Source organism: Hyperoodon ampullatus (assembly GCF_949752795.1).
Source record: "Hyperoodon ampullatus genome assembly, chromosome: 14".
NCBI classification, from domain to species: Eukaryota; Metazoa; Chordata; class Mammalia; order Artiodactyla; family Ziphiidae; genus Hyperoodon; species Hyperoodon ampullatus.
Window position 1 is genome coordinate 59,745,856 of NC_136927.1, and position 144,179 is coordinate 59,890,034.

Sequence of the window (144,179 nt, forward strand, 5' to 3'; positions counted from 1 at the left end):
TTCCAATCCATGGACACGGTGTATCTTTCCATCTGTTTGTGTAGTCTTCAATTTCTTTCATCAGTGATTTATAGTTTTCTGAGTGCAGGTCTTTTACCTCCTTAGTTAGAAGTATTCCTAGGTATTTTACTCTTTTTGGTGTAATTGTAAATGGGCTTGTTTTATTAATTTCTCTCTTGCTGACAGTTCATTTTTAGTGTATAGAAACACAACAGATTTCTGAAATTGGGTGATATTTTTACCTTATGGGAAAACAGGCCAAGGGGTTTAATGTGTGTGGATCAGGAGCTACTGCAACAGCTTCAGGAGATCATGGCATTCAAGAAGGGAGAGCAGGGAGTGCTGGGTGGCAGGGGAGGCTAATTCATGGCAGGGGGGCAGGGAGCTGGAAGACTTTCATTTTCTCTTGGTCTCTGACTTCAGGGTTGGAGTGCCACTGCCTCTTCCCTCATGAACCTCCAGCATCAGTCCAGAGAAAACCTGAGCCCAGGACCATTTTGCCCCCAGTCCACACTGCATCCCTGGGTGCCTTCAGCCACTCCTGCCTGCATCCATCCACAGGACTGGGTAAGATGCTGACATGGACATTGGGTCCTACAGAGCTGTAAGTGTTTGAGATCCTCAGCTCCATGAAGTTCCCGGCATACTCTGTTTTTTCATCAAAGCAGCTGAGGGTGGAGTGTGGATGGGAGAGAGGGATAGGGAGCACAGAGTCAAAGAGCGGGTCTGTGCCAGTAAGCAAGGCTTTGTGTTTGTTCACTTTGGGTTTGAATGTCATCTGTGGGGCTCAATCAAATAAACTTGTAATGTTTTTGGCTTATCTAAAGCTCTATTCCAAACATCCTGGCTGATGCCATTTATTTCAGCTTTGGGGACCCTTTGATTCAGCAGCCTCATCCACATTGACGTTCGGGTGGGGCTGTGCAGCTTGCTGCCCCATTGTCATAACATCCTTCCTCCTCCTGCATGGGGGAGAGTGAGCAGGAACCAAAGCACCATTCAGGTGGCTTGTTTCAATCCTGCCTCTCACTGCTTAGCCTCGTTAACAGGTAGGACAATGTGAGACCCTCTAGCCACCCTTACCCTGCCACCCACCATTTGGGTGAGAGGATTCACTAACATGTGCCAGGGAGTCTTTTCAGATCCCCTGATCTGGTCCACAGGGTCCTTTGTCCTTCCTATTCCAGAAAGCCTTATCTCTGTCAGCACCCTATCCTCATTGCTAAAACTGTCAGGGTCTGGCATTTGAATTTACCCTGCTGATAAGTAAATAGCCTCTTACTGTTTCATAGATGCTGGCCAAGATGAGACTCTAGTGACAGAGACAAAGGACTTTATTACGCACGGCACATTAAGCAGCATAAGCATAATGTTTACATTGGCTCCCTTGCCCCCCAAGTCCTACAGGGGCAGCATGGAGGGCCCCAGTAGATGCCATGCGTACAATGGGTTTGTGTTGCATCTGAGAAACACTGAGCTTGGGGAACCCACCTGTTTTATAGCAGGAAACAAGCAAGCCTGCTTTTTGTCCTAGAGGGAGGTATTACTTCATCCCTCAAGGTTGCTCACTACAAACACAAGCCTGAGAAATGGCAAAGAGCAGTTAGGACCCTGTATCCTTGGGATACCCAGGAAGATTGTGCAGGGACGCCACGGCTCATGGCCTGTTGCCTCTCCTAGTAGTTCCTACTCCATGTCTGTTTCCAGGCCACGCTTGTCTCTTTTTTTTTTTGCGGTACGCGGTCCTTTCACTGTTGTGGCCTCCCCCGTTGCGGAGCGCAGGCTCAGCGGCCATGGCTCACGGGCCCAGCCGCTCCGCGGCATGTGGGATCTTCCCGGACCGGGGCACGAACCCGTGTCCCCTGCATCGGCAGGCAGACTCTCAACCACTGTGCCACCAGGGAAGCCCCGCTTGCCTCTTTTTTAAAAGCTCCGCTTCTCAGTCCTGATCAGCAGTTTCTGCTGCCCTTCTCTAGTCTGCCCAGACTGGATCATGGCAGCAGAAACAAAGAAAAGAGAAACTCAAGCTCTTTTTTTTTTTCCCCACACCGTGGCACATGGGATCTTAGTTCCCCTACCAGGGATCATATCCACACCCCCCCCTGCATTGGAAGCACGGAGTCTTAACCACTGGACCTCCAGGGAAGTCCCCCCAAGCTCTTTTAAGATCACAGATGCAAAAGACTTAAATAGATCTTAGCAGATCAAACACAGCAGTATAATTAAAGAATAATATATCATAACCAAGCTTTTCTAACATATAAGGATGGCTCAGCATTAAAGTTTATCAACATGTATTAACAGACTCAAGGATAAATTTCATTCATTCATTTAGCAGATACATATGGGCCCAGGGTTGACAAAAATGACAAAATTCCAGCCCTCAATGAACTTACATTCAAGTGAGAGACACAGACAGAAGACAAAGAAACAAATACATAATATGACATCTAGTAGTGACTGGTAAAACTGAGAAAATAAAGCTCCAGTGAAGTGATAGATATCAGCAGTTTCACATGGTTTCACCTAATATATACGTGGGAATTTAATATTTGACAAAAGTAGAAATTCTTATCTGGAGGAACAGATAAATGATACTGGGGCAATTAGCTAAACTTTCAGAAAAAATAAATGTAGGTATTTATATTTCACCTTTTATAAAACTACATTTCAGATAAATTAATGACCTAAACCAGAGAAACACACAAGACCATAATAGCATTAGAAAAAATATTGGAGAATATGCTTATCACCTTAAGGTATAAGAGGCCTTCTGAAATGAAAGCTAGAGCATTGAAGACAAAGACTGACACATTTCTTTCTGTATCACGTGGAAGGAGAGCAGAAGTGGTGTGTGCAACTGGCAGGAAGTATCATTAAAGGGCTGGGGGCCTCTGCTCTCCTTCTTCCCTGTCTTCCTTCTTGCTGGGTGGAATACATAAATGGTGGCTGGAGCTGGAATAACTGTCTTGAATCAACTTGGGAATGAAGACCTTGCAAGGTGGACCAACAGGATAATGAAGTCTGAGCCTCTGACAGGATGGAGGCGAATCCAGCCCTGAACCAACTATCACTGAACTCTTATGTGAGCAAGAAATAAAGCTCTTTCTTGTTTGGGTTGTGGTTATGTTGTACACTATCACTTTGCACCCGAATCTAACCCTAACTGATACACCTTCTCAGCCCTAGGTGAAAGATCATGATTGTTTGTGTAAGCCACTGGTTCTCAACTCTGGTTGACTTTTACAGTCATCCAGGGAGCTTTTAAAGAACACCAGTATCTCACCCCAGACCAATTACATCAACACCTCTGGTGGTAGGGTCCAGACATGGGTATTATTATTATTATTATTATTATTTTTGCGGTACGCGGGCCTCTCACTGTTGTTGCTCCGGACGTGCAGGCTCAGCGGCCATGGCTCATGGGCCCAGACTCTCCGCGGCATGTGGGATCTTCCTGGACTGGGGCACGAACCCGCGTCCCCTGCATCGGCAGGCGGACTCTCAACCACTGCGCCACCAGGGAAGCCCCAGACATGGGTATTCTTAAAAAGCTCCCCTATGAGTCTAATACGCAGTAAGACTATGAAGAATTAGTTCAAGCCAATAAGGACAAACTTCTTCCCCTCCTTCCCAGTCTCCCTTGTAGTAGGAGAGGTCATGGACCTAGTTCTGGCCTGTGACACCTAAGTGGAAATCCGCTGAGATTGTTTCTGGGACAGTGTTTACATTTCTGATAAAAAGGAGCCTATGTGGCTGTGACTGTTCTTTCTCCCCCTTTCTAGCTTTGAATCCAGAAGTGATGTCCAGAGCCACAGCCACCATATATGGTGAGTATGAGGCACCAAGGATGAGGACACTAGACAATACGCTAAGGCTGGAGAGTGAAAAGGCAGAGAGCCTGGATCTCAGGGTGCATCCACATAACTAAACCAATCACAGTAACTCCTTACCTTCAGAAAAGAAGGGAAAAAATCCAACAGCCCTTATTTGTTTAATGAGTTTCCTGTTTATTGCAGCAGATCACATTCATAACGGAAACATATACAGGTGTTTTGGATGCACTTTTGTAACATTTATCATGTGTACAAAAAAATTGTACACGAATGTACACAGCAACATCGCTGGTAATAGCCCAGACTAGAAATCACCTAAGAATCCATTGACGTGAGAAAAGCTCAATAAATTTAGTAAATTCACATTATAGAATACTATGCAGCAAAATAAAACAATAAGTCTGCTCATTTTCTAAAACATGGTATCTTAGATCTCTAAGACATGGTGCTGAGGGGAAAACGTAAATTATAAGACAGTAAGTATATAGAGTATGAAACCATTTATTCTGAAGCACACACCCATACACTAAAAACAATACTATATATTATTCCGTGCGTGTAAGGGGGTGTGCTTGCATATGGAAAACGTTTCGGGGGAGACAGCTAGCTGCCTATGGGGACAGGGCAAAAGGATTGGGGCTGTGGTTGGGGTGGTAAGAAACTTTGGCCTTATTTATAATTTATAAATTTTTAAAAAAGGAATGTAATCATTTACCTACTGTCCAATTAAAAATACCCAAGCAAAATTTTATATTAAAATTAACAAGAAAAAAGAAGTTCTACTTTTGGGGGACTCTTCCCACTGAAATCACCTTTCTCATTCTCTGCCATCTCTGACCTCTTGGTCTCTCCTGTTCATCAAGAGCAGACCCCAGCTCCTGGATCCTAGCCTTTCTCCTGCCTCTGCCATGACACTAACCTAGGTGACTCCCACGGGAACACAGATGACCCAGTGTAGGTCTGAGTCCTCTCTGCAGAGGTCTCCTCGAGCTCTCTTTGGGATCCACTCCCATAGTCCCATCTGGGACTCCTCTATCACTGGCACCTGCTCCATTTCCAAAACGGCTGGTGGAGACACCCTCCTTTCCTTCCATCTAACTTGCTCAGTGACTCCCACGAGCACTACTCTGACTATTTTGGGATCTTTGATCCTTTTCTCACCTGTCTATCCATTAGATCTCTTCTGACTGTCTTCACTTCCCTCCCGATCCCATTTTGCCAACACCCTCAAGTCTCTTGTACCTCTCTCTGGCAAAATACATCTTTAGATGAACCCAAGTGTTGGCTTTCTCCATGAAGTCACACATAATCATATCACGGTAAATTCATGGTCACCATTCCAACAGGGTCCTTAGTGTTGCTCATTAATCCCTCTCCATTTCTCTCAGCTCTAGAACTTGAACCAATCTTACTCACTACTCCTTACTGTACCTCATCTCCTCAAACATGCCTGCTCTCCTCACTGGGTCCCAGTGCACCATGGCCATTCTCACCTCCACAGAATAGTAGCTGCCTTCTCCAGTTCTTTTTTGCCAGCTGGTGCATCAAGTCCAACTGCTTCTGGTGTTGGTCATTAACTGCTCACAGCTACCCCCTTCTCTGGGAGGGTTGTCCATGGTCAGTGGAGCCTCCAAGAGCCAGAGATGCCTGGAAGATTAGCCCACGCAGGGCTGAAGCAGAGTTATTAAGCCTTGCCTCAAATTGGGACAACCCTGAGACATCATTCCGGCTCCAGGGCTCCCCAGAACAAGCTGAGGTATACTCCAGCTGAGGCTACATCTTGCTGAGCTCCATCCCCTGCCCTCTTCTTAGGAAAGGATTCTAAATGCACAAACCAAAACCAATAGGATTACAAATAAAACTCATTACACTGATAATAATAATAATAATAATTATAATGCAAACTTGTAATACAGTGCTATGTGTGCTGATTTATTAGTGAATTAAATAACAAAATCTAGCATTAGGTCAAATAATGTCAAAGTAGAGATCAGAGTAAATGATATTTCAGGATATCTGCCACAACTGAAATGCAGTATGAATTATAATTTCTATTAGTGACAAAGTCAAGGGTACTAAAGGTAGCACTACAATTTCACTCTACATTCATAATGATAGGAAATACTAAATTTCAGTTAGAGTTTAGTGAGAATAAAGATGTGATTTTTTTTTTGATTTTCCCCTTCCAAGTTCATGGTACTGATTTCTATTCATGGACACCTGGAGCTCTGGTTAGGATCCCATTCTGGACAATTTATAGGCCTAGGAAACTGACATTCAATTCATCCAGCCTCATACTGAACACTCATATATGCTTCATAACAATTAGAAGGGACAAGATGGTTTAACCTCCCTCACCTGCCCAAGAGTCTGGTTAAGGAACTTTTCAAGGGTCCTGACTGAACTTCCCTATTCTCAGGTAGTATCAGTGAGAGATGCCTTAATAGGGACTCGAAATCCAGGAGAGCTCACCAAATTCACCAAACTCACCAGAAGAGCACAATGGCCTTAGTGATGGTCACATTTCCTTGGCCTGAATCAACTGGCATCCTTCATCAATTCCTTTCACCCTTTTGACAGCCACATGGTGTTATACCAATTAGCAGATGTTGTTTGTCAGGCTGGGCTCAGATCTGTGCAGAATTTAGGGATGGAAATAATGTTGTAGTTGCCCTCAAGAAAATTAATATTTTCTGGGATGAAAATTAGATTATCAGAAATTAGACCAAGACGGCACTCTCTTCTTTCCCACCCTAAATTTCCTAAAGTAACAGAAAACATAGTTTTTAAAAAGTGTAAACCTCCCACTTTTTCTCCATTAGAAAGAGTAACATCTGGAAGAGAAAAATGGTGGTGGATGGCAATAGCAGTGTGGAACCGGGAACTAGGGAGTCTAAGGAGGCAAGATGGTGTGAGTGTTTTCTGGTTTTGATTCTGGAGATGGAGGAGTATGTCATATTAATATTATACATTGATAAATTATTCATTAGCTACAATATTAACAGCTTTTTCAGGTGTTCAAGCACTTTTCATGTGTTCAGGTTTCTTACGCACTTATCATCTAATTTAAATCTTTTCACCCAACAGTAGAGAATGCCCTGCCTAAAGGAATGCAGAAAAGAGACACAAAGCTTGTGCTTGATCCCCAAGATTAGAACCACTGCATTCTTTCCCTTGGGCTGGGAGAATGCTCTGCACCTTTTTGGATGGATTAGGTATACAAATGACCTAGTTAGTGGTTCGTAAATTTGTGTGTATCATGATCCTGGGGGAGCCTGTTAGACATGTATTTTCTGGGGCCCCAATCCTGAGATTTGGATTCAGCAAGTCTGGGGTGACACTCATAAGTCTGCACTTTTAACAAGTGCCCCTGGTCCACTTGTGTCATCTGTTTTAGTCATGTCCTTTGTAAAGAGCATGTGACTGGAAATTTAAAAATAGGTCTTAAATTCCCTTTTAGTCACACTCACAAACTTGAAGTAATTTCTGTCTCCAATTACGATCCTGCTCAGAGGAGTTCAGGCCTAGGATACACTATTAGGGAAACAACTGTCAGAGCAAAGAACAAGCCCACCTAAGAAAAAAACAAGGAAACTTGATTAATACAGAGTAACCGGGCAGGCTAGGAGACTGAAGAAGCCAGACACACACACCTTCTCCCATGGATTGTGTGGCGTTCATTAATGCCTTTAGTGTCGGACATACGATTGTTCAGTGAGAATTGATTAAAAGAATAACAAATACGTGGACACACAAACATTAAGACAGATTCTCCAGTATTGTTTTTCAACTTGTTATTAAACTCGTTTGATAAAATGAAACCTCATATTCGCCTTTAATGTTATTTTGAAGTTTCAACATAAATACGGTGTCTGAAAATAAAGCAATAGACAAAGCGGCGCTGTGCAGCATCACGGTCCAAGGGAAGTGGTGAGTAGAAGTGGATGAACGCGGAGGAAGAAAAAAGGGTCGGAGGTTTCGGTTGGAGAAAATGAGCATACCCCCCAGCATCAGTGCCGGACCGGAAATAGGGGCGACGGGCCGCGCCGGCTTCCGGCGTCATTTCGCCGCGACTTCCTGTGGAGAGCATGGCGACTCTCGGGGGTGTCCGCTGGGTGACCCGAGTGAGGCCCGGGGCATGCTGGGGTAGGCGGGAGGGCGGCGGGTTTGTACCGGGCTCACTGAAGTATTCGGGGCATGAGGCTCTCAGGTCCGACCTCAAAGGCTTATGTGACTGTCGTAGGCGCTGGTCGCCGCCCCGAATCCCGGGGCATGGAGGAGCCTGTGTACCTCGGCCGTAGCGCAAGCCGCCTCGCGGAGCCAGGTAAGTGCAAGTCCGGCTCCGGTCTCGCCCACGCCCCGACCCCTCCTCTCCTGGCCTACCCCAGGACTCCTGCCCCAGCCCCAGCTCTAGCTCTGCTGACCCCGCTCGCAGGGCGAGGACGTGAGGGTGGAGGGCGCCTTTCCCGTGACTATGCTACCGGGAGACGGCGTGGGGCCTGAGCTGATGCACGCTGTCAAGGAGGTGTTCAAGGTGAGTGGCCTGGGGGAGTCAGCTAGCAGGGGCGATGGCCTGGGTTGGAAAGGACTTACTCGATTCTGACCCTGCGATTTTTGACACCTGCCCCTGAAGGCTGCCTCTGTCCCAGTGGAGTTCCAGGAGCATCACCTGAGCGAGGTGCAGAATATGGCATCTGAGGAGAAGCTGGAGCAGGTGCTGAGTTCCATGAAGGAGAACAAGGTGGCCATCATTGGTATGTGTGCCACCCATGTTAGTTAAAATCAAACGAATAAATGTTCATTAACCTTTCCTCAGCACACACATAATACATTAACTCTCCCGAGCTCCCACCACTGGTGGCCATCAGTGGGAACCCAGTTGGAAACCCAGGAGTTGAGAGATTGTGTGCCTCTCATGCTGTCTATGCAGGAAGGCTCCATGAGTTTGCAGTCTGTCATGGGGCTACATTATGGGTCACCAAGTCTTGTTAACTGTGTTTCTAGAATGCCATTTCTAGCTGCCTCTTTTCTTTTGTCTTCCCTTCTGCTTCCCTACTGTAATCGCCTCATTAGATTTTTTGGCTTTCAGTTCTGCCCCTATAGTCCATCCTCTACAGCTCTTCCCTTGGAAAAACCAGCATGACTTTCAGGCCCAGCCTTAGTGTAGGAGAGTAAGCTCTTTATGAGCTGACCCTCAGCTTTTCTGCCTTTGTTTCTACAACACTTGTTGTGTGCTTTGGTCACACCAGACTATATTAGTTTCCAAATACATGTACTGTCTTGACTTTTGCTGTTTCTTCTGCCACAGTGTTCTCCTTTTGGTGCCACCTGTCAGAATCTTTCTCACTCACTGTATTAGTTCCTAGGGCTGCCGTAACAAATTACCACAAACCTGGTGGCTTAAAATAACAGAAGTGTATCTCTCCCAGCTCTGGAGGCCAGAATCCTGAAGTTAAGGTGTTGGCAGAGCTTCTTCTGAAGACTTGGGTAGAATCCTTCCTTGCTTCTTCCAGCTGCTGGTGGCTCCTGGCAGCTGCTGGCATTCCTCGGTGTTTCTTGGCTTGTAGATGCATCAGTTCAGTCTCTGCCTCTGTCTTTATATGGTTTTCTCTACTCTGTGTCTGTGTATCTGTTTCTCCTTCTTTTCTTGTATAAGGACTTATTGAGTTTACAACCTACCTGGATCCAGTGTGATTCCGTCTCAAGATCCTTAACTTATTATATCTGCAGACACTTTGCCCAAATAAGGTCACATTTACAGGTTCTGGGGGTTAGGACATGGGCATATCATTTGGGTGGTTCACTATTCAACCTAGTACACTCACTCAACCTTAGGTCTGGCTGAAGTGCCAGCTGTTCTATGGTACTTCCTGATGTTACCAGAGGGAATTTCTTCTCTGTGCTCCTGTGCGTGTTGGTAATACCTCTCCCATGGTATTTATCATTTCTTTCATATTAACTGTCTTCCCCCAATGCATTGTTTGCCCCTTGAGGACAGGAATTTGTGTTGTGTTTTTTGGTTGATATCCCTAGTGCCTGACACATGATATTCAATAAGTGCTGGTTGAAAGATGTCAAATATGTAGACATAGAAACATCAAGAAAGATCTATTAAACCCAGGCTCCTTTTTTTTGAATTTATTTATTTATTTATTTATTTATTTATTCTGGCCGTACTGGGTCTTAGTTGCGGCACACGGGATCTTTAGTTGCGGCATGCGTGGGGGGTCTAGTTCCCCGACCAGGGCTTGAACCCGGGCCCCCTGCATTGGGAGTGTGGAGTAGTCTTACCCACTGGACCACCAGGGAAGTCCCGAAACCCAGGCTCTTTGATAACATGAGAAAATTCTTTTCTGTCCTTTTAGGTCATCTTGAAGTTTCAACATAAGTTAAATTTGGTGACTAGAAATGAAACAGTGGGCAAAATGTTTCTGGTTTTAACTACATTATTTTCCTTTGCCCCTTGCCTCCAGAGGCATTTAATGTCACTCATTTGGGAGTGGGAGATGGGAGTCTGGGGTGGGGGTCAATGAGGGGATCGGACACCAACCTGGGTTCCCTTGGGCTTGGCCTGTGTCTAACCCCCCCGCCCCCCACCTCAACTTTGTTTATGCAGGAAAGATCCACACCCCGATGGAGTATAAGGGGGAACTAGCCTCCTACGATATGCGGCTGAGGTAGGTGGTGGGAGGACATGGGTGAGGGGTACTGGGGCACCAGGCACAGTGCTCATGGCTCTGCCCCATCCCCAGGCGTAAGCTGGACTTGTTTGCCAACGTAGTCCATGTGAAGTCACTTCCTGGGTACAAGACTCGACACAACAATCTAGATTTGGTGATTATTCGAGAGCAGACAGAAGGGGAGTACAGCTCTCTGGAACACGAGGTGAGGCCCTAGAAATTGCGGAGGGCGGGGGTGAAGGGGGGAGAGAGGCACAGCTCCTTCCCTTTTTTCTAGTGTCACCCAGCTGCTTCTCTCTTATGCAGAGTGCGAGGGGCGTGATTGAGTGCCTGAAGATTGTCACTCGAACCAAATCTCAGCGGATCGCAAAGTTCGCCTTTGACTATGCCACTAAGAAGGGGCGGGGCAAGGTCACAGCTGTCCACAAGGCCAATATCATGTGAGGGACATGGCTTTGCATGGGGTAGGTTCCTGGGAAGGTAGCTCCCTACACTCTTATCGGCTGAATGTTCCCTTTGGCCCATGGACAGGAAACTGGGGGATGGGTTGTTCCTGCAGTGCTGTGAGGAAGTTGCTGAACTGTACCCCAAGATCAAGTTTGAGACAATGATCATAGACAACTGCTGCATGCAGGTGAGGCCCTCCCGGTGTCTCCATTCTCAGTGCTGAGCAAGGCAGGGAATAGGATTTACGTCTCTCCTCCATGCCCACATTTTGCCCCCAGCTGGTGCAGAATCCTTACCAGTTTGATGTGTTGGTGATGCCCAACCTCTATGGGAACATTATTGACAATCTGGCTGCTGGCCTGGTTGGGGGAGCTGGTGTGGTCCCTGGTGAGAGCTACAGTGCAGAGTATGCAGTCTTTGAGACGGTGAGTGAAGTCACCGCCTCCCTCAGCCCTCTCTGTGCCCTTCTTCTGACCTCAGGTCCCCTTGATAGCTCTCCCCCAGTGCATCCCCCTCCTAAGTGACCCTGGCCTGCTCCTGTCCTCCCAACCCTTACATCTGCTCAGTGTTCCTGGCCTTACCTTTCATCCTAATGCCCTTCCCTGACCTCAGCTTCTGCAGAATGTCTGCTCCCAGTGACTCTGGCCTGCTCCTCTTTCCACAGGGTGCCCGGCATCCATTTGCCCAGGCAGTGGGCAGGAATATAGCCAACCCCACAGCCATGCTGTTGTCAGCTTCCAACATGCTGCGGCATCTCAAGTAGGTCACTGCCAGCCCGGGGAGGCAGCTGGCTGTTGTTTGGGGAGCACAGGTGGGGAAATCGGGGGGATGATGTGGGGGGAATCTCAGTTTCTTTCTGTCCACGTTGGCAGTCTCGAGCATCACTCCAACACGATTGCAGATGCAGTGAAGAAGGTGATCAAAGTCGGCAAGGTGAGTTTAGAAAGTCTGTGGGGTTTACGGTCTCGGCAGGACTTCCTGGGGAACCTGAGTTGGGGCCTCCTCTCCCTCCAGGTCCCAAGAGCCTCTGCTCCCTGCTTTTCCCCCAGTCCTGTCAGGGCTGTTCATTTCCCTTCTCTTGGCTGTTTCATCCTCTTCATCTCCTTTGCCTCCTAGTTCCCATCTGCTATTCCCTCTTTCCTGCTCCATCCGTTGGCTCTTTAATTGGCCATCTTAATGCAGAACCTGCTGCAGCTTCCTATCTAAGGGGAGATGGAGGAGCAGAGGGAGATAGCTGGCAGGATGAGGCACCAGTGTCACCTTCTCCACACCTGGAAGCCCATCCTCATCTGCCATTCCCCTGCTGTCATCTGTGTTTCCACCTGGTCTTCTCCATTTCCTCCGAGGCATCCTTCTCCTGTCTCCAATCTGCATTTCCCTTCTCACTCATGCTCAGCTTCCCACCCTCATCCAGGCCACAGCAGAGCTCGAACAGTGGCTCTGGCCCTCAAAAGACAGGAATGGACGGGCCCACGCTCTTCCAAACCTGGCCGCCTCCTTGCATCTCTGCTGCATTGTCTTCTTTTTCTGGCCTTGTCACCCTCTTTGGATTCCATTTCCATCACACTATCCTGCCTTCATGGGCTCTCTTTTCTTCCCCACGGCTGTTGCCGGTGGTGGCTGTAGGTGCGGACTCGAGACATGGGCGGCTACAGCACCACAACCGACTTCATCAAGTCTGTCATCGGCCACCTGCACCCCTATGGGGGCTAGAGCCCTTTATTCCCTCCAGCCTCACAAGGACCATACACCTTCCTTCAGTACAGTGGACCAGAGAAGAGCCCTAAACCTGTAGACCATTATCACCTTCTGGACAGAGCCTAGGTTGTCTGGGGCTGGCTTCCTTGGGGAACTTAGGTGGTGGGGGGTTAGGGATGGGGCCCAGGCCACAGAGGTGATGACAATTCTCCCCCACAGGTTCGAACTTCTCACATGGGTGGTTATGCCACCTGCCAAGACTTCACTGAGGCGGTCACTGGTGCCCTGTGTCCAACCCATAGGTCCCACCATGTAAGGTGTCCAATAAAACATGATATGAAATGATATGACTCGTGAATTTGTTTTTATTTTTATTGGGCTATAGGGGATGGATTGGGAAATATCTCTGTAAGTTATGCCCTACTAGGGAAATGTCCATTCTAATTTTCCTGGGATAGCTTTCGGAGTTTTTTCTTTTTCTTGGAGCTGCTGCTCTTGCTGGCAGCAGCCTCTTCAGGTCCACTGCTGACAGGCTCCTCCTTGGAAGAGAATTTCCTTTTTTTCTTGGGGACCCTCTTGTTTCCTGACTCTTCAGGGTCACTATCTGGTTCCTCTTTGGGGAAAGATTTCTTCCTCTTGTTAAGACTTACACTGCCAGCTGTCTCTTCAAGATCACTAACCAGCTCCTCCTTGGAAAAAGATTTCTTTTTTTTGGGTTTGGAGGAGACAGATGGGTCTTCCATTCCATTCTGCTGAGGAGCCTCCTGGGGCTTTTGCTTTTTCTTCTTTTTGGGTCTTTCACTTGTCTCCTGATGGCAGAAAGGGAAAAATGGGCATGAAAGAGTGTCATCCATTGTATGAACACGCACACACCCCCCGTCAGAATTCCAGCTGTTAAGTACCCAGGGCAGAAAGACTGGTGGATGGAAACGGTGTTAAAACTGTCCAGTGTTTCTGGGATGATTTGTAAATTGTATGGCTCTAACTCTGGAAATGCATGTCAAAGGTGACCCCCCCGCCCCCGCCGGCCAATCACTTAGAAAGTAGGGAGAATACACAATTATCTAAGCCCAGTAAGTAATTTACAGAAAACCCTACCATGCTGGTTGCAAAAGAATCATGACACCAAGTTCCAGAGGGGACCCTGAAACACTGGCGGACTGGGCACTATGACAATCCCAGGGAGAATGATTCTAACATGGCACACTGGAGCCCTCCCTGCCCTCAACCCCCAGTATGAAATGCTACCATTTCTAGACATGTCTGGGAACAAGCAGAGCAGGAATTTACACTACCCCTGGTTGAGGACTCCTGGGAAGCAGCCAAGGACAGAACACACTCGCCCAGTGAACAGGTGTTGCTACAAACCAGCGCTCTGGGCTCTTGAGCGAGTTCTCTCAGCACCTATCTCCTTCCTATAGAATCAAGAGGTAGTTTTAGAGGTTTCAGATCCTTATTTCAGTCCAAAAGCCTGTATTCCAGACCTTGACTTGAGGTGGCATATCCTCTGTTCTGCTGTTTTCTGTCCTACGGCTTAAGATCTTCACTCAGGGCTAAGGGCTGTCTACTACTGACCTCACATTCCTCCGGGGTACTACTGCTGTTTTCTGAAGATGCTAGGGCAATCGCAGCCAGCCTTTTCTTTTCCTTCTTCAAGCGTTTCTTCTCCTGTTTCTCCAGCTTCCTAGTAATCTCAGCAGCCGCTTCCTCTGCCTGGCCAAAGAAAAGTGCTGAAAAGGCTTGAAGACCTCTGGTTCCCCAGGTCTCTCTCTCGGCTTTATTGGATCAGGCTCATTAAATCAGTTTTATGCCTCCACTCTACATGGTCAGGCTAAGACAGTTCATCAACTCCAACAGCCAGCTCTGGTTCTCCCCACCTGACCTGACCCAAACTGACCTGAACCATTGCCTCCTTCATGACATCCAGATTCTTTCGTGGAATCTCTCCAGTCTCATAGAAGGACAGCCGCTCCTCAACTTGTTCTCGAAGCTTCTCCCCAAATACACTGGTAGGTACCTCTGGATATGCATGTAAGTAAACATAACACGTCAGTCTCTAAAGGGACAAACTACTCACCACCCCCAGTATTCCCTCTACCCTCAGCTTCACTCAGACCCAAAGTATCAACACTCACTAGGTGAACTGCTGTTGACGAAAAATACTGCCATCATTGTAGAAGCTGCTAGGGTAGTCAGCCTCCCTCCCTCCCAACTGCCAACTTCCCCACCCATACCAGAGAAGCAATCAATTCGTGAGGCAATACTGCATTTGTTTGCCAGGTATCGGGAGATGCGGCCTTTGTTCTTGGCAGCTGCTCGGCCAATGAAGGTAGAGTGGAAAATGAGTCCATATTTTGGGGTGTTACCCCTTGTCTTCAGGGCTCTGGGAGAAGAATATTCAGCGCAGAGTTTTAAGATCAGAAATTTCAACCGCGTTAGCTAAGGCAGCGCCTCCCTTCCCCTCTTCCCCTAGTTTCCAGGTAAGCCTCAGGCCGGGATGGGTCTCTACCCCACCTCATGCCAAGCCACCACTCCCAGAGGCAGAGGGAAGGCATCCAATGTCGCTGACCTGGAAAGCTGGTCCCTGTGCTGGGCCCAGGGAATCACTCAGACACCAGGACTGGCCATCACCCCCATAGCAGAGGCCTGTACAGGTCAGGGAGCCCTGGTCAACCATCACCGTGATCCCCAAACAAGCAGTGGGCACCAGAAGTGGCACCTGAGTGTGGGCAGGTGCCCTCACTGGTACCTGAACAGGGCCTTTTCAGCCCCAAGGATCTGCACTGTGGATGCTGGATACTTGGCCAGATTGGTGAGACTGCCAGCGTGAGCAATGAGACGTGCACCTACCTGGAGAAGGATTCAAGGAATTAGAGAAGCTGGGATTGCCAACCTACCAACTGCATAATCCTGCTTCACCTCCTCCCCATCAAGTACAACTGGGGAAGATACGATGGGTCAGGACATACAATATAAATATACATGGTAATTCCTTAATCCCCCATTTTTTGGTTTCCCATGACGCACCGCTTCCCCAATTAGGGCGGACAGGCTGGGGGCTACTTGGCTCATCTTGGATCGCAGGTAAGTGTGTAGGCTTTGGCGGTACTCTGACAAAGACACCACACGACTGGAGAAGCTCTCGATGTTTATCAAGTCAATGGCTGATATGTCCATGCCTAAGGGACATCAAGTATGAATGCACGAGCCCAGTATTCAGAGCCCTGTACCTTATTTTGGCTGCCAGGCTCTATACTGACCCATGGAGGACCGCGAGGCATCCAGAATAGCCTTAGCCTTGGCTGCATCCATTGTCAGCTCCTCCAGCTTCTCCAACTTTTCTTCATTCAGCTCCCTTCGGTTTCCAATGAACTGAGCAAGGCGGCAGTATGTAGCATTGTCATTGATGATCTTTACCAGCTCAGGAAAGTGATACCCATACCACTCCCTGCAAAGAGCCACAATCACTCCATGGCCCAGCTGCCATGTCTCAAAGCTATAGCCTCAGCCCTCTCCAGATCTACTCTTTGCCTGGAGGAAACCGGAACAAATCAGATCCAAAACCTCAACTCCATGTCCCCCCATTCACAATACAGACCAGGCAAAGGGCCTGGGCTGAGGTGTATATGGGGTGTGTTTACTCTGCCTCCTCTTTCTATACAGTCAGTGTAAGAACACAGCCTGTGGTAAGCACCAGGAGACCCAGCTCCACCCCACATGGTTCTACCCACAGGAGCCAGTCCTGATCTCAAGATTCAAAATTAGCTAAACCACAGACCCAAGACCTTGTTTCTAAGGGGTGATCACCCCTACACTTTACCTGACACGCATGGAGAAGGTATTGATGTCCTTATCCAGCTGGTCCAGGAGGCTAATGGACTGGATAATCATATTGTCCACTCGGTTCACATTAAACTTAACTTTGGCACGAGAATAGCTGTGTCCCAGGCCCAGTTGGGCTTTACAAGCAGACAGATCAGTCAGACCCTTCACCAGGTTGTGGAAGTGCAGACGGACTCCTGGAGGAGGGCAAGACTGTGAGCAAGGAAGGGCTGAGCTAGCTCCTGCACCCACGGGCACCCACCAGCCAAGCAGGAGGGCTTCCAAAAAGCAACCTTAAGCCTAATGAGTTTCTAGACACACCCACCCAGAATTCAAAAATGTCCATAGATGGTCTCACCTCGAAGGATTTCGGCTATGACACCTCCAGTCTGGCAGTTGTACCCTAACTCCTCTTGTATAGCAGCACCTATCTTGGGGTCCCCAACCCCCAGGAGCACTTTCTTCTTTTTGGATGGTAGGTGAGTCTCCAAGAGCAGGCGGAGGTCCTCATGAACAACACCTCAGGGCAAAGAACAGAGATCCCACTAACATGCTGAAGGATGCTTAAATCATAAAAAGGAATCCTGTCCCCTCAACTGATCACTGACAGGCTGATCTTACGTTGGTCTTGCAGAGCATGCTAGGACGGTGTGCCTAGAGCCCTCCCCTCCAGGCTTTGCTCAGAGACATGGAGACATCAGTGATTATACTCAGGGGATTGACAGACTCAGGTCATCACTGCAAAGCCTGCATCAACCATGGGAGGAACATGACTCGGGCCCAATAACATAAGTATGAAATACATTACTGAAAGCTTAAAAAACACCCTGGAGCACAACAGGAGCATTTAGTACTGGATTTACCTTCTGGGACCAAACCTCTTTCTCTTGGCTTTTGGTATCAAAATCAATTGAACAAAGTAGCAGAAAACCACATTTGATTGGGTCTAGTATTATACCAGTCCCCCCACCCCAGCCAGATTTCATTTAGGAATCATTTATCACTACAGTGCCCACAAGAAATAAAGCCTACATCCTAGATTGTGCAATTTAAAAGGTTAACTGTAGCAGGCTTATCTCCCTAAAATATTTAGTGGCAAACTCACCTTCAGACACAGCGTTGGCATTTTCCAAGGCAACCTGGGACGAGGAAAAGGGACAAAAAGCCACGAGACGAACGATGTTGTGGAACTTGCCCAGGTTCAGCACGCACTCCTCCACCTGGGGGGGAGAAAGACGAATGAGTGGTTTCCTTCTCTCGCTCTTGCCTCTAGGGCGTAGTAAAGCAGCTGCAGCTCTGGACCAACCGAACGCTTTAAAAATGAACGGATCACGGGCCCTAAATCCCGGTTCCGCTTCATCGGTACGGGGTGGAGTCCGGGAGACTTACTTTTTTTTTTTTTTTTTTGCATTTTTCATATAGAGTTTTATTTGCTCTCTACGCAAAAATGAAAATCCGCATTTTGTAGAGAGTGCACACAAATTCGAATGCGGGAGACTTACTCTTAAATGCTTCAAACACGATTCTAATCACGAATGCAGGTAAGGACCCCCTGCTCTTGAGCTGTAGCGCACAGCGCACCCCCCAATGCGCGGCCGGCCACGTGGGAGCGCGCGGTGCATGCTGGGGCCCGCGCTGCCCGAGGGGCTGCGGCGCGGCCAGGCGAGCCCACCGCGCCCACTCACCTGCGGCAGCAGCAGGCTGATTTCCTCCACCTCCTTCAGCGCCAGCAGCGCGTAGCCGACCGCATGCTCGAAGAGCACGTGCAGCAGTACCTGGAAAAGGAGCCGGGGCGCGAGCGTCAGCGCGGACCCCGCGTTCGCCTGGCTTCGCTCCCCGGGCAGGCCCGGGCCCCAGCCCGAACCCAGGCCCAAACCACGGCCTCCGCCTCGCCAGCAACCCGCAACCACTCCTCACCATGGCGCTCGCTCCTAGTCCGGCTCGCACTGCGGCAAGCGGATTCTGGAGCGCGGAACCAGGCTCCGGAGGCCACGCCCCCGCGTCGTCGGCCAATCAGAGGCCGGGGACTGTACCTTTCCGCGCCTTCGGAGGGGGTCCACCGGGGTGGTACGGTCCGCAGGGCTGGGGCGCGAGTGCGGACTAGCGGGCTTTTTCCGGCCTCCGCTGAGGCTTGGTTGCCGGGGACGCGCGGGGCCGAGGAGGCAAATCGGTTTGGAAAGGCTCTTTTCCGGATAACTGTCCAATCCCTCATGTTTTCATCCTGTAAATTACGGGCAGCAGAGCTCTGTGGAATCCGGGCTGGAGGCCCCCGCGCGGGCCGCGGCGATCCTTCCAGGCAGAAACTATTACGGAGCCCCACTGTCTTCAGCGCCGGGGATCTCTGCACCCAGGCGACCTCATGACCCCCTTCGTCCCCGCCGGGCACTGGGGACGACCCTGTCTGGAGCCCCGGGTCCACGCGCCCTCCCCTCCTTACCGGGACGGAAGCGGGGCCTGGGGTGCGCTGGCGCAGACCCTGAGGCATCGTGATTCCCAAGCGGCTGGCTTCGTGCTTTTAAATTGTTTTTTATTTCTTCTTAAAAATAAGGGCAGCAGGCGCTGAAGTAGGAAAGAACGATGATCCCATCTCTTCCTAGGTCGGTTTCTCGTTCCCTCCTTCTGCAGAACCCTGCTTCTTTTGCGGGGCCACGTGTCGCCCGCCCTAGTGTACGGCCCTAAATTCTTAACATCCGGTTAGCTCCGAGTGAACTGGAGCTGCTTCCGTGTTCTCGGGGCAGCTTTTGGGCACTCGGGCGACTATTTTGAAATTACTTTTGCTTTAATAATTAATATTAGAGTTATAAATCCAAAACCTGGTTACCCCAAAGTGGTATATATGCTGGTAAATTTAAAAATAAGTCATCTTAAGGGGATTTTTTTATAACTTAAATTCCCACAGCTAACGTGCATTTATAATTTTAAGGTATTCTTAAGCAATTCAGTTATTTGACAAGATCCAAGTACTGAGCTCACTCTTTTTTTTTAAATTATTATTTATTTTATCTTTATTTTTGGCTGCGTTGGGTTTTTGTTGCTGCGAACTGCTTTCTCTAGTTGCAGAGAGCGGGGGCTACTCTTCGCGGTGCGTGGGCTTCTCATTGCGGTGGCTTCTCGTTGTGGAGCATGGGCTCTAGGCGTGCAGGCTTCAGTAGTTGTGGCACAAGGGCTCAGTAGTTGTGGCTCATGGGCTCTAGAGCGCAGGCTCAGTAGTTGTGGTGCATGGGCTTAATTGCTCCGCGGCATGTGGGATCTTCCTGGGCCAGGGATCGAACCTGTGTCCCCTGCATTGGCAGGCAGATTCTTAACCACTGCACCACCAGGGAAGTCCCTGAGCTCACTCTTAAAATCTAATAAACTTTACTTAATCTTAAATCTTAAAATCTCATAGTCTCAATATTGCTTGCAAATATGCTTGAATTTTGTTACATGTATCCAGTTACAGTCATGAGTCTGAATCAGTCACTCCATCTCACATTTTAAAATGGAATTGCAAAATTAATCTATTACATCAGAATATTAAATTCTCTTAAACGTTATAATTACCAAATTAAATAGAAGTTTCCAAAATGTAATGGAAGGGCTTCCCTGGTGGTCCAGTGGTTAAGAATCTGCCTGCCAACGCAGGGGACACAGGTTCGAGCCCTGGTCGGGGAAGATCCCACATGCCACGGAGCAGCTTAGTCCCCGTGCGCCAGAACTACTGAGCCTGCGTTCTAGAGCCCGTGAGCCACAACTACTGAGCCCACATGCCACAACTACTGAAGCCCGCGCACTTAGAGCCCATGCTCCACAACAAGAGAAGCCACCACAGCGAGAAGCCCGCGCACCGCAATGAACAGTGGCCCCTGCTCGCTGCAACTAGAGAAAGCAGTTCGCAGCAATGAAGACCCAATGCAGCCAAAAATAAAATAAATTAATTTAAAAAAAATGTAACGGAAAATGTTAATGCTATGATTGATTTACTTCGTTACTTCTATACTTAATCCTAAATATTCCTGGGGTTACAGGTGCTTATCTACTAAGGTAGGGGGTTTCAAAGGAGAAGTTGGAATGGGATTGCAGAATTAATTTAGACATTCTTGGCCAGCATTAAAAAAGTAGGATGAAAGAATATATGAAATAATAATACATCACATAGAGTAAGGAGTATTGATTTATAAAACTTTTGTCTCAAACATACATATGTATACATATAAATATACACATATATGTATATACAAATACATATACCATATATATAAGTTATATAAATGCACACTTCTGTGGATTAAATACAGAAAGCCTGAGAGTCACTGAGCTGAAAGTTAACCAGAGTCATACTTTGGATAGATTTGAGTTCTCTGGTTATAAAGGAACTGTGCTAAAGCAGTTTGCTAACTTAGAGGGGTGGCTGAAGAAAAGTGCACTTCCACTAGTGAGGCAGAAAAGCTTATGATTAGATGGGGACATGGTATAAACAGTAAGAATATTTCTTTGGCTTCTTTACCTCCCTCTATTTACTAAACTATCTTCCCTGGTACTTCATAATCCTGACCTCCATGGGCATCTCTGCAGCATGTGATGTCAAAGACCATATCTCCCTTGCCTTTGGGCTGTTTGTTAGATTCACCAAATTTGGGGATGATTTTTAAGCAGCAGTGAATATGAATGAGTCAGCAAACCTGAGTTCAGATCCCAGCTCTGCTACTTACAACGTGACCTTAAGTTAATTGCCCAACCTTCCTGAGTTTTCATTTCTTTTGCAGAATGAAGATGGAGGATTCATTCATCCTGTCAACGAACATTTTACTGAACATAGGCCAGGTGTGACAGAAGTGTGGTAGCTAGTATGTGACACAGATGTGGTACCTGGCATGTAGTAGGAACTCAACGAATGTTAGTGGACTTTCATCTTGTTCTTTTGTCCCCCTTATCAATCAATAGTGATACATTTTTTATCACAATATTTCATTTTACCTATTCTCAGTTGAGTCTCAGTTCTCCCATCACTTCCCACAAAATCTACTAAAACCCCATTTTTTATACACCCAGCTGCTCTGACTCATTTCTATCATGTTAGCCATTAACTTGCACATGTAGACAGAACACCTCTAAACATTTTAGTTTCAGGCTTCCCTGGTGGCGTAGTGGTTGAGAGTCCGCCTGCCGATGCAGGGGACACGGGTTCGTGCCCCGGTCCGGGAAGATCCCACACGCCGTGGAGCGGCTGGGCCCGTGAGCCATGGCCGCGGAGCCTGTGTGTCCGGAGCCTGTGCTCCGCAACGGGAGAGGCCACAACAGTGAGAGGCCCGCGTACCGCAAAAAAAAAAAAAAAAAAATTGCACTAGGGTTTATGGGAGCATTCTCATACCCTAGTTGCAGGGGGAAAGGGGTCTCAGTTCTCTGTGCTCAGGATCTCTATGTCTCAGTTCTCTGTGCTCAGGATCTGGTGCTGTGTCTTGGGACCCCATTAATCCCTGCTATAAAATGGCTGCTTTGGACTGGCCCCTGGACCTGTGTACTTTATCCTCTGAGACACACTGATCTCAGCCAGGTGCTTGAAATCTCTGAGCTCTGGGTCTCCTTATGTCAGGCCTCTACTGGTTCCATTCCGTGTGGCACCAGTGTATTTCCTCACTGAGGCATGCGTGGTCTTTGGGATCATCTGCCTGCCACACATAGGCTGAGAGGACCAGGCTCATTACCAGTGGAACTTTTATCCTAACCCTTCCCTCATGAATGCTCTATAAGATTTCCTGTGCTGCACCGACCATTGCATTGGGTTGAGTGTGGGACCTCTAGAGCAGAGGTCAGTAAACCATGACCCTGGGACCAAATCTGGCCTGTGGCTTCTTTTTGTAGGGCCTAAGAGCTAAGAATGATTTTCACATTTTTAAAGGGTTATAAAAAAATTTTGCAACAGAGACTATATGTGGCCCACAAAGTCTAAAATATTTATTATCTGACCATTTATGCAAAAGGATTGCCAGTTCCTGTTCTTGACGTATGCAGCTTCATCTGTGCCATGTTCGGGGAGCATGGCAGAAGTGAACAGATATGATATTTGTAGAAATGAAAAACTCGTTGAAATTGAAAAGAAATGCATCGATTCATTAGCAAATTAGGCATGGCTTAAGAAAGTATTAGTGAACTGGAAGATCTAACCAAATAATTTATCCAGAATGCAACAAAGAGAGATTAAGAGGTGAAAGAGCGATTAGGAGATATAGAGTGTGGAATGAGAGAATCTAGCTTCTGTTCTGCCCAGAAAGCAGAAAGGATAAATAGGAGTGTATTAGTGAGGGTTCTCCAGAGAAACAGAAGCAATAGGATATAGCTATAGATACAGATATAGATATAAATATAGATAAGAGATTTATTATAGGAATTGGCTCACACGGTTATGGAGGCCGAGAAGTTCCTTGGTCTGCAGGCTGTGAACTGGATGATGTAATTCAATTTGAGCCAGAAGGCCTGAGAATGGGGGTGGAGGCAGCTGATGTTGTAGGCCCAGGTGTTATATTGAAAGCCTGAGAACCCAGAGTGCCAATGTCTAAGGGGAGGAGGAAATGGATGTTTCAGCTCAAGCAGAGATGGAACGAATTTACCCTTTCTTCACCTTTTGGCTCTATTCTGGTGCTCAGCAGATTGGAGGATGACCATCCACGTTTGGGAGGGCCATCTGCTTTACTCAGTTCAATTCAGATGCTAATCTCTTCCGGGAGCACCTTCACAAACACACCCAGATATAGTGTTTTACCAGCTATCTGGGCATCCCTCAGCCCAGTCAAGTATACAACATAAAATTAACCATCACCAGGAAGAACAATATTTGAAGAGCTGGTGGATGCAGTTTCCCTAGAACTGATGAAAAGCATGGATCCAAAGGTGCAGGAATGCATCTCAAGCAGGGTAAATAAAAAGAAACCCATTGTAATAAACCAGCAAAACACCAAGAGCAAAGAGATCTTGAAAGCATATTTTAAATTATTAATTCAAATTTATAATGGCCACAGATTATTCAGGATTTCTACTTTCTTGGGCCATTTTTGTTATAGTTTTCTGGGAATTTGTTCATTTCATCTGCGCTTTCATATTTTATAGTATAGATTTGAATTGGAGAATTTTTTATGTTTTCTGCATCATCTGTAGTTGTGATTTTTTTTATCCTTAATATTTATTTTTACTTTCTTTCCATCAGTCTTGTCAGGAAGTTTTTAATCTTATATGCCATTTCAAACAATGAACTTTTGATTTTGTTGATTCTCTCTATTGTCTGTTTATTTTCTTTTAAATTAGTTTTTGCTCTTTATTATTTCCTTTCTTCTACTTGTTTGGCTTTATTTTGCTGTTCTCTGTTTCATTTCTTAATATGAATGTTGGTTCATTGGTTTAAACTTTTCTCCTTCAATATGCATTTCCCTCTAAGTACTTCTTTAGCTGTATTCTGCAAATTTTGGCGTGCAATACTTTCATTATAATTCAATTCCAAATTTATTCTAAGTTTCCATTATGATAGCTTCTATGACCCACACATTGTTTAGATGGGTGTTAAAGGTTGAAGTCTGCCTTGCTTTCCATTGCTGCTTTCTAAGCATTATTTCCTCCTCTTTCTCTTAGAAAAACCCCAGCCACCCATCACTGCCTGGTAGCATCCAATTTTGCACTGGAAAGGACACTACTTACTTACTTTTTGGATGAGGAGGCAAGATGCTATTGATCAAAACAGTTTTGGGGTGCCACAAGCTGTTGCATTTCCTCACCTCAGATTTACTATCCTGATTGCATTGTTCCAGCTTCTGTCAATGTCAGCCTAGTTCTTTAAGTGCCAGTGTGGCCCTGACAGCTGGCATCACTTTATGTGTGTGAGGCCCAGAGGACTCATTTTAGTCTGCCGACATCTCACAGACAGGAAGATTAAACTGGTGGGGGTGGTGGGAGGGTGAGCAGAGAAATGAGCCCAAAGCTGCATCTATTCATCTTCTCAGAACCCAAACTAAGCAATGTAATTCAGCTGGTCTTTTTTGGGCCCCTGAGAACATAGGTAAGTTTTGAGCCAGCGGGCACCTTGGAGACCATATGATCTAACATCTTCTTTTGTGGATGAGGAATCAGCTATAACTGTTAATGTTCAACAAGCTACAGAATCAATTTTTCCATTCACCAAAAAAAAAAGGCGGGGGGACTTCCCTGGTGGTCCAGTGGCTAAGACTCCACACTCCCAATGCAGGGGGCCCTGGTTTGATCACTGGTCAGGGAACTAGATCCCACATGATGAGCCTAGGAGTTTGCATGCCGCAGCTGAGGATCCCACATACTGCAACTAAAAGATCCCACATGCCACAAGGAAGATCCTGCACACAGCAACAGAGATCTGCGTGCCGCAGCTAAAACCCGACACAGACAAATAAATAAATAAATACTAAAAAAAAAGTGAGTGTGAAGGTACTGTAAGTGTACTTAAAAAAAAAAAAGAGGTTTTGTGTGCCTATTGCATGCCAAGTATCTTTCTAGGTGCTGGGGGTACAGTAGTGAACAAAACCAAGTCCCTGCCACCATGGAGTTTACACCCTAGGGGAGACAGAAAATCAAGTAAATACGCAGGACATCAGATTTTGGTAAGTGTTAAGGAATGTTGCATTGTTTTATAGAGGCCATTGGTGAAGAGGCGATATTTTGAGTAGAGATCTTAAGGGGATAAACCATGCAGAGATCTGGGAGGATAATAAAAGTGGTAGTAGTACTAACCCATGACCTCTTCCTTCAGAGACTTCACTGAAGACTTCATCTTCAAGTGCTAAGATGTGGGTTCCTGAGGAAGATTACAGGGTCAGGAGGGAATTTAGGTATTCACAGAAGAATGTGTAGGTCATTTAGAGATGGAGGGTGGAAAGAGAGCAGAGGCAAGAGGTGTAAGGTCCATCCTGGTCAGTAGTTGGACAAAAGACTAAAGGATCTAGCATGTAAGATCCAGGATGTAAGAAGTCTTGAATGAAGGCCAGGATGAGTGGCTTGGGTCTGATGAGACTCTTACTCTCCATAAAGCAGTGTTTGATTGGAGATTAGTTTGGAGGTGATGTACAAGACAGATTTCTCACCAAGTTCCAGCTGAGAAAATGTCCTGCATGGGCAGCAGGTCTGAAGCGTGCTCCAGGCTCAGCTTTAAAAAGCCATGTGGGTCTTTCTTTTCTCTGTGTTCACCCATTGGGAAGGATAATACACTATAGCATCTCTTCCTCTTTTATTTTGCCCAGCCTTTGGCTCACTGTGTCATTTTGGTATAAATTAACCCAGATTTTTTACTCTGGGCAACACTAATGGGGACCTATGGAAATGAATGTGCTATTTAAGCTCCAGGGACCAGGGAGAGTTTCAGGAAAGGACATTGCATGAAACAACCACTGGATGGCGGCACTTCACACTCATTTCGTGAATTTTTCACATCAAATTTCAAAGGCTTCTAGCGATTCCTAGGCCAAAGAAACCCTGCAACATGCTTTGGTAATGAGTTACACATATATGCAACATTTCTTCACAAAGACTCAGAAGAATAGGAAGCCTTCTAGGACGATCATTTAGGAGTACAGGGTAAAAGTTTTGATTAGTCAATGCTGCTTGTGTTCATAACCTGAGCCTGAGGATGTTTGATCTTATCCAGGCCTGTGATAATATCTGTTATTTATGGAGCGCTTAGCCTAATGCTTGGCACTTAGTCGTACATGTGTCTGCTTGTTGAATCTTCACAACAGAGTTTGGAAGTTGGGTTTATATGGTTCATTCTCCAGACACAGTCAGTGATAGATCTGTGTGATCTACATACATCTACATACCTCATCTGCCTGACTATGATCCTGGGCCTTTCTTTACATTTTCCAAACTAATACTGCATTGAAGAATAAATTATGTGGCACAATACTACAGACAGCTGTCTTTAATAGAAATCTTCAGCACTCAAAACCAATCCCAATTTACAGAATTGGATGGCACTCACACACCCGGTGATTTTGCCCTTGAAGATTGAATTTCAGTTTTTGTTCCCTAGGAACCAAAAAGGATAAAGTCCATATGCACCTGTCCTTAGGTTTTAAAGGTATCCCTTGGAAACAGCACATGAGATTTAAAAATATCCGTCTGATGATCTTTGTCTGCTGTCTGGAGGGTTTAGTCCATTTGCATTTATTTTGATTCCTGATATATTCTGATTTATTTCTAGCATCTTATATGCTTTGTATTTTTTGTGCTGTTTTTGTTTCTTTGCTCCTCCCTCCCCACCTTTTTCTTGGAGGCACTAGTAACCTAAGATCACTTTATTTTTTTATTTTTTTAGTAGCTAGTGTTCTTTACTATTTTTCTTTTTTCAATTAAAATTTTTATTGAAGTGTAGTTGATTTACAATGTTGTGTTAGTTTCAGGTGTACAGCAAAGTGATTCCGTTAGGTATATACATGTATCTATTCTTTTTCAAATTCTTTTCCCATTTAGGTTGCTACATAATATTGAGCAGAGTTCCTTGTGCTATACAGTAGGTCTTGTTGGTTATCCATTTTAAATATAGCACTGTGTACATGTCAATCCCAAACTTCTTAACTATCCCTCCCACCTACCCTTTTCCCCTGGTAACCATAAGTTTGTTCTCTAAGTCTGTGAGTCTGTTTCTGTTTTGTAAATAAATATCTAGGAAGATATTGAATACAGTTCCGTGTGCTATACAGTAGATCCTTGTTGTTTATCTATTTTATATATAGTAATGTGTATCTGTTAATTGCAAACTCCTAATTCATCCCCCTCCTTCCCCTTTGGTAACCATAAGTTTGTTTTCTATGTCTGTGAATCTATTTTTGTTTTGTAAATAAGTTGATTTGTATCATTTTTTTAAGATTTCACACATAAGTGATATCATATGATACTTGCCTTTCTCTGTCCGTCTTAGTGTGATAATCTCTAGGTCCATCCATGTTGCTGCAAATGGCATTATTTCATTCTTTTTATGGTTGAGTAATATTCCATTGTGTGTGTATATATGTGTGTGTGTATATATATATATATATATATATATATATTATATATTCCACATCTTCTTTATCCATTTATCTGTTGATGGACACTTAGGTTGCTTCCATGTCTTGGCGACTGAAAATAGTACTGCTATGAACGTTGAGGTGCATGTACCTTTTAGAATTAGAGTTTTTGTCTTTTCCAAATATATGCCCAGGAGTGGGATTACTGAATCATATGGTAACTCTATTTTCAGTTGTTTTTTTTTCCTTTTTTTTTTTGCGGTACGCGGGCCTCTCACTGTTGTGGCCTCTCCCGTTGCAGAGCACAGGCTCCGGACGCGCAGGCTCAGCGGCCATGGCTCACGGGCCCAGCCGCTCTGCGGCATGTGGGATCCTCCCGGACCAGGGCACGAACCCGTGTCCCCTGCATCGGCGGGCAGACTCTCAACCACTGCGCCACCAGGGAAGCCCTGCTGCCCATTTTTTTGATCGGTTGTTTTTTTGATATTGAGCTGTATGAACCGTTTGTGTATTTTGGAAATTAATCCCTTGTTGGCTGCATTGTTTGCAAATATTTTCTCCCATTCCATAGGCTGGCTTTTCATTTTGTTTATGGCTTCCTCTGCTGTGCAAAAGCTTTTAAGTTTAATTTGGTCCCATTTGTTTATTTCTGCTTTTGTTTACATTACTCTAGGAGATGAATCCAAGAAACTATTGCTGTGATTTATGTCAAAGAGTGTTCTGCCTATGTTTTTCTCTAGGAGTTTTATAGTATCTGGTCTTATATCTTATATAATGGTCTTTAATCCATTTTGAGTTTATTTTTGTGTATGGTGTCAGGAAGTGTTCTACTTTCATTCTTTTACATGTAGCTGTCCAGTTTTCCCAGCACCACTTATTGAAGAGACTGTCTTCTCTCCATTGTATATTCTTGTCATCTTTATCATAGATTAATTGACCATAAGAGCGTGGGTTTATTTCTGAGCTTTCTATCCTGTTCCATTGATCTATGTGTCTGTTTTTGTGCCAGTACTGTACTATTTTGTTATTGTAGCTTTGTAGTATAGTCTGAATTCAGGGAGCATGATTTTTCCTGCTCTGTTCTTCTTCCTCAAGATTGTTTTGGCTATTCAGGGTCTTCTGTTTTTTCCATACAAATTAAAAAATGTTTTGTTCTAGTTCTGTGAAAAATGCCACTGTTAATTTGATAGGGACTGCATTGAATGTGTAGATTGCCTTGGGTAGTATGGTCTTTTTAACAATATTGATTCTTCCAATCCAAGAACACTGTATATCTTTCCATTTGTTTGCATAGTCTTTAATTTCTTTCATCAGCGTCTTATAGTTTTTGGAGTACAGGTTTTTTGCCTCTTTAGGTAGGTTTATGCCTAAGTATTTTATTATTTTTGATGTGATGGTAAATAATCTAAGATCACTTTAAATTAAATTTTCCATTTGAGTTTTTTTTTTTTTTGAACATGCAGCTGGTATGGGGATTTTGATTCTCTGTGTGAAGGCTGCCTTGTGGATATAAATTCTCAAAGGAGACTTTTTGTCCACCACTTTCTGCTGAGGTCAAGAGAGACAAATGTCCCTTTTGCTTGGCAGGTTTATTCCTTATTGTCTCTTATACAGCATGTGGAACTTTGGTGCCCCAGCTTTGGGTAGGGCTCTACAAAGCATATCTGAATTGAGGATCACCAGTGTAGTGGATGCTGTTGGTACACTGCCCAGGTCCCTACTGGCTGGTGCATCACTCCCAGTTTCTGTGAGTGTGTGAGTCACGGGGTGATCAGGTGTCCCCCTTGATCTTCAGCAAAAGTGTGTTCCTACTTATGTGGTTCTGTGTATAATGGAGCTCTTTATGGACATTGAGCATGTATATTATTAGAAATGAAAGGATCAGCCTGTAGAAATAGTGTCTGACAGAAAAATTCAGTGTCTCTTTCATTTCCCTCCAGTAAGACAAATTCACAAACTAAGGTAATATCAGTAAGATACCAGTTATATTCCTATGGATGAATTATTAAATAGACTTTCTAGTTCAAATCATTCTTAGGTGAGCTGAGGAAAGAAAGAAAGAGAGGAAAGAAGGAAGGAAGGGAAGGAAAGAGGGAAGGAGGGAAGAGTGGTCTTCATGCTTGATGACCCCTGGATAGGCTGAGTAGCGAAGCTTTAAGATGGAATTAGCTGGAAGATCAAACCTGAGAATGCAGAGATGAAAGCACAATTTAGACGGTTTTCTAACGACACGTCCCAGCTGTAAAGCCACACCACGTGAACATCCCTCCTCTCTTACCCTTGCCTTCTTTCTCTACCCAACTCCCTAGCTCACCTAGCTTCCTGTTGCGCTTGACAGTCGCAGGAGTCACCATTAACGAATCCTCTGATGGATGTCTTTCAGAAAAGCTTTAGCGTTTTCTTGATAGAGATCTGGTAACTATTCGAATGAGGAGATCTCTTGTTAAAATATGTCCAAAAATCCTTTGAGAGATGAAGCCAAATTTCCTTCTCTTTGAGTGTAAGCTAGACTTAGTGACTCCATTCTAATGAATAGAAACTGGTGGAATTGATAGTGTAACTTCTTAGAACAGGTTATAAGAGGCGTTGTGGCTTCCTCTTTGCTTTCTCTCAGATCACTGGCTCTGGGGAGAAATCAGCTGCTGTGTTGTGAGGACACCCAAGCAGCCCTATGAAGAGGTCCACGTGGGGAGTAATCAAGTCTGTGGATAGCCAGCAAAGAACTGAAGGCTCCGGCCAGCAGCTGTGAGTGAGCCATTTACAAACATATCTTCTAGCCCTGTCAAATCTTCTGATGACTATAGCCCTGCCTCAGATCTTGACTGAGGTATGCAGAACCAGAACTGCCCAGTGAAGCCAATCCCAAGTTCTTGACCCACAGAAACTGTGTGAGATAATAAATAAATGTTTATTGTTTTAAGCTGTTAAGTTTGGGGGATAATTTGTTATGCAACAACAGATAACAAATACATTCCTTCACATAAAGTTGTGCGTCATCAGAACAGGATAATTTGTCTGAGTTTGTGGTGGGTGTGTAAGGATATTGGTTAACCTTGGAAGCCTGAGGGTAACCACTGGAAGTCCTGGGTTGTTACTGGCACCCTGCTGATACTTGCCCTTGCTGGCAAGGCCTCTTCAGCGGTCTGGCCTCCAGGGCTGATGCCCCCACGAGACTTCTGCACAGAATCAGTATATGACACACAGCATTGCCGGAGACAAGGCTCTGAACTGCACCCTTTGCAAAACTCCCCCCAAAACCATCTTCCGTGTCCCTTTACAATAAACAATCAAATTCCTTTTAGAATTTCGTGCATGAGAAAGATTTTTATGCCCTGAGAAATATTTTGTTTCCTTCAATTAGATTAGGAGAACCACACTGCTCTCTCTCCTTGCCTTACTGCCAGGGAGTTTCCCGTGCATTTTTGGTGCTTGATGGCATCAGCTCCCCTCTGGCTAGTTTCTGGGGAATCACCATCTTGCCACTTACCAAGGCTGGACTTCAGTTCATTTACTTTTATTTTCATCGGTTTCTTCAATCTTTTGTTTACACTGACTCACCGCCTTTGGATAGAGGTGGTGATCAGGAATGTGGGTCCCTCTGCAACCTCCTCCCAGTTGATGGGGCTGCCAGAAACGTGTCCCAACGTGGGCTCCTTGCAAAAAGTCTATGATGGTGGTCATGATCCTGCCCCCTCTTCCCATGTCTGGAGCCGAGGGAAACTGCTGTGAGTGCAAGGTCTAGAGCTGCCTGAGCCAAGATACAGGGAAGGGCAGTTAGTGAGGGGAAGGCTCAGCTCTTCTAAAAGGTGGATAAAGCCATTGTCCTCCTGTTTTGGTAGCTAACAAGGGCTTGAGACTGAGTAATCAGGGTTCCCATGTTCACTGAGAAGAGGGAGAATGAGCATGTGTGTGAGAAGAGAGAGGAAGAGAGAACGATTTGGGGGGTGAGATGAGCCGGTGGGGGCCCAAGGATCAGCCCCAGGACCCTGCTCCATTAGTCCCAGCTTTCAGTGGGGAGGTCTCTGAGCACTCCTTCCAGAGGCTGACCTCCAAGGACGAGCCTGAGGCTGGGCTTGGCCAGGGTCTGGTCTGACGCCAGGGGGTGCTGTGAGGCAGGCGACACAGTCCTGCCAGCAGAACTGGAGGCCCTAGAGCCCTGCGCCTTCTGGTCCAGGGTCTGGCTTGGGCTAGCAGGGTGATGTGCGGTCCCTGCAAAATGAACAAGACAAGAATGAGGATGTGGGAGATTTCCCTACAGTTTCCTGGTGTGGAACTGGAGCTCTCTGGAGCTGCCCTGTGCTGTCATTAGCTTTCAGTCCTATTTAGTGATGCGAGAATGGTCAGTTCACCCTCAGGCATCTAGGTGCACCTTGGCCTAGTCTTGGCATAAACAGCTGTGTAGGAGGAGCTGGCTGGAGAACTAGATTTTGAATGCTGGCCTTAGGCTAGACTCTGTGAGCCTGGTTTTCTTGAGAATAAAATTGGAGCAATAATAACAGCTTCACAGGTGGCTACCAGGGTCAAATATGATGATAGGGTTGTGGAAACTGTTTGGATCAACCCCAGAATGGTGCTCCTGCTAATCAGATCCATTTCCAGTTCTTTCGCTTACTTGTTTCCCTCCTTAAACTCTGAGTTGGGGGCAATTACTGGCTTGTTCTTCACCAAATCCGGTTCCAGGGACATAGAGATAGACGAAGTTTACATCGTGGATGGTATGGCCTGTGGCTGAAGCCCAGGCTTTGATGGGCACCATGTCCATGTGTGACCTCCAGCCTCCTCCCGCTTGATGCAGGTAGAATCACAGGACGGACAGAGCCAGGGTTCCCCACGTCACTGTAACGGAGCAGGACCCTATGGGGCCTTCCTGGGACAGGCCTTCCCCCATATCCTCTGCTTTAACTCTTCTCTGAAGTACCTAGATAACAGTATTTGATGCACATTTCCTGAGTTGTTTTATAGATGTGAAAACACCCCACCAAATGGAAGAGGTTAACTACTTGATGACCATGAGCACATAGCCCCAGGCCTCCTGGACCCTAAGGACTGATAACGTTAACCCCTGTGACACCACCATGTTCCCTCACCATCAGCCAATCAGAGAAATGTGCATGAGCTGATCGCACACCTTATGACCCCCTTCCCTCACCTGGCTTTTAAAAATGCTTTGTCAAAACCCTCTGGGGAGCTCAGGACTTTCAGGGCATGAACCACCTGTCTCCTTGCATGACGCTGCAATAAACCTTTCTCTGCTCCAAACTCCGACATTTCAGTTTGTCTGGCCTCACTGTGCGTTGGGCATGTTGCAGCAAAAATAGAAATGAGACTTAAATAGAAATGAGACTTAAATAGAAATGAGACTTTTCTTTTCTGATAAACAAGGAAAATAAGGAAACAATGAACAGGCTGGGGAAACAGCATAAACAGGCCTGAAAGAGTTAAGCAATCTTAGTTATTCTTTAGCAGTTACTACTAACAAACACTTGTAGCTAGACTTGTCCTTCACAAAGCTAAACAAAGCTAATTACTCTCTGACTCCATAGGAATTGTTCTCTGCACCTGGCATTCTTCTCCCCCTACACTCCCTTGTAGCATTCTGCATTTCAAAAAGAAGGTCACGATAACTTCAGGGACACCGGATCTGGTTGCTGAGCCGCCTGAGGCCCGCTTTGGCTGTAAATTTGCAGAAGAAAAGAAAAACATGCAAGACCTTCATTACTTTGAGCCTTATCACCTACCCCACGCCACAAGCCCTGGGATAGAAACCTCTTTCTATTCCCCAGGGAGGGGAGCACAGTTCTTGAGGCCCTAGCCCACTGTCTTCCCTCTTTGCCTGGCAAAGAATAAAGGTACTCTTTCTCGTTCCTCCGAAACTCTGTCTTCGTATTTCCTTTTGGCATCAGTGCACAGAGAGCCAATATTTTGGCATCAGGCACACGAACTTGCGCTAACGTTACCACTTGGGAAGAAAGTGGCCATCAAGTGGAAACACCCAATTTGGACATTATGGAGTGAGAAATAAAGTTTTATTGTGTTTGAGCCATTAGCTCTTTTGGGCCTGTTTGTTACATCAGTGTCATTCTAGTGCTTACTTCAAGAAAGAGAAGCTAAATGAGGGCAGCAACAGAGGCTACTGGAGTTTTCCAGGGAAAGATTAACCATCTTCCTCAGCTCTCCTCCACACCCTAGTCCCACTGATGTGTTCAGATAACCCTTTCATATACTGTAATATTGACTTAATCAGCATAAAATGGAAAGAAAGAGCTTTAGATCTGTAATAAAAAATTCAGATTTGGAGAGGGGCAAACTTTAGATCAGCAGCCAGTAGAGAAAGGAGGGGAAGGGAGTGGGTAAGGTGGACAGGAACATTGGGACTGTAAGTGAGGTAGGAGATAGATGGGGGCCCCCCCACAAGTGTAAGCAGCTGGAGTTCATTCCCCATGGACAGAAACTCCAGAATATCAATAGCAGGATGATCAAGAGAGGAGGCTGGACCCTGCCCAGATAAGAGATAGAAGACCACATATTTCTCATTCTTGAAGTCAAGGAGACCTTCCTGACTAGAAAGCTCCTTGGAGGTCAAAAGGGGAGTGATGTCAAGGCCACCCATAGGCTTCTTTGCTGGAATCCATCTTGGCTGAGAGATGCTCGCACACACAAGGGATGACCCTGAGATATACCGAATACAGACTCAGAACCAGGCAAATCAAAATGATAGGCCAAAGGAAACCCAGAAGAAATGCCCCATATAAGTGATTTAAATTACCACAAGGGCGTGACTCTCTCTCTGAGCCCACCCGTGTGTCTATCCACAAGTATTGTACTTTTTCCTCCTAATAAACACTTTACTTGTTTCACTACTTTCCTTCTTTGTGGGGATTCTTTTCTGCAAAGCTGAAGGGCCAGGGCCTTATCACTGACCATTAGTCTAGTGGCTAGGATTCTGCACTCTCACTGCTGCAACCCGACCTTAATCTCTGGCCAGGAACCAAAACCTTGCTTAAAGCTGTTGCAGGCCGAGGCCACCCAAGATCATGGGGACATGAATGGACCTCTGTCAAACCAATGTAAGTTTCTTTCTTTCTCATGTAAAATGTTCTATAAACCTATTTTTTCCTTCCATCAGTATCCAAATATGTCCATTCCATTTTTTTGTCTTGTTTTTGTTGGTGATATGACAACATAGTATCACATTTACTCCATTTCCTGCCCTGTGTGGAAAAATTAGGTGAATTCAAACACCTTCTTCAGGGACTTCCTTGGTGGTCCTGTGGGTAAGACTCCACGCTCCAAATGCAGGGGGCCAGTGTTCAACCCCTGGCCTGGGAACTAGATCCTGCATGCATGCTGCAATTAAGACTTCACATGCCGCAACTAAGAGTCTACATGTCGCAACAAAGAGTCCGCATGTCACGACTAAGAGTCCGCATGCTGCATCTAAGTCCGCATGCTGCAACTAAAGATCCTGCATGCCACAATGAAGACCCAGCACAGCCCAAATAAATAGATAAATAAATAATAAAAAACCAAACAAAAAACCCCAAATAAACACTTTCTTCCACTCCACAATAAGTGCCAGCCATTTGCTCTTCCGCATTCCATCTCTGAATGAGACTTCCAAGCTATCAATGGTCTGCAGCTGATCTTGCTGACAAGAATGTCTGTAGCTTTGAAATGCCTTCCATATATTTTGGAGACTCACCAGGAGTAGGTTCTACATTGACACAGACCTCTTGTCCTCTTTTTGTAACATCCACTTGTTTATGGCTATTCCAATATCAACAAGTGTTTGCTAGGGATACACACAGGTGAGCTTTTTTGCTCCTGATCTGCTTCTACAGTCACTCTCCGCACTATTGGAACTCGAGAACTGAGGATTTTCATCTTCAGGAAAGCACATCTGCTATGTGCTTAAATTCTTCTTGGTTCTGTTTCCTAGAGTCTTGCCTATATGTTACAAAGGCATCAAATAAATGGTAAGTAATTTCTGCACTAAAAATTCAAACTCCTAAACTCTCAGCCATTTCTTGTGCATCTCATTCAATTTCCACATCGAAGGTCAAAATTACCGCATATTGACACTTTAATTTTGACACAGGGACAATCCTTGGAAAATGAGATCAGCTCAGAGATGGTCTCTTTCAATTTGACCTTTCCTCACTCCCAAGGTAGGTCTGTGATTATTCCCCTTTGAAGCTCTGTGACACCTTTTTTGGAATGTGTGTGGCTTTTTCTCACCCTGTTATTCTAGCTATTCCAGTGCTGCTCTTTTTTCTAAGAAAATACAAACTGGTTCTGGTGGGAGAAGCAGCTGCTAGATGCAAATCTCCCTATTTCTCCTCCTAAAGAAAATGCTTAAAACAACACACAAAATAAATACCTCCTCCATCCCTGGCAGCTGTGATCCTTGTCAGCCAACCTCAGAGCATCTTAAAGGGATCTGGATGGGACACAAATCGTGCTCCTACATTGGGTTAAATAGCCAGATATTAAGAGGATATGACATGGGAAATGATAGACTCAGGAATGAGAGTGAAGAAGACAAAGTCATTTCAGAAACGAAGACGAAATGATGAAGAACCATCACCATAGAAAATGTGGTGAGAGACTCAGGGGATAGAAATGAGGGAAACAACCCTGGTATTTCCCCATTTTACAGACATTCCTCCTCCTCCTACCAGCTCACGTTCATTGGTTCCCTGTGCCAGGAAGTCTGTGTAGCACTTCACACGCATAATCCCACCTCCTTTGTACCACCACACGAGGTTGCCTGTGATTCACTCTTGTTTTATTTTGCCCAACTTCATATAGTTAATAATTGCCAGAAATCTGATTTCAATCCCGGATGTATCTGATTTCACAGCATTTGCTCTTTACACTTTCCCACATGGCCTTGTAAAAGTAATCATCGTGAAATAGAATTTACCTTCTTTGGTGAGCTGGGTGGCATTTTTGGAGTTGCCTTTAGCTGTGTCCTCCGAATATCTGGCTGTGGCTCTGCCTTTGAAAGATTTGTGGCTCTTTTCAACTTCATGTAGCTGCAGGAAAAAAAAGAAAGGTTGATCCTGGCCAGGGAAATGAGTGTTTGAGTTTCGGAGCCCAAGATGGTGAGATCTAGAGGGCAGCCACCTTAAATAGCCAGTTCTTGTCCCCACCGCTGGTTGGAGAGGGCACCTGGGACTCAGGTTTGCATGGTATTTGAAGGAACATCTGGCCAGGGGAGGACAGAACCTCTGCCAATCCTGTATTTCAATGATTTTCTATACCTGGGCAGGAGGACAGTGAGAGAAACAGAAGGAAGTGTGGGTGGGGAACTGGTAGTGAGGCTGATGAGATTAGTTCCAGAAGAGGGACTGAGGAAGCAAGGAAGACAGGGCTTAGGGAGGGTTGGTGTAGAGTCTTTACCACGTGAAGAAGGTGGGGTTGGGGGCTGGGAGAGCAGAAGAGGCAGTCAGCGTGTCAGCGGATGTTGAGAGAGGCTGCCCCAGTGTGGAGGGGACTTAAGAGACCCCTTAGGTCATGGGGCACAGCACTATGTTGTTCTGGCAATGCTGTTTTCTTTAGTATTTCTAGTTTTAGTTTTAATAGGTAGGGATTACTGTGGGTACTGGTTTTATTGTGTATGAACATTGGTTTAATCTATTGAGTTTCTCCTGTTCTTTAGCAACCGCTCAAAATTTAAGTCATTACTGTTATGTATTCCCAAATACCCTCAGAATATAAATGCATGTCATTGAGTCTCTCAAGGCTGCTTCCTACCATGCAGATAATTTCGGGTTTGATTTAGAAGAAAGCCATTTAAAGAATACAACTGGGCTCAAAGAGCAAATTAACAAAACCCAAAAACATAACATCTTTTTGAATGAAAATGCCCGACAGACTCACCGCTTGAATTTTCTTTCTCAGCTGGGCATTAGCTCGGGAAAGGCTTTTGGAAACTGAGTTCAGGTAGTAAATGGCCAGGCTGCAAGAGAAAAGCATGCTCCGGGGGTACTGTGATCTTGGAAAATGGCAAGAGCTGGACACCTTTCCCGAAGAATCACAGCAGGCTTCCTGGAATAGGTGACCAGGTTTTGCCTCTGGGCAGGGTGGAGGGAGGTCCTACCATCATCCTAAGTTCTCCACTTAACATTGACAAGGTCTTGGACATCGCTGTTCTCTATTTTATTGAACACATTTCTAGTTCTCAGAGAGTTTAATAAAGGTTAGCTAAAGGAATCAGTCCTCTTCTGGGAAACCTGAAGAGGCAGGAGAGAGGCAGGGTTTCTTGTCTGCAGAAACAGCTGCTTGTGTTTCCTGGATACCTGCCCTGTGCCAGGCTCTGTGCCACGTGCATCCCACTCCACATCTCACTGGTTTTGATGAAACCCTGTGAAGAAGAAAGGATGACTCCCATCTTTACAGATCAGCATCCTGGAATGCAGAGAGGTTAAGTCACTTGCCCAAGGCCACCCTATCTATTTGCACTTGTAGGAGACCACATTTGACGCCAAAGCCTTCAAGTGCTGAGAGAGGAGAGAGGTGCTAAGTAACCTGCTCCAAGCTTGCCTAGAAACACAACTGCACAGACCCCAAATGCCCTCTACCCAGGGTGCACTGATGGGAATGTCTGTCCTGGGCTTGTGGTTTTCACAGTCCAGCCCCCACTGGCTGACTGGGTGGCTGGGTATCCTTTGAGGCTATAGCTCTTTCACAGGATCTAGGATTTGGGGCTTGTCCTGGATGTACCACCTGAGAAGGAGGGGCCACAAAAGCCCGGGATGCCTCCTGGACTGGGTGCTCTGACAGCCTGTCCTTGTCACTTTTCTTTCTGCATTTCAAGCCCCGGCTGCTCCAGCTTGGGTCTTCTGATCCTTGCCCTCAGGGAGGGGCCGCCCTGAGCCACTTAAGCAGAATTCTCGAGCTCTCTTACAGGCAGAAGGGAGGAACCACGCAGCCTTTGGCAGAGTGTGGGTCAGAGGCTGTCCCGTGAGCTTCCTGAAGCAAAGACTCAGAGGACCGTGGGCGACAAGAGGCCAGAAGGAGGACAGGCAAGGGACCACCATCTGTTGGGAAGGCGCCCAGGAGGCCTTGCTCTCTCTCCTAATTCACAGCCCATTTGTTAGGGAGGAACCAGAGATCAGAGAAGATAGAATGCTCCTGGGTGGCTGTGCTCCTCCTGAGGCTGTTTCCAAGCTTAGCATTTCCCTGTGCCGCCCTGTAAGGTCAGGTTTGGTGTCTGGGTTCCAGAATTTCCTCAGGTGGTTGTCACTACCATGTCAGCCCTCCTTCATGCCAGGACTAGAAGCAGAGGATGTCTGAAGTCAAGGATGTAAGGAAATACACCTATTTTGGAGAGCAATTCAGCACTATCTTCAAAGATTGAAGAAACACATACCTATGACCCAGCAATACCACTTCTAGAAGTCTATCTTAGAGAAAACTGTAGTATGCGTACAAGGAGACATAAGGAGCACATTTGCAACAGCAAAAAAGTGGAAACAACCTATCTCTATGCAGAGAAATGGTTAAATTGTGGTTTAATCACACAACTGATAAAAGAAATGTTCACATATTGAGGTATGGGGAAGTCATTCTGGTTTATACAGGAGCTAACTTGAATTTTATGCTAACTAAAGCAGCCTGCTTGTGACCTATCAAGCATACATTGTACATCTGCTTTTTTTTTTTTTTTTTTTTTTTTTGGTGACCTCGCTACTTGCGGGATCTCATTTACCTGACCAGAGATTGAACTCGAGACACGGCAGTAAAAGCCCAGAATCCTAACCACTAGGCCACCAGGGACCTCCCATATCTGTTTTAATTATGAAAGAAAAGGGCACATTGACCAGAAGTAAAGAATGTCCATGTGAAAAATAAAGATTAAATGTCTCCTTTCCTAGGATTCCATTGCTGGTCCTCCTTTGATGATGATTCCCTTCCCAGATGCCAAGGCCATACTGACTCGCTGTGTATGTGCTGATCTGTTTTTTTTTTTTTGAAACCTTGAAGGAATGTATCCCTGATTTGTTTAATGTTCTTTGTTCTGTCAAGATATAAAATTGTGCTGAAAACCATGCTTCTCTGGAGCAACTTCTCAGAGTTATCTAAGAAGCTGTCTTCTGGGCTATAGTCCTCAGTTTGGCTCAAATAAAACTCTTCTATTCCTATTATAGATTGTTTATTGATTATTTTTGTGACACAGTGGAATACAGCAGAGCCATGAAAATGTGTGCTCATGTATCCACATGAAAAAGTCCCCCAAACATAATGTGAGTGAGGAAAGCTGTGTAGTCTGAATGAGTCATGAAAAATTTTTGAACTCAGAAAACAGTAGTACATACACGTGATTAAATGGTCCAGATTGGAAATGATGAAGACTAATCCAAATAGTAGTCACCTTTGGAGAGGGAGGGAGAGAGAAAGACTGGGTGGGGCTCTTTTTAAAAAGAGAGACTGATCTGAAGCTAATATTGCTAAATGTTAACATCTGTTTAATCTTGTGATCTTGTACATGCTTGTCTGTATGCTTCTGTACGTTAGGAATATTTCACAGTTTCCTGCCCTGTTCCTTCCTTGAGCGTTCATTGTTTGCCTCCTACGCCCCAGGCATGGGGCTGGTGTTGGGGATACAGAGATCGCCAAGCTCACCCACATCTTCAGTTTGTGAGAGGGATGGTGACAAATGCACCGAACACTCTAGTGCACGGGGTGATCTGTAGAGAAGTCCTGCGGGCCCAGCCAGGGACAGGATGCATCATGCCTCAGCTTTCTTGGGGAAGGGGTCTTTGATATTTCCAGTGGATGTTTTGGAGGGTGCTGCGGACAATGCCAGTACTCACCTTATGCTTTGGGCCCTATCTTCAGTGTGCTCACTGAAAGACTTACAGCTGCCAGTGCCTGAAGCCCCGCCCCACACTCGGAAACCATTCTGTCCATGAAGGCAACTGGCCCTAACTGCCGGGCAATTAACCAACGCCTCTTCCCTTCCACATCTCCCAGCAGCACTCAGCCAGTGATGGATGGGAACTGGTCTACAGATGCCCCGGATCCCTCACCCTTGAGCAGGATAACTCAGAGGCACACTTTCCCAGAACTCCCAGCAGGATTAAAGTCACCCCAGTAGTAAGAATGCACCTTCCTGTCCCTTCTCTGTCTTACTTCCCTACACACACTGCCCCCTCCAATTGCAATTTAGATTGCGTTTAAGTCTTTGTCTGAGGATCTGCTTCTGGGAAATCCAGATTGAGAGGGCAAGAAAGAAGGACCTGCCAAGGAAGTCTCGGGGAGGTTTCCACGAGGCAGAGCCATGGCCCCTGGGTAACTTACAACATCAGCAGGATGGCTGGAATGATCAGGCCTGGATTGGCGAGGAAAGCAAAAATCTTGCCCAGGAAGGTTGGGAAATCGTTTTCCACTGTCTCTTGGATGACGTCATACATTCTGTTTTTCCCACTGGAAAGAGGAGAGAATACATTATAGCGTGCTGTGAAGCTCATATGGCATAAGCAGCTGTATCCATACCCTGGAGGGTCCAAGCCGCCACTCACGACTACTCTCCTGGAAGAACAGAGCTCCTCTCCACAGGGACTGCAGTGGAAAAAGTCCCCACTTGGGGCTGCCCTGTAGGCGAGGGCTTAGATCTACCTCAGCACCCTGGCTCTCCAGCTTCAAGTCCTTGGTGCCTCACAACCTCTCAAACTACCTTGGTCTCCTGTGCCTGGCACCTTCCTTGGCAAGATGAAAATGGGTTTTCTCCTATACTCTCATGGGAGAAAATGGCCTGTGATGTAGCTACGAGACCAACATGGAGCTTCCTCTGGGTCCCTGGGCCTGGAGGCAGCTCTCCAGATACTGATGTGATGGACAGCCTCATGGTGACTCAAAAATACCTACAGTTAGTCTTTAGATGAGAATTCCAGTATTGCCTTGGGCAGGCTCTTGGACAGTTCACAACAGTAATTTTGATTTTCTTCAATTACCTAAGAACCGTTATGCAGACTGCCTTCCACAAATAGCTGCCCAGAGATTACTGTCTGCTCCTGGCTTTTGGTTGGTAGCTTTGGTGCCAAGAACTGGAATTTATGGTTTGAAATTCCCGATTTAAATCCTCTCTCCTCCATTTATTAGTTGTGGGACACCATGGACAATTTACTTACTCACTTTCTGCCTGTATTCATACCCTCACTCTCTCCACTAGAGCTGTACTTTTCAATGTGGTTATTAAAATTAAATTAAATTAAATTAAAAATTCAGTTTCTTAGTCACACATTTCAAGGAGTCATGTGACTAATGGTTACTATATTTTAGGAGCAGATGTGGATTTTTTTCCCTCATATAGAAAGTTCTATTGGTTAGTGCTGCAGAGGTTTGATATCTTTGAGCAAGATACTGAAAATTTCTCTGCCCTGATTTCCTCATCCGTACAATATAGTACAATAATAAAATAGTATATACAATATGGTATTATAAATATAATAACAGCATTTGTCTCAGATTGTTTAGAGGACATAGACATGAATTCATATAAAACATTGAGTATGGGGCTGTCAAATTATAAGTGCCCTCCAAAATGTTGCATCTAGAAGCTTCATTTTTCTCTGTGTCAATCAGGGTTTAGCAAACAATGGCCGATGGACCAAATTTGGCTTGCTACCTGTTTTTATAAGGCCTGTGGGCTAAGAATGGCTTTTACATTTTTAAATAATTGGAAAAATATCAAAAGAAGAATAACATTTTGTGACACATAAAAATTGAAGTATGAAATTCAAACTTCAGTGTCTGTAAATGTTTTATTGGAACACAGCCATGCTCATTTATTTATGTATAGTCTCTGGTTGTTTTTGTGCTATTATAGCAGAGATGAGTAGTTGTGTTAGCAAACATCTGTGGCCATCTCAATGCTTAGTACTGCTGCACAGCACACTACAAATTGCAATGATGTAGTTATAACATGACAGCATTTCAAGTGCCATGCATATCATCATATTATAACATTTAATTTATTATTAGTAGTATTATTTGGCTGTGCCCTGCAGCTTGTGGGATCTTAGTTCCTCGACCAGGAATTGAACCCACACGCTCGCCAGTGAAAGCGCAGAGTCCTAACCACTGGACCGCCAGGAAATCCCTATTATTTTTTTAATTACTACTGCATACCCATTTTGTAAAAACAAGAAAAGTGGACTTCAAATGTGATGCTTAAGTCACAATAGAATGTGCATTATTTTGTCATTGAATTATGACGTATTAGATGATGCATTAGTTTTCAATGACTACTGTGTAACCAATTACCACATTGGAGGCTTAAAACAATACAAATTATTTTCTTACAGTTCTGGAGGCCAAAAAGTCTGAAATCGTTTCACTGGATTGAAACCAAGGTGTCAGGAGGGCTGCTCTCCTTTCAGAGGGAGGCTCTAGGGAAGAATCTGTTTCTTTTTCTCAACTTTTATAGCTTCATTCCCTGCATTCTTTGGCTCATGGCCCCTTCCTCTATCTTCAAAGCTAGCAGGAGAGAATCTTCAAATCTCTTTCTGCTTTCAAGGTCACATCACTTACTGCTCTTCTATAGTCAAATATCTCTTTGCCTCCCTCTAATAAGGACACATGAGTTAGGGCCCATCTGGGTAACTCAGACAATCTCCCCATCTCAGCATCCTTAATCAGATAAGTAAAGACCATTTTGATATATAAGGTAACATCCACAGGTTCCAGGGATTAGGACCTGGATATCTTTGGGAGCCATTATTCAGCCCACCAGTCTGCTCTCTGGCCTCCAAACATTCATACTCATTCCACCTGCAAAATATATTTCACCACCATCCCTACATGCCCCAAAGTCTCAACCTATTACAGCATCAACTCAGAGTCCAAAAATCTCATCTAAATATCATGGACTCAAAGGTACCAAATCTCATCTAAATCAGGTGTAGGTGAGACTTTGGGTATGATCCATTTGGGGGCAAAATTTCTATCTGTGGATCTGTGAAACTAGAAAGCAAGTTATTTACTCCCAAAATACAATGGTGGGTCAGTCATAGGATAACAGTTATAGATATTCCAATTCCAAAAGGAAGAAAATGGAAGGAAGAAAGGAATCACCAGTTCCCAGCAATTTTGAAGTCCAATCAGCCAAATTCCATTAGATTTCAAAAGCCTGAGAATAATTTTCTCTTGGCTCAACCCTCTGTGCCTGCCTGCAACTCCGCCCTCCAGGCCCAAGACTCTGGCCTCGGAGTCATCCTTCCTTTTTCTTGAAGAGTAGCACAGGTTTCAGCTGAGTAGATTTGATCAGCTTGTTTACTGACTATAAAATATTTGGAGCCCAACAGCTTTCCTTCATTTTGTCTCTTCTCTGCCCCTTTCAGTCCAAGCTGTGATACTCTCATACAACAATCTCAAATACCTGGTGGGTCTTCCATTTATGCTGTGGGAATTCAGTCCATTACACTAGAGGGTCCTACACAGATCTTTCCTGGATAATTCCATTTCCATTTCTGGCTTCTGCTGAGACGGTTGAGAGGATCCGAGTTACATGCTTAAAAGAATCATCTGTGTGAATGAATATTCAGATCCTTCAGAAGCACTAGCAAAAGGTTGTCCAGCCTCATCCTTGGCTTTCTCCTTAGAGCATGCTTTCCTAACAGTGGATTTGTTTTTAGAGTCTTCTGCAAACTGGACAGTCTGAGAATTCCCAAATCATCGAGTCCTGGTTCCTTTTTGCTTATCAGTTCTTTCCTCAATTTATCTTTCTTCTCACATTTTTAGTATAAACAGCAAGAAGAAACTAGGGTTCACCTTCAACACTTTACTTAGAAATATCCTCAGCTATAATCTCCAAAATATACAAACAGATCATATAACTCAACAACAACAAAAAAACAACCCAACTGAAAAATGGGCAGAAAACCTTAACAGACATTTCTCCAAAGAAAACATACAAATGGCCAGTAGGCAGATGAAAAGATGCTCAGTATCACCAATTATTAGAGAAATGCAAATCAAAACTACAATGAGGTACCACCTAACACTGGTCAGGATGGCCATCATTAAAAAGTCTACAAATAACAAATGCTGGAGAGAGTGTGGAGAAAAGGGAACCCTCTTACACTGTTGGTGGGAATGTAAGTTGGTGCAGCCACTATGAAAACAGTATGGAGTTTCCTCAGAAAACTAAAAATAGAACTACCATATGATCCAGCAATCCTACTCCTGGGCATATACCTGGACAAAACTATAATTCAAAAAGATACATGCACCCCTATGTTCATAGAAGCACTATTCACAATAGCCAAGACATGGAAACAACCTAAAGGTCCATCGACAGATGAATGGATAAAGAAGATGTGGTACATATATACAATGGAATATTTCTCATCCATTAAAAAGAACAAAACAATGACATTTGCAGCAACATGGATACAACCAGAGATTATCACATTAAGTGAAGTAAGTCAGAAAGAGAAAGACAAATATCATATGATATCACTTATATGTGGAATCTAAAATATGGCACAAATGAATTTATCTACAAAACAGAAACAGACTCACAGATATAGAGAACAGACTTGTGGTTGCCAAGGGGGAGGGAGGGAGGGGGAGGGATGGACTGGGAGTTTGGGATTAGTAGAAGCAAACTATTATATATGGGATGGATAAACAACAAGTTCCTACTGTATAGCACAGGGAACTATATCCAATCTGGGAAAAAACCATAATGGAAAAGAATATAAAAAATGTATATATGTGTATAACTAAATCACTTTGCTGTACAGCAGAAATTAGCACAACATTGTAAATCAACTATACTTCAATAAAGAAAAACAGAGAAAAAAGTTTTTACTAAGATTGATCTTCAAAAAAAAAAAAGAAATATCCTCAGCCATGGACTTCCCTGGCAGTCTAGTGGTTAAGACTCTGTGCTTCCACTGTAGGGGGTGTGGGTTCGATCCCTGGTCGGGGAAATTAAGATCCCACATGCCACGTGGTGCAACCAAAAAAAAAAAAAAAAAGAAAAAGAAAAAAAAAAAGAAATATCCTCAGCTAAATATACAAGTTTATCATTTACAAATTCAGCTTTCCATACAACTGAAGGACATAGTTTATCTAAGCTTTCTGTCTCTATATAACAAGGATACCCTTTCCTCTAGTTTCCAAAACCATGGTCCTCATTTACCAGTGATGAAGTAATTAAATTGTAGGAGCTGAAGGAATGTATTCAGAGAAAATATACTTAAGACTTTTAGATTTTCCAGCAAGAGCAGTTGCTTAAAGAGTTGAGGACATTCAAACAAAAGGCAAGTGATCTCAGGTTGTTTTCCTTGGCTCTTAATGAGTCAATAGATGTTACTGATACTGCTTAGTTGTTTATTTGAGGAGTTAATGCCAAGTCTGAAGTGACTGAAGAATTAACTCCTATGAATATTCTGTGAAGGACATATATGGGTGAAATTTTCTCAAAAAAATTGAGAAAACACTAATTTAGTACAACTGAATGGAATGGAATTCAGTACAACTGAAATGAAGTGGAATTTGCTATGATGTGCTACAACTGATAATGGTCAAACTATATGTAGAGCAGAAGTCAGAGCTGAACAAATTAACAAAGCTTGTGAAATTTTCAGTGTATGCACACTATGGTTATTCATTTTCTTATTCATCAGTAATTTGTAGAAAATATTTGAATCTATCATGTACAGTTGAGTCAATAGTGTCAATGGTAAACTTCATTTGCTCTCATGACTTAATCATTTTCATATCTGTGAATTTTTATCAGAAATAGAAACTGAATATCCTGACTTGCCCTACTGCACAGCAGTCCGATGGCTTGGCAGTAATACAGCTTTATGGCAAATTTTTTTCCTATGGTGGTAGATGTGTTGCCATGTCTGGTACAAAAATGGATCTGGCAGCAAAGATGGCTATCTGGGCAGGACAACTGATTTTTTTTTTTTTTTTTTTGCAGTATGTGGGCCTCTCACTGTTGTGGCCTCTCCCGTTGTGGAGCACAGGCTCCGGACGCACAGGCCCAGCGGCCATGGCTCACGGGCCCAGCCGCTCCGCGGCATGTGGGATCCTCCCAGACCGGGGCACGAACCCGTTTCCCCTGCACCGGCAGGCGGACTCTCAACCACTGCGCCACCAGGGAAGCCCCTGATTTTTGATGATAGGGAATAGTAACTCTGAACCTCTGTTATGTGAAATATCACCTCCTCCCCCTCAAAAGAATTCCATTCTTCTCATTGATAGTCCTGTATTACAAAAAATTATACTCTATTATTATCATATTTTGAATTTTGCCAGTAAAAACTTTGTGGGCATTTGTTTCTCTCCTGTTATATAAGTACCTACATAATAGTCTTGATTTTGTCTCTTGATCCCCAAAGCCTAAAATATGTACTATCAGGTTCTAAAAGAAAAAAGTTAGCTGATCCCTGGTGTAGATAATGCTTCCCACCTCATAGCATCGTTATGAGTACCAGCTACCCCGTATTCGGGCAGGGCTCAAGCTTAACAAATTCGTATATATGCCCTACTATGGATTAACACACTCCTCCAAGTACTTTACAGATAACAGCACACTAAATCCTCACAGCAACAACTGAAATAAAGTGGAATCTGCAGTGATGTGCTACAACTGATAAAGGTCAAACTATATACAGAGAAGAAGGCATAGCTGAACAAATTAACAAAGCTTGTGAAATTTTCCATCTCAGAGGCAATGAATCTGCTGTGTAACTTGCTCAAGATGACCCAACTGGCAAACGACAGAGCCAGCTCTAAAGTCTATGCTCTAAATCAGGAGTGGTGGCAATTTTTCTCCAAAAAAGATTTTAGGCTTTGTGAGCCAGATGGCCTCTGTTGGAACTACTCAAATTGCTGCTGTTGTAGTTAGAAAGCAGCCATAGATTATATGTAAGCAAATGAGTGAGGTTGTGTCCTAATAAAACTTTATTTACTAAAACAGGTGGTCTGGGTTTGGTCCGTGGGATGTAGTTTACCAACCCTTACTTTTTTTTTTTTTTGCAGTACGTGGGACTCTCACTGTTGTGGCCTCTCCCGTTGCGGAGCACAGGCTCCGGACGCACAGGCTCAGCGGCCATGGCTCACGGGCCCAGCCGCTCCACGGCATGTGGGATCCTCCCGGACCGGGGCACGAACCCGTGTCCCCTGCATCGGCAGGTGGACTCCCAACCACTGTGCCACCAGGGAAGCCCCAACCCTTACTTTTAACTATACGTTCTGCAATGCTGCCCATCTCACTCATTTATCTTGCCTGCCTGGATCTGACCCAAACCCTAAAAGTGAATTTCTGCCAGGTGAAGGGTCTGGTTCAAGCACTGACCATAATTTTTCTCCTAGACACTGGGTGTAAAGCAGGGAGAAAGGAAGAAAAAAAAATCACACCTGCATGGAGCTTATGGTCTGGTGGGGGAGACGGACAGCAAACAAGATGAAAAAGCAAAAAGAATGGCATGCTAGGTGTTGGTAAAGAGATGTGATAAACAGAAGTAATGACAAGACGTGTGTGTGTGATTTCAGTTAGGGTCCCCAGGGAAGGCCTCACTGAAAAGGTGACCATTGAGTAAAGCTCAGAAGCAAGTGAGAGGACAGCTGTGAAAATGCTCGAGGGATGAATGTTCTAGCTGTTGGTGGGTTTTGATCAGAAGAGTGACAAGAAGGAGGTGGCAGCCATGTGTCCTCCTGGGCTCCACTCGTGGGTCCCTTCCTCTGCTATCTGGGTGTCAGCTGTCAGGGCCTCAGGGAGCAGATGAAGCAAGAGTGCGGCAGGTGGCGAGGGCCAGACACTGCACGGGCCTACTCACTGGCCACCTGCCTGGAACAGGTGGGTGGTCTGGGCAAAGGGGCACCGGCATTTGCACCCAGAGCCCAGCCCTCCAAACCTTGCTCAGGAAGAAGCCTAAAGAAGCTTCTGCCACTTCTGCCACGTGGTTGTCCCTCAGCCTGGTGCCCAGGCCTCCTGCCGCTCAGCATGGTCCTCCACTCTGGATCCAGCCCCCCCTTTCCTTCTGTCTGGACCCCCGTTCAGCCCCATCACACTCTGCTGTGAGCTCTCCTACTAACGACTCCTCTGAGCTCCCACAGCCCTTGCTGTGGGGCACCAAGCACAGGGCTTTATCAAGGTCAGTCCGTTATAAACTGAGAAGTGTCAGTTCAGCATTTCCCAAAGCGTGCTGATCCACATTAGTAGACAGGGTCGGGACTGGAGTGAGGCGGGTGAGGCCCTGGGGTGCACAGTTTAAGGAGGTACTGCCCTTGGGGTTGTGCAAGTGCAGGGTGGGCATCTTACTAGCCTCACCCTCCTCCCTTCCCTAGATGGTGTTCCATGAGCAAGGGTCTGTGGTCAGTAGGGACGGAAGCACCAGCTTGCACACGGTCTCTCACTGCACGTTTCTTCAGAGCCTTGAATAAAGGAGTGTGCACTGTGCATTTCTAAGTGAGGAGGTGGCAGATAAAAGGGGCCGCATGTCCCAAACTCTTGAACCACAGAATCCCTTTTTATGCAGAAAAGAAAGGGCTTTGTTTTCAGAGGGTGTCACATTTGGAAACTGAACAGTAGATGCACATTCTCTCTCCATCTACCTCCTTACATAATTATTTATCTCTTTATATACAACGTCCAGTCTCTGAAACTAGTCTGGTTTATACCTTGAGCCTACAGTGCTATGTAGAGCATGAAGACCCTGTCAAGAGTCTCAGTAGCGGCTTCACATTTGAATGGGACTTGTAAATGTACGGTCATTTCATTTTCAGAATGCCCCCGTTACTCATCCCATGGCAAGGTAATCCAGGGCAGTAGATTATCCATATGTTAAAAGGTTAGAGCTGTGCTGTCCAATATGGTAGCCATTAGCCACTGGAGGTCATTTAAATTAAAATTAATTTAAATGAAATAAAATTATAAATTCAATTTCTTGGTCCTCATTTCAAGTGCTCAACAGCCACATGTGGCTGGTGGCTACCATATTGGATAGCACAGACATAGAACATCTGCATCCTGCAGAAAGCTCTGTTGAACAGCATTAATGATTTCCCCAAAGCTCCATGGCCTTTCGCAGGCTGACGTGACACCAGAACTGGAATTCTGAGCCTGAGATCTCTGAGCAGACTGCCCTGGGAGAGGAGGTGCTCCCCTGCAGCTGAGACTGTGCACCTGAATGGCCCGCAGTCAAAGGAGGGTGGAAGGGACATGACGGTGTAGGCCACCGGCAGGAGGCTGAGGAAGAGCACCAGCAGCAAGAGGCCCATGTAGAAGTTGTTGGATCGGGAGGCTTTGAACACGCGTTCATGGGGGACGTTGCTGCTCATCACCGCCCAGCACTGGAAGTACATGAAGGTCAGCAGGCGCAGCACGTTGATGCCCACCAGTCCCGGGGCGTAGAAGGAGCCCATCCTGGAAGGGCAGAGACCGCACACCTGGTTGGCTCGACAGCAGAAGAGGCTGGGGAAGGACAGCAGAAGGAAATGGGACTGATGGGCTAGGGGCAGGAGGCCTTGTTGCTTTCTCTGTAGGTCCCAAGGGAAGGGGCCTCCCATTTAACCAGGACAGTTATCACCAAACCATAGCCATCCATTGCTCAGGACAGGGACTCTCTGAGCATTCCTGGCTTGGGTTCTGGCCAGGATTTTACCACTGCCCCACCGCCAGGCATGGAGCAAATTACATGGCCTCTTGTTTGTTTCTCCATGGTCTCCATTAAACAGCATTGCTGCTCAGAAAACCATTTGAAGTCCTTAACTTAAAAGAACTGGATATTGGCTTGCTATGAGCCTTTGAAAGCCTTTGGCTGAAGTCAGGCAGCCTTCTCTAACTCCTTCTCAGAGGGAAGTTCCTCAGTTCATTTATCTCCCTCCCTCCTTCTCTCTTTCCTTTCCTCCCCTTCCTTCTCCCTCCCTCCCTTTCCTTCTCGTCTTTCTTTCCCACCCTTTTTCCTTTTTTCCTTCTTCCCTCTCTCCTCCTTCTTTCCTCCCTCTTCCTTTTTTCCTTCTCTCTCCCTAGCTCTTCTCTCCCCTCTCTACGTATATGGTAGCAAGTGGGTAGGCCAGACACTGTCCTGGTTCTCCTCTAGTCCTGTTCAAGTGAAAGAAGGGAGCTCAGAGAGGCCAGATGATTTGTCCAGCCTCTCTCTAGCTGGTTGAGAGGCAAAGCCTGGGATTCCAGCTTTTTGACTCCCCAAATGAGGTGATCACCAGAGGAAATGGTTAACTCACCAGATCATTCCTTGGTTGAAGATCAAACCAAGCACATTTCCACTAATATCAAACTCAGCATATGAGGGCTGGAGGGAGAGAGAGAGAGAGGAGAGAGAGAAAGTCTGTTAGGTCGTGTCAGCCAGACCCCACTACCAGTCAACTGACCAAGCCACTCCTCCCCAAAGAGCCTGCTCTGGTGACCAGAGAGGAACCTTAGATTCAGAGTTTTATTTAACATGTTTTCAACTTTTAAAAAAGAGTTTTGAAGTTCTGAAACTTGAAACTTTCTTCAAGGTCTTCTCCAATTAAAATAATGAGAATTTTTTGGGAATTCCATGGCAGTGCAGTGGTTAGGACTCCACACTTCCACTGCAGGGGTCTGGGTTCAATCCCTGGTGGGGAAATTAAGATCCCGCAAGCTGTGCAGCATAGCCAAACTAAAAAAAAAAAAACAGAGAATTTTTACCTTTTATGGCCTGCAGGCTGACAGTGTATTCTTGGGAGGCCTCAAGAGAACGTTTTATCAATGTTCTAATCAGAAATGTAACTTGAAATTATAAGCAAGGAGTAAATCAAATAAATAACAAAATGCAAATAATTAAATGAGGAGTCAAATGTAAAGAAAGCTTTAAAAACAAAATAAATAAATCACCCCTCCAATTCTTTTCTCCTTCTCATCATTTTAAAAAATTAATTAATTAATTAATTTCTGGCTGTGTTGGGTCTTTGTTGCTGCACGTGGGTTTTCTCTCTAGTTGTGGCAAGCAGGGGCTACTCTTTGTTGCGGTGCGCAGGCTTCTCATTGTGGTGGCTTCTCTTGTTACGGAGCACGGGCTCTAGGTGCACAGGCTTCAATAGTTGTGGCTCGCGGGCTCTAGAGCGCAGGCTCAGTAGTTGTAGTGCACGGGCTTAGTTGCTCCACGGTATGTGGGATCTTCCCGGACCAGGGATCGAACCCGTGTGCCCTGCATTGGTAGGCGGATTCTTAACCACTGCGCCACCAGGGAAGCCCCACTCTCATCTTCTTTTTCATGGAAAGGAACCATCTCAGCCAGATGCAGATTTTCAACCTGATTCTGATTTTCAGAGTTTTGGAAATTTGTCAACTGTTTGAAAGAACATAATGTGTGTGAGCATTAGGGAGTCGGTGTCCTTGTGAGGCCAGCTGAAACCTGCTTCCCAATTTGTCTTCCAGAAATGGAGATAAAAAGTGACAAGAATGAGAGAAGGAGGAAAACAAAGTGAGGAGAGAGAGAAGGAAAGTCAGGTGAGCGTGGATTAAAGGAAGAAACATGCAGAATCCAAATATAGGAGGGTTAAATCTTGGGAATTTAAAATTTAACATTTGAAAATATTAAAAAAACTTTTTAGGGCTTCCCTGGTGGCGCAGTGGTTGAAAGTCTGCCCGCCGATGCAGGGGATGCCGGTTCGCGCCCCGGTCCAGGAAGATCCCACATGCCGCGGAGCGGCTGGGCCCGTGAGCCATGGCTGCTGAGCCTGCGCGTTCGGAGCCTGTGCTCCGCAACGGGAGAGGCCACAAGAGTGAGAGGCCCGTGTACCGCAAAAAAAACAAAAAACAAACTTTTTATCTACTGGATTTTGTGTCCTGCTTAGAAAAAATTAAATACTACTTCACAGAGTAGAGACTGTCATTAAGCGTCTAAAGAAATGCACAGAATGCATCTGACTGTATCAGAGAGGATGACTGGAACGCCTTTCTGCACAACGTCCATGAAGTGGTGACCTACAAATCCAGCCTCCAGGTCCCAGCACCAGCAGTAGTTCATGAACCGGACAAAACAAGCCCGCAGGAAGTCCCCCAGCAGGATGGTGATACATGTTACCAGCATGTCCGACACTGTCAGCCTCATGAATTCCTGCAAGGAGGAACATAGAGAAAGGGGGTGGTCAGGGTTTGACCATGCCTGCTTCTCCCAACTGACTGCAGCCAGGCCAACCTCCCCCACCCACTCGTATTCTTCTCTGTGACCCTCTGGTTAATGGTGGTGCAGGTAAAAGACCCCATGCTTTGCAAAATGCTTACTATAGGTTCCAGCTCTACAAGTTACTAATTTATTGCTTTGGAATAGTCTCTGAACCTTTTGAAGTTGATACATTAACCTTGCAGGGTTACTGGGAAAGTTAGTGATTATGTATGCAAATTGCCTGGCAGTTGGCAATACCCAGTATTTGGTAGTTATCAGCACTATTGCATAGAGGTAGGATCTGAAGGCTCACTCCTTGCTTCCCCCATCTGCTCTGAAGTGCCAGCTGCCCCAGCTAAGACTGAATCTGACCATTGTCCCTGGGAACAGCAGCTGGTTATCTTTACTCCCTGCTAATTGGATTTTTTTTGGGGTGGGTATGTAGAGAAAATAATGTAGGTTTTTCACAGAGGCACATAGAAGAAGAGCCAAAAGCAAAGGAACAAAGTTTTCTTTGATGTGTAGAGTACATATAATTTATTAATTTTTTTTGAAAAGTTGGAAAGATCTACCCGACTTCATCACAATCTTTAAGACATCTAATAGACTTGGAGTTCCCAGGGGACACAGGGTCTACTCTATTCATTTTTGTATCTTCCAAGATGATTAATAAATGCTTGCTGGATGAACGGCTGATGAGTTTTCAGGGTTTTTCGTTAACAAGAATTCAGACTATTATTCTTAAGTAAAACACAAACTGACTTGTATCAGGTCTCCATGTCTATGCAAGGTGATGCTCTGGGGCCTGGGGTGAAGGTGGTGGTGGACATAGGTGAGCAGGACATAATGCCTCAAACCCATCATTACCAACAAACTCAGGAGGAAACAAGTTTTAATCAGTGATGGGCATTCAGGGAGGAGGGCAAGAGAGATGCCTTCCAAGGATGTGAGGAAGGAAAAGAGAAATTCTATAGCAGAATATTCCAAAGGAATCATGTAGGTAACGAACTCTCTTTTGTCTTCTAAAGAGGGTAGGTTTTACTGACTTGAAGGTTTTCTCTGTTACACACTGTGATGGGTTTAGAAATGTGAGTTGCTCTACACATTAAAGATGAGGACGATTTGAAGAGAATGGAGGAATTTAGACTGGAGGAGATGAGAAGTCATGAGTCTGAGCCTTCTGTGAAGGAAGCAGGGAGAAAAAGCCCCCAGGACTCCGTGGAAGGGAAACCCTGCCTCAGGAAAATATCTGCTGGTGGACTTGTAGGCAGTGTTTGATAAGTGTGTGATATAATCCTCTCCTCTATGGGACTTCATCAACCTCAGTTAAAACACTGTTGTCCAATGCTCTATGGGCATGGATTCTTCAGGGGTGGCAGGTGAATAGAAAGCCCATGCAAAGAGAGGGAGTTGAGGAAGAGAAGGCAGCTGATCCCTGTGTTACCTGTGAATACTTCAAGTTTCTGCCTAGGAAGGCAAAGAACACTAGCCTTTGAAGTCCACACTGTGTAAGCTACAGGAGCAGTAGTGAAAGTGGATAAGGGGAAATGGTAGTTGTTAATTTTTGACATTCTAATGAAAACCTTTAATTCTCTTTACAGAAAAATGCACAGATGCCTATACACACAAAATCTTGTATACAACTTTTAGGAGCTCTATTCATGATTTCCAGGTGGAGAACCTCAGGCTTTCAGTGAAATCTGCAGTAAAACTCTAAATAAATCCAAGTGGTATTAGACTGCTAGATAAAGCACAGAGAGAAATGTTTGGGACACTGAAAAAAAGGTAACATGAAAAGGTGGAACTTTCCTAAGAAATGCTTGACATTTTGGTGGCTTAAAAATGGAAACATCAAGAAGGGATAACGAAGAACTGAGAACAAGGATCACCTTTTCAGGAGAGCGTAACTACTCACAATGCCCACAGCTGTCTCCCAGCAAGAACCCCGGGGCACATCTGCAGGGTGCAGGGGTGGCCGGGGGACGCTCTCGTTCCAACCCGAGGAGTTGTAGTAGTGAAACAGAGTCCAGTGAGTGATGTTCTTTATTGTCTCTTCGTTAGAAAGCTAGAATGGAAGATGGAGATGTGGGGTTGGAAGGAGCCAGGGAAGGTCCAATGCTTCCACAGGAACAATAAATAGAGCCAGCATATGCCACAGCCCTACCATCTAGCCCCTGCCCTACCCCTCAACAGGTCTCTCCAGAAATGCCCTCCCCAGCCTTTCAATCTATAGAGGAGAAGGGGGACAACTGGCTAAAGTCCTTGGGTGTTTTCCAGGAAGTTTTCTTCTCTGTTATTATTCATCTGTCCATTCATCCATTTGTCCATCCATCCATCCATTCAGTTATTCATTGTTCTTTTGAGATTAATTTATTCAGGGTCTATTCTGGGCATATAAGGCAATGGTGACACAAGAGTGAACAGGAGCGACACAGGAGTGAATGGAGCTTTCCTCAGAAAGTTCACTGTCTAGTAAGTGACAGAGATGAACAGACAATTACAGACCAGAGTGATAAGAGCTGTGGGAAATTTTCTTTGGGGACTGAGGAAATCCACATCAGACAACAGGGCCCTTCCTGGAGGCAGTGACATCTGAGCCAAACCACAGGAGGATTAGTCAACTAGTCAAACATGGGGAGAAGGGTGGAGACAGAGGCAAGAGAGAATTTTGCCCCGTGGAGGAAATGTGAGGCTCAGGAGGGTGAAGGAGTTTACTAGGGTAGGAGGGAAGCAAGAAATGAAGGTGGAGAGTAGGTAACGGTCAGCTCCAGTCACTTCCATGCTGAGAAACTTCCAGTAGCTTCCTGTTAACCTCAGGAAAAAGTTCATGAGGAGGGACGTGTGGGGAAGAGGAGCATCATAATCTGGCCCTTCCCCCAATTTCAGTTTTCACTTCTTCCCCTCCACTCTATTGTTCTGCTAACTCATAGTTCCCTGTGTGCATGAGCTGTTCCCTCTGCTTTTTCCAAGGTCTGCTAAGATCCCCCATAGTGGGGTTTGCAGTCCCTCCTGTGCACTGCCATGCTGCCCTGGGCTTGCTCCCACTGAAGCACCTGCCCCAGCATGCTTCAGTGAATGAGTCTGTCTCCCCTGGAACAGGACCGTGTCTTGCTCTCTGCTGTACCCCCAGGGCCTGGCTTGGTGGGTACGCCATAACCATCTAGTGAGCAGTGATGAAAGGTTAACTCAACCATGACTTATCATCTCAGTGGGCGCATACTGGGCTGGTAAACATTAATGGCAGCTAAGAAACAATACGGGAAAGCCTGCAGATAAAATATTAAGGGTACCAAATGACATGCAGATGATGTGAAAAAACCTAAGAAAAAGACAGTAAAGAACTGAAGCAAAATGTTAACAATTGGGTCATAGGAATCTGGTGATATTTTTCTTCATTTTACTTTTCTGACCTTTCCAAAAAATTTTAAATTAATATAAATTATGCACAAGGAAATTATTATATTTAAAAAAGAAATTTGGTGGGCCCTAGGAATTGGGGGGATGTTTGTGGTCTTTACCTTCAGGTTGACGTCATCCATCAGGGCCAAAAGAAATGTGTAGAGGTTTCCCAGGAAGAGTGCAAAGATGCGTCCTAGCTGCCACTTCAGTCCAATGCGTGGGTGGTAATTCTCCAGGGCAGCAATGGTTTCAAACAGAGGGGGACAAAACATCCCAAGCAGGGACATCACAATTTCTACCTGAGAAATTGGGAGAGCTGGGTTAGTTTTGTCATCAATATCACTTGCTTCTCCACCATCTCTGCACTCCCAGGGCCATGCATCTCCATCTCCTTTTTGCCCCCTCCTCTGCCTCTGGAAATGCCCCGGGGTCTCCACAACTTGCTGTATGACCCTGGTGAAGGCACCAACAAGCCCTGAGCAGTCAGTGTACGTTCCACAGGTCCTAATTGCTCTGTGACTGGTTGTCATCACGATTGCTGTTATTAGCATTGATAAAAATAGCAAACTATCTTTGAGAAGTAAATGAATTAACGTATGGGACAGTGCTTTGTGTTCTGTAAAAGCTGTGAGCTAGGTAAGAATCTCCTCATCTCAGGAGCATGGAAGACCAGAAACTCATATCACAGAATGGAACCAACAGTAGAGGGATGTGGTGCAGGGTGTGGCCTTTGGGGTCAGCTTCATTCACACATCTGGTGGTGGATTTGCTGTCACCTAAGGTGATGAGATAATTGGCCATGTGCCACTCATCATTTAGGAGGCTAGCTGGGCATCATGCACATGGTGGAGGTCTCAAGTTCCCAAGAGAGCAAGTTCCAAAATACAAGCACTTTTCAAGTCTGCTTGTATCATCGTTGCTACTGTTTCACTGACTAAGGCAAGGGATGGGGAAACAGATTCCAACTCTTCATGGGAGGAGCTAGAAAATCACATTGCAAAAAAATGTGGATACAAGGAAGGGAAGAATTTGTAGCTATTTTTGCCAACTACCACAGGTGTCAAATTCCCAAGAGAGATTTATGGATTCAATGCAAGCGCAATAAAACCTTAATGTATGTTATTGTGGATCTTGATGAGAGAACTCACTCTGTCAGATATCAAGACATACTATAAAGCCATAGTCTATCAGTGTGTTATTAGTGCAAGAATAGACAAATAGACCAATGGGACAGAAAAGGAAGCCGAGAATCACACCCATGTATTACTAGACAATTGATTTATAAGCGATGTAATTTCACTTTTTATAATTAGTCCTATAGTCCAGAATTCAATAATTCAGCTGAATGGCATAGGAACCAGGGTAATTTCAGTATTTTCCTGAAATATTCACTTCAGCAGAGATGCCCTCCTCACCTCATTTCTTTCATACCAGCTGACATTCTGCATTTTGGAGAATTCTTGGGATCGTTTCACCACAAAGTAAATGAGGTACCCACTTCCACACAAACAGCAGATGATGAGAAAGTTGGCCAGGACACGGAGAAATCTTGTCAGATGGACATTTTCTTCTTTGTTACTCTCTTGTTCATCCACAATTGATTCCTTGATGTGTGAAAATGAGATGTGAATAATAACAAGAAACCACTGTTGTTGGGTTCCTTGAGATTACTACTTTCTATATTTCCAGAAATGAAAGAATTCAGAGGGGGTGGTATATGGATAATTCTTTTCTTTAAGAAAATACATTTTGAATAGGTGAGGGAGATTAAGAGGTACAAACTTCCAGGTGAAAAATAAATGTCACGAGTATGAAATGTACAAACTGGGGAATATAATTAATGACTATGTAATATCTTTGTATGGTGACATGTTATAACTAGACTTACCATGGTGGTCATTTTGAATTGCAGAGAAATATCACTCTGCTGTATAACAGGAACTAACATAGTGTTGTAAGTCAATTATACTCAACAAACAAACAAACAAACAAACTTATAGAAAAAGAGATCAGATTTGTGGTTACCAGAGGTGTGGGATGGGGTGGACAGAGGGGGAACTGGAGGAAGGCAATCAAAAGATACAAACTTATAGTTATAAGATAAATAAGTACTAGGGATGTAAGGTACATGTTAAATATAATTAACACTGCTGTATGTTATATATGAAAGTTGTTAGAGTAAAGCCCGAGTTCTCATCACAAGGAAAAATATATTTTTTTCTATTTCTTTAATTTTGTATCTATACAAGATGATGGATGTCCATTAAACTTATTGTGGTAATAATTTCATGATGTATGTAAGTCAAAGCATTATGCTGTACACCTTAAACTTATACAGTGCTGTATGTCAATTATATCTCAATAAAACTGGAAGAAAAAAGGAATCTTAAAAAATTACATTTTTTCTTGTTACTTCTACTTTGGTACATGTACTGACAAAGCTTAGATTTACTGGATACTTACTGTGTGTTAGATGTGGTGCTAAACACTCACTATCCATTATCCTGAATCCCAACAACAAACCAGTTACAGCTACTAATGCCCAGAGAGATTTCAGTATCCAATGGGGACTGTTTTAAATCTATAGATCAAGAAGTTTAGAATTGAATCTGAAAAATACTGAGTCTTCTGGGACTTCCCGCACTTTCACTGCAGGCAGTGCAGGTTCGATCCCTGGTCGGGGAACTAAGATCCCATATGCCACCCGACTCGGCCAATATCAAGTCTTCTAAGCCAGGGGCTGGCTTTTTTAATAAAAAAGTTCTGGCCAAGTTTTTTTCTATTAAAAAACCAGATAGCAAATATTTTTGGTTTTGCAAGCCACGTGGTCTCTCTCATAGCTACTCAACTATGTCACTGTAGCATGAAAGCAACTATAGATAATATATAAATAAATGAGCATGACTTTGTCTCAATAAAATCTTATTTACAAAAATAGGCAGCAGGCTGGATTTGGACCCTGGGCCATAGTTTGCTGACCCCTGTTCTAATCCATGGGCATGGTATATTTTTCCATTTATTTAGAGTTTCTTAATTCCTTTCAGCAATGTTTTGTACTTTTTGGTGTAGGCAGTTTCACACATTTTTTTTTTGGTTAAATCTATATTCCTTGGAATTTTTTGTACTTTATGTCATTTTATTGAAAAGGGAATTAAATTATTTTCTAATTATTTGCTGCTAGTATATAAAAATACAATAGATTTTTAATTATTAACCTTGTATCCTGCATTAGTAAGTTTTTCACAGAAAGACACAATTAGTATATGGCAGAGCCAGGATGGAAGATGATGTCTCCCAGACACCAAAGTACCTGGGAGATTTTTTTTTTTAATTGAAGTATAGTTGATTTACAATGTTGTGTTAATTACTACTGTACAGCAAAGTGATTCAGTTATACATATATATATATATGCACATTCTTTTTAAAAAATATTCTTTTCCATTATGGTTTATCATAGGATATTGAATATAGTTCTCTGTCCTATATGGTAGGACCTTGTTGTTTATCCATTCTATATATAAAAGTGTCCATCTGCTAACCCCAACCTCCCACTCCATTCCTCCCCCACCTCCCTCCCCCTTGGCAACCACAAGTCTGTTCTCTATGTCCATGAGTCTCTTTCTGGTTCCTAGATAGGTTCATTTGTGTCATTTTTTAGATTCCACATGTAAGTGATATCATATGGTGTTTGTCTTTCTCTTTCTGACTTACTTCACTTAGTATGATAATCTCTAGTTGCATTCATGTTGCTGCAAATGGCATTATTTTGTTCTTTTTTATGGCTGAGTAGTATTCCATTGTACCACATCTTCTTTAGCCATTCATCTATCGATGGACATTTAGGTTGTTTCCATGTCTTGGCTACTGTGAATAGTGCTGCTATGAACATAGGGGTGCATGTATCCTTTTTGAATTCTAGTTTTGTCTGGATATATGCACAGGAGTGGGATTGCTGGATCATATGGTAATTCTATTTTTAGTTTTCTGAGGAACGTCCGTACTGTTTTCATAGTGGCTGCACCAACTTACATTCCCAGTAACAGTGTAGGAAGGTTCCCTTTTTTCCACACCCTCTCCCGCATTTGTTATTTGTAGACTTTTTAATGATGGCCATTCTGACTCGTGTGAGGTGGTAATTCATTGTAGTTTTGATTTGTATTTCTCTAATAATTAGTGATGTTGAGCATCTTTTCATGTGCCTATTAGCCATCTGTATGTCTTCTTTGGAGAAATGTCTATTTAGGTCTTCTGCCCATTTTTGGATAGTGTTGTTTGTTTTTTTGCTGTTGAGTTGTATGCACTGTTTGTGTACTTTGGAAATTTAGCCCTTGTCGGTTGCATCATTTGAAATATTTTCTCCCATACTGTAGGTTGTCTTTTTGTTTTGTTTATGGTTTTCATTGCTGTGCAAAAGCTTGTAAGTTTGATTAGGTCCCCTTTGTTTATTTTTGTTTTTATTTCTATTGCCTTAGGAGAAGGAAGGAGATTTTTCAATCAATTAACAGTTATTGTGTTCGGGTTCAGTTTCAACTAACTCATCAGGCAGTTAGTATACATTAATGCACACAGTTCTCACAACATGTGTCCTGTTATATAAGTGGTTTTTAACAGACTCAGAGGAGAAGCCTTCACCTTCCCATATGTTCAAAGTGCTTCACAGGCATTGACCTTCTTTGTCTCTCTCTAGTAGTCCCAAAGGAAGGGTCAAAGCCCTTGTTGACCCCTACCCTGCCCTTGGATGCTCCACCACAGGCTTCCCATTGTTGAGAAGGAGAAGGAGAAGGAGAACTGAGCCCGCTCCCTGCTCTACCCACTGCCAAGCTGACTCTGGGGCTCATGAAACCCATGTAGTGAGTTGCTGAGCCCAAGCCCTGTCCCTGGTGGGTGTACCTGTCTTCTGTAGGCAACGATTGGTATCAGTGGGCAGCAGCCCACTTCTCCTCCCAGGAGGGCTAGGAGAGAAGAGAGAGAAGAGGGCAAGACAACCAAGCACCGTTGCAGTGTAGATCTGACCTCTGCAAGGTCCTGGGCTAAAAACGTCTGACTGATCAGACAGGAGAAGCATTGGAGTACCAAGAACTTTGAATGGTTTTTAAGAAGACATACAGATGGCCACCAGGCACATGAAAAAATGCTCAACGTGCTAATTATCAGAGAAATGCAAATCAAAACTACAATGAGGTATCACCTCACACCTGTCAGAATGACCATAATTAAAAAGTCTACAAATAATAAATGCTGGAGAGGGTGTGGAGAAAAGGGAACCCTCCTATGCTGTTGGTGGGAACTGCAGCCACTGTGGAGAATAGTAAAACTAAACATAGAGTTACCACATGATAACGCAATCCCACTCCTGGGCATATATCTGGAAAAGACAAAAATTCTAATTTGAAAAGATATATGCACCCCCAATGTTCATTGCAGCACTATTTATAAGCGCCAAGACATGGAAGCAACCTAAGAGTCCACTGACAGATGAATGGATAAAGAAGATGTGGCATACACACACACACACACACACACACACACAATGGAATATTACCCAGCCATATAAAAAAATGAAATAATGGATGGACCTAGAGATCGTCATGCTAAGTGAGGTAAGTCAGAAAGAGAAAGACAAATACCATATGATATCACTTATATGTGGTATCTAAAATATGATACAAATGAACTTATTTACAAAACAGAAACAGACTCTTAGACATAGAAAACAAACTTATGGTTACTAAAGGAGAAAGGGGGGGATAAATTAGGAGTTTGGGATTAGCAGATACAAACTACTATATACAAAATAGACAAAAAACAAGGTCCTACTGTATAGCACTACTTCAATGTCTTGTAGTAAACTAGGAAAAGAATATGAAAATGAATATATATGTATAACTGAATCACTTTGCTATACAACAGAAACTAACACAACATTGTAAATCAAATATACTTCAATTTAAAAAAAAGAACTCTATTTGTAGTGAGGTGGATGGACCTAGAGTCTGTCGTACAGAGTGAAGTAAGTCACAAAGAGAGAAACAAATACCGCATGCTAACACATATACATGGAATCTAAAAAAAAAAAAAAAAAAAGGTTGTAATGAACCTAGGGGCAGGACAGGAATAAAGACACAGACGTAGAGAATGGACTGAGGACACGAGAGTGGGAAGAGTAAACTGAGACGAAGTGAGAGAGTGGCATGGACATATATACACTACAAAATGTAAAATAGCTAGTGGGAAGCAGCCACATAGCACAGGGAGATCAGCTCGGTGCTTTGTGACCACCTAGAGGGGTGGGATAGGGAGGGTGGGAGGGAGACGCAAGAGGGGGGAGATATGGGGATATATGTATATGTATAACTGATTCACTTTATTATAAAGCAGAAACTAACACACCATTGTAAAGCAATTATACTCCAATAAAGATGTTATAAATAAATAAATAAATAAATAAGAACTCTGAATGGTTTTTACAGTCATGGAGGGAAAAGTGAGATGTGCAGTGCTTCTGCCTTCATTCATCTGCTCACCCTCAGGCTTGTTTTCGTTCTATATTCTGTAGGTCACGTCATATCTCTCTTGTGAACAAATTAATAAGATAATTAAGTGTGGAGTTGTACACTTAATTGATTCCTTTATTCCCACACCCCCAAACCAGGGTTCTCAACTCTTTGTGGGTGTTCCTGGGGGAGTTTTAAAAAAAACATGCCAGGACCTCAGCCCAGACCAATTACACCAGAATCTCTAGGGGTGGGGCCCAGAAGATTTTTTTTTTTTTTTTTTTTGCGGTACACGGGCCTCTCACTGTTGTGGCCTCTCCCGTCGTGGAGCACAGGCTCCGGACGCGCAGGCTCAGCGGCCATGGCTCACGGGCCCAGCCGCTCCATGGCATGTGGGATCTTCCCGGACTGGGGCACGAACCCGTGTCCCCTGCATCGGCAGGTGGACTCTCAACCACTGCACCACCAGGGAAGCCCCCAGAAGATTTTTAATGCTCCTTAGATCATGCAAACATGTGTAAACGTTGAGAACGGCTGCCCCAAGTGTGTCCTTTCACTTCCTCCAGCAGAAAGCAGTTCCACAAGGAAAGAGACAGAACCAGGGACCAGCTCCATGATTCTCTGCCATGTTAAGAAACAGATGGTGGGTACCAGCCATGAGCATTCTTTCTTGAAGGCTTGAGAGGTACGCTCCTACTTCTGGTAAAGCTCTTACCACAAATTAATCAGGGATCTTATTTCCCAAGCCCCAGCTGGGAGAAGTCTCCCAATGACAGGAGGGACCCAAAGTTCCCCCGGGAAGTGGGAATGGCCCTGAAGCGACTACCTTGAAGCTGATGGTGATGGAGGCGTATTTGTTGTCGGCCGTCTCTGAATTCCCGATCAGGTAGTCCCAGCTGGTGAACATCTTGAAGCTGAATGTGAAGTTATCGCTCTCCCCGTCGTTCGTGCTGCCCTGGGTGTTGCCGGCCATCCTGTAGGGTGCACACTGCTGTTGTTATGTCTGCCCCTGTGTCTACTGTGTCAGCCCAAGGGAAACTTGGCCTAAGCTAGTCTTGGGCACAGGTGGCAGATATCCAGTGAAGGGAAAGAGCTAAGATGGATTTGAATCAGGCTACCTTTAGCCAGAGCACCTTCCCCCCAAATTCAGAGTCCCCTGTGAGCACACATGGTGTCAACTGCGTAACAAGGAGTCTGCAGGGTACAGAAAACACTAATCATGTTTTCTACCCTGACGTCTGATTTCTTGTGGCTTGCCTCACCTGCAAATGTTTTAGAACTCTTCATTCTCACAGAGAATATCCCCTTCTAATTCATCTGTTTTATTGGATAAAAATCATATTTTTCTGATGTAAAATTCAATAAGCCCTGAGGTGGTTAGGACTACAACCAGATAATACGCACATCTTTTTCTTAAGCAAGCTCGGAGGAAAGCACCTTGGACCTGCCTTGATAGCCCCCTATTTCATCCTACCTGTCCTCATCCTCTTGAGACAGGCCTGGGACCTGGGACCCTTTACTGCAGGGCTGGACACACCTCTCCTTGAGCTACAAAATACAAAGAAACTATATGGGACTAAAAATAACTGTGTGCATGCGCAGTTGGGGCAAATTCTGGACCCAAAAGATACAAAAAGACACACACACACAAAAAAAAACCCAACTGCCATTTCTGAAGAGCCAGGAGCAAAAACAGGGTATTGGGAGCAAAAGCAGGGTACTGAGCATGCTTGCACACACCACTTAAGGGATGGGCAAAACACCTAAGCCACACCTCTGGCCTGACCCCTGGACGCACCCCTACCTTCACCCCATATAAGAAACAAGCTTTCCCCCCACTCAGTGAGCAAGCAAGGGAACCTGCTGTTTGTTCTTGCTCCCCCACTGCTGCAGCAGGCCCCAGTAAAGCCTTGCCTGAATTTCCCATCGGCCTCTAGTCAATTTCTATTGATTAAGGAAGCCAAGAACCCTGGTTGGTATCACTCTTTTTGTGCTTCCTGGAGATCAGCCCCGTGGGAACCATGGAATCCCAGGCAGGGATTCCATCAGATACAATGGGGGTGGGGTTGCCCTTCTCTGACTCTATCTGATGTGTCGGCTTTTGGGATTTGCAGTTCCAGGGGCCTGGTTGCCTTAGTTAATTTTTTGGTTCAACAGAGAAACATTCCATATCCTTAAATTTGGCAGGGAAAAACATAGCAATGTGAAGGCTAAGAATAAAACCAAGCCTGTCTCGCCTGTCTCCTTTTTTTTTTTCCTTTTGTTTGATAGAGCTGGGCAGCCACATGTCACCTAGTGGTCACTGTCTCGTGCCAGGCAGGCTCTTGTAAACAGCAGCATTTTCCCCTGAGACGATGAGATAGAAAACCCAGCTGGGCCCGCACATCGCTTTCCGGGGGTTCTAGCTGGGCTTCAAGGGCGCTCTGTATCCTGTGCACACACCGTGGCCCTGTTCTTCTCTTGTGGCTCTGCTGAAGGGTGAGTGGGCCTGGTGGTCAGGTCTGTGCACAGACTGTGTCCCCACCCTGCACAGCCTGTGCTAACTGGGGTCCTCTGACTTAGAAGAAGGCAGTTTGTGGGCTGGGCCAAAGTTTTTCTTCGGAGAACATGAATTAAGAGGCACAGACATATTAAAAAGCCATTTCTGACCACAGAGACAAGTAGAGTCGGGGCTGGAGAGGACACCAAGGTTACTCTCTGCCATATACACTGGTTTAGCCTCATTGTATCTTTGTAGGCACCAGCTCAGTTCTCACATGCCAGCTAGACAGAGAAGAAGAGGGTTTTTCTGAGGATGCTGGGCTCTGGGGAAAACAGAAACAGGCCTTGCAAACTCCTCCAGCCTCTCCTTAATGGGTACCATGTTCCCTTTCAAGCCACACTGTTTTTTTTTTGACAGTTTTGGGGACTCAGTAGGATATTTGCTGCCTCAGGGACTTTGCACATGCTCTTGCTTTGTCTAAAGTGCTATGCCCAGCCTCCTCTAAAGGACTTGTCTATCCCATTTCCCAGAACTTCCCACATTACCCTGTCTATATCTTTTATACCCCATATGACAATCTGCATTTGCTTTATTTGTTTCCTTGTTTTCTCTCTAAATCCCCAACAAGAAGGTAAGTAGGCACAGTGTGGCCACAGGAGTGGGCTGTTTGTGGGAAGAAAATTAAAAGCCTGTAAATGGTCATACTTACGATCTAATGACGATCATCAGGCTGTAGCCGAACACGCCGACCCCCACCATGAAGTAAGCCATGGGTAACCTGTACCTCAGCCACCCGATGGTCCTCTGGTTGTTGTAGTAGCCGTAGAAGAGAGCGGAATACTTGATGTAGCCCTGTGGGGCAGCAAAGCCAAACGCTCTGGGTTTGTAAGCTCAACGTGACAGTCATCGGAAGCTTCCATCGACCTGGGGTTTCTTTCTCAGGGATGTGACAGGAGCCGGAGGGGAGGAAGGAAGGGTTCTTGATGTTCCTGTTCTTCCCTTCACTCCCCCAGTGTGTGTGTGTGTGTGTGTGTGTGTGTGTGTGTGTCTGTGTGCACATGCACACACGGCTCCAAATTCCCCCTCCACCCCCTACCCTGTGCCCAGGATCTTAATTTAGCACTCTGGAACTAGAAGGGAGTCCGTGAACTTTCTCAGTATTTCAAAGCTTCTAAAGAAAACTATGTGATAAGGCTCACAATCCAATCTGAGCTTCGAGTTTCATTTTGGTTTTGGTTTTTGGTATAATTGGCTTTAGGTGTAATTAGCACACTTTTTAGGTATAATTATTTAGGTGTAAAATTAACTTATAATTTTAGCACTTCTTTTATGTCTTTGCTGAATATAAAACAGGGTATTATTCTGGCCTCACACAGATATGTAGCTGGACAGGGGAGCCAAATTTTAATAGTTTTTTTCATATACTTGTGGCTATTTCTTCTTTGATATCATACCTCAACCCAATAACTAAATAGTTATTTCTTTTTTTATTAATTTTTTAAAATAGTTATTTCTTAAAGGTTAGTTGCAATGTGGAATATGAATCACATAATGAACTTTTTCATACCGTAAGATCCATTGCTCTCCCCCAAATACTAAGTAATTAAAAGGGGAAAAATACTAACTTTACAGCAGAGAATTCTGGCAGATATCACTTTAACCAAGTGGTCAACATAATGTAACCCTTGACACTCTGAGAAAGGCACGTTACCTCCCCAACGATGCATAACCTTAATACAATCATGAGAGAACATCAGACAAACCCAAATTCAGGGGCAAACAACTGATCAGCACTATTCAAAAGTGTCAAGGTCACTGAAAGACAGAGAACAGTCACAGATTGGAGGATAGTAAGGAGATGTGACAATTAAATCAATGTGAGATTGTGAGTTGGGTCCTGGGATAGAAAAGGAACATTAATGGAAAAACTGGTGAAATAAAAATAAATACTATATTTTAGTTAATAATACTGTATCAAGATTAATTTCTTAGTTTTGATAATTGTTCTATGGGTATATGAGATGTTATCATAAGGTGAATGGGTGAAGGGTATATGGGAACTCTCTGTACTATTTTTTTTTTTTTTTTTTTTTCCGGTACGCGGGCCTCTCACTGCTGTGGCCTCTCCCGTTGCGGAGCACAGGCTCCGGACGCGCAGGCTCAGCGGCCATGGCTCATGGGCCCAGCTGCTCCGCGGCATGTGGGATCTTCCCAGACCGGGGCACGAACCCGCGTTCCCTGCATCGGCAGGCGGACTCTCAACCACTGCGCCACCAGGGAAGCCCTCTCTGTACTATTTATGCAACTGTTCTGTAAGTCTAAAATTATCTCAAAATATAATTTTTAAAAATCTATTGCTCTATCTTTTACTATCAAGATGTGGGATCTTTTACTCACACATGATTTTGTAACATCATGTATTGGTCATCTGGAAAGTAATGGTTCACTGAGTTACGAACATATGCCAAATGTTGACACATTTCTTATACAATATAAAAAAAATCACACTGTTAATATCTCCATTGATCTCATCAGGAAAGTATTTAACTACTGAAAAACTGCCACTGTCATGGTGATGGATATAAGTTTTCCAAAATTTTAATTTTTACTTGAAAAATAAAAATTTATCCTTGGCAACAACAACAAATACAACATGGGATTGTTGCTGAATAAATTGTTGGTTTTGAGTGGATAGGACATTTCAACAGGGGCCCTTGGGTGAAATAAATAATAAAGGAAATTCTTAGTAGTAGCATATAGTGGTAGTAGTATGTAATTCTTAGTGGTATAGTAGTTATTTGGAACACCCCTGTTCCAAATGACTTAGAAAAATACTCCAACTCACTTTCACACATTTCTGAGAGGTCTTGAATCTGACTATGAGAGTGAAGGATGGCAGCAGCAAGATGTATTGCTTGAACCACCACAGCCAGGCCTCCTGCCTCTGGAACTCCTTGGAGCTGCAGACCAAGGCCCCCAGAGGCACGGGGTTATGAGGATTCCAAAAAGAGGGAGGGATGTTCCAGGCATAGGATCGTGAGCAAAGGCAGGGAGGCACTGGACTTCCCCGAAAGTTGATAATATTGGGGCATAAAGTGTGAGGTCTTAGACAGACATGGGACTGGAACTGGATAGGTAGAGGGCAGCCAGGTCATGAACAATTCTTTTGTAAACCCAATTCAGAACACTGGGCTTTATTCCATCTGGGAGTGGGAATAAATGAATATCGGAGGTGGGGAGTGACAGGGTCAGGTTTACATTTTAGAAAGGTCACCTGGCAGCAGAGGGAATGGAGATTTGAGGAGACAAGCCAAGGCAGGGAGGAGAGGTAGCAGATTCTGACAGTGGTCCTGGTACAGTGAGGTTTGAGGAGAGGTTCGAGGGATGGAGAAAAGGAGACTGGTTTAAGAAACGTTTAGTAGATAGGCTCAGATTTAGTGATTGATTGTGATGTGAGGGGTGGTGGTGAGGAGAGGAAATGTGGGATGACTTTCAGGTTTCAGACTTCAATGACTGGATGAACAGTGGCTCCAATAAAGGAAATGGGAAAAAGTGATGTAGGTTTGGTTGGATAGTTGTTGGACTTGAGAAGCAGGTAGGATATTCAGTTGAAGATGTCACGAGAAGGTTGGGGAAAGGCTGGACTGGCAATAGCCCTGGGGTCTTACTGTGGTTATGCCGAGATAAAACCATCGTGTAATATCGCCTTACATAGATCTGGCAGAATGCGGGGAGCAGTGGCCTCATGGGGAAGTCACGTTTATCAGAGTGTGTGATAAATGGACCCACGAAGGGGGCCTATGGGGACATGGTTGGCTAGCTCATTTTGCACAGTGCTTGGATCCCATTTGGTTAAAGCACTGGCTTTCCAATAATTAAACACTTCACACTTATCCACAATCACAAAATGGAAGTGCATTGGCATGTGGGTAATGGTACCTCAAAATCCCAAAGGACGGAAAAATCCATGGCTTTTTCTTCCTCAGCCCGAGGCACTGTCTTTCTGGGTATACTTCCATAGGGCATGCCCATCAGCACCTTGTGTTGGGACAGAACGACACAGTTACACGTGGAGAAGATACAAACACACGGAGATGTGCACATAGTGGGTTAAATCTCTTCTCAGAGCAGTAATATCCATTTTTTTCCTTTAAATAACATTAATCACTTTCCTGATTTTAAAAGTATTACATACTCATTGTAGAAAATGTGAAAAAGTATAGAAGAGTGTTTAAAAAATTACCTGTCACCTTCACATCCTAAAGATAATGACTGTTAAATATTCATGTATTTCCTTTCAAAGTTTCTGAGTTTCATATATGTTTTAGCTGGATTATCTAGCTTAATATTATTTTATGACCAATTCCCTATGGCATATGGTATTTTTAAAAATAAAATGACTTTAAAATATCTAATCACATGTATGTACCATAAACTTACTTACAACATCCCCTACTGTTGGACTAATTAGAGTATTTCTAGTTAGAGATTATGTGTAAATAATTATGTGTACATAATTCTGTTATTATACCCCTTTATATATATGACTTGATTCACAGCCTTAATTATTTAAAAAATAAGGATTGTATTAAATTTACATATTGATTTAGGAAGGATTGACCTTTTTTTATGATATTAAGTTTTCCCTTCCATGAATGTGCCCTCCTGTTTACTTAGTCATATATATTTTTAAAAATATTTATTTATTTGGCTGCTCTGGGTGTTAGCTGTGGCATGCAGGATCTTCGTTGCCACGTGTGGGATCTTTAGTTGCAGCATGCGGGATTCCTAGCTGCGGCATGCTACATGTCAGAGAATCAACAAATGTAAAGGAGAGAGGAAAAAATTACACTATCATGCAAAAGGGAATATAACTCAGATACATGAGTGATTTTAAAAAACAAGAAACTATGTTATTTAACTTTAAGCCAATACATTTTAAAATGTAAATTGAAATGGAAAGTTCAGGAGAGTGATTACTTGTGAGATTTATGTGGGTAACATAATTGGGGAGAAGTAGATGGAGGACTCTAGTGTGTGTGTAATTTTTTATTTTTAAACTTAGTGGCAGGCAAATGGGCTCATTCTTCATACCTTTCCATATATCTGAAAGTTTTAATAGTTATTTTTAGAGGAAGTACCAATATGAGGCTTATTGACTGAGTGCTGCCTATGTGAACCCTAGAGCAGAACTTACAAGATATTTTAAAGAATTATTTAATTAAATTAATTAATGTACACCAGCAATGTACACCCTAGCTGCATATTAGGATCACTTGGGGAGCTGTATTTGTCATCTATTTTTGTATATCAAATTACCATAAAACTATCTCCTCGTTTCTGCAGGTCAGGAACCTGGGTTGGGCTTAGCTGGGTTCTTTGCTTCAGGGTCTTTCATAGGCTTCAGTCAAGGTGTCTGCCAGGGCTTTGGTATCATCTGAAGGCCTGGTGGGGGAGGATCTGATTCCAGATGCACTCCCATGGTTGTTGGCAAGATTTAGTTCCTCATGGGCTGTTGGACTGAGGGTCTCAGTTCCTTGCTGGCTCTTGTCCAAAGGCCACACTCAGTTCCGTGCCAGCGGGACTCTCCAGTCTGGCAGGTTGCTTCATCAAAGCATGCGAGCCAAGAAGGGAACCAAGAGAAAATGCCACATGGAAGTCACAGTCATTTATAACCTAATCATGTAAGTGACAGCCTGTCACTTTGGTTATATTCTATTTGTTAAAAGCACGCCTCAAGGTCTAGGCTCTACTCAGGTGGAGGGGATTGATTATACAAGGGCATGCTACCAGGAGAGGAGGATCACTGGGGGCAATCTCAGATGCCTGTCTACCATAGGAGCTTTTAAAATAGGGATGCCAGAGCCACATTCTCAGAGATTCAGATCCAATTGATTGGACTTCATATTTTTAAAAAAACTCCCCAAGTGATTTTCATATGCAGCCCGTGTTAAGACAAGAAATACATGAGCTCATCATGTAGCAAGGCCTTGATAGTGAGCTCCTGCAGCATAACTGAGGGCTCTCCTGGGACCATGAAGGCATTCTGGGATCTGCAGGCAGCTGTCATTAAAGCTGAACAAGATTCACTCAAGCATTCAGAGCAGTTTGATTCCATTAAAATGTATCAAGGATTTGTGGCAAAAGAAGATGAGTATGAGGAAAAATTCTGTTAAAGTTGTCTAACATTTGAGCACTTCTAATATTCTTATTCCTAGACCCTCTGAGTCACTGTGGTTAGCCTTAAAACAGCCATGAGCCATAGGAATATCTGATCATTATGTTTAGGCTTAAAACCTTTGGGCCTTGAAGTTAGCCGTGTCCTTGAACAACAGGTCATCTCCTCTACTCTACCTGCAGTGAATTTGGATGTGTCAGATTCCCACGAAGCCAATTTCCCACTATCCTAATTAAGAGGGCATCTTAGGATACCCCACATTCTCAACTGCTGTTATCCAACCTATCATCAAGTCTTGTCTGTTCTACTCTTTCACTGTCTCTCTCTTTCTCTTCTTTCTCCCATCCTACTCCAAGATGGCTTCCCAAACAACTGCCAATCAAATCAAGGTGTTCTTTCCTGGACAGTTCAGGTCTTGGCTGCTTCATTGGAATGCATCAATCACTAAATTTTCATTGTTTCAAACAAATGTCCCCTTGATAGGAAATATTTATAAATTATATCAATTTATATAAATTATATAAAATGTAATGTTTTCTTTGAGAAAAAACAAACCTCAGTGTTTTTAAAATTATTCACCTTCCCCAAAACACTGCCTTTCTGGACCACTGTATAGCAAAATTCTAGTGATGTCTCATAGGCCTATAGCATTTAATATAATCTCTTCTCATGGAAATAAATCCATTTGGAATCAAAAACTCCCAGGAAGAAAGCAAAGAGTCTGTGAGAGTAAATTTCCCCAATGACTACTGGGGAAAACTCTCTCCTCCTTGGTTATGGAGAGGAGAAGTAAAACTTCTATTTAACTTCTGACAATACTGGGGAGAACCAGATTTATTTTCAAGAGCATTTGTACACATTTGCCAGAAGGTTTAAAATCCTTATCTCTGGGGACTTCCCTGGTGGTGCAGTGGTTAAGAATCTGCCTGCCAGTGCAGGGGACACAGGTTCAATCCCTGATCCGGGAAGATCCTACATGCTGTGGATCAACTAAGCCCATGTGCCACAACTACTGCCTGCGCTCTACAGCCCGCAAGCCACAACTACTGAAGCTCATGCACCCTAGACCCCGTGCACCACAACTACTGAGCCCACAGCCTCCAACTACTGAAGCCCGTGCACTCTAGGGCCTGTGTGCTGCAACTACTGAAGCCCGTGTGCCTAGAGCCCGTGCTCCACAACAAGAGAAGCCACCGCAATGAGAAGCCCGCGCACCATAACGAAGAGTAGCCCCCGCTCGCTGCAACTAGAGAAAGCCTGTGCCCAGCAACGAAGACCCAACACAGCCAAAAATAAATAAAAATTTTTTTAAAAGTTCATATGGAATCATTTAATAAAATAAAATAAAATCTTTATCTCTGTATTGGAGAGTGACAATGGCTTAAGAATATATATATATAGGACAAAGTGGACTGACTCATAATCCTTGATTTCCAGGTGTGCACATAAAGGAGTATAAAGGTTAATTAATGACATAATTGTAAGTACACTCTTTGGGTAATGTAGAAAAGAATTCAATGGTTTTATCAATAATATAACACTCTTTTGCTACCAAGTACTATTATAATAAGGCCTCAACTTCTTCTAACTAATCTGATTTAATTCACATTCCATGGAAGTCTTTTAGTTTTGTGAAAAATAGATGTTCAGGAAAGTTTCCCAAAGATGTGACTACAGATAGAGTTGACTCTAATATTCTCATGGAATCATTTGTAATAAAGTAGGAATCAGTAACCTATAACAGAGCCAATTAATAAACCTGAAAGGAAAAAATACTAAATGCATAAATATCATTACCCTGTAAGCTGTAAAGGTAAATCCACTTGTGTACCCAGCACAAGCACCAAACGGTTCAGGCAGGACTGTAGCAATTACTGTGCTAAGCGGTAATGGACCACAGGCACCCCTGGAAAAGGCCCCAGGCCAAAACTCTGGAAACCTGGGATCTCATTCACCATAAATTTACTGTGTAAATTTGTACAGGTCACTTGTTCCTTTCTTGTCTCTCAATTACTAAGCTATAGGTAAGGATCTACCTACACCCATAATAAGATTGTATCTGGGAGAACAGTGAGGAGTGCTATTCAAATGCAAGTTTTCTTTGGGGTAATAAATTATGATATAATACATTCTATCTCTTTTTTTTTCAAGGTGAAAGAGAAAAAAACCTCACTGAGATACTAATTCTCCACTAATTTTAAAGTAAAATGAAAGGCAGAAAAATGTAGGGTCCACCTGTTAATTCAGAAATGGAAATATATGGTTCCATTCTTTGTGCTCGGCTATCTGGGCAAATGATGTGAGCACAGAATTTAAAATGAATGACGGATTCTTTGTAAAACAGAGTATTTGATTTATATAAATGAAGATGGCTGTCATGATAAGCCTCAACACTATCTGAAGTTGTAAGCAGTTCTTTTCTTACCTCTGGGATTATGACTAGACCAAATATTAAGCCAAAAAGGACGAGGTTAACTCCATACATCCATCGGAGAAAGATGAAATATGATGCCACTGAAGAACCAAAGTGACCTGAAGAGAGAAAGATGGTGGATGTAAGTGTTGCAGAAGGACATTAACATAAAGGAGGACTTTATGTGTGTGATGGATTCAATTTTCATGTCAGTCTGTGGAATATACATCCCTTTTCTTTTTCTAGATGAAAAAAAGGGCTTAACCAATGTGAAGAAGCACATCTTAAATTTTGGTCTGACTAGTCCAAAGTTCATCTTTTTTCTTTTCTTTTCTTTTCTTTTTTTTTAACATCTTTATTGGAGTATAATTGCGTTACAATGGTGTGTTAGTTTCTGCTTTCATCTTTTTTCTAGTACAACAGAACCTATAACATAACCTAATCAGTTAGTCAAGAACACAGTCCAAACCCTTGGAAAACCCTTCAGCAAACGAACTAAAAACAGTGACACCAAAATACTCACTTTCAATGTCCTTGATCTTCATTTCCCAGGGAATACATTGAGTCTTGAAATTATCAAAGTCTCTTTTAAACTTGACCCATTTCTGAAATTAAACAGGCAACACCCTCAGTTCATTAACACGCTGCCTTGGGGCCTGGACGGGAAGATGGAGGTGCATGTGGATGTTGACATGTTGACATGTGGGTGAGGCTGCCATGTTGGAGCTGTTGAGCCTAGGCTGTCAGAGGTGGATGCGCACATCTTCACTTTCCAAAGTCAGGTGTGAGTCAGAGAGAAGCAAGGGCAACACAATACTTTGCGTTTGTCTATAGTGCTGATAAAATTTCAGGTTTGGATGCTTTACATATGAACTTAGAAAGTCTGTGTATAATTTCTGATTTGGGGAATAAAATTGGCTTAGCAAACTCTGATACAACTTCCTTCATTTAAACCAAAAATTCAAGGGAAAAAAGAAATCTCACAACTCTCATACCTACGTTTGGCAGACAGCCAAGTGCCTTAATCTGATAGGAACTGTTACTAAACTACAAGGCTGGTGGAAGTGGTAAAGAGATCTCAGCCAGTGGCTTCCCATTCTTCTCCTAGTGAAACAGCAGCCTGTTTTTTTTTTGTTTTTTTTTTCCCTAAAAGTAGTTAGGAAGGCATTATGCCCCTTTCCACGGTCTATTCCAGCTCTGACACTTTGTACCAATCAGAAACTTGAATAGCTGTCTGTCTGCTGGCTGCATGAAAATTTGTCAACTCTTTAAGGAGCTTCTCTCCAATATCCCCACCCCCTGGAAATAAATCCATTTGGAATGAAAAAAACAAAAAACAAAAAACAAACACCTCATAGAAAACAGCAGGCAAAGAGGAAGTAGGGAGAAAATCCTCAGATTTCTACTATTACAAAGGTCTCAAAAGAACTTATTCATGAAGGAAATGAGATTTTCCTTTGTAAATTCGCTAAAGGATAAAGGGGAAATTTTATCTGAAGGAATCGGACAAGCTTCCAAACCTGAAGCCTTTGACTATATCATGATTGAATAATTACTGTATAAGGGAGGAAACCACCTGTCAGAAGAGGGAAATGTTCACAGATGCCAAGGAGAAGAGGGGTTCATAAGCAAATGACAGGTTGATAATAACGGCAAAGATATCCCTAAGACAGGAAGGGATGTGGGGAATGGCAGATGATGGACATGGACACCCCAACCCCATTGCTTCTTCTCCCTTCCCTAGTTCTGATTCTGTGCTCAAAAACTATCTTTGGCTTATTTGGCTTCTTATCTAGGTCTGTCTATAAGGAAAGCATTTGCGCATCACCTGGGCTGTGAATATTTTGATTTCTATGGCAGTAATTTTTTTCATTGCAAATTATAGATTGGAATTGGGATTATGGTTTAGTTTCCCATATAACTAACTGTACTATCAAAAATAAAAGGCACTGGGCTTCCCTCGTGGCGCAGTGGTTGAGAATCCGCCTGCCGATGCAGGGGACACGGGTTCGTGTCCCGGTCCGGGAAGGTCCCACATGCCGTGGAGCGCCTGGGCCCGTGAGCCATGGTCGCTGAGCCTGCGCGTCCGGAGCCTGTGCTCCGCAACGGGGGAGGTCACAACAGTAAGAGGCCCGCGTACAGCAAAAAAAAAAAAAAAAAAAAAGGCACCGTTAATGTGGACTTCAAATTTTTTTTTTTTTTTTTTTTTATTAGTTTCTGCTTTATAACAAAGTGAATCAGTCATACATATACATCTGTTCCCACATCCCCTCCCTCATGCATCTCCCTCCCTCCCACCCTCCCCATCCCACCCCTCCAGGCGGTCACAAAGCACCGAGCTGATCTCCCTGTGCTCTGCGGCTGCTTCCCACTATCTATCTACCTTACGTTTGGTAGTGTATATATGTCCATGCCTCTCTTTCCCTTTGTCACAGCTTACCCTTCCCCTTCCCCATATCCTCAAGTCCATTCTCAAGTAGGTCTGTGGTGGACTTCAAATTTTTCAGTTCTTGCACCAGTTATTCCTCCTTGTAGATTAGTAATCTGGTATCTGGTTTTATATATCAGTCTCATAAGCTTTATTAATGTGAGTCCTCCCCCGAGAGACAGATCCCCTGTCAGGGTGCTGATAAAATCAGTATAAAATATAGCCTTGCAAGGCTGAGGACCAATGGAGTAATGAATGTTGCCAAGTGAGGCCCCTGGAGACATAGCCTGCCAGTTGGTCACTTGGCAACCACCTGACAGCCCCTCAAGGCTGTGGGCATCTTGGCCCGAAAAGGTGATGCCTGGGGGCAGGGGGCAGAGGCAGAGAGAGGCCTGGGAGAAGCTCTGCATTGAAGCTCTTTCCTTCAGTGGTTTAGAGAATCAGAAAACTGAGCTTGGGCGTGGGCGGGAGAAGACCCCCAACTCCCTTCCTCAGAGCTGTGTGAGATGGTAGCTGCCGTCCTCAGACTGGGTTACTAGCAGTGCATGTCATCTTGCTAGTCAGCTGTATATAGGAAAAAAGATTTCAAACAGTGGTCGAACAAGACACAGGCACATCCTGTCCATGGATGAAATCTGGATCTGAATAACTAAAGACAACCAGTGAAGCCTGAGAAGTAGTACGGCAAAACAAGGAAAAAGTGATGCCATTCTTTGAAATTTTTGGAAAGCATTTCCTCCAGGATACATAATTAAATTTTGAGAGATGGCTCAACATTCTTAGTAGGATACAACAAGTATGGCTTCTAGAGTACAGGTTAGCACTTAGAGAGTTAAAAAAGAATACAGGAGGGGAAATCCCTGGCGGTCCAGTGGTTAGGACTCTGCATTTGGTCGGGGAACTAAGATCCTGCAAGCTGCATGGCGTGGCCAGGGGAGAAAAAAAAAGGTTACAGGTGAAGTATGGAAGGATTGATTACAAGGTTGCTAAAAGTTCAGTAATAGAATGAAAATAAACATTACACTTTGAGACAGAAGAAAATTGATCCAATAATATTGAGAATAAACCTGAGAAATTTTTGAGAATGCAAAGAGAGAGAAAGCAAAGAATTAAAAACCATGAAGGAAAGTAAATACAAAGAATGGAGAGTTGGCAGCCATCCTTCTGCTAACAAAGAAGCTAGAACTGTTTGAATAGAAACACGATTGAATAGACCATTTATCAGGTATATTTGAAGAACACATTCCTTAATTGGGAAAAAAGTTCTGAGTGTGCAGTTGTTAAGTGGTAAATGGTTTTTAGATAAAATTAATAAACGACCCATAGATAGTTGTCATGCAACTATAACTGAAAAGGAAGAAAAAAACAAAATTAGGAATAAAAGAGATTAAAACTCAACATATGTAAAATGTAATTACAAAAATTATGGGACTACCTATATGCAACTTTCTGTTAATACATATGAAAATCTTAATGAAATGATCAAGTTTGGGGAAGAATATAAAATATGAAAATGGCCCCAAGAAAAAGTTAAAACTTGACTACACCAATTGGAAAAACATTAAAAAATTATCAAGATATTCTATAAAATGCTTCCTGATCTGTACAGTTTTAAGGGTGTCATCTTTCAAATTTCCAAAAACATGAAAATCATGCTCTACAAACTGATTTACAGCATAAAAAGGAGGTGATGCTATTCATTTAATATTATAAAGCAAGTGCAGCCCTAATATTAAAATATGCCAAGATAGTGTGCGTGCACGTATGTACACACATAAATTCAAATCAATCTTATGAAAATTTATGTAAAAATTATAAATAAAATACTTGAAAAATCAGATGTGCCTGATAAAAGTAAGTTTATGAACAGAAGGGAAAGGTATTTAATAAAATCTAACATCTATTTCCAATAAAATGGAAGTCATTAAACTGGAAATAAAAGGATAATTTCTTATTGTGAGAAAGAAAATCTATTTCAAGGTAACAACTCCCATCAACTTAGTGTGAAACAGTAGAGCCATTTTCATTAAAGTAATGGAAAAGCAAAGAGACCTATTATCACCATCATCAATTGAAACTATTCTAGGATTGCTAACCCGCACTTCAGGACAGGAATGATTTAGAACCCAAGAAAAACACCTTTACATACACAGTCAGATGAAAATGATTAGAACTAATAAGGGAGTACAATAGGGGAACCAGATTAAAAAATTAATATTCAAATACGTAGCTTTCCTACATACCAGGAATCTCTAGTTATTAAATAAATGGAAAAATGATTCCATTCACAAAAGCAACCAAAACATAAATTTTGTAGAAATAACATATGACATGGAAAAGATCTATACGAAGAAAATGATAAACTTTGCTGAAGAATGTAAAAATAAGGCTCGAGAAATGTATGGTATTCTTAGATGTAAAGACTAAATATTGTACAGATAAGTCTTCCCAAATTAAATCAAGGATTTAAAAAAATTTCCAATCAAAATCTCAATGGGCTATACTGAAACTTGGCAAAGTGATTTTAAAAATGCATGTGGAAAAAAAGAATGCAAACAAAACAAAATGCATATGGAAACATAGGCAAGACTGGCCAAAACATTTCTGAGAAAGAAAGGTAAAAAGAGGAAGCCCTATAAGCCATTAGAGTTAATCAATAGCTGAAATGATGGATTCAAATAAAAGCTCCAAAAAAGGGCCTATACAAGAATTAAGTGAATGAAAATGATAGTTTTTCAGATCAATAGGTAAAGGAAGGATACTTCCATAAGTTCCACATTAAATATCCAATTAGAGATCATTACCCTAGCCTGAATCAGAAGCTCAGGTTATGGCATAACTCAATAAACCAGAGCTGTCCCCAATGCCCCGTCGACACTACTGTTGTCCTTCTGTATGACCCTGATTACACCTTGGCCCTCTGGGTCTCCACCAAATCAAAGTCTTGATTTGGGGGTTTGGAAAATAAGATCCCAGTGGATTCAACATCATTAATTCTGTGAGTTTAGTTCTTCACTAGAGAGGAAACAAGTCTCAAGTATACTGAAGCCCTCACAGGTAAGTAGAGAGAAATGGACAGGATACGGTTGGTTTCCATTCCTGGATAAATTGGAATGGTTGACTGGACCTCACGCTCAGGATTCTGGGGGAGGTGGACACAAATGGTGAAGCTGGGCAGGCCCTGTGATGGTCACCCAGATTCAGGAGTTGAGCAAGTCCTCCCACAGATTTGTGCCTCTGCACCACACACCTTAGCCATCAGCATCCTATAGGCGTAGAGTCGCTTGCCTTTCCCCTTTCCCAAGGCTCCTTCATACTTCTCCACAAATTCTTGGGCCTCCCTGGTTAGCGGGGGGGAAAAAGGCAGAAATTCAATTAATGCCCAAGCAATAGAAATCTGAACTATAAGGGTGTATATGGGGCTGAAAACCTTAAGTGTTTTATATATATTGTCCACTGAAGTTTCCCAAATGCCAAGAATAGTGATTGGAACATGGTAGGCACCAGTAGGCAGAATTTTGGCTCCCATGACCTTTGCCCCTTGGTGAATGGCACGAAGGATTCTGCAGATGTAATTAAGATTACTGACTTGAAACCAGGGAGATTACCTTGAATGTCTGGAAGGGCCCAATGTAATTATGTGAGCCCTTAGAAAAAGAAGAGGAAGGCAGAAGAGTCAGAGAGAGATGCAGCAAAAGGGGAAATCAGAGAAATTAGAAGCAAGAGAATTCTCCACCCTCTGCTGCTGGGGCCCCTCTGGAGGATGCCACACTGGAAAGCAAGGGAAGAAAATGAATTTCTATCAAAAGTCAGGGAACCTGGAAGAGAACCTCAAGTCCCATGTGGGAGGGAACCACAGCCCTGCTGATACCTTGATTTTAACCTGGTGAAACCCTGAGCAGAGAATCCAGCCATGCCATGCTGGACTTCTGACCAACAGAATTGTGAGCTAATAAATGAGTATTGTCTTAAACTATTAAGCTTGTAGTAATTTGTTAGAGCAGCAATAAAAAAAACAGTACAGCATTCAGTAGGTATTTGTGGAGTGCATGAACGCTGGATGAGTGAGTGAACATCCAAGGAAGACGGCACAGGAAACACATGGATGGGTTTGTCTGTTAAATATTCTGGGTGGTGTGCTGGAGCTGGTGAGGGCTGGCTTCTGAGAACCAATTGTGAAATATTCTGGAACTTGGCCAACAAATTATTAAACTGTTGGTAGCTTGAAATCGGCCACGGTGGGAGTATTTAGACTATGGGATTCAGCAAGTGCTCCAAATCAGGGTTCCCCCATCCATCCCCCCACAGAAACAGTTTATCAGGAACCACTGGATAAACCCACACAAGTAGATGAAGAATGAAGTCCATCTCAGGGCCGGTGGAAGAAGACATTGGGTCCTGTGTGTCTGGCTGCTGTTGTTACAGCGCCCCGCTGCTGGCAACACAAACGACACCACCTCCAAAGTGCAAACGCAGGTAGTTGACACTTGTTAAAGTTACATTCTAACCTGGGGTTAACCCCAAGGTTGGTTTTATTAGGATGTCTCAATGATGTCCTAATGTTAATGAGGCCAACTGTCTAGCTTCTGAGTCCAGGGTCAAAAGCTGGATTGTATGGGATTAAGACTCCTTTGTGGGGTCAGCCCCTGTTTTCTCCCTAGGCAGCACTCATTCTGGCAGTGAGTTATCTGTGACTACCAACGACTCCAAGACACCAAAGAATGTTTTCATGAAATTCATATTTTTGTCCTCTTCCTTTATCTTATGAGTGGGTAGAGACTCCTAAGCATTTGACGTTTGTGAATTTAAATGTGACAACTTTTAAGATTTGAAGACTTCTGATAAAAATTCTCAAAAGTAAAGGCCAGCTCTTATGCCTGAGCCATTGAGCCTGGCACCAAATGCTTCTCCTCTCAATGTCCAGACTGTGTCCAGATGCCCAGAGAGCCCTCAGGAGAACAGAGGGCCCTGCCCAGCGCTGGGTGCAAATTCTGAGGACCATTCACTGCAAAGAGAACAACTGGTCTAACAGTTTTGATGGACACAGCAAGCTTTTTTGGATCCACTGAAAGTATATAAATAATCACAACTAACACTTTTACAGCAAACCCCTTTAAACATGTCATACGTGATCAGTGTTCTTCTTACTAGAGATAGTAGTTGTTTTATGGAAATACTGGCTCTTGCAATGCACTCCCCAACTGTGGCAAATCTTACTTCTTCCCCTCCCCTCCAACAGTTTTGCACATCTTACTTTTCTTTTGTTTTGGCTGTGCCACATGGCTTGCAGGATCTTAGTTCCCCAACCAGGGATTGAACCCGCACCCTCGGCAGTGAAAGTGTGGAGGCCTGACCACTGGACCGCCAGGGAATTAATTCCCTGCAAATCTTACTTCTTCTTTATTTTTCCCCTAACAGTTCTGCAAATCTTACTTCTGTAGGGTGCTTCTGTCCCCTACTTGTCCCCTCCTTTCAAATGGGGAACTTTCTGTAAGCTCATCTCTCCTCTTCCTCAAACCAGATGGTGTGTGGTAAATGAAGTAAAAAGGCAAAAGAAGAGAGATCCTTTGCTTTGTGGAAACTTCTAGGGGCCTGGATCTCAAGGTCACTTTTGGCAGATGATTAGCAACGCCTCAGGTCCCTCCAACACTCAGGAGAGGAGGAAGCCATTGAGGTAAGGCTCTCCTGGGCATCCATCCACAGCAGAAGACAGCACTTCAGCAGCCCCTCACATTGCCCTAGAAAGACCCCCCTTGTCGATAAAGGGGCCCAAATAACAGTTTGGAAGACACAGTAAGGGTGGCCAGCAATTACTGCTGGGAGAGAAGCGGTGTATTGTGTGGCTTTAGTGCCAGAGAGAGCCAGGCAGGATTCTGTGCCTCTCAGGGTGGCAGTTCTCATCTAGAAATGGGGACAATGTTATGAGACTTAAACGTGTGGATGCATGCCATGTAAGCACAGCAATTTCATTTATCAGGCAGTCACCCTTCTCCTTCTGGGGAAACAGCAGCTCCTGGAGTGGGCAGCTGATAGGATTCTTTCCTAGCCCAGGGGGCTGCTGTGAGGAGACTTCTGCTCCCCAGGGGTCTGGACAAGGGGCTCAGCAATGCAGCCTTCCACAATGAGAATACTCTGAAGTTGATCCAAAGCATCTCTCAGAGAGACTACATACCTCCAAAAACTACGCCCTGGTGAAGGAGATCAGATTCAAAATCACACTTAATTTTGAGATGCAGAGGTATAAATAGACACAGGGCAGCCTGCATTTGATGGCATCCTTACAGAGCTTTGCCGTCCCATGCAGAACGTTGGGAGAATGTATCAGCCAGCCTGAAATCCAGAAGACAACCAGACAAAGGTAGGGAATACAGGTGGCCAAAGGGAGATGGTTAGAGGTTGGAGGTGGTCAGAGATCTGGGCTATGTTGGTTTGGTGTCTCCCTTTGTCCCTAAGCAGTTTTTATTTTTCAGTTGTGGAGACGAAGATCAAACAGAGGCTGAGCTCACTCTAAGTGGAAATTCAGATGAGCCAGGTGATGGCATCTGTTCTAGAGGTGTCACTGAATCAATTTAAGGGCAGTTGAGTTTAACCAAGCATGCCTGGCTTCCTATATGTGGTGGTTTTAAACTATGTCAGCAAATTATTTGACATTCCTCCCTTTAAAATGTAGAACTGGGGAATTCCCTGGCTGTTCAGTGGTTAGGACTCTGCGTGTTCACTGCTTAGGGCCTGGGTTCAATACCTGGTGGGGGAACTAAGATCCCACAAGCCAAGTGGCACAGCCAAAAAGAAAAAGAATTGAATTCTCCTCCACTTGAATGCAGGGCAGACTTAGCGATGTGCTTCCAATGAATAGAAAGTGGTAGAAGTGACAGTTTATGACTTCGGAGACTAGGACATAAAAGGTATTGTGGGGCTTCCCTGGTGGCGCAGTGGTTGAGAGTCCGCCTGCCGATGCAGGGGACACAGGTTCGTCCCCCGGTTCGGGAAGATCCCACATGCCACGGAGCGGCTGGGCCCGTGAGCCATGGCCGCTGAGCCTGCGCGTCCGGAGCCTGTGCTCTGCAACGGGAGAGGCCACAACAGTGAGAGGCCCGCATACCACAAAAAAAAAAAAAAAAAAAGGTATTGTGACTTCCCCCTTGAAATCCCCCTCTTCTGTGGGAAGCCAGCTGCCATGTTATGAGGACAGTGAAGCAGCCTGTGGAGAGGCCTGTATGGAGAGGAACTGAGGCCCTTACTAACAAACAGAACCAACTTGTCATCCATTTGTGTGAGCAATCTTGGAAGTGGATTCACCAGCCCCAGTCACCTGAAGCCTGAAGCCCTGACCAATACCTTGACTCAACCTTATGAGAGACTCCAAGTCAGAACTGACCAGCTAAGCTGCTCCTGAATTTCTGACCAACAGAAGATAATAAATGCTTATTATTGTTTTAAACTACTAAGTTTTGGGGTAATTTATTACGTAGCACTGGAAAATTAATACTCTGTAGAATCCAAACCACTGATCTCTTTGGTGCATATACATTTAGGATTGTCCTGTTTGCTTGGTGGATTGACCCTTTTATCATTATGTAGTGTCCCTCTATGTCCTTGCTAATTTTCTTTACTCTGAAATTGACTTTGTCTGGTATTTACATAGCTTCTCCTGCTATCTTTTGGTTAATGTTTGCATGGTATATTTTCTTCCACACTTTACTCTCAACATATGATATATTTAAAGTGAGTTTCTTATAGACTGCATGTAGTTGGGTCATCTTTTATTTTTTTAAATTAATTAATTTATTTAAATAAATTTATTTATTTAATTTTTATTTTTGGCTGTGTTGGGTCTTCGTTGCTGTGTGTGGGCTTTCTCTAATTGTGGCGAGTGGGGGCTACTCTTCGTTGCGGTGAGTGGGCTTCTCATTGCAGCGTCTTCTCTTGTTGCAGAGCACAGGCTCTAGGTACGCGGGCTTCGGTAGTTGTGGCATGTGGGCTCAGTAGTTATGGCTCACAGGCTCTAGAGCGCAGGCTCAGTAGTTGTGGCACATGGGCTTAGTTGCTCCGCAGCATGTGGGATCTTCCCGGACCAGGGCTCGAACCCGTGTCCCCTGCATTGGCAGGATTCTTAACACTGCGTCACCAGGGAAGCCCTGGGTCATCTTTTAAATCCAGTCTGCCAATCTCTGTCTTTTAATTGAGGTATTTAGACCACTAACATGTAATGTAATTATTTATATGTTACAGTTTAAATACTTCATTTTATTTCTTGTTTTCTGTTTGTTCTATTTTTCATTTCTGCTTTCCTTTTTCCCTGTCTTCCTGAATATTTTTTAGGATTCCATTTTGTTTTACCTACAGTGTTTTTGAGTATATCGATTTGTATAGCCTTTTCAATAGTTGCTCTAGGTATTACTATATGTCTATCTCTATCTGCCATCCATCTGTTATCTACCTATCTATCTACCTACCTAGCTATCTCTATGTATTATCAAAATCCACTGGTGCATTTTACTATTTAGAATGAAGTGTAGAATCTTATTTCTCTTTATGTCCCTTTATCCTCCCCATTTATAATTGTCTTAACTATTTCATCTGCATTACTGAGAACCACATTAGGTGGTGTTTTAATTTTTGCTTCAACTGTCAAACATAATTTTAAAAATCAAGAGGAGAAGGAAAAGTCCATGGTATTTTCCAAGATTTTTGCTCTCACCATGTTATTCCTTCCTGATGTTCCAAGATTCCTTCTTTTATCATTTCCTTTATGTTTAGAGAACTTCCTTTAGTCATACTTTATGGTAGGTCTGCTGGTGACATATTCTTTTAGTTTTCCTTCATCTCAGAATGTCTTGATTTCTCCTTCATTCTTGAAGGATGTTTCTGCTGGATATAGAATTCTGGACTGACAATTCTTGTCATTTAGCACTTGAAGAATCTTTATGTCACCTCCTCTGTCCTCCATGGTTTCTGATGAGAAATTTGCTGTCATTCTAATTGTTTTTCCTGTAATGCATTGTTTCTCTCTGACTCTTATAAGTATTCAAAAGTTTGACCATGATGTGTATTGGCATGGATTACTCTGTATTTATCTTGTTGGGGTTTTGTTTAGCTTCTTGAATCTGTAAGTTTTGCCAAATTTGCGAAATTTTCAGTCATTATATCTTTGAAGACTTTTTCAGTCCCACCCTCTTTCTCTTCTTTTGAGACTCCATTTTCTTCTTTCATCATCTAGGGATTTGGAGGAGACACTAATGTTAGACCATCTATAATAATCCTACATGTCCCTGAGGCTCTGTTCACTTTTTTCCCCAGACTATTTTCTCTCTATTGTTCAGATTGATTTGTCTTGTTCTACCTTCACTTTCACTGATTCTCTACTCAGTTCTCTCCATTCTGCTGTTGAGCCCATTCACTGAGTTTTAAAAAACTTTAGGTACTATATTTTCTACTTCTAAAATTTCCACTTGTTCTTCTTTATATCCTCTATTCATTTTCTGAGACTTTCTATTTCTTCATTTGTTTCATGTGTTCCTAATTGCTCACTGAAACATTTTTATGATGGTTTCTTTAAAATCTTCATCAGATAATTCTAACATATATGTCCTCTTGATGTTAGCATCTGTTGATTATCTTTTATCATTCAAGTCTGAGAACTTCCTCGTTCTTGGTATGACGACTGAGTTTTCAACTGAAGCCCGGAATTTGAGATATTATGTTATGAGACTCTGGATCTTATTTAAATCTTGTGTTTCAGCAGGCCTCCTCTGACACTGCTCCAGTAGGTGAAGGGGGATGCTGCCTGCTTACTCCTAGGTGGAAGTCCAGATTATTCACTTGGCCTCCTTTGATACCTGGGGTTGGGCTGGAGCTCCTTGTTACCGCTGAGCAGGGATGGGAGTTCAAGCTCCCACAAGCCTTCCACTCATATCCTCCTGGCTTGAAGAGATACCTTGTTACTGCCAGGTGGTGGTGAAATTTCAGACTCCCCATGTAGTCTCCACTGACACCACAGGGAGAGGGAGGGCTCATTACTGCCCAGTGGGGATGAGAGTCCCTGCTCCTCACTTGGCCTTCTCTGACACTTGATGGGGGTGTTAGGGGCACCATGTTACAGCCTGGCAAGGGAGGAAATGTAGGCTTCTCCACTTGGCTTTTGCTGCCAGGGCTGGGGCTACAGCTGCTCATTTGTTTATGGTGTTTGGCTGGAGTAGGGTTGTGATTGTTTACAAGTCTTCTGTCTTGCGAGGCTGTCCCTTTTCTGGTCCTTTGGCTAGAGACAGCAGACTTTTCTTGAGGTGCTTTTGTGTGTGTCTGTCAGTGTTTGGGGGCAGCCAGCTTCTCCAATATCCAGTCTGGATATACAGGCAAAAAGGAGAATTGGAACTCAATGCTCTGTCATTCATTTGACCCCGAGGTCCTTAGCCAGTCTGCCTTTCTTCTCTCCACCTTTCTGAGTCTCTTATGTTTGCTTTACACATACTATCCAGGGTTTCAGTTGTACTTAGTGGGAAGACTATGGAGAAGTATATCTACTCCATCTTCCTAGAAGTGGAATTCTTCAGATCTCACTTTGGGTAATTTTCTAACACATTAGGTTTCTGACAAAGCTGAGTGACATACCTGATTAATTCTATGATTAAAGCAAACATCCCTGACTCATGAGCACTAGAAACTCTTTTGCCAACATCACAGCCTGCCTCGTTTCATTATTAATGATGTGCATTAATAATGGCTTCTCTGATTCATCTTTGTTCCCCATCCTCATCTCTCAGGGTTCAGCACAGTGTCTGGAACAAGATGTTCAAGCTTTAATAGCAATAACTACTATCTGTTAATTGCATATTATATGCTGGGTACTTAAATATTTTTTATTTGTCAGAACAACTCTGCAGGTAGATATTATTATTCCTACTTTACAAAAGACAGCTGTGAGGCTCAGAGAGGTTAAGGGAAGGAAGCCAGCCTGAGGGGGACTGAATAGCCAGTCAAACCACACAGGTATGGTAGAGGTGTGAAGGCAGCCTTGCCCCAATTCACTGCTGCTGCTCTTTATGCCTTGCCATCCTTCTTTGATTGTCTACAACAATTATGCCAGCTGCCTGAGTGGGCCAGAGGCTGGGGACCCCACACCATTGCTTCTAAAAAAAGATGTAGTCTGGGGATGCTATCTGCAGATCTGCAATTGAAGACTTTATTGCCAGAAGAGGAAATCATACAGGAGGCAAAGGGGTGTATTCTAGAATGTCTAGTAATCCTAGAGAAGCAGTTACAATTTAAGAGTGCATGTTCTGGAGCCAGAATTCCTGAGTTCAAATTCTGGCCAGACCACTAAACTCACTGTTTAGCCTTGGACAAATTACTAGATTGCTCTGTGTCTCAGTTTGCTCATCAGTAAAATGGGGGCAATAATAATGGTACTTACATCAAAGGGTGATTATGAGGATTAAATGAATTGTTACACACCCAGCGCTCAGAACAGTGCCTGGCACATAGGGAGCACTCAGCAAATGTTGGAAATATATAAAAAAAGAAAGAATATTAAAAGATGAATAAGAAACAGCTCTGCAAACAAGAGCATCCAGTCAAGTGAGGGCCTTAGGGGTCAGAGAGGCAGTAACTAACTCAGCCTGAATGCAGGGAGGGGTAATGGGGACTTCCCTGCAGAGGGGACACCTGGCCCGAGTCTCAGAGGGTAGGAACTAGCCAGGTGGGAGGGCAGAGGCACCAGTGGAGCTGAGACCCAGAGGCTGGAGAGCCTGAGTCTGGGATAAGGAGTCTTGCAAGAGGGAAAAGGAGGGGAGACCTGCTCCAGTGGGAGAGACAAGAGTCTTTTCAGCTTCTGGGGCCTTAGCCACTTCCCACCCCCACCAAGAGCAGGAAATCTGACCCCAGGCCTGGAGGAGATGCAGACTTCTCCTCAGGGCAGATGAATGGCCCTCGGGAATTTTCATGGTCCCTGAGACTTCCAGCCAGCTGGAGATCTCATTTCCATAAGCATCAACATTGCTCTTTTTCCACTGTTAATAAAAGATGTGTTCCGGTGACACCTGAGTCGGGGTGAGGTTCTGTTAGACTGACAGATGGAAGGAGGAAGAACTCGGCTCTGGGGGAGCAGGGAGAAGAGACTCAGAAAAAGGGAGCTGGGAAGGCAGACAGCCTGCTGCCTGAAGCTCTACCTACTGCCCAAACTGTCGCCACCATTCACCTGCGATGACTTAAATTTAAATAAATTAAAATAAAACAGAAATTCAGTTTCTCAATTGCACTGACTACTTTTCAAGGGCTCACTAGTTTCATGTGACTGGAGGCTACTCTATTAGCGCAGATTTAGAACATTTCCATCATCCCAGAAAGTTCTGTCGGTCAGCACTGGCCTGGAGGCACCGCAGGGAGGCATTTCTTCCTGCCAGCTGAGTTGTAGACAACGTAATAATTTGAAAGACAGTGGATGAGGCTGAACGTCAAAATATGTCTGCCAAACTGTTCTATCTGATAAAGGGCGAGGCATTTGACTTGAGCAATAAGGAAAATCAGGTGTGAGGGGAACCAGGGAAAATGGCTTCTTATACAGAGGGAAGGAGGGAGTCATTCCAGTCTTGTGGCAGAAAGACCGAGGTGGGACTTGGGGGAAGATGGTAACACTGAATGGGATTTTTTTAGGAAAAACGTCCTGCCCTTCTCTCAAAACTGCAGCAGAGAGTCAAGAGCCATAAAATGCATGGTGGGCTGGCTCATCATATGGAAACCAGGGAAACAGCTGAGTTGCAAATAGGACTCAGGGGCGTGGGCACCAGGCCACGCAATATTCATGGAACCTCACTGCAAGCTTGGCCCTGTGTTAGGCATTTGGACACAAGTGTAGCTAAGACAGCCCCTCCGCCTGCTCTCCACACTGCAAGGGTGAGTGTGTGACACGGGGAGAGATTCTAGTGCTTAGGGAACACAAAAGAGGTCTGAACTTGTTGAGATGGGGGTCATGGAAAGTCTCCCCCACCCCCAAGGAAGGCGTGTCTTTTTGGTTGTGAGGGAGGCGCGGAAGCCACCAGATGCGGCGCGGGACAGAGAGGTGACCTGGCAGCGGAGGTGGGTGCGTAGCCGGAGGGCCACGATCCTCCTTGTCTTCTGCCAGGCCCCGCTTGGTGCTGGCCAACAGCAGGGCCCGATGGCCAGTTGCGTGCTGGGGATGAGGTGACCAAAGCAGGGTGGGAGGGTGAACCCCCCTTCTTGTTGAGCCCCCTTGGAGTGGAGAGGAGGAAGGGACTCCCGCGCTCATCAGAGGAGCTGAGATTTCTGGACGGGGAGGGCCCTGGCCGACCATGACTGCTCACCTGAGCCCTGCCAGCTTCCTCGCCATGGGCCAGGGCTTGGTCCGCATGGTGGCGATGAGCTTCTTCTTGTCTTCCACCTGCTCCAGAATCCGGGCCACTTCCTCCTCAGACAGAGACTCCCCACCGGAGGTGCTGGAGGCCAAGGAGGATGACCTGGAGCCGAGGCGGGGCGGAGCAGAGGGGAGTGAGGAGGAGGCTGCGGTCCTCGGGGGCACTGTGGGATGTGAGGGGCCCACCCAAGACGCCCCCAGCTCCCGCCCACACAGGCCTGACCCCCTCAGAGCCCTCCGCGACTCCCCCCACCTGGCAGACGAGGCCGCTCCTCCTCCTGGAGCCCAGGGCCCCTCGCGGGCTGCCTCCTCAAGCTCCATGCCCCTGAGTCCCCCTCACGCTGCACACCCTCGCTCGTGCAGAGCTGCCCAGTGGGAATATAATGTGAGCCATGTATCGTAATTTTAAGTTTTCTAGTAGCTATATTAATACGATAAACGGACATGGACATATTAATTTTAATAATACATTTCATTTAACCCAGTATATGAAAAATTTATAATTTATAATTACAGTAATGTAATCGGTGTAAAAATTATTAATGAGACATTTTACATTCTTTTTGTACTGTCTTCAAAACCCAGTGTTCATCTTGTACTCACCGTGGATGTCAATTCAGGCACAAAATTTTCATTGAATATATTTAATCTGTACTTGCATTTCATAAACTTTAGTTGAAAAAGTAGATTTACATATCCAAATTGTTTTAGACATACTTAAAAGTTTCCTTGTAAATGAATAAAGTAACAGAATATCATTTTCCTTTGATGTTCACATCTGCACTGACAAAACTAGTTTGTCTTTTTTTTTTTTTCCCAGAAGAAATACTTTGGCTTCAAAGTTAAATCAACTTCAAAACTACATCTGGGGCTTCCCTGGTGGCGCAGTGGTTGGGAGTCCGCCTGCCGATGCAGGGGACATGGGTTCATGCCCCGGTCCGGGAGGATCCCATATGCCGCGGAGCGGCTGGGTCCGTGGGCCATGGCCGCTGAGCCTGCGTGTCCGGAGCCTGTGCTCCACAACGGGAGAGGCCACAACAGTGAGAGGCCCACGTACCGCAAAAAACAAAAACAAAAACAAACAAACAATAAAAAACCAAACACTACATCTGTCTGTCCAAGTTAAGTAAATTTTTTAACTCAGTGGTATTAACATCAGATTAAAATTAAATCGAATTAAAAATTCAGTTCCTCAGTCACACCAGCCACATTTCAAATGCCTAGCATGTGGCTAGTGGCTAGTGTATGGAACAGCACAGCTGCAGAGACCTTCCAGCTGGAGGGCGTGATGACCCTCACCATCTCACAGACAAGACTGTGTTTGCCTGCCACAAAATCCAAGTTCTTGTCTGTACTACTCACAGCCTCCTTCACTCATGAAAACAGTGACTCTCAGCTGAGATGGCAGCAGCTGACAGGGGGTGAGGGAGGGGCTGGAGAAGGGTTCTGCCTGGGCAGCCTTTTTAGCACGTTTGATAAATGGAAATATCAGGATGTGGGATTGGGTTACCACAGGTTTTAGAGACCAGTTTGCCTCTGTGAGTTTAGCTTCTGATCAACTCCTAAGGAGCAAGGAGAGGTCACAGGAGTGAGGTGGAGAAGGGGGGACCCTAGCTCTTAAATGCTGGAAAGCCTAGAGAACAGGGACTTTTTGCCTTATCTCACCCCCCCACCCCGCCCCGCAGGATATCTGCCTTTGAGTCTTTGCATAAGTTGTTCCCTCAGTTTGGGTGGTGGTAGGGGGGTGGGACATTCAGTCACTGCTTGTTCAAATTCCACCTGGGCTTTAAAGTCTTCATGAAATATTTACCTTCTTCGTGGAGGAACCGCAGCCTCCCAGCAACATGCTCTTCATCAAATCCTTTCTTGCATACGTATTGCCTTCTGCTTTGTGTTGTGATAGCTGATGCCCATGTCCTACCTCCCCTGCTGGACTGTCAGTTTCTGAGGAACAGGACTGGATATTTTTCATTTCTCTATGCCCTGCCATGGCACTCAGCTGAAAATGGCACAAATGAGTCCTTGTCTGCATCCCTTACTTTGCATCTGCCATCCAGACAGGATGGGACCGCCTCCTTCTAAAGTTCCGAGCACTCTGGGGCCCGTCAATGATGCATTCAAGTTCTCTCTAAGTTGCTAAGGACACCATGCACCCTTTATCCTGTTAGCTCAGGTCTAGGGACAACCAGACAGACAGTAGACAAAAGCCCTAACTGAGCCAGGGATGGCTGGCAGGGGTGACAGAAGAAATCAGTGGCCCCTTTTGTGGGCCTTAATTTCTTCTCTGTAAAGTTGGAGATGTACAGTGGAACACCTGAGTGAGGGTGTGGGCAAGGAAGGTTTATTAGAAACCATTGGAAGGAGCATCAGCTCTTTGCCATAGTCCTGGTATCTCTGTTTCCAAAGCCTCCCAGTCCATTATCAATGGGGATTCTTAAAACATCCTGAGAAGTGATGCAAAGTAAAGTGGAAGAGGGAGGCAAAGACAGGGAGGTGTCCCATCAAAATTGGTAGCAAAAAATGAACTAAAATCCCAACTTGCTGATTCCATAAACTGGCTTTATCCACTAACCCCCATATGCAGATGCTAATGGAACAAAGGAAACACAGCAAGTAAATCAAACCCCCAAATCCTAGAATTTCAGAGCTGGTAGAACTTTTGAAGTTCTTCTAGATCAAAGCCACATTTCGCAGAAGAGGGCACAGGTCAGCTTAGGAAATGGTGTGCTCAAGCCCTGGAATGACTCCTAAATCCAATTTTGTTAATTTCTCTCAGTGCCTCATCAAGAGCTGTGGTGAGCCACCAGCTGAAATTGAGGAGAATTGGGATCTTTTCTCACCCTGCTGCCATGTCACCTCCCCACTCAGAGCTCCACTTGCACCTGTGCTCCAGGAGGGGTTTGAGTCGAGAGTGTGCAGTGGCCCCTCAACCTGGGATGGCTGTGACCCTCATCCCGGTTCCACCCCCAACCGCGAAGAGCTTGGCAGGGGCAAAGGCAGGGACAAAGAAAAGAGCGCAGGGCCCGCCCGTTTATGGGAGAGAATGAGGCGGGAAGACGACACCTGGCCCTTATCAAGGGAGGAAGCAGGGCTGAAAGGAGAGGGAGAGCGCGGATTGAAACGTGCCTGAAGCCTGGTCACAACACACCTGTGTTTCTTCAGCTGCTTCCACATCTCCTCCTTCCTCCGCACCTCCTTCTCCTTCTTTGGAGGTGCTCGGGGCTCCCTGAGGGAAGCTCTCCCGTCCCTCTTCCTCCTCCCTCCGCAGGTCTTCTTTGCCGAGCCTCGCTCCCGTTCCCCCAGCTGCTCTCTGTGTCCCCTGCGCTCTGCCTGCTTCCTCTGGGGAGACCCCGACCCCGGGCTGCCCCCGGCCCGCTCCTTCTGGCCAGGCGGGGCTCGGCGCCTACCCGGCGCGTTCTCGGCTTTGTGAGTCCGCTTCCTCGAGGGTCTCCTCCCGGACCTGTCACCTGCAGGGGCAGGGAATGAACAGTTCTGGCCTCACGGGCCTCGACCCCAGGAAAGTGCCCCCAGCTGTGAGAAATCAGATGTTCAAGATGCTTCCTGGACCTTATTGGTTCCAAAAGCCACCTCTTTCAGACAGAGCCTCTGGTCTCGGCTGAGAGCTAATGTCTCCCTCGTCTGACCGGCTGGCACTCTCACACTCTCACCTAAACCTCAGCTAGAGACCCAGACACATGCCTTCCTCTGCCCGGGGGTGCAGTCCCTTGGGTCAGAGCTCAGTCCTCTCCTGACGCCCAGGACTGAGGCCAAGAGTGAGCCTCTGCTTGGTAAGGCTGGAAGACTGAGATGCGGAGGGCCTGCTGCTCCATTCTCCCAGGGCTGTCCCCTCATGTGCCCCACCTGGCATGAGGGAAGGGACGGGAGTGGGTGGGGGTGAGAGCAGCGAAGTCGGTTCTGATCCTGTGTCTCAGCGCTGCTCCCACGTTGTTGCTGTTATTTTAAACCATGACTTTATAGCACTGGCAAATGGCCTGGCTGAGCAGAATCTACTCTAAAGTGTGAACTTTCCCCAACAGCTTGCCCAACGCCTAGTGTAAGCACAACTATCCCAGCTGGGCAGTTACACATTAAATGCAGGAAAAATTGTAATGAGGTTCTGGTATTAATAAGCAACCTCTCCACCACTTACCAGCAGCGTGTCTTTGAGCCAGTCACTTAACCTCTCTGAGTCTCAGCTCATCTCTAACATGGGGATGTTAGTACTCCATCCGCTTGTTAATGAACATGACACAGTGACTGACTTCTGAGAACGGACGTCATTACTCTGATATTCTTATCCGGAAATAAGATCTTTTTACTTGTATAAAGAACACAGGTTTGGAGCTAGGCCAGTCTGCCCGAAAATATCAGTTCTATCATTTACTTATCTCTGTGACCACAGATAAATTACTTAACTTTTCTGCACCTCAGTTTCCTCACCAGTAAAATGGCTCTAATAGCCACTATTTTCCTACATAGTTAGGTTAATTTAAAACAGGAATAAAGGGTCTGACTCATGGGAGGTACTCAATAAAAGCCCTCCTCCTTCCCTCCCGCCTCCAGCCTGCCTTGCCATTTTTGTGCTCTAAGTGGGCATCGCCTGGAACCTGATCTGGCTGCAGAGCACAGGTTCTCACTTTTCACAGTGGCTCCCCATCCAGGCTTTTCTGCCATGACTAGGCAGATTTTCCCAACAGAGCTGTGAGAGCCCCAACTTTGGGGGGGGCAGGGCAGAGTGGAGTTTCGTCACCCAACATCCCCAGCAGCAGTCCCATCAGTGATGGAGTCCAGGACAAGGAGTCCCAGGTTCTCAAGTTCTTGCCTCTGTCCACTCCTTTTCCAGCCTCTCAAGGTTGTGCATGCAATGTAGCAGCCACAGAGAGTTTTCCTCGCTGCTCCCTGACCCTCGAGCTTTACATTCTGAGAAGCAAGCCACCCCGTGAAACAGCAACCAAAACTGGTCGCTGGTGGATTTGGGCAGAGTGAGCTGGGGATTCAGAGTCTGGATATTTGGGCCTGAAACCTTGTTCTGCTGGTTATTACCTCGGTAACACTGGGCAGGTTTCTTGTTCTCTCTGAGTCAGTTTTCTCATGGGTATGCTGATGGTGGTCTACCCAGATCTCCATTATCTGGCCGTGACATTGTCCCTTAGCTGCTATGCATGTTGGCTCTTACAGTTCACAGCTTCTCCCTTCCCAAGGGAGCCCATGGTTGATGGAAACCATCTTGGGAAATGTCTGGGAGTTTACATGCCTTCCCTCTCCTCAAGTCAGCTGACAGCCAATTGTTAACTGATATGGGGTACAAAAAGTCCAGTCCTCTGGCCTCCAGGCAGAGCAAGTCCGTGGTTCATTCACTCTCCAGAGCTCCCTGTGGGATCAGGCAGAGGCTAGACCCCAGCTGAACACACAGCTTTGCTCAGCTCCTTCCCTTAATCTGTCCTGCTTCCCTTACTCCTTGTCTCCTGAGAGCTGCCCTCAATAAATCACATGCACAAGAATCCCCATCTCAGGCTCTGCTTCCAGGGGACCTGTTTTATCTGTAGGCATCTATCTCAAAATGTGGTAGGTAAATCCAACTGAGATAATATCTATACAAGTGTGATGTAAGGGGAGCATGCTGGATTTAGCAAACAGAATTTGCTCTGTGGTTCAAAGATAAACTATCCAGAGTTCTCTTCTTGGATCTCAAACTAGGATACTGGTAGAATCAAAGAAGCACAGTGGTAGGATTCACCCAGACCTGAGGAAGATATTCTGGAGGAAGAAACTTCTAAGCTAAGACCTAGCGTGAAAATAGAGTGTGTGTGGGTGTGTGTGTGTGCAGCAAGTGGGTATAGGGCAGGGTTAGGTAGTGGGTGGGTAGGAAGGACGCTAGAAGAGTTTTAAGCAGAGGTGACATGGTCAGTTTTGTGCTTTTATAAAGGTCCCATTCAGTATTCAAACCCCAATGGAGGGAGTTTCTTGATAAAGATACTTCAAGAAACTGTAATTATAAAGGATACTGGAAAAAGAATTGTTCTGCCTTGGCTAAGAAGATAGAGAAAATAGGTAAAAAATGAAATGATTGGACTTCTGGGTTTCACTCCAATGTGTAAAGAGCTCCATCCTACTAACAAGAAAACAAGCTGAACAAACTGAAAAACAATTCTTCTTAGATCCATCAGAGAATTGAGTTTGTAGGGCAAGCTACTGTCCGCAAACTGCAGAGGCAGAGAATCATAGCTTACCTTGAGCAGAAGCCCTCCATGGGAGCCAGTGCTTGTAGTGCTTAAAGGGAGAGTATTCAGGACTTACTTTAATTAGGTATGGTAAGATACTCAGACATGGAAATTACTGTCATGGAGGAAGAGGTTTTTGTACTTAGAGATCCCAAGCAACACCGTGTCACATAGGGCCACATGAGGAAGCACAAGGCTCAGTCAGTAGCAAGGCAGAGAGGGAAAATGTGGGCAAGAGCCTTTATTATGGTTTCTAAGGAAAGGAAGGGGTGAGGCAGGGTAAGCAGGGTTAGGATTGGCTAATTTGAATAATTTCAATGGGCCCTGGAGCATAGGGGCATTCTCTAGTTGTTCTGGTACCAGGCCCTGGGGTGAATAGGGCGGGGGGATAGAGGCCCAGAGTATGAGCTTGATAAAGGTTGAGGTTATAAACTCTGGGTTAGTTGGTTTGCATACGAAAGGAAAGCTTGCAGATGAGTTGTTTGCTATCTCTAAGAATTAGCTAAAACTGGGAGGGCTGTCCCTCCAGGGTCAACAAAGCCTCAAGGTGCCAAAGGATCAGAATATAGAAGGTAAAAAGCATGGCTATTACAGGTAGGAACACAAACTGTAATTGATGAAATGCTGGAGGCTTATTGTGTACTAGCTGAGAGTTAAAAACTATGGGGCCCAGTCTTTGGAGGAGGGGGCACACTTTCATGAATTTTACCTCCTGGGAGCACAGCAGGTTCTCACTGTGAAGACTGGAGGAAAATCCATGGTGCTTCCAGCAGGGGGAGGGGAAAGTACTCATTTTAAAATATGAAAAGTAACCCAGAGTGTCCTGTTCTCTTTAACAAAGGCCTGCTGTGAGATCATAGAAATATGTATTGGTCTCTGTCCCCGGTTCCAGGCACAGAGGTCCTAAAATCTTTGTAAAATCCTAAGAGCACTAGGAACATCTATTCTTCTAACGAGGTGATTCTGATGGGCTCCTGAATGGCTGGATGGGGGCTGGTCACCAGAAAGACCAACCCATGATTAGAAGCTTGGAATTGTCAGCCCTGCCCCAACCCCAACCTCAAGATGGGAGAGAGGGACTAGAAATGAAGTTAAGAATTGATGATGCCTATGTGAGGAAGTCTCTATAAAATCCCAATAACAGTGGGTTGGGATAGCTTCTTGATGGGTAAACACATCCACATACTGGGAGGGTGACACACTCCAACTCCCAGACCTTGCCTCATGTAGCTCTTCATCTGCTGTTACTCTGTATCCTTTATTATATCTTTAATAAACTGGTAATGTAAATAAATATTTCTCTGAGTTCTGTGAGCCACTCTAGCAAATTAATTGAACCCAAGGAGGGGGTCTTTGGAACCTTGGATCTATAGCTGGTTGGTCAGAAGGATCTGGGCTTGTGATTGGTATCTGAAGTGGGGGTAGGTTGCAGTCTTGGGGAAATAAGCCTGTGGGGTCTGAGTAGGTAGTATCAGAATTGAGTTATACTGTGGGACACCCAGCTAGTGTCACACTGTTGTAAGGGAAAACTTCCATACATTTGGTGACAAGAAATATCAGAAGTGAAGTGTTCTGTGTGAGTAGTAAAGGAGACAAATAGGGAAGAAACTCACAGTAGGGAAGAATTGGGTTTTTCCCTATGTGGGAAAGAAAAAAAACAGAGTTTTTCCTTTACACCTATGCTCCAGGGAAACTATTTTACCAGAGTGAGCCTAACTGACCAGAGTTTACCAGCTTTATTGACCTGGAAGAATGGAAATATCCCCACTCCAGCCACCTCTAGATTTCTTGTGTCACCAAAGGCTGGGGGGAGAAGGCTGAGAAGCTCTTGTGAAGGTCACAGCCTAGAGGCACAGGCTCACTAAAGACTGAAATCTAGTCATAGGATTATAGCACTTCCCTGCCCCATACTTCACCACCACATAAACAAGACTCCAGTATAATGACAGGGGATGACAACAGAAAGAACTGCAAGGCTCAGACTCCCCCCCCCAAAAAAAAGGAGTTCCTAGGGAAACTCAAAACAACAGGAGAGACAAGAACAAGGACACTAAAGGAAATTGAGTCCTCTGACACCTACAGCTACAGTGAACAATGAACATGGCCTAACACTTAGCCAGACAAACATAAAACATCATACTAAAGGCCTATTTACCTCAGTTCCGTTAACCCAGTACATCATGTTGGCTCTCAGCAAACAATTACAAGGCATACTAAGAGATAAAAAACACAGTTTGAAGAGACAGAGCAAACATCAGAACCAGGCTTGGATATGGCAGAGGTTCTGGAATTATCAGACCAAGAATTTAAAATAACTATGATTAATATGCTAACAGATCTAATGGAAAAGGTGGACAACATACAAAAACAGATGGGTAGTGTAAGCAGAGAGATTGAGACTCTAGAGAAGAATTGAAAGGAAATGATAGAAACCAAAAACACTGTAACAGAAATGAAGAATGCCTTTGATGGGCTCATTAGTAGACTGATCATAATCAAGTAAAGAATCAGTAGAGTGGAAGATATGTCAATAGAAACTTCCCAAACTGAAAAGCAAATAGAAAAAAGGATAAAAAGATAGAACAAAATATCCAAAGAACTGTGAGACAATTATAAAATGTGTAACATAGAGTAATGGGGATACCAGAAGGAGAAGAAAGAGAGAAAGGAATAGAAGAAATATTTGAAGTAATAATGGCTGAAAGTTGTCTAAAATCAATGACAGCTGCCAAACCACAGATCCAGGAAGCTCAGAGAACACCAACAAGGACAAATGTCAAAAAATCTCCACTGGGTTTCCCTGGTGGCTCAGTGGTTGGAAGTCTGCCTGCCGATGCAGGGGACGCGGGTTCGTGCCCTGGTCCGGGAGGATCCCACATGCCGCGGAGCGGCTGGGCCCGTGGGCCATGGCCACTGAGCCTGCGCATCGGAGCCTGTGCTCTGCAATGGGAGAGGCCACAACAGTGAGAGGCCCGCATACTGCAAAAAAACATCTCCACGTAGTATATTGTATTAAAATTACAAAGAATCAAAGACAGAGAAAAAATCTTGAAAGAAGCCAGAAGGGGGAAGAAAAAAACTCATTTTACCTCTAGAGGAACAAGGATAAGAATTATATGATTTCTCTTCAAAAACCACACAAGCAAGAAGAGAGTGAAGTGGAATATTTTAAAGTGCTGAAAGGAAAAAATAAACACCCCATAGTCTAGAACTTTGTATCCAGCAAAATTATTCTTCAAACATAAAGGAGAAATAAAGACTTTCTGAGACAAACAAAAATTGACTAGACTTGCCTTGAAAGAAATGATAAATTCTTCAGAGAGAAGGAAAATGATGTAGGTCAGAAACTTGGATATACATAAAGAAAGAACATTCAAGAAGGAACAAACAAATGATGTATAAAATCTTTTATGTTTCTTACTCTTAATCTAACAGATAAGAGTTTTAAAATAATAAAAGCAACAATATATTAGATGACTATAGCTAATGGATAAGTGAAATGAATGACAGCAATGTTAAAAGAATGGGAAGGAGGAATTGGGAACACTCTGTTATAAAGTACCTGCACTACCCATGAAGAGGTATAGTGTTACTTGAAAGTGAACTTGGCTTAGTTGTTAATGTATACTGTAAACTCTAGTGCAACCACTAAAAAAAGTGAAAATGTAGTATTTAGTATAATACGCTAAAAAGGGAGAGAAATTGGAATCATATAAAATGCTCAATCAAAACGACAAAACACAGAACAAGAGTGGAAGACAAGAATAGGAACAAAAAACAAGGGCAGTGAATAGAAAACAGCAACAAATATGGTAAATATTAATCCAACTATATCAATAATCACTTTAAATGTCAATGGTCTAAATGAAGCAATTAAAGACAGAGATTGTCAAAGTGGATAAAAAAAGACAACTACATGTTGTCTACAAGAAATCTACTTTAAATATAAAGACACATATAGACTAGAAGTAAAGGGATGGAGAAAAAAATATCATGCTAACACTAACCAAAAGAAAGCTAGAGTAACTGTACTAATTTCAGACAAACAGATTTCAAAGCAAGGAAAATTACCTGGGATAAAGTAGGGCATTACATAATGATAAAGAGATCATTTCTCCAAGAAGACAAAATAATCTCTCCTATGTATGCACCTAACAACAGAGCACCAAAATATGTGAGGCAAAATCTGATAAAACTGCAAGGAGAAATGGACAAATCCACTACTATAGTTGGAGACTTCAACACACCTCTATCAGTAATTGAAAGATATAGTAGGCAGAAAATCAGTAAGGACCTAATTGAACTGAACAGCACCATCAATCAACTGGATCTAATTGACATTTATAAAACACTTCATCCAACAGCAGCAGAACATACATTCTTCTTGAGCTCACGTGGAACATTCACCAAGATAGACAACATTCTGGCCCATAAACATATGTTAACAAATTTAAAAGAATAGAAATTATTCAAAGTATGAGGTCAGATCACAATGGAATTAAACTAGAAATCTGTAATAGAAAAATAACTGGAAAATACCAAAATATTTGAAGACGGAGCAACACATTTTTAAATAACACATGGGACAAAGAAGAAGTCTCGAGAGAAAGTTTAAAATACTTTGAATTAAATTTAAATGAAAATAAAACTTACCAAAATTTGTGGATGCAGCAAAAGGAGTGCTTAGAGAGAAATTGTAGTACTGAATACATACATTAGAAGACACTTAAAAATCTATAATCTAAGCTTCTACCTTGTGAAACTAGAATAGAAGAGCAAATTAAATCCAAAGTAAGCAGAAGAAAAGAAATAATGAAAATTAGAACAAGACGTCAATGAAATTTAAAACAGGAAAGCAATGGAGAAAATATGAAACCAAAAGCTTTTTTTTTTTTTTTTTTAAAGAGCAGTAATATTGATAAACCTCTAGTCTGGAAAACCAAGGGAAAAAGTGAGAAAACACAAATTTCTAATATCAGAAATGAAAGAGTAGTCATCACTATTGTCACATGGACTTTAAAAGGGTAGTAAAGGAATATTATGAAAAACTTGATGCTTATAAATCTGACAGCTTGGATGAAATAAACAAATTCCTAGAAAGACACAATTTACCAAAACTCATACAAGAAAAAATAGGTAATTTGAATAAGCCTATATCTATTTAAGAAATTGAATCAACAATTAATCTTAAACAAACAAACAAAAAACCCAAGCCAAAAACCAACCAAACAAACCCAAAACCAGGCCCAGATGGTTTCACTAGTGAATTCCACCAAATGTTTAAAGAAGAAATATAATTTCTTTACAATCTCTTCCATAAAATTTCTATTAGGGAATACTTCCCAACTCATTTTATGAAGCTTGCATTACCCTAATACCCAAACTATACAAAAACATTACACAGAAGGAAAATTACAGATCAATACCCCTCATGAACATAGATGTGAACATCCTCAATAAAACATTAGGAAATTTGGGGTTCCCTGGTGGCCTAGTAGTTAGGATTCCAGGCTTTCACTGCCATGGCCAGGGTTCAATCCATGGTCAGGGTACTGAGATCCCACAAGCTGCATGGCATGTCAAAAGAAACAAAACAAAACAAAACAAAAATATATATATGAAGAATAACATACCATAACGAAGTGGGATTTATTCCAGGTATGCAAGACTGATTCAATATTAGAAAATCAATTAATATAATCCATCATACCAACATGATAATGACAAAATATAATATGATCATATCAATAGATTCAGAAAAAGCATTTGAAAAAATACAACACACATTCATAATAAAACCTCTCAGCAAACTAAAAGTAGATGGGAACTTCATCAACCTGATAAAGAATTTTTACAAAAAACCTACAGCTAATATCACAGTTAATGGTGAGAAACTATATGCTTTCCCCCTCAGATTGGGAACAAGATGCGGATGTTGCCTCTTACCTATTCAACATTTTACTGGAAGTCCCACCTAATGCAATAAAACAAGAAAAAGAAATAAAAGGTATACTGATTGGAAAGGAAGAAATAAAACTGTCTTTGTTTACAGATTATATTATTATCTATGTAGAAAATCTCAACAAATCCACAAAAAACCCTCCTAGAACTAAAAAGTGATTATAGCGAGGCTGCAGAATGCAAAGCTAATGTGCCAGGGAGGGTGTGTGGGGGGGCGCGAGTCAAGATGGCTGTGTGGGAAGACGTGGAGTTTGCGTCTCCCCACAACTAGGGTGCCTGCCGGACGCTGGTGGGGGACCTTGATGCCCAGGAAGATGGGAGAAACCCCCAAGCAACTGGCTCATTTGCTCTGAGGGAAGCCGGCCACCATATTGTGAGAATGCTCAAGCAGCCCTAGGGGGACGTCGATGTGGGGAGGAACTGAAGCCTCCTGTCATTGGCCAGCATCATCTTGCCAACAGCCATGTGACTGGAGCAGATACTCCAGCCGTAGCCAAGCCTTCAGATGAGGCTGAAGCCCCAGCCACCATCTCACCCACTCCCTCTTGAGAGATCAGGAGTCAGAACCACATCACTAACCATCCTCAGATTTCCGACCCACAGAAACTGTATGCGATGATAAATATTTATTGCTGCTTTAAAAAAAGAATTTAACGTGCCAAAGTCCTATATACCAGCAATGAGAAAATTGAAATTGAAATTAAAAACAAAACATCATTTACATTAGTACCAAAAAATGAAATACTTAGGTATAAATCTAACAAACTATGTAAGGTCTATATGAGGAAAACTACAAAACTCTGATGAAAGAAATCAAATATCTGAATAAATGGAGAGCTATTTTATGTTCATGAATAAGAAGCCTCAATATTACTGAGATGTCAGCTCTTCCCAATTTCATCAATAGATGCAACACAGTCCCAATCAAAATCTCAATGAGTCATTTTGTGAGTTTTGATAAATTTATTCTAAAGTTTATATGGAATAGCAAAAGATCCAGAATAGCCAACATAAGAGAAGAACAAGTTTGAAGGACTGACACTACCCAACTTCAAGACTTACTATAAAGCTACAGTAACAAGGCAGTGTGATATCAGTGAAAGAATAGACAAATAGATCAATGGACCAGAATAGAGAGCCCAGGAATAGACTCACACAAATATAGCCAACTGATCTTTGACAAAGGAGGAAAGGCAATTCACCAAATGGTACTGGAACAACTGAACATCACATCATATGTCAAGAAAAAAGAAATCTAGACACAGACCTTATACCTTTCACAAAAATAAACTCAAAACGAATCATAGATCTAAATGTAAAATGCAAAACTATAAAACTCCTAGTAGGTAACATAAGAGAAAATCTAAGTGATCTTGGGTTTTGAAAAGACTTTTTAGATAAAACACCTAAAGCATGATCTGTGAAAGAAAAATTTGATAAGTTGGACTTTATTAAAATTTAAAAGTTCTGCTCTGCAAAAGACACTGTTAAGAAGAAAATGAAAATACAAGCCATATGCTGGAAGAAAATATTTCTAAAACACATATTCAACAAAGAATTTGTACACAAATATACAAAGAACTATTAAAACTCAACAGTAAGAAAAACTCAATAAAAAAAGTGGACAAAATACCTGAACAGATACTTAACCAAAGAAAATATACAGATGGGAGATAAGCATATGAAAAAATGTTATCACATGTCATCAGGGAACTGCAAATTAAAACAAGAAGATACTACTACACAGCTACCAGAACGACTAAAATTCAGTAGACTAACAGCACTAATTGCTGGTGAGGATGTAGAACGGCCACAACTATCATTTATTTCTAATAGGAATACAAAATGGTACAGACACTTTGGAAGACAGTTTGGCAGTTTCTTAAAATGCTCAACGTAGGTTTACCCTATGATGCAGCAATTGTACTCCTAGTGTTTACCCAAATGAATTGAAAACTTAGGTCCACACAAAAAACCTAAAAATGTTTATATCAGCTTTATTTATATTTGCCAAAAATTGGAAGCAACCAAGAAGTCCTTCAATGGGTGACTGCATAAACAAACTGTGATACATACAGACAGTGGAATATTACTCAGTGTTAAAATGAAATGAGCTATCAAGCCATGAAAAAACGTGGCGGAACCGAGACCTCCCTGGTGGTCCAGTGGTTAAGACTCCACGCTTCCACTCCAGGGGGCGTGGGTTTGATCCCTGGTGGGGGATCTGTCCCACATGCCATGCAGTGCGACCAAAAAAAACAAAAAACAAAAAACATGGAGGAACCTTCAATTCATATTCCTAACTGAAAGAAGACAGTTTGAAAAGGCTACATACTGTATGATTGCAAACATATGACATTCTGGAAAAGGCAAAAATATGGCGACGATAAAAGATCAGTGGTTGCCAGGAGGACAGGGGAAAGGGGAGGGACATTTTTAAGGCACATTATTCTGTGTGATACTGTAATGGTGGATTTGTTAAAACCCATAGATTCTTTTATACTTCAATTTAAAAAAAAGGAAAAAACACATAGAATGTACAACACAAGGAGTGAACCCTAACGTAAACTGTAGACTTTAGTTAATAATAATGCATCAGGGGCTTCCCTGGTGGCAGCAGTGGTTGAGAGTCCACCTGCCAATGCAGGGGACACGGGTTTGTGCCCTGGTCTGGGAAGATCCCACATGCCGCGGAGCGGCTGGGCCCGTGAGCCATGGCCGCTGAGCCTGCGTGTCCGGAGCCTGTGCTCTGCAACGGGAGAGACCACAACAGTGAGAGGCCCGTGTACCGAAAAAATAAAAAATAAGAAATAAATAATAATAATGCATTAGTATTGGTTCCTCAATTGTAACAAATATAATACACTAATGCAAGATGTTAATAATAGGGAAAGCTGGGGTGAGAGGAGAAAAGAAGATTATATATGGAACTCTGTATATTCTGTGCAATTTTCCTGTAAATCTAAAATTATTCTAAAAGATAAAATCTATTAAAAAATGAAATCATTGATCAATGAGATGCTCCAAGGGACATCTCAAGGAGAAGTTTCTCTAAAGATTAAAGGAGCTCATTTGATTGGTTTATAAGATATCAATGTGTTTATATAAATTAAATATTCCAAAAAATCGTAGAAATTTGGTAAAAATGTGGCAAATGAACTAGTTTATTATGTCTGGTTTAATAAAAAGAAACATGCCTTCTTTGATTTTTCAGCATTAAATACAACACAAGATTATACTTTTATTCTACTTAGGTATCCTAAACTTATATAGGTTCATTGATTAAATATGCTAGCGATACTTCTACTTAAAGTTTAAGATTATGAAATACATAAATTTGTGCTTAATTAAATTGATTCATCATTCTGAACATTTGATTTCAATAGATTTATGTTTTATAGTATTCCAGCTGCAAGATTAATTTCCAAGATTTATAGGTATCTTGAAACTTTGGACTGATACTAAATTGAGTTAATGGTATTCATTGGATGCCTAGATCATTTCTAAGTAAGATGAAATTCTGAAACATTGATTACTAAGCAAGATTTTAAGTTTGTATCCTTTTGCTTCTTTTTAAAAAATTATGCTACCTAGAAGTAATACCTTTGTGTCTGTAAATGAACATGTACATTTCTGTTCCTTTGAAAAATTATGTGTGGGTTGTGTTTGTTTGCTGAAAGTTGTGTTATGTGTACTCATGAGTTCTGCTAGTCTAAAATGCTGATGTGTGACAGCTGACAAGTATCCATCTTCCCAGCTTATTCTGTATAGAAGTTCCTTCACTTAAGGGTTATAATTCAGTAAGACTCTACTATGATTAGTCTTGACAGAAAGGCACAACTTTGTATGCAAAGTAAAAAATGTGTTTTTGTTAAGGGAGAAGGAATAGGTTTGTCCTAAAATGAAATGACAGGCTGTTGCAAAGTGAATGGAGCATGGTGAAGGACAAAACCTGAATGGATATAGAAAATAGCAGAAGGTTCATGGAAAGGGAATTTTACTGGCCTTGGATTATAGATGAGTAAATCATGAGTCTGAGAAGCTATGAAACCTGTTAAAATCCTAACAAAGTCTGCTCAGTTTTGATGGGCTTGTTTCTGTTTATTTTCATAGTTTACTGTTAGTTGCCTTCATTTACGATATAAAGCACCCCCCATCCTTTATCTGCCTATATAGCAAAGATTCTGAGTCTTCCCACAATAATTTTTTGTGTTTTGTGTTGGCTTTGTTATGGCTTTGATTATTTAGGAAAACAAAGCTTCCTCACTTATGAAGTGCTAAGGTTCTTGGTATACTCTCTAAGTATATTTTTTAAAGTTTTTTTGTCACTTTCAAATGAGTAGCCAAATATTGTTTCTAAGGCATCCATGATCCTATCTTGTGTTCAAATCTGAAAGCTTTTTTTTTTTTTGGCTGTGTTGTATAGCTTGCCAGATCTCAGTTCCCCAACCAGGGATTGAACCCGGGCCACCGCAGTGAAAGCGCCAAGTCCTGACCACTGGATCACCAGGGAATTCCCATCAAATCTGAAAAATTTTGATTTCATTTTTGTTTCTAAGATTGACTCGTAAGTGTAAAATGAAGTAAAATCACTTTCAGAATATCTTTTGTATCTAAAACTTTCTTTGTGGTTTCCTAGAGGGCCCTGGGAAGTCACAAAGATTTGTTTTTCCATCTCAAAAAACAAAGGTGCCAGAAGCAATTAGGGTTATTTGATATGTTACTGTTGGAGTTTCATGGGAAGTGGTGTCAAATCAGAAGAGATGCTTAGCCTTTTCTAGGTTAAACTGGTATAGGTCAAATGTTAAATATTTCAGCAATTGTATGCTCTATGGGCTGCTCCTAGAGATTTTTCAATGCCTTTGCTGCCAGCATTGGTTTCTATTTATCAGAGTTCTGATGATGATTTTCTCATGTTAGGCAGCACTATAATTATCAGTCATAATTCAGTTATCATTTAAAATGTTTATTTGATAACAATCTTTTAAAATTTGAATCTAGCATTTTTAAGGCCAGTGCTGTTCAACTGGAGATGAACATCAAACTTACCTATGGAGTTTTATTAACATACGCATACTTAGGACCTACTCCAGATCTACCGAATCTCTTTACTTGATATAGTCTTGATATATTTTTCTTACATGCTTAGTATGTTTTGGTATATTATGTATATGTCTTTTTAAAATTGTTTTATACCCCAAGATATCTTTCTCTGTTTAACCATCTTTATAAATCTGATATAATGTTCATTGTCTATAAAGACATGCTTAATTATTATAGACATTCTGTTCAAAACTTTTAGATTGCCTTGTGTTTGTTTTGTGTGCTACAGAAACAACTAAATTTTCTTGTCAATTTCATTACCGTTATGAAATATTTCACTTTTGACAGTTATCAGTAATAAGTTAACCACAGCCATTTTAAGTCCCTGTTACCTACAGATACTATTTGTTTTACCCCAAAGCTTCCTTGAAACCTCAGCTGTAGGCCAGAGTTTTTGTCTTCATCAAAGGACTGTCTCAGAACACTGACTGGAAGGACCCTGTCAGGTACTGTTAACAACTAGCAAAGCAGTGAAATGCTTAAGCAGGTTGATTCTTGAATTCATGTCCTTCAACTAAAGAGACATAAACCATCCTCAAATTACTGGAAGATTGTCCCTACTGGTGACCTCAGGCTGAGGGTTCTTAGGAGCCACCCTGAAGCAGACTGCCTTTGGATGTATACAGCTGAGCCCAAGATCCACAGAACAAGACCACAGATTTTTACTTTATGATCTGTATTCCTCTGTTTTCTATTCTTTTACCTATCTTCTGTCCTCTCACTCACTTAAGGCTACTTTTAACTGTGTTACTTATAATCCCTGTTTCTAATATTGCTGTTTGCATCCTTAAGCACTCCTTGGAATGACTAATTCCCAGCTACGATTCACCCATGAACTGGCGAAAAGGAGCCCTGGGAGCCAACCAGCTTCCCTTGGTCCCAGTTCCTTGTAAGAAATCAGTTGGCCAAAACCAGGTCACTGGGTGGCCCTCAATGACAGGTATTGAATCTGGCACAGAAGCCTGCTAGCTACTACCCACAAATTGGACAGGAACTTATTACGTTGGTATACTAATACCGACTCTCAAGATTGCCTTTGACATTACCCAGGCTCCATTTTGGCCCATTGGTTTGTCCTCTAGGAAAAAGAGATCAGCAGATAGTTTCATTGAAAAAGGAGAAAAACTGGCCCTGATTCCAGAACTGAAACCCTAACTACTCTAGGGGAATTCTGGATTTCTTTCTTCTCTCCTCAGGACTCTTCATTTCATACTTTACAAGAGGCCCAGATAGTAGGGTGAACCTTATGATTGAGAGAAAAAAGCAGTAGGACTCAGGCAATGCCACTAAGGCCATAGAATATATCTCTTTAGAGGTTCAGAACAGAGCTGCTTTAGATATAATATTGACCTCTCAAGGGTAATATGAGTTGTTTCAGGGGAAGAATGTTGTACTCACATTCCTGCAGACCTCTCAGAGATCTTTAACATTACTAAAAAGATCCAGGTAGTAAATGAAGATATCCTAAAACTGGGTAATATGTCTAATGACCCCATATGTAGTTCTGTGGACACCTCAGATTGGGCATGAGATCTGTTTTCTTGTTCAGTCTGGGCACTCTTGGCTCCTGGCTGAAAAGTGGGCTATATAAACTCTGGTCATAATCCTCTTAGTATTTGTCTGCATTCCCGTGTTCAGATGTGTGATCTCCAGTTTTGAATTCTATTACACAGCTGCTGTGCGTCAAATGATCCAGCAAAGGGTCATCCATCAAAAAGAACTGGAGGACTTCCCTGGTGGCACAGTGGTTGAGAGTCTGCCTGCCAATGCAGGGGACACGGGTTCGTGCCCCGGTCCGGGAGGATCCCACATGCCGTGGAGCGGCTGGGCCCGTGAGCCATGGCTACTGAGCCTGCGCGTCCGGAGCCTGTGCTCCGCAACAGGAGAGACCACAACAGTGAGAGGCCTGCGTACTGCAAAAAAAAAAAAAAAAAAAGAAAGAACTGGAAAACCTGACACACAGGTTGAAAGGACCACCAGCAGAAACAACTTTTCAGCAGACAATTGACATGCAATTATGACACCTCAAACAGCAGTGAAGATCTGAATTGATACTCTCAGATATTGATGGTCAGTCCTTCAGCTCAGGATGAAGAATGACCACAAAGACAAACTGAGAACTGAAGCCATTTCCCCACATTCAGCCTGGACATGGAGAAGCCCAATTATACCTTAGTGTCTATATGAAGACGATGTTGTGCTATGCCTCTGTCTTCATTAGCATGACTTTATTTTTCCAGGAAACTCCTGACCAGCAAATGGCTTGATTGCTCATTACAGAATTTTCCCAAAGACCCATCAGCTCTGCAGTGGAAAGCATTACAGACTCTAATTTGCTCCCTAAGAATTTTTTCAATGCTTTGCTTCAAAATCCTGGCCTTGCTGTTTATTGTGGATTGTTATATTGTGATTCTTACCCAATCTTAATCAAGCCATCACTTTGAAAGTCCTATCCTAAATCAAACTTCCATTTCTTAATAAATTCTGACTTACCTTCCCCTCTCTGAGATATTGTCAAGACTTTGCTTGCTGTAAGCAATAAATCGGCTTTGTCTTATCAACAGGCTGTGTTGGTGATATTTAGGGAGCCAGCTCTTGACAATAACTTAGATAAAGGTTTTTTTTTTTTTTTTTTTAAAGAAGGAATGAAAGGTGGACTAAAGAAAAAAGATCTTGGAACTACAGAGGGAGAGTGATGAATTATGGTTGGGATGGTTGGAAATGCTTCACCAAGAACTGATGTTTCCTCTGAGTCTTAAAGGATGAACATGAGTTTGGCAAGAGAAGAAAGGGGTGGAGATAGAGAGGGGTAGTGGTGGTAGTGAGGTGGGGGGATTCTGGGCAAAGGAAATGGGGGCTTGAAGGGCTCCAGTGAAAATGCCAAGAGGTCTGGGGCATGGGTGACCAGGGCAGAGTTGAGTCTCAGGTATGGTTGGTGCTGGGGCAGGGAGCATGGAGAGAGGAAGTTGCCCAGAGAGCAGTGCATACCCTTGGGGAGCAGGGGGAAATCTGGAAGGAGAGAGTGTAATACTGGAGCATCGACCGGATGTGATCTGCATCAAAGGATAATGCTAGCAGCATTGAAGAGGCTATTGAGGGTGGGGACAGTGGTTCCCAGTCACTGTGGGGCAGACCCTATGAGTATGTTTGCTGTGGTTGCTTCACTTCTTGTGAAGGCAAGAAGAGGCATCAAGCAAGGGTCTGACTCCACCATTAACAATCTCCATGTCTTCGGGACTTGGTTTCCAATTGCTGCGATGACTGCAGGGTCTGATGAGACACCTGGTGTAAGTACACTGAAAAGTACTGAGTGCTAGTTACAGACTCAAAGACAGGTGATCGCATGTGTGGCAGGGTAGGTTTTCTTCACCCACTCCTACCCTAATGTCTTCTCCTTCTCACCTCCTATGGGAAGAGGGTTTTGGTAAGACAATGTAACAATAAATTATTTAAGTGTGATAATAACTCATCCAAGTTAGGAAGCTGTTCAGTATTAGCCATGAAAGGTGGGTTTGTCCTACAGATGCTCTTTCCCATAGTCTGAAAGGCTTTGGCCAGAAACAAATCTACTTCTCCAAAGACATGGGAGCAAGTGTGAAAAAGTGTGTGCCACCACAGCTGTGATCCCAGGGAAGAGCTCTAGAGCTGAGCTAGGCTCTCAGAGAGGGCAGAGGAACAGAGAGGGTGGGCAAGGGATTAAGGAGAAGGGTCTCATGGTCATCAAAGACCAGTTCCATATTGCTTGACAAGACTGAGTAAGAAAGTCAGTATCCTCTTCTGAACTGTGTATCCTCAGTCAGCTAAGAAACAGTTTTCTCTTTGGTAATGAACAGTACCAGGAATTCTTCCAAGCACCGTAGATGTAACTTGGTGGTTCACATATTTTTTCCAAGCTGTAATCCCTGTTGTAATCTCATTTCCCAACTGAATGAAATTCATGTGGAATGTGGAAAGCAAGCCAGAATTTGCCTTTCAATCTTCCCCAACCTCTTTTACACAGAAAGCAATCTGCTTTTTTAGTTTTTCTTTCATAGTCAGTTTTCAGTAGACTCCACATAATACATAATTTAGGAGCTAGGAAGGCAGCTGTCACATTAGGAAGACTTCCAAGCCCCGAATACACTCGTTTACACTTAACAGGCTTCCTCACGTTTATGCACCTGACTCAAGTCAGAAAATTCAGAGCGAAAAATAGGCTGAAAGGAAAATAGAGAAGCTGGAAGACCCAGTGGGTCTGGCTCACCCTCCAACTCTTAACAGTTAAGTATGTTCACCAAATGATACAAGAGGAGGGAGAATTCTGATCCTCCTTTTCAACTAATGGAATAAAAAATTGTAATTATTTTGAGAAACAAACTTTGTATTCTCAGACATTTTTTTCTTTCTTGTAGAACATAAGCTGAAGGTATAGGATTTAGGTCCCTCAGAGGAGACTCCACAGGAGATTTAAAATGGAAATCTTTATGTAATTGTGTTCCAGTTCATTTAACAGATTCCCATTATTGAACTTTACTGCATCCCTTGACCATTTGGGCCCCTGAAGTTAAAATTTTGACTCACTTCCTCTTTTCTATGCAGAAGGGAAGATGGCAGGGGGGGGAGGGGTGTGTATGTGGCATATTTCAGTAGAAAAAGGTTTGTGTTTTAGGCAAAATAACTTTCCATTTCAGTCCTGCTCAAGGACCATTTGCCCACAGGTGGCCCCCACAAGGCCCACCCCTTCAGGGGTGGTGGAGGGGGAGTCAGGATGGGTGCAGATGGGACAGCAACTGGAAGACAGCAGGGAAATGGAATGTGGAGGACCAGACCCGAGCATCCTACACTCAGTGTCACCAAGGGAGCTGACCCTCCTCGAGGACAGGTCCTCGTCCAGCCCCACTGAGCACCGTGCACTTTCTCACACTCACTCCCAAGATTCTGGAGAGATGTGAGGACTGGATGCAGAGGCAGGTCGGGTGGGGAGGAGGGACAGTGGCCATGGGGCAGCTCTGGGGATAGGAAGGAGTGCTGTGATGCCAGTGGTGCCTCCATGGCTCCTCCCGCCTGCCCAGGAGCCCTGGCTCCCCTGCACATCTTGCTCTTGGGTGCCCCCCCACCCCCCGCATCACGGGGCTGCTTCACCAAGGGCTCAGGACCCTGGCAGTGGGGGAGCAGTAGGTGCAAGAGGAAGGGCCGGGCAGAGGAGGCAGATGGGGTGGATCCTGGGACCAGCTCCTCCACGTACCGTGTGCCAGCATGGGGCCAGGACAAGTCCCTCTCAGAATGAGGTAAGAGGATCTCTCCCAGCACCCCCACCCCCACCAAGAAGTCCATCACCTCCTGAGATTCTGCTTCCTCACCTATAAGCAGGGCCCTGCCTGGGATGCGAGGAGGAGAGAAGGGCACCACAACCACATGTCTCCTGACCTGAAGTGCAGGATGCCCGACCCGTTCATGTGGCTCCTGCCCTCCTGGCAGTGGACGGTCTTCCCCCATTACTTCCGCTGGCTCTTCAGCTCCTTGTGGAGCAGTTCGCCCCCTCCAGGTGAAGCCTTCACTGGCTCACAGAGGAGCTGCGTCTGCATTCCCGATGGGAAGGCGACCCACCACTGCTGATATTTTGTGGAGGGTAAGGGTGTGCCCTCTGCAGTCAGGCGGCCTGCGTGTGAGCTCTGGCTCCCCCTCCTAGCAGCTGCCTGGGACGGAGGCCCGGCCTCCCAGGCTGGTGAGTGTTCACTGCTCCCTGAGGCTCAGCTCAGCGTCACTAACTCTGGGCCTCTCCCTTGACTCCTGTGGCTGAGGGCAGGCCCTCTCTGAGCAGCACTCAGCCTCCTCCCCCGTTAAACTACCTGCATTGGGAGGGCTCCTTACGGTGAAAGGGAGGGAGGGAGGGAAGCAGGAGACTGGAAGAGAAGGCTGGTGGCTGGCTGGGCCTTGGGGCTCCCTGGTCCTTGGGGCTCCCCAGGACACCTCACCCCATCTCACCTGTACCGGGAGAGCTGCTCCTTGCCCGCCCCCTCACGCCACCTCCTCCTGTAAGAGATGCAACAGGGATGACCCACTGACCTCTGGAAAGTCCCCTTCCCTGCACTGCCCCATCTCACTGTGGGGACCCTCAGAGGGTTTACGGCACCTCAAAGGGAACCAGGCTCCAGCTACTTAACTCAACAAGCTCCAGAGTTCCCAGTCCTGACATTTCTTTGACACCCTGGAAAGTCATGAGGTCAGAACATCTCCACAACCCCAGACAGACAGAGAAATCTGTGGAAGGGATTGCTAAGGAAAGGTGACTCTAACCAAGACAGGGGCGGCTGAAAGAGCCCCGCGGGCTCTGATGGCTTCTGTCGCTCAGTGTTAACGCAGGCACAGGACAGGTCGTTTTTAATCCCCCCAACAGCCCTGCAACGGGGCCATGGCTGCCTTCATTTCATAGATGAGGCAGGGAGATCTTGGATAACCAGACTGAGGTTGCTCAGCCAGCAGTAGCAGGCCCTGCACTCAAACCTGAGTCCCTGTGCCTCGAAGGCGCTGTCTGCTTCCCCATCCCCTGCTGCCCAGGAAACCTGGGTGTGGGCAGAGATGAGGACAAACTCACCTTCCTCCCCAAGGCCCCTTAGCTGGCAGCTCATGTTCTGCAGGGCTCGCTTGGCCCCCAGGCTGGCTCACAAGGCTCGCTCATCCACGCACACCTTCGGCCCAGGGTGTTTTGAGGCCCTCATGATGTCCGGCCTCCTTTCCTGGCAGGCAGTGCTCCTTGGCTTGTTTGAGATTGAATGTGGAGGCGGGTGAAGTTTGGGAGAGAGGCAGGGCAGGAGGCGGTGAGTTCCCAGCCCTTCAATCCAGCTGCACACTCCTCCGCTCAGGTTTCCCGGCAAAGAGGCGGTGTGGCCTCGTGTTTCAGGCATCACTTACACACGGAGGGGCCCTGGAGGGGCCAGAAGCTGCTGGCTCACGTCCCGGCAATGATGCCACTTGCACTCCAGCCAGGGGAGGTGTGAGGATCATCCCAGGGTTCTTTCCTTCTATCTTGAGTCACTGGTTGGGACAGGCACCAGGGAAATTCTAGGATGTTTGTGAAAGTTATCATCAGGGTTTCTATTTAAAATGCAGATTCCCAGGGCTACCACTGGGATTCACATGAGTCCTGGTCTGAATCCTGATGCAGGAGTCCTGAGCCCACTTTGATGAACTGTTCCTGCTCCCACTATACCTGCTCACTTGCCAGCTCTTCCCACTGCTGCCTGGCTTCAAAAAAGGCAGATTTGGCTGCATTGAAAACCATGACCAGATTTTCAGAGGAACCCTCTGAAAGGTAATCACAGCCCTCAGCGTCCCCTGTTCTTAACCTGGGTTCCCTGGCACTCTGAGTGTCATGGATGGAATTTTGTGGGTCTGTGAACAGGAATGGGGGAAAACATTATGTCTTCATGTTTTCTAGCCTTTAACTGAAATTTAGCATTTCCCTCAAAAAATGTGTGATTTTGTCCCCAGTAGGAGTCACAGACATTTTCTTTTCTTTTTTTAATTGAAATATAGTTGATGTACAATATTATATGTTACAGGTGCACAATACACTGATTCACAGTTTTAAAGGTTATGCTCCACTTATAGTTATTGTAAAATATTGGCTATATTCCCTGTGTTGTACAATATTTCCTTGTAGCTCATTTTATATACAATAGTTTGTACTGCTTAATCCCCTACCCTTATATTGCCCCTCCCCACTTCCCTCTCCACACTGGTAACCATTAATTTGTTCTCTATATCTGTGAGTCTGTTTCTTTTTCTGTTATATTCACATTTGTTGTGTTTTTTAGATTCCACATATAAGTGATATCATATATCTGACTTATATATATTTCTGTTCGACTTATTTCACTTAGCATCCCTCCAAGTCCATCCATGTTGCTGCAAATTGCAAAATTTCATTTGTTTTATGGCTGAGTAGTATTCCGTTGTATATATATATACCACATCTTCTTTATCCATTCATCTGTTGTTGGACATTTAGGTTACTTTCATATCTTGGCAGTTGTAAATAATGCTGTGATGGACATTGGGGTGCATGTATCTTTTTGAATTCGTGTTTTTGTTTCTTTAAGATAAATACTCAGGAGTGGAATTGCTGGGTCATATGGTAGTTTTATTTTTAGTTTTTTGAGAAACCTCCATACTGTTTTCCACAGTGGCTGCACCAATTAACATTCTCACCAACAGTGTATGAGGGTTTCCTTTTTTCCACGTGCTTGCCAACATTTGTTGTTTGTATTCTTTTGATGATACCCATTTTGACAGGTGTGAAGTGATGTCTCATGGTGATTTGATTTGCATTTCCCTGAGGATTAGCGATGCTGAGCATCTTTTCATGTGCCTGTTGGCCATCTGCATGTCCTCTTTGGAAACATGTCTGTTCAGTCTTCTGTCCATTTTTTAATCGAGTTATTTATTTTGTTGTTGTTGTTGAGTTGTATGAGCAGTTTATATATTTTGGATATTAACCCCTTATCAGTCATATCATTTGGAAATATTTTCTTCCATCTGTAGCTTGTCCTTTCATTTTGTTGATGGTTTCCTTTGCTGTGCAAGAGGTTTTAAGTTTAATTAGGTCCCATTTGTTGAGTTGGGTTTTTTTTCTTATTTCCTCTGCTTTAAGAGACAGATCTAAAAAAATATTGCTATGATTTATGTCAGAGTGTTCTGCCTATGTTTTCCACTAGGAGTTTTATGGTTTCTGGTCTTTTATTTAGGTCTTTAGTCCATTTTGAGTTTATTTTTGCATGTGGTGTTAGAGAAAGTTCTAATTTCATTCTTTTACATGTAGCTGTCCAGTTTTCCCAGCACCACTTTGAGAAATAAAATATTGCCTGCCATATCGATAAACAAAGGATGTCACAGTCATCAGTGATTGTAGCCCTCCAATGCTGAGCTCGTGAGTCCTGAGGGAAATCAGGAAAGAAACAAAGAATACCTGCCCTCTAGCAGCCATCAGACTGCAGCCACTCCCAACAGTGAGCCTGAGGGAACTCTGGATGAGAAAACACAGGATACTGGCCCCAGATAGCTGAGGTGCATATCAAAGGAATGATTTCAGTGAGCCCAGGCTCTTGCATCTTCCCCTACATAGAAAAGCACTAAATTCCTTAACTTGAGATATTTGGTTTTCTTTAATTAACAATAATCTTTTAATGCTCAGACTACCTGACCTTTGTTGCAAAACTCCTATATATTCTGCCCCCGCCTCCTCAGAGCAGTTTTCTCAGGGTTACTTGAGATGCTTTCTCCGGGCTTGAAGTCCTCAGTATGTCTGCTGCATAAAACATAACTTTTAGTCTACGGCCATACCACCCTGAATGCATCCGATCTCGTCTGATCTTGGAAGCTAAGCAGGGTTGGGCCTGGTTAGTACTTGGATGGGAAACAGGGCAGAGAGCCAGGTTTTGTCTCCTGAGGACACTTTAAGATAACAGTCATGGCAGGAACAGAACCCTGTTTGAGTAAAGGATCAAGAGGTCACAAATTTCCCATCCTTGGGGCAAGGGAGACACTGCACATGTGCAGGAAGACTCCTCAGGGGTTAAAAAGGAGGGGACACCACCCCAGAATAGATGATACCAAGGCCCTCCCATAGGCCTCTAGGCTGTAATCCATCTTGGAAAAAAGTTGTGCACGCATGTTGGGGAGGGTCCTAGGGCAGGGCAGGTGTGGAAACAGAAAGCAGATAATTGGCCAAAGGTAAACAAAGACCCAGAAGAACTGCCCTGTATAAATGACTTAACCGCCTCTTTACTGCGCTCCTCCTCATTAGGGAGGATGCCCACACCCTTTCTCTGCAGGTGTGCATCTCTGCCTTGCTTCTGTCTTAACTAAACAGTTTCTCCGTGTGCTCTCCCACTTGCGCTGTGTCTCTAATAATAAACTTTATACCTGTTTTTACAGTTTTTGCCTCCTTGAGAAATGCATTTTTCAGTGGGGGCAAGGGCCAGGGGAATTTTGCTTCAGCCTCCAGCCCTTGGTGGACCAGTGGCTAGGATTCCTGGTTTTCACCCAGGCTGCCCAGGTCCAATTCCTGGGCAGGGGACTAAGATCTCACTTCAAGCCACCGCTCATTGCTGTCTCTCCAAGATCACTTACACATGTTATTTATCCTTCCTGAGCCTCTGTTTCCTCATCTGGAAAATGGGGATAAGAAGACCACTTCTGGGACTTGTGAGGGATAAATGGATGAAGGCAGGTAAAGGAGCCTGCACAGGCCAGAGAACTCCAGTAGATGGAGAGCGCGTCCCACTGCCCACACATGGGAGATGCCTGCTTCCTGCTCTGGGCCCTACTGGGCCTTGTTTACCTCCCTTCACTCCATGTTCTCTATCCATGCCTCTCTGTGCCCTTGGCAGCTGTGCAAAGAGGGCTTATCTCTTCCTTGTTATAGGAAGATCCCAAGGCCAGTGCCAGGTTAGCCAAGAAACTCTGCTCACCTGTCAGCAGGGAAGCACCTGGACTCAACCCAAGCCAGAGTCCAAGAACAGCTCTTCCAAAAATCTGCAGCCGAGCCCAGTCAGAGTGGCGTCTCCACTTTGAAGTGATGTTTCTTAGGCTGTGGGTAGCATTCTTCCCAAGCAGGGGAGAACCCTGTTAGAGCAGGTGGAGCCACACCAGGGAGTCTCGGGGTCCCTGCAGTCCACCTCCTGCTGCTTCTGCTGCATGGGCTTCATGTCCCACCATATTGATTTCTCCTTGTCTTCCTCCTGCTAGAGGACAGTGGAGTTCTTGCAGGCATGAGTCCAATACCTGCAGGGATGGGGAGCTCAATCCCTCTTTAAGCTGCTCTTTTCACTCACACTCACACTGGCTTTGGGGAGAGTTCATTCTGGTGCCTATTTCTGAAAGCTTCACAGATACAGAAAGCTCACCATCGGAGGCACCCAGAGTGCTCCTTCCCAGGTGGTCAGCCACACCCACAAGTTTGGGTCATTTGCATCCATCCTAACCAGTCCCTGAAGCTGAATCCAGCCTCTGTACCCTGAAGCTGAATCCAGCCTCTGTACCCTGATGCTAAATTAAATCTCGGAGACAGAATTTTGGGTGAAGTAGAAAAGAATAGCTTTATTGCTTTGCCAGGCAAAGGGGGCCACAGCAGGCTAATGCCCTCAAAACTACATGTCCCCACTTGGAGAGGGTAGTGAGAAATTTTATAGTAATGTTTCAAAGAGGGCGTGATCAGCTCATGGACATTATTCTGATTGGCTGGTGGTGCTGTAAGTGAGAGTCAGCATCATCAACCTTCTGGTTCCAACCCGTCTGGGGTCTACGTGGATGTGGGCAGCACACCTTTGTTAACCGTTAACACCTCTCACCTGGTGGGGGTGTCAGTATCTGGGAAACAGCTCACAGATATTGTGTGTCTCCCCTGATGGGGCACCAGGACCCTGTCCCAAGGCTGCACTGTTGTTTCTCTTGACTGTTTGTTCCTCCCTGGTCTCGCATCCCCTCCCTTCCCTAATTAACAACTGCTTGAATCTGCTCGTTGGAACTCAGGGAAGGTCATGGAGGCTGAATGAAGCCTCTTTCCTGTAACCAAAGAAGTGGGGGACACAGAAGGGCTTTGTGCCCAGGAGCCCCACAGGCCCTGCTCGGTGTCACCCCCAACCCACTTGCCACAACTCTTTGATTGCACTGGCCACACTTGGCGACTTGAATCTCTTTCCCTCCCCTGTGTTCCCGCAAGTGTGAGGCAGTCCTTGACCCTCCACAATGCTAGAAAAAAGGAGGTACCCCGTCTTGTTTGTGGGGAGGGATCAGGGGACCCCCCAGGAAGCAGCGTGCTGAATTGAGTTTTAAACGTGAGGAAGGTATCTTGGGCTGAGGTAACAGCAAGGACAGGGCAAGAAGTCTGCCACGTGTCCTTTGGTGGTGTTGCTGGGTAAGTGTGAGGTGAGGCCGGGAGGAGAGTGAGGCTGATGGGCAGGCTGGGCAGACTGTGGAGGAGACTGGCAATCATATTTCAAGGATACAGCACCCTGAAGGGCTTTGATCAAGGGCACAAGGCTCTCAAACAGAGGGTTAGAAGCAGGTGAGTCATATAACCTCTGATGCCGAGTCACTTAATTCTAAAAGTTTTGCTGGGCTTCCCTGGTGGCGCAGTGGTTGAGAGTCCGCCTGCCGATGCAGGGGACGCAAGTTCGTGCCCCGGTCTGAGAAGATCCCACATGCCACGGAGCAGCTGGGCCCGTGAGCCATGGCCACTGAGCCTGCGTGTCCGGAGCCTGTGCTCTGCAACGGGAGAGACCACAACAGTGAGAGGCCCGCGTACCACAAATAAATAAATAAATAAAAGTTTTGCCATCCTTGAGGAAAATAAAAAAGGAAATCCAGCCGTTGGATATGCAGTGTCTGAAAACAATATCCAACTTCAGCCACCAGCAGGAGAGAATAGGCATCCTGCCTGGTGGCCTCTGGTAGTTGCAGGGCAGGTGGGGCAGCCATGGCTGTGGAAGATCTTTCCAGGTGTCTGGCTTGGGTATTATAGTGACACTGGTGTCCACATTCTTTATACTCCTTTCCTGTGGAGATTCCGAGTCCACGTGGGATGGTCAGCATTTTGCCAGATGTCTGATTCTGGCTTATATTCTCCTTGCATCTTTGCCACTTCTCCAGGACGGTGGGTACACGAGGACTCAGGCACACAACTCCACTGGCCTAGGTGGCAGGTTTCTTCAGAGGATGAGGAGGTGGTGTACCTGATACCATCCCAAGAAGCCCTGTAAGAAGACAAGCTCTGCTCCTTACCTGGGGAGACGCAGCAAGGCAGAGGTCAACACTCCATCCATGGGAAGGAACTGCACCCCGAATCGTCACATGGGGGCTGGTGTCTGAGGAGATCCTTCGAGCCTCGGGAAGGATTCCTTCTCTCTTTTGCCCTTGAGTTTCGCCTCAAGAGTTGCCTTTTCTTTGTGGTGATTTCACCATGACTATAAGGTGAAATCTCTTGATTTCACATATTTGCAAGTTTTAAGAAAAACAACCTACTTTGAGGACAGTGAGACCAAATCAGGGGGTGCAAAAACACATCTTTTAACTTTTCATAAAATATTCTTTTTCTTTTTTTTCATTCTGCTCAGCACAGGATCTAGCTAATTAATACCTGAGTTACATTTATCAGACATTCAACTCAACATAAACATTGCTCTGAAGAGTAATAATATTGGAGTGGTATTTTATCACGATGGTGAATATTTCTATTGCTAAGGTTAAGGGTGGTAAGCTCTGTAGTAATTCTCTTTCATGGGTGTGGCTCAATCTGAGAAAATAAAATCCTAAAATCCAACACAACAACAACAACAAAATGATGTGCGATTTCAACAAAAGTCACAGGCATCCAAATCTGATGGTCCTTTTGTCTCAAAACCCCTCATTAATGGGGAAACTTCTTGGATCACCTTGTTAATTTAGCTCCCCAATTAAAAAAACATACCTCTATATAATTAGCTATGGATATCTGCTTACAAACATCCAGTGTCCCTCACAGGATGTTGTAAACCAGCACAATGGAGAGGATCCAGTGACAGGAGGGAACGCCCTCCCTGGATAAGGTGAGCTGGCCGGTGGCCGGGTGCTTACCTTCCAGCTACTAAGGTGCACCAAAGAGCTCCCTGAGGGAAGTTTGTGGTGCAGGGCAGCAGCGGGACCATAGAGATCTGGACGGCAGCCATGTTTCCCTGCAAGCTCGGGGGCATGTATTAAGAACAGGCTGATTCTAAGGCGCCTTTGGGCAGGCTCTTGGTTCCTCAACTTTCCTAGATCAGCACTGAGGGTAGCGCAGAGCCCTGAAAGTGTTCGCAAAGATCTGCTGTGTTGTGTCTGCCATTCTGGGCTCTTTGTCAGGAAGGGAGACCCACACCCAGGTATTTGGGACCTCAGGGAGCGCTACTCCTAGGAAGAGGATGATTCTGGCCAGATAGAAGCCGAGCAGATCAAGAGACCTGGCTGGGCATGACCCATGGCCCACAAAGAATACTGCAGCCAGGCGGTGTACGGGGCCATGGGCTTTATGTGCCTGCTTCTTTCCCCTCCACCCCAGGAATCAGTCAGGCAGAGCTGGGAGCCAGGACTCCGAGGCCCTGTTACTTCTGCCCGTAGGGGATAAGGATAATTAATAACTGGAATGCTCCTCACAAGCAAGCCATTTACAGATGTCACCTGAATCAGACAGGTGACAAATCCCTCTTCAGTCCCCATTATATATATATAGGACATAAACAGGATACTCCATTTCTTCATCTGTTTGGTGGAGGTAATTCTGCTACGAGTCCTACAAGGGTGCTTTGGTGATAGAGGGAGTAATGTGGCTGTAACAGGAACACCCCGAAGCCCTGAAGAGTTCCGAGGGGTCCCCTCACTCACAGCCCCACTTTTAGCAGAGCACAGACCGGGGGCCCTTTCCTCTGCTCCTTGATGCACCTGCTGCAGTGCTCTTTACCACAGCGACAGAGAGGTCAAATGTGCTCCACTGCTGCCCACCTCTGGCCTGTGCTGTGCTCCCTCTGGGCCATGCGGCTCTGGGAGCGGGGTGGCTTCTCCTGCATCCCCCAGAGCAGCACTAAACCCAGGACATGGTGTGCAATCGCCTGTCATCAGCAGCTTGCGGATAACCAGGTGTGGTTGTAGCAGAGCCCTGGGCAGAAAATCCCAAACAGGGACAACTTAACAGCTTGAAGTTCCTTGGCTGCTTGTGCCCTGCCTCCCTCCCCCAAGTTTTTGAATGCCGCCTGCCATGTTGTTTCTAGAGTTCAGTCCTCCTGGCACGATGCCTCTCATCTGATAAACTAGACTGTCAAGTTGATCATGCACAGAATGGGGTGGAGAAAAAGACCTTTACTTTTTTTTTTTTGCGGTACGCGGGCCTCTCACTGTTGTGGTCTCTCCCGTTGCAGAGCACAGGCTCCGGACACGCAGGCTCAGCGGCCATGGCTCACGGGCCCAGCTGCTCCGCAGCATGTCGGATCTTCCCGGACCATGGCTCTCTGCCCTTTGTGTCTTGTCACTTTAGCAAAGTTATATTGTAAGTAACCTTAAACCAGGCACCGCATGTTCTACTCACCTCTGGCCCAAGCACACCTTTCAAATCTTTTGATCACAAAACGCCTTGCCTAAACTGTTGGTTCTTTCCATAGATCAAAGAAGTAGAAATGAAGAATAAGTAATTAACAGATGACCAGATCTCTTCCCTAGCTTCCCCTTCAGCAATCTTGCAAACAAACTGTTTGAACAAGATATCATCTAAAGAAAGATCATGAGGAGTTGACAAGTCTGCATGTAGTGGGAGATGGTGACAGTTTGATCCCCTATCTCAATGATTAACTGAGATTATTTCCCCTTTTCCCTTTGAAAACTTTCACGACTAAGCAGAATCTTTGGAGGTGGTTTTGGGACGAGTCCACCTTCTCCCCACATTGCCAGCTTTCTGATTAGAAGCAATGTTTTCTGTTTCTACAAACACTTGCCTCTAGGGTATTGATTTTCGAGAGGTAAGCCCTGGCCCTGAGTTTAGTAATAATGTCTGGAAGGTGAAGAGAAATGAGAGGGTGGAAGAAGAGATGGTGTTGGAGAAAATTAAGAATAAAATTGCCTGCCAACCCAGATAGTTCTCTCCGCAAATGTAGAAAAGAAAGAAAACAGTTTGATTATTGAATAAGTGTTAAACCAGACTGTGAAATGCATCATAGGTAATCTTCTGAGATTGCAAAGCGAGAAATCCCAATTTTTATATAGTTGAGTGGATACAACCCATTACAAACATGTTCTCATGGTTAATGGTAATTTGTCCTCTTATAAGAGGATTTGACAACTTTGTTTACTGTACATGTTTTTCACAGTTCATACTAAATTCACCTGGTAATTGGGGGTAGCCACCTGTGCCGATGAAGTAGGAGATAGATGGATCCCTGGGTTGAGCAGCTGGAATTTTTAAGTGGAGTAACTTGGAGCTTTGTTTTCCCTAGACACTCCAAGGACAAAGTTAGTGGCAGGAGCTGAGTTCTGCTAGAGTAAAGAGATAAGACAACCACTCTGAGGTCAAGGAAACCTCACCAACTGTACATGTGCAGGAAGGCTTCTTGGGGGGTCAAAAATGGAGGGGGTGTCATCCCATAATAGGTGTTGTCAGACCTCCCACTAGCCTTTGTGCTGGAATCCATCTTGGCAAAAGGAGGCACACACATATTTAGGGAAGGTCCTAGGGCAGGTAAGATGTGGGAAAAGAAGCAAGATAATTGGCCAGAGGAAAACAAAGACCCAGAAGAACTGCCCTGTATAAATGATTTAACCACCTCTTTACTGTACTCCTCCTCATTAGGGAGGATGCCTACACCCTTTCTCTTCGGGTGTGTATTTCTGCCTTGCTTCTGTCTTAAATAAACAAACTGTTTGCTGTGAGCTCTCCCATGTGTTGTGCTTCTTTTTTTTTTTTTTTAATAAATTTATTTATTTACTTTTGGCTGTGTTGGGTCTTCGTTGCTTCGTGCGGGCTTTCTCTAGTTGTGGTGAGCGGGGGCTACTCTTTGTTGCGGTGCGTGGGCTCTAGGTGCATGAACTTCAGTAGTTGTGGCACGTGGGCTCAGTAGTTGTGGCTCGAGGGCTCTAGCATGCAGGCTCAGTAGTGTGGTGCACAGGATTAGTTGCTCCCCGGCATCTGGGATCTTCCCAGACCAGGGCTCGAACCCATGTCCCCTGCATTGGCAGGCGGATTCTTAACCACTGTGCCACCAGGGAAGTCCTGTGCTGTGCTTCTAATATTAAACTTTGTACCTGTTTTTACAGTTTTTGCCTCCTTGAAACATTCTTGTTACAATGGGTCAAGAGCCAGGGCAACTTTGCTTCTAGCCTCTAGCCCCTGGTGGACTAGCAGCTAGGACTCCAGGTTTTCATCCAGGCTACTCAGGTTCAATTCCTGGGCAGGGAAATAAGATCCTGCTTCAAAACATTGCTCACTGCTGTCCCTCTGAGAACACTAATTACTCTTATTTTAAAGAAAAAAAAAACAACTTCTAACTCTATGACAAGGAGGTAGTTATACTTCTGAGCTAGGCATTGAAGCTAAATTCCCACATGATGGGAAGATAGGGCAATATCTTCCTTAATGGTTTATTTCAGAGATGGCTGCCAGGCCTTTAAGAAAAACAACATACTTCTTAGCCTTTAAAAAGATTTACATACGTATCAAAGGGGCACATGATTTACAAATAGGTTTCTCAAGGAAATGGTAACAGTGAAAGCTAATTTTCAGTTACCATTACAATTTAAACGCTCTTCCTATGAATTGAACTTGGTCTGCTTTGCCGAATCCCAATTGGCGTGTTGCCAGTTGAAGGTACCAGCTTAGCCCTTAACCAGGATCTTTGGTAAAAAGCCAAAGAGCCAGACTCCAGCCTGAGTGAGGCTTCTGAGGCAGGCGATAGATGGGCCCCAGGCTGAGCAGCTGGAATCCTTCCCCTGTGGACAGACATGCCAAGATAAAGATAATGGCAGGAGCAAGGAGAAGCTGAGTCCTGCTTGGATAAAAGGTAAAGAGAACACATATTTCTCATTCTTGAGGTCAAGGAGACCTCCCAAACTACACATGCACAGAAAGGTTCCTCAGCAGTCAGAGAATGGAGGGGGTGCCAGGCCATAATATGTTCTTCTTTCCAGAAACCCTAGGGCTGTAATCTATTTTGGCTAAAAGACACACAACTGCCCAAAGTGGGGGGCCCTAAGTCCGATCAAATGTGGATTCAGAGCCAGGCAAAGCAAGACGATGGGCCAGAGGAAACCCAGAAGAAATGCCCCACGTGATTTAAACTACCCCAAAGGTGCTACTCTTTCTCTGAGCCCGCCCCTGTGTGCCTATCCACATGTACTTTTTTTCCTCCTAATAAACACTTCACTTGTTTCACTACTTTCCATCTCTTTGCTGAAATCCATTTCAACAAAGCAGACGATCCAGGGCCTTGTCACTAGCCACTGGCCATCGTGGTCTAGCAGTTAGGATTCCGTGCTCTCAATGCCGCAGCGCGCGGCTTCAATCTCTGGTCTGGGAACTGAGATGCTGCTTCAAACCACCACAGGCCGAGGCCACCCGAGATCACTTCCATCCTCTAGGAACTGGATGTGAGCTTGTCACTAACCCTGAGGACCTGGACGAGGGGAAAGTGACTACACGGCAAGGAGAGCGCCGGAGTTGAGTGTACAGGATCAACAGAGGCTTTGGGAGTCCGCTTTACCTCCGCAGTCCGTTTTCCAATCGCCACCACCCCCCGCCCCCCAAAAGTAAAATGGCAATGAACACAGGGGTGATCGGACAGCACAAACTTAGATGGTGCTCGCGGAAGGTGGCATGCATATTTTAGAGCCTAAGCCCAGGGAATTTAGCCTGGTCACGAGAGGAAAAACCCACCGGAGACGCCTGCAACCCGAAGCCGTACCCTCCACAAGCCAACCGGATATGCCTTCGCCGGGTGACCCTGAGCGCCGAGGGCGGAGACCTGGAAGCCGTCACGGAAGCGGCCGCAGAGGCTTCTGAGGAGTCTTTCAAGCGAAGAGGCAGAGGGAACAGAGATTTCATTCGGGAACCACTACCTGTTTATGTATGGGTATTTTATAAACAGAGACGGGTAGGCTGTCACTACATAGCCACTGTCGTGGTAAATTAACCGCGCGGTCCACAAGCGGCTCCCGGGACGGCCAGCGGGAAGGGAGTCCGCGAGGATTCTGGGAACTGTAGTTCTGGTGTAGTTGAGCGGCCGGCGTGGGGGCGGGGGGTGAGCGATCCGGTCCTCTCTGGAGAGCGAGGCCTGCCGGGCCCGTGGCCCCACGGTGTCCCTCCCCTGCTGCAGGAGGGTGGGGAGAGGCCGGGCAGGGCCTAGGGTTGGGAGCTGTGGAGGAGTGCGGCTGCTGGGGGAGTGCGGCGGCCCAGGCCGGCGGGTTCGGGCGGATTCGTGCTTGGAGGAGGGGGCGCGGCTCGAGGTGCGCGTTTGTGGCGGGGAAATGGGGTGACTCCTCCAGCTGCGAATCCCTGAATTGCGGGGCGTTACGCGGACCTTCACTCCTCGGCTGGGGCGAGAGACCTGGAACTCAAATTTCTTTCTTGGAAAGAGGGTGGGTATATTCTGGGCCAAACAATTTCCGAGTAGGGGGCAGCTCCAGTGTGCATCCCCGGCGTTTATTTGGGGTGTAGGGGTGTGTTCAGCCAGGGCCAAATAGACATCCCCTGTGATGGGGGCTGGGGGCGCGGCTTGGGCTATGTGTCCCTGGGTGTTGTTTGGCCTGGGGGCTCTTACGTGGGTCCCGCATCTCTGAACGGTTGTGGGAACCCAGGACTGATCGTGAATGTCAAGTTTTGTTTTTGATGGGGCTGAATATGACCCAGTGGTGACTGGGCGAAGGTGGGGTGGAGGAGAGAGCATCTCAGGCCCTGCTGTGCGTTGGCTTGTTGGGGGTGGGTGGAGGTGAGTTCGACGTGAGCAAAATATCCGTAAGGGGTGGTGGAGTGTCTTGGCTCTGGAGTTCCTGGGGTTTTTAGAAAATGGGGAGGTTTGGGGCCTGAGGCAGACATCCTGCAGTGATGGTGCACTGCACCGCTGGGGCCTGCATCTAGGCAGTTTTTTGAGTGCAGGCAGGTCTGCTTCTCTGGGATCTCTTGTCCCAGGGTTTGTCCTCATCCCGGGGCCCACTCTGCTTTATGACAAAGATCCCAGATTTGGTTGTAATGTAAGTGGCTTGTTCGGCTAATTCTCCCTCTCTTTGAATGCTTTTCCCTCATGTGTTGGGGTTCAGACCTCTAGTTTGGGACTTACCCAGATTAGGTAGTGTGGGGACCTCTGAGGGCTGCTGGCCAACTGTCCAAATCACTTCTGGGATCTGGTGAAGCCCAGGTATCAGGACTTTAATTTTTGGGTAAGGTCAAGTTTTAAACCCGCGCAGTAGAATAGTACAGTAAACTCACATGGACATATCACCAGATTCAACATTCATTAATTCACAGACAATCCTGTTTCATATACATCCCCTCAACTTGTCTGTGGATACGCTTTGAGAACTGTCACACCCGGTAGGGGTTGACCATCACTGACATTACAACTCATCCAACAGGCTAAGGCCATGGCACTCCACAGCTAGAGATCAAATCTAGGCACTTTCTAGCTCTGTCACCTCAGTTTATCAGAAGACCTAACTCTGGGCCTTTGGGAGACAAAAGTTGTACAGTGCCTGGAATTGTCTGTGGTGTATAGTAAGAGTTTAGTAAGTGTTAATTATTATTAGTAACAGGATAATTTTCCTATTTAATTGCATATCAGGACAGGCTGTATTTTGATGCCCACACATGATTCTGTCCCCAGGAAGCTGTCTACATTCTTCTTTGACAGATCTGAGGCTGTTTTTTTTTTTTTTTTTTTTTTTTTTAAGAAGAGGAGCACCCCTCATTTTAAGCTTGGGGATTTTTAGCTTGGTATCTGGGGGCCAAGAGACAGTCTTGAAGCTCACACTGCCTGTTTCATCCTCAGGTTCACCTTCTCACATCCCTGCCTGCCCAGAGAGGACTGTATAGAGAACGAGAGGACTTCTTGCAGGTGGATACCACTCACCTTCCATGTTTCTGCAGTGTCTTCTGTTCTCCAGACCTTGGGCAAATTTCCTTTGCTCATCCTGATGTTTTGTGCCCTGCAGTGTCCCATTTGAGGCTCAGAGGATCTGCTTGTTTCTGTAGGATACCAGGGCTGATTTAAGGGCAAAGACCTTTAACAGGGAATATTACCCCAGACAAGTGCTCTCATTCAGGTTACCACCATCCTTGCCCTAGCAACATTTCATCCTGGCTGCTGGATTCCCAAGACTGTGTCAGCTGTTGTAAAATAAAAAATGATAAAAACTACCATTTATTGGGAGTTGTTCTGTGCCAGGCACTGGGCTTTACAGTCTCTGTAATATTTTATTCCCTCAGCACTGACTTATTTGAACAAACCTATGCTCACATGATTCCTCTCTTTGTTACATGTGATGGATAAGAGTTGCACTGTTAGTTTCTACAACACATCTTTGGAGCATGTAACTGCTGCCAGAGGGCTCTCTTCTAAGTTAAAAACATAACAAAATTACATAATTAATGCCTTTTTTTTTTGGTGGTTAACTTTTCACATAGAAACTATAAATCCATTGTCCAGCATCAACAATAATCAATTGATGTTCAAGGTTGTTTCATATACCACCCCTGCCTCCCACCTTTTTTTGCAGAATTATTTTAAAGCTAACTCTAGACATCATATCATTTCACTTATAAATGTTTCATTATGTGTCCTTAACTGAGAAGGACTTAAATTTACCCTTTTTAAAAAAACTGAGGTATAATTTACATACAACCAACTACACAGGTCTGAAGTATATGTTTCAATGGATTTTGACAGACATGTACTCCCATGTAACCATCACCTCCAACAACTGGAATTTGTGTCCTGATTCAGAATTCTTTGCCTACACCAAAGTCATGATGGTATTCTATGATTTTTTTTCCTAGAAGCTTAAAGTTTTAGCTTTTACATTTAGGTTTATGATCCATTTTGATGTATTTTTTTTGTGGATGGTTTGAGGTTTTGAAGTTTGACATAGTACTTGTTTATAGCACCATTTGTTGAATCGACTCCTTTTACCATTGTATTGCTTTGGTGCCTTTGTTGAAAATCATTGACTGTGTAAGTGTGGGTTTATTTCTGGACAGTCTCTTCTGTTCCGTTAATTTAATTTAATCAACATCACACTGTCTTGATAACTTCAGCTTTATACTAAGTCTGGTTTTTTATATTTCTTTAAAAAATTTTTTTAAAATTTATTTTTAGCTGCATTGGGTCTGTGTGGCTGCGCACGGGCTTTCTCTAGTTTGCAGTGAGCAGGGACTACTCTTTGTTGTGGTGTGGGGGCTTCTCATTGCAGTGGCTTCTGTTGCGGAGCATGGGCTCTAGGCACATGGCCTTCAGTAGTTGTGGCGCACGGGCTCTAGGGTGCGTGGGCTTCAGTAGTTGTGGCACGCGGGCTCAGCAGTTGTGGCTCGTGGGCTCTAGAGCACAGGCTCAGAAGTTGTGGCGCATGGGATTAGTTGCTCTGGGGCATGTGGGATCTTCCCGGACCAGGGATCAAACCCCTGTCCCTTGCATTGGCAGGTGGATTCTTAACTACTGCGCCACCAGGGAAGTCCCTATACTAAGTCTTGAAACCATTTATCATAAGTCTTCTTTTACAGGGTTATTTTAGCTATTCAAGGTCCTTTTCATTTCCAAATATTTTTTTGAATCAGCTAGATTTTTTTCAACAAAAATAAGTCTTGTGGGATTTTGATTGGAATTGCATTGAATCCGTAGATCAGTTTGGTTAGAATCGACATCTCAAGAGTACTGAGTTTTCCAGCCCACAAACTTGGTGTATCTCTCTATTTATTTAGGTCTTTAATTTCTCAAAGTAACATTTTGTAGTTCTCAGTGTAGAATGTTTGCACATCTCTTCAAATTCATTCCTATACATTTTATGTTCTTGATATTTTTGGAAATGTTTTTAAGATGTAACTCTCCAGTTGTTTCTGACTAGTATTTAAAAATGCAATTGATGTTTGTATGTTGACCCCTCATGTCCAGCCACCTTGCTAAATTTAAATTAACTTACTACTTCTAGTTTTTTTTTTATTGAGGTATAGTTGACTTACAATATTATATAGGTTTCAGGTGTACAACATAGTTATCCACAATTTTAAAAAATTATACTCCATTACAGTTATTATAAAATATTGGCTATATTTCCTGCAGGGTATTATGCTTAGTAAAATAAGTCAGACAGGGAAAGACAAATACTGTGTGATCTTACTTATATGTGGAATTTTAAAAAGCTGAACTCAGGGAAGCAGAGAGTACAGTGGTGATTGCCAGGGGCTGGAGGTAGGGGAAATGAGGAGATGTTGGATACAAACTTTCTCGCTCTGACTTATTTCGTTAAGCATAGTACCCTCCAGGTCCATCCATGTTGTTGCAAATGGCAAAATTTCATTCTTTTTATGGCTGAGTAATATTCCATTGTAGTACATGTATATCACGTCTTCTTTATCCGTCCATCTCTTGATGGACATTTAGGTTGTTTCCATATCTTGGTTGTTGTAAATAATGCTTCTGTAAACATTGGGGTGCATGTATCTTTTCAAATTAGTGTCTTTGTTTTCTTTAGGTATATACCCAAAGTGGAATTGCTGGGTCATATAGTACTTCTATTTTTAGTTTTTTGAGGAACCTCCATGCTGTTTTCCACAGTGGGCGCACCAATTTACATTCCTACCAAGAGTTCTCACCAACATTTGTTATTTGTGTTTTTTTTGATGATGGCCATCCTGACAGGTGTGAGGTGATATCTCACTGTAGTTTTAATTTGCATTTCTCTGATGGTTAGTGATGTTGAGCATCTTTTCATGTCCTCTTTGGAAAAATGTCTATTCACATCTTCTCATTTTTTATTTTTATTTTTTAATTTTATTTTATCTTCCAAAAAATGGATATTTTAAATGTATTCGATTAGCAAAGATTAAAAAGTTAGATAATTCCTAGTGTTGGTAGAAAGTTGGAAAGCAGAATTGTATATTCATTGGTGGCAATGCTTCTTATCCAGTCCATGTTCTGTGTATACGGAAAATTTGAGGCCTCTAGGTGCCATACTGTGTATCAGTCTTCACTAAACATCTTCCCTTTTTTTAAAATGAATTTTTATCAGAGTATAGTTACTTTACAATGTTGTGTTAGTTTCTGCTGTACAGCAAAGTGAATCAGTTACACGTATACATATATCCACTCTTTTTCAGATTTCCCTCCCATCTAGGTCACCACAGAGCATTTAGTAGAGTTCCCTGTGCTATACAGCAGGCTCTCATTAGTGATCTATTTTATACATAGTAGTCTATACTTGTCAATCTCAATCTCCCAATTCAACCTACCTTCTCTTCCCCCATTGGTAACCGTAAGTTTGTTCTCTACATCTTTGACTCTATTTCTGCTTTGCAAATAAGTTCATCTCTATCATTTTTCTGCAGTCCACATATAAGTGATATTATACGATATTTGTTTTTCTCTTTCTGACTTCACTCTGTGTGACAGTCTCTCGGTCCATCCATGTCTCTGCAGATTTCTGCCCTTTTTCTTTTTTAAAATTAATTAATTAATTTTTGGCTGTGTTGGGTCTTTGTTGCTGCGTGTGGGCTTTTTCTAGTTGTGGAGAGCGAGGGCTACTCTTCGTTGTGGTGTGTGGGCTTCTCATTGCGGTGGCTTCTCTTTTTGCAGAGCACGGGCTCTAGGCACATGGGCTTCTGTAGTTGTGGCACACAGGCTCAGTAGTTGTGGCTCGCGGGCTTAGTTGCTCCCTGGCATGTGGGATCTTCCCGGACCAGGGCTTGAACCCGTGTCCACTGCATTGGCAGGCGGACTCTTAACAACTGCGTCACCGGGGAAGTCCCCCCATTTTTTAATTGAGTTGTTTTTTTTGATATTGAGTTGTATGAGCTGTGACTTTTGATATTGAGTTGTATGAGCTGCTACAGCTTCTAGTTTTTATTTGGACTTTTGGATTCTAGGATAGTCATGACTGCAAACAGATAGGTTTATTTCCCATAGATAATCAGTTTTATTATTTTTCTATGTATACCTCCAGTATTAAAAAAAAATTTTTTTTAAAAAAATAAATTTATTTATTTATTTATTTATTTTTGGCTGTGTTGGGTCTTCGTTTCTGTGCTAGGGCTTTCTCTAGTTGCGGCGAGTGGGGGCCACTCTTCATCGCGATGCGCGGGCCTCTCACTGTTGCGGCCTTCTCTTGTTGCAGAGCACAGGCTCCAGACGCGCAGGCTCAGTAGCTGTGGCGCACGGGCTTAGTTGCTCCGCGGCATGTGGGATCCTCCCAGACCAGGGCTCGAACCCGTGTCCCCTGCATTGGCAGGCAGATTCTCAACCACTGCGCCACCAGGGAAGCCCTAAAAAAAATTTTTTTTGAAGTCCAGTTGATTTACAATGTTGTGTTAATTTCTGCTGTACAGCAAAGTGATTCAGTTATACATATATCTGTTCTTTTTCATATTCTTTTCCATTATGGTTTATCACAGGATTTTGAATATAGTTCCCATGCTATACAGTAGGATCTTGTTGTTTATCCGGCAGTATTTTTTATGAAAAGACAATCAAAGATTAAACACACATATTAAACCCTGCTCCCCACTCCCCACCTTTCCTAAAGGGGTCCTTGTTAAACTGAACCTTTTAATTGATGTCTAATAAAATATACCCACCACTTCCTTACTGGCTTTTGGATTTTATGTCTGTTTTTTTTTGGCCATGCCTCGTGGCTCGCGAGATCTTAGTTCCCCCACCAGGGATTGAACATGCGCCCCCTGCAGTGGAAGTGTGGAGTCTTAACTACTGGACTGCCAGGGAAGTACCTCCTTGTTTTTTTTTTCTTTTAGAGTAGGTTTACCTTTCCTCTGTTCTCAGAACATGAGAGATGGTGGAATAATGCAGTGCTTACAAGTGGCACTGTCACTTTCAGTCACATTTCCTTGTCCAGGGCAAGTCATGAGACCAAGCCTGATGTCAGGGGCAGAGAATTATAGAGAGAAACAAATAATTGGGAATGATGATGATATCTACCACAAAGGGCCTACAGGCTAGAAAGGAATGAGATAAAAAAAATGCAAGGAACCTTGTGGACTGAGACTCTACGTGTATTGTGTGAGAGGACAGGATCCCTGCTGAAGAGGCACAGTCATAGGGCCCACAGTAAGGGTCCCAGCAATGTCAAATTGCTTCTCTGTCCCACAGGTCCCGGCTGCATGGCAACAAGTTGGGCTTTTATAAGTAAGTTTTGGAGGAATCACACCAGGCAGCAGAAATTGATCTTGAGATGAAATCATTTCTACCAGGGCCTCCTGGCAGAATTTCAAGGCGAACACTGGGCTGACTCCATGATGTTGCCTGATCCTTCTGCCTGGAGAGAGCAGGACTGGGAGGAGATGTTGCCTTTGGAGAACAGGGAAGTTACGGAAACTGTGAAGACACCGACTCAGAATCACAAGGCAAAAGGTGAGAGCTGTTGAGGGTCCAGAGAGGTGAAGAGGGGGAGCAGGGCTCCAGGTTTACTGCGAATGCCTTGTGATCACAGCTGAGGAAAGGGGCGACTTCCTCTTCACAAGGCACGGAGGAGTGGCTCTGGCAGCACCATGGGAGCCCCAGTTTCTCATAGCTTCTTTTTCCTTCTCTAGGTTTGCCTTCTCACAAGACTGACTGGCTTCAAGAAAAGAAGGGAAAAGTCCAAAATACTGGTGAGTTGGAGTTACATTTATTTAAAGTCTCTCAAAATTGCTCTTAAGGACATGTGGCAAGTAGCGAAACATTTACTCAAGAAAATCTACTAAATCAGCAAGTCTGTAGCATTTGTTCCAGAACCTGCTCCCTCCTGGTCACCCTTCCACTCAGTGTAATGGAAGCTGTACTCCAAATGGGTACAGCTAAGAAGATGGGACTTTCTTCCCCCAGTTCCCAGCCTTTTTCCCTGGGAGGGGCAAGCCACCAGCAATTCTTATTCCCCCCAGCTCAGTGTGGCAGGCAAGCATGGCCAAGAAGTCTGACATTTTATGTCTCCACTAGACCCTATTTGTAGGATGGAAGCTCTGTCTCAGGCACAGGTGGTCAAGAATCAGGAGGGACCTTATTGCCTTCTCCCCATCTTGCTCATAGGGCAGACAGAGATCCTGTGCTAGGCGAAGCATGCTGAGAAGAAAAGGAGCTGCCACCCCTGCCCAGTACCCCGCTGTTAGAGCAGGAGTGTCACACTGAGCGAAGTGGTCTGCCAGTCTTGTGCCACCTCTGAGTAGTGGTGCAGAGGTCCTGCCCTGGTGGGAGGCAGGCCATAGGAACAGAGAGCTCTACAGCACTCCCTAAGGGGACTGGCTTTGTGTGGAACTGAGTAGGGAAGTTGAAGTCTTAGGGTGTTGTTGAAAACAGTGGAGATTTTGGTGGTGAGCAATTAAGAGGAAACTGCGAAGCCTGTGATAGCAGCAAGGGAAATGGCAGGTCAGCTGGAAGTTTAATAGAGAAAGCAGGGAAAGAGATTGCTGAGAGGAGCTCTCCTACGGGTCAGAGTAAGTCTCAAATACTGGCCTCAAAATTACCCCTGCAAAAGGATCTGACTTTAATTGGATCAGACTATGGAGCCATTTATACTCCAGGACATTGTTGAAAACAGTAGAGCAATCAGCAACCAATAGTGGAGGCTAACAGCCGGGTGTGATACCAATAGAGGCAGACCTGCTGGAAGCTTAATGGGGAAGTCAAGGAGAGACACAAAGAGAACCCTCTGTCAGGAGGGGGAAGGTCTGGGTGACTGTGTGTTTGTTCAAGGCTGCACCCTCTGAGGAGCCACTGCTTCGGGGGAAATAACCTTCATCGAACTAATCCAGACAGGTCTCAAAACAAATGAACAAGCAGACAACCACAACAAAAGCCTAGGAAGAGGGCAGGGTTGGTATCCAGAGTTGCTACAACATTTTACCTAAAATGTCCAATATTCAAAGAAAAATTATATAGCTAAGGGGAGGGAGAAGGAGGGAAAGGGAAAGAAAGAATATATGAACTTAAGAATGAGAGAAAGCCTAAATAAATTTTCCTGGTCTGTAAAATGAAAACAACTTTTCAGTTCTATGAGTTAAATTATAATCTCACTGGATTGTAAATTCATCTTCCCCTATTGGTTATGAGTTGTTCATTCATTGATACACTGTGGACACAAAGTTATACTCCTAGGGAATGTCCAGTGGGGTTGGGGCTAGGAAGCAAAGTGAGCTAAATGCCCTGCTGTCATTCCAGGAAGCTTATTGAAGTATAGGCAGAACTTGGAGACATTGTGGGTTTGGTTCCAGACCACCATGGTACAGTGAATATCACAGTAAAGTGAGACACATGAAATTTTTGGTTTCTCAGTGCATATAAAAGTTATGTTTACACTATACTGTAGTCTATTATGTGTTCAATAGCATTATATGTGAAAAAACAATATACATACCTTAATTAAAAAATACTTTATTGGGGCTTCCCTGGTGGCGCAGTGGTTGAGAGTCTGCTTGCCAATGCAGGGGACATGGGTTCATGCCCCAGTCCGGGAAGATGCCGCGGAGCGGCTGGGCCCGTGAGCCATGGCCGCTGAGCCTGCGCGCTCCGCAATGGGAGAGGCCACAACAGTGAGCGGCCCGCGTACTGCAAAAAAAAAAAAAAATACTTTATTGGACCCTGGAGGTCCAGTGGTTAAGACTTCGCCTTCCAGTGCAGGGGGTACAGGTTCGATCCCTGGTCAGGGAGCTAAGATCCCACATGCCTCACAGCCAAAAAACCAAAAACATAAAACAGAAGCACTATTGTAACAAATTCAATAAAGACATTAAAAATGGTCCATATCAAAAAAATCTTTAAAAAAACTTTACTGCTAAAAAATGCTAACCATCCTCTGAGCCTTCAGCAAGTTGCAGAAGTAACATCAAAGATCATTCATCACAGATCACTGTAACAAATATAATAATAATAAAAACATTCGAAATGTGAGAATTACCAAAATTTGACACAGAGACACGTGGTGAGCAAATGCTGTTGGAAAAATGGCGCCAATAGACTTGTTTGACGCGGGGTTGCCACGAACCTTCAATTGTAAAAAACTTGATGTCTATGAAGGGCAATAAAGCAAAGTGCAGTAAAATGAGGTTCACCTGTACTGCTCTACGTGATGAGTGAACCATTAAGGGCTTTATTTTAAAAAGGTTGTTAAAATGCCAGGCAAAGACAGATTTTGCAGATCCCATTTAGTATAACCTGAACTCTTCAAAAATGCTTATTCCGGGCTCCATCTGTTCACTCCTGCTTTTCTCTATGGTTGAAGTTTTCTTTCATTTTCTCCTCTAAATCGTCTCCATTCCCTAATGCCCAGCACAAGCCTTGTGTACATGATGCTTTTTTTCTTCTCCAGCCCATGCTCTACTCTTCATCTCAGAATTCCTCCATTCCTCAGGGTCATTGAGGCTTTAGGTTTTCAAATTGGTTCACAAATCATTTCTCCAAAGAAATCAAAAGCGTCCCAGGGCCAGGAATGAGTTTTATGCATCAGTTACGTGCTCATCAGATTTTAACACAAAGCCATAGTAATAATGCCCAGAAGAACTTGATACAGAGAACCATGTACTCTGAAAAGAATTAGATCAACTCCTTGCATATCCAGACTCTCCGGGGCCACCAGCTATGTTTGTCATAGTGGGAGGACTGATGGGGGCTTGCTGTATGTCCCTTAATTTATTGCTTGTTTATAGGTACCAGTTACATTCAGGGATGTGGCTGTGGTCTTCACAGAGGCAGAATGGAAGAGACTGAGCTCTGAGCAGAGGGACCTATACAGAGAAGTGTTGCTGGAGAATTATAGGAATCTGCTCTCGTTGGTGAGGCAGTGTTCTTTCCTTCATTAATTCAGTGGAGATTTACTGACAACCTCCCATATGGCAGAAAGTGTTTTAGACACTTAGAACATGTTAGTGAATGAAATGGTAATCTCTGCCCATGGGGACTTACTTTCTACTGTAGGGAGACAGCTAACAAAAAGCTTCATATTCAGGAACATTATTATTATTTAAAAATTTTTGCATTGTTTAATTTTCTTTTTTATTGAGGTATAGTTGATTTACAATATTACATGAGTTTCAGGTGTACAACGTAGTGATTCACAATTTTTTTTTTTTTTTTGCGGTACACGGGCCTCTCACTGTTGTGGCCTCTCCCATTGCGGAGCACAGGCTCTGGACGCGCAGGCTCAGCGGCCATGGCTCACGGGCCTAGCCGCTCCACGGCATTTGGGATCTTCCCAGACCAGGGCACGAACCCATGTCCGCTGCATCAGCAGGCCGACTCTCAACCACTGCGCCACCAGGGAAGCCCATGATTCACAATTTTTAAAGGTTATACTCCATTTTTGGTTATTACATATATAGGGATATTATAATATGGTATGTTAGAAGGTGATAAGCACTACATAGTAAAAAATAATAATAAAATAGAACCGGATAAAGGAGTATTGAGTGTGAGAGGGTGGCTGGCTGAATTTTGAAATTGGGTATTTGAAATCACCCAGAAGGTAACATTTGACCAAAGGGAGTTAGAACTCTAGGTATCTAGGATAAGAGCATTTCAGGTGGAGGGCCTGGTTGGTGCTAAGGCCCTAAGGAATTGGAGTGCCTGCTGGATATAAGGAACTGCAGTGGAGGCACAGTATGCTAGAGGAGAGCAGCGAGAAATGCCTTCTAAGACAGAAGTTAACATTATATCAAAGTTTGTATGGCTTTTGAGTTTCATAAGCCATATTTTTTTCATTTATTTAAAAACTGACATTGATTCTTTAAATCTAGGTTGATAAATACTTTTGATTGTGATATTTCTCTGGATCAGGGGTTGGCCAACTTTTTCTTTAAAGGGCCAGAAAGTAACTATTTTAGGTTTTGTGGGTGATATGGTTTCTGTAACCACTCTCAACTCTGCCCTTGTAGGGCTAAAGTAGCCATAGACAACAGGTAAATGAATGAGCATAGCTGTGTTCTAGTAAGACTTTTGTGGACACTGAATTTTGGATTTCATGTAATTTTTATGTATCATGAAATATTATTGTTCTTTTAATTTTTTTCCAACTATTTAAAAATTTAAAAGTCATTCTTAGCTTGTAGACTGTGCAGAAATAGATGGCCAGATTTAGCTTGTGGGCCATAGTTTTCCCACCCTTTGTTCTAAATCAGTGCTGTCCAGTTGAAATATAATGTAAGCCATGTGAGTAATTTTAAATTTCCTAGTAACCACATTTAAAAAGGTAGAAGTAAATGGGTGAAATTAATTTTAATAATATCTTATTTAACCCAATATATCAAAATATTTTCATGTCAACATATAATCAGTATAAAAATTAATTAGATATTTTACGCTTTATTTTTGTACTAAGTGTTCAAAATCTGGTTGTTATTTTATACTTAGAACACATTTTCGTTCAGACCAGCCACATTTGAAGTGCTCAGGAAGCATACAGCTAGTGGCTACCATATTGGATAGTGTGGTTCTAGATATTCCTGTAGTTCTAGATAAAGCAGGTAGAGAAAAATCACATTTTTGGAGACACAAACTAGTTTTAGGCAGGAGTTTCTTCAGGTGTTTCCTTAAATGGCATAGCTATTTCCCTGATATGGATTAATCAGGTTTGCTTTTTTCATTTTCATCTTCTTTGACATGTTTTGATCTGATCTCATCTAGTTTGAGCTCCATCTAATTAAGTGTGGATTCATCTGTTTCAGTCTGGTCCTTTGTGTTTGATTTGGCCTCAGCTAGTCAATCTAACTAGATTTTGTTTTTATTTTTCTCTTGTTATATTATCTTCCTCTCTGTGTTAATATATTTAACGGGTTCCGAGGAAAATGTCAAAATGACCTTGTTCAGATTAGTCTTGATATTGAATGCCTGGATCCCACTTGCATTTCTTGAAGTTGTGTCCTTTGTCTTGCTCAGCACCACAATATCCTGCAGTTCTCCTGCCTTTTATGTCTCTTGTGGGCTTTTCTTTGGACTGGAAGGGTCCATAGGACTAGTGTCGCATACTCCTTTTTTCTATGTCAGTATTCACACCCTTGAACAGTTTGTGAACTTCAACGATTTTACCTATTATAATGAATCCATTTTCTTTGTCACTGTCTCACCTGTGCTTTATCTTCATATTTCTATTTGGTTACAAGACAGCACAAGTTTATTCTCAAACTTATCAAAAATTGAGATCATGCTATTTTTCCTCCTAAACCAGTCTCTCTTTCTCTAGTTCTTCACATATTCATGTTATGATGTCTCTTCTTCAAAGGTACTCCCTGAAATAATCTTTAAAGCTTTCATAGGGGAGATATTTCAGTTAGTTTAGGCTAGGTAATGCTGTGATAACAAACAACCCCAAACTTTGCAAATGTTCATTTCTTACTTAATATCTACTGTCTTAATATCTACTGTTCAGGTAGACAGCTCTATTGGTTCAGCTCTGCTGGCTCTGGGATCTAGGCAAAAGGAACAGCCTCTATCTGGGTCATGGGATTCTGAAGGGAGAGGGAAAACAGCAATTATTGAACCATACTGTGCCTCTTAAAGCTTGTTTGGAAGAAGCACTAACTTTTCACTAACCTTTGTTGGCCAAAGCAAATCCCATAGCCACGTCGATGTCACTATAATGGGATTAGTTTGGGCACAAGGTACCAGAATCCTGAAATCATGGAGCATGTCTTTCTGTCCACTGCTGAATCCACAATACTTTAGTAGAGAACCTAGTACTTAGAAATTTTTAGTATTTGTTTGCGGGTGGGCAACTGGAAATTCAGATTTATTTCATATACAGTCTCTTTAACCACTGTTTCATATACTGTTTCCTACATTTGAAAGCCTTTCAGACCTAGTGACTTTTTTTTTTTTTTTTTTGCGGTAGGCGGGCCTCTCACTGTTGTGGCCTCTCCCCTTGTGGAGCACAGGCTTCGGAGCACAGGCTCAGTGGCCATGGCTCACGGGCCTAGCCGCTCTGCGGCATGTGGGATCTTCCCAGACCGGGGCACGAACCCGTGTCCCCTGCATCGGCAGGCGGACTCTCAACCACTGCGCCACCAGGGAAGCCCAGACCTAGTGACTTTTTTTGTATATCAGTCTTCTATTTTATAATAGAAAAGGCATGAAAGAGATTTCCACATAGGTCATAGAGACTGTTACCTCCAAGTAGAACAGAGTTGTGGACAGTCTATATCAATGTGATATAGACTTAGATGATTTAGTGAGAGGAAAAGGCTAAGGGTAGTTGAGGCTACTTGCAGAGCAAAAAGGTTCCTGGTCTGACTGACATATAGAAGATGCTTTTGTTATGGATTTTCTGGATCGCAATAGAAAATGGAATGTGTAGAAGTGGAATGTAAAGGAATTATTGGTGGGAAACAAATTATGTTGTATATATATTGTCAATTACAGTTGTGGCAGTAAGACACTTTCTGTCCTAAGACAAGGCAGAACAGCCCAGCAGCCCTACTTAGGGCTTCTCTAACTGAAAACTTTCTCTCTCCAGCAGAACCAAAGCCAGAGATCTACCCCTGTTCTTCCTGCCTTCTGGCCTTTTTCTGTCAGCAGTTCCTCAGCTAACACACGCTGCAGATCTTCCCGGGTGTGTGTGTAGAAAATCACTTCCACCTGGGGGATTCTGGCCTGGGGCATCGGGGGCAGCAGTATTCTGCTCACAGCTGCTGGAGGGAAAACACAGAAGGCCAAGAGAGAAAAGGTGACTCCAGACCCTGGTGCTCGAGGACAGAGGAGAGATGGCCCTTCCGTGCATTGTCCAGCCCACCCTGAGAACAGTCAGCAAGTCCTGGAGAAGGCAGCGCAGTGGTAGAAATAGAGCCCAGCGCAGCCCAAAGGGTAAACCCTGTGCAAGCAGACAAAGAAGTGAAGGAATTAGAAACCTCAAGCTCTTGAGCAGTCAACTGTCAAGAATGTGAACTAGACTGTAGCCCCAAATCAAACTGCATTACAAACCAGACCATCCTCTTAGGGGAGAAGCCCTATGTCTGCAGGGAGTGTGGGCGAGGCTTTAAAGATAAGTCGAACCTCATCAGACACCACTGGACACACTCAATGGAGAAGCCTTATGTGTATAGTGAGTGTGGCCGAGGTTTCAGCCAGGTGTCAACCCTTATTAATCACCGGAGGACACAGTGAAGAAACCTTACATGTGCAAGGAGTGTGGGCGGGGCTTTAGCCAGAAATCACTCCTCCTTGTGCACCAGAGGACACACTCAGGGGAGAAGTATTATGTTTGCAGGGAGTGTGGGCGAGGCTTTAGCAACAAGTCAAGTCTCATAAGACACCAGAGGACACACTGAGAGGAGAAGTCTTGTGTATGCAGGGGTCCTGGGCAGGACTTTAGCAATTAGTCGAATCTCTTCTTACGCCAGAGAGACATGCGGGGAGTAGTCTGTATGTGTGTGTGGGCTGTGAATGAAGCTTCAGAGGTGTGTTGACCCTCATCGGGCAGTGAGGCACATTCAGGGCAGGAGCCTTATGCGTGCAGAGTGTGGGTAGCTGTCAACCCTCAGTGCACAAAGAGGATGCGCTTAGGTGGGAAGTGTGTGTGCGGGGACTGTGGGGAAGCTTTAGCCATAAGTCAGCATTTATGGAACATCCAGTGGCTGACTCAGGAGAAGCGTCGTGTGTTCAGGGAGTGCTGACAGACTTTGGGAAAAGAACCGACAGGAGGGCTCCAGATGGCTCACTCAAGGAGGAGCTGTGTGTTTGCAGGGAGTGTGGGCAAGGCTCTTGTGATCAGTCAGCTTTCTTCACACACTGTAGGGAGAATCCTTATGTGGGGATACTGTGGGGCTGCTCCAGCCGACTACTGCTGATGGCTGCAGAGATGAATTCCTCACTAGACTTGTTCTCAGCCACAGGGAGCTGCACTTCCCAAGGGATGCCTCCTGGCCAACGACTGATTGATACGGGGAGACAAAACAAAACCCCAGCCGTTGGCTCTGCTGGGACAACTCCACAGGGTCATCCCAGATCCCAAGGTCCCCATGAGACTGAATGATCTCAAACACATTGCAGGTCAGCTTCTTCCTCTGCCCAGTCCTGTCCTCATTCCCCGATAAGCCACTCAATTCTCTGTCTCATTGTATCTCCAGGGAATCCACCCTAAGATATCATAAGCACACAAGGAGTGTGGACGAGGCTTTGGCTAAAAGTCGCTCCTCAACAAACCCCAGAGTATACAGAATAGAAGCTCTGTGTGTGCAGGGAGAATGGGTAAGGACACCTCAGGATGCATCAGAGAACAGCTTTTGAGGGAGAAGCTTTACAAGGCAGGGAGGGAGACTGGGAAGCTTTAGCAATAAGTTACACCTTCTGGTGCAGCCGAGGACACTCAGGGAGGCCTGTGTGGGTGGGGTTGTGGGTGGAGCCTTATTCTGACACCCCTCCTCACAGATCACTACCTCACTCACCTCCTGGGGGGGTTTCAGAAGTCTTGACCCGCACCCCTCCCCGTACTCTTTTTTTTTTTTTTCCGGTACGCGGGCCTCTCACTGTTGTGGCTTCTCCCGTTGCGGAGCACAGGCTCCGGATGTGCAGGCTCAGCGGCCATGGCTCACGGGCCCAGCTGCTCCGCGGCATGTGGGATCTTCCCGGACCGGGGCACGAACCCGTGTCCCCTGCATCGGCAGGCGGACTCTCAACTACTGCGCCACCAGGGAAGCCCCCCATACTCTTTTTGAGAGTGAAGATGGCAGTAACAACTTAATAAACATGTTTTTTCCACTTTTTATAATCAGATGGAATAAAAAAGTAGAAGGCTTTATTTAAGTAAGAATCATCAATTTGTTTTATTTTCAAACACCAATTCTTTTCCATGTTTTCATGTCCTTCTGTTCTCGTAAAATGTTCAATAAGCTCAGGCTATGTACCTTAGTCACTCATCTGCCTGGAAAGGAATTAGATTTCACAACCTGGATTTCTGCATGAATTCAACCCTTGAGAAAAAATAAGTCCCAATCAACCTAGTAGATCTCTTGGAGGATCTGATTCGTTGCATGGGGAGGATGATGTAGGTTCTGGAGCATGCCCACTGAAGGGAGGGAATTTCCCGGGTCTCTGGGGGCTGGGTTGCCTCTTCTGACTGATCACTCCCTTTGGCTTCTGTGAAAGCTCCCTTCCCTGACTTCTGTCTCTTCCTTCTAGTCTCTATTCAGGTCTCTGCTGTATCCTTCTCTACCACTGAAGCATTGTTTTTCCTTCCAGATTCCAGAGTCAGGTCCTTTAACCACGCCCAAAGTGTTCTCCAGTCATGAATCATTGCTTTGGGTCTCTTAGCTACTTCTGTCTCAGATCATAAGTCTAAAGACCCCTAGGGAATTCCCTGGTGGTCCAGTGGTTAAGACTCTGTGCTTTCACTGCTGAGGGCCGGAGTTCAATACCTGGGCCCTAATCCTGCAAGCCGCGTGGGGTGGCCAAAAAAAACAAAACAAAAAAACCCCTAAACACAGCTCCAGTGCCACGTCCCCTCTTCCCTCCAATCCTAGGGTCTAGTCCTGCTAATGACACCCACATCATCCCTCCACTAACTGGTCCAAGACAACCTGGTCATACCCCTGCCCTTGTTTTTCAGCCCAAGGACCTGGCCTTTAATCACACCCTTTCCTAGTCTTCCTCCCTCAGAGTCCAAATTGCCCAGATTTTTGACAACTCTGCATGCCCTGGCTCTGACTTCTATGTCCTAAGCCAGAACTCTTTACTGGAGAGGGTTGGCCTCAGCTCTAGCAAATTTGTTGCTCAGTTGGAGTTTGCCAGATCCACAAAATGGATATCAGGCTTTGAAAATCAGAAAAAACACAGACTGATTTTGATGCACTATCAAAGAAGGGGGCAGTAAAAGAGAGTCCAAACGCCATGAAGTCAGCTTTCCAGTGGGTCCTGAGTCAGCTCTGGTGGAGAGGATGTGAGTGCGGGGAGCGTGGGTCCCCACCCTTTGCCACATTTCCCGTCATGTTTCTTTGCTGGAACTGCCCCTATAACATCAACACTTTGCTTTGGGTCAGAACTGGAAGCCACAGAGGGAAAAGTGTTTATGGGTATGCAGTCTCTAGGGTCTGAAGAGGGATAGGTCCTCTATGTTCCAGATGACCCCAAGACTCCTCCCTGTGTCCTGCCCTTGGGAGAGAAACATGTGAACAAACCAGCACCTTCCTTTGGGAAGGAAGGGTGGGAGGAAAGAAAATGATGCAGATTCCTTTTAACTGAAGTCCCTTATAACCTGTAGTGACCTCAGTTGTGTTCCAGGGAAAGGACTGTCAGTCCTAGCCCAGCAAAGGGAGAGGGATATGGGGTTATCTTGCAAGCCTGGAAAGGGGCTTCCCCAGACTGCTGCTACTCTGTCCTTTATCTCTAGGAAGGGCCACTGGAACCAGCTCCTGTATTCCATCCCAGCAGGAAGCAGAACAGGGGTGTGTGAGGTGAACTCTCCCTGGGAAGAAAGGAAGGTACACATCCCCACTCCCTAGGATGTTGGTTTCTGCCCCCAGGGAGGGGGAGCTCAGACTTACAATAAGAGCTTATTTCCTACAGGAGGTCAGTGGCCTCAAACTCAGAGGCCTGCAGTGTCCAGGCAGGTCCTATACTAATGAGGGGGTCAAGCCTCGATTGGGTGGGGGTGCTTTGGGGAACTGGGGAGCTCAAACTCAAGTTGCTTCCTACATCCTTCCTGGCCTCCTCACTTGACCCCACTCTAGAAAGCCTTGAGCTACACCTCATTTGGGCCTTTTCATTGAATGATCCAAATGTCCTGCCCCTTTTTTTGAGCCATGACCTTGACTTCAGAACCCTCCAGCATTCTTCCCCGTGTTCAGTTTTAGAACTGTCCTTTTCATGTTGAGTTTTGCTTAGTTTTCTGAAAAA

General features: G+C 44.3%; 3 protein-coding genes across 4 annotated transcripts; 1 reads left to right on the top strand and 2 right to left on the bottom strand.

Moving 5' to 3' along the window:
* Positions 1-7,912: 7,912 nt before the first annotated feature.
* On the top strand, positions 7,913-12,887 carry IDH3B (isocitrate dehydrogenase (NAD(+)) 3 non-catalytic subunit beta; the record flags this gene model as incomplete). 2 transcript variants are annotated; one of them, XM_079719648.1, is made up of 12 exons in its annotated part: positions 7,913-7,960; positions 8,080-8,160; positions 8,272-8,370; positions 8,470-8,590; positions 10,453-10,513; positions 10,589-10,721; positions 10,823-10,956; positions 11,048-11,150; positions 11,242-11,388; positions 11,628-11,722; positions 11,836-11,896; positions 12,590-12,887. In XM_079719648.1, the coding sequence occupies 12 exons, from the start codon at positions 7,925-7,927 to the stop codon at positions 12,674-12,676; spliced, it is 1,158 nt and encodes a 385-aa protein (XP_079575774.1). In that variant the 3' UTR covers positions 12,677-12,887. The 2 variants fall into 2 exon arrangements, with proteins under 2 accessions (XP_079575774.1, XP_079575773.1); XM_079719647.1 differs by having other exon boundaries at positions 7,925-7,972.
* A 130-nt stretch (positions 12,888-13,017) lies between these two features.
* Positions 13,018-18,968, bottom strand: NOP56 (NOP56 ribonucleoprotein; the record flags this gene model as incomplete). The annotated part of the gene is made up of 12 exons (XM_079719072.1): positions 13,018-13,470; positions 14,237-14,374; positions 14,559-14,680; positions 14,896-15,044; positions 15,411-15,511; positions 15,689-15,840; positions 15,922-16,109; positions 16,482-16,680; positions 16,842-17,003; positions 17,589-17,703; positions 18,169-18,371; positions 18,431-18,968. The coding sequence occupies 12 exons, from the start codon at positions 18,966-18,968 to the stop codon at positions 13,102-13,104; spliced, it is 2,436 nt and encodes an 811-aa protein (XP_079575198.1). The 3' UTR covers positions 13,018-13,101.
* Positions 18,969-22,855: 3,887 nt separating this feature from the next.
* TMC2 (transmembrane channel like 2) lies at positions 22,856-113,255 on the bottom strand (the record flags this gene model as incomplete). Its single annotated transcript, XM_079719073.1, has 21 exons — positions 22,856-22,992; positions 31,528-31,689; positions 36,407-36,518; positions 37,366-37,444; positions 40,789-40,914; positions 49,637-49,876; positions 50,695-50,762; positions 52,425-52,553; positions 54,517-54,666; positions 56,120-56,299; positions 57,416-57,604; positions 63,322-63,469; positions 65,687-65,829; positions 68,917-69,015; positions 73,581-73,687; positions 74,092-74,173; positions 79,247-79,337; positions 89,313-89,465; positions 92,511-92,829; positions 112,612-112,659; positions 113,222-113,255. The coding sequence occupies 21 exons, from the start codon at positions 113,253-113,255 to the stop codon at positions 22,856-22,858; spliced, it is 2,796 nt and encodes a 931-aa protein (XP_079575199.1).
* Between the last annotated feature and the right edge of the window lie 30,924 nt (positions 113,256-144,179).